Below are 122,214 nucleotides of genomic sequence, written 5' to 3'. Positions count from 1 at the left end.
TTATATTGGAACTTTATCAGTCAGTGGCTTTCTTTTTTTTTCCATTTGATATTGTGGTCTCAATTTTGTAAAGGTAATCAATTTTAGAGCATGAAATGACTACTTTGTGGTCTTATATTTATGGATACTCATTTAACAGTTTTTGGTTCAAAGTTTTTTGCAAATATTCTTTATATTTTGTGATATATTGAAACAATATTCTACAAAAAAGGCTACCTAACTTCTGAAAATATATGATAGCTGCAATTCTTCAGGGATAAAACACGTGCATTAAAATACTTTTTGGTCAGATATGGAAATAATTAATTAAAATCATATGAGTTTTATTCAGTGTACACCCTTTCTTAGGGCTGTTTAGCATATACATAAATTTCTTACAAAATTTATTAGTTAACAGCTAGAAGACTTGGGAACTTTGGCACCAGAGAAATGTGAAAATCGTGAAGAAGCATTGGGAGAATATAAATACTCTCTGTCATCAAGCTGGTTTTCCCTAACGCCCCATCAGGGTGCATTCAACCCTCAGGGTTTCCCACTACAACATGCCTTGGTATCCATGAACATATTCATGTTTCCTCCTTCTAAAGGAGGTGAGGATGTGGTGTGTCCACCCTCGGGCAGTGCTCTGACCTGAACATTTTTGGAGCCTGCCTCTACAACTCCTGTGTGTTGGTCTGAGGAAACCCAGCGGTGTGGCTTTTGAGTCAGGCTTTATACACCTCAGCATTACCTCAGCATTGGTGAGGATGAAGTTAAAAAGCTGCACTGTAAGAAATAAAGCCTGGAAAAATCAGGAGTCAGTGCCAGGGATGAAAGAACCACTGAGTTCCCACAGCAGTATCAGTTGGAATTGAGTGCAGTGACTCACGTGGACAGATTTCAGGTACTGTATCTTACCAGGACTTCAAGATGAACTGCTTCATTTTCCTTCTTCCTCCTCATTCTGGCTATGAATACTGCTAATCTGACCTGCCATGTTCATCCTAGCAAACTGCTGGCAAAGACTGAAGAAATAAGCAAGAGCTTTGAAAATGCAGGGCATTTCTTCCTTTGATATGACAGTTTGTCGATGAAAGAAAGCTGGTTGTAATTTTAATCAAGTGTCCAGTCTTGGACACTTCTTTGGTAAAGACCAAAGAAAAATAAACACAGCTTAATCCCAAAAGTTGATTCTAAATACAAAAAAGATTGTCTCAATTCTACATGGATTTCTGAAAAGCCTATGGCAGAATTTTAGATGGAGTGATTTTTTGGTTGAAGTTACCAAGATGACAGCTATCCTCAGATAATGATTATTAATTTAAATTAATTTAGATCAGACCCCTCAGTGAACTTTAGGAAATACAGTGAGCTCCCTTTATTTCACTGGGTGATCATTATTTAGGAAAGGTCGTAGTTATCACAAGATGGAAGAATTATTTACCAGCTTGACTCCCTGCTGCAGCCATGTGGATTTAAACTGCATTATACAGGGATTTTTGACAGGGAGGAGAAGGTAAGAGAGGACCCAGTGTGATTTATAAAAAATAAAACAGGTTCACCCATTTCCTAGTTACGGTCATTAACAGTGGTATAATTGTGCATAATCATTGGTCCCATTCCTGGTGTACATTGCTAGAGGCAAACTAAACTTTGCATCTGCATAGAAATTTAGATGCAAATATGAATTGTGTTCACTGGTATGACTAGTGTAAAGTAAACAAAGGGTATTTCTATTGTATATTTAAGGTTGAGAAACCTATTTTGTGAACAGCATGCAATCAGCAAAGACTTCACAGTTATTAAGTAACTGCAAAAGGACATGGTCATGTCAATGACAAGTAAGGAAAAAGCCATATATAAAGAGCACAGCAGTGCTGGGATATTGATAGGCACTTGTGGTTGTCCCCATCTGGGAAAACTGCAATAATTCTCTCTCTGTATCATGGTTTCTGTATTTTAAAACAAAACAGAAAGGGTTGTGGAGGGAAGGAAAAAGTAACGTGAGGATGAAGAGTACAGAAAGTTTAATTTCTCATCATTTTTCTGCTGAAGAATTAAATTTGCAAGGTCTTGTTGCGGGTTATTCAGTCAGAGGCATATCAGTGGAGGTAACTGGATTCAGAGGAGTTCCCCTTCAAGAGATATTCAAAGCAGTGAGTTCACTAAATATATGTACAAAATAGTGTTGTCTAGACTCATGTTGCATATTAAATCAAACCCTAAATTCCAGGAGTTAAAGGACCTTATTTTAGGACTTTAGCAAAAATTCTGACCTGAGCTCTGAGATCCACCTTCCCAGATTTGCTTAATGAGATAACACTGCATTTCATTTGCTATGACTGCCATGTACTTTATTATTTTGTTTCTGTTTTAAATTCTCCTTGTAATAGGAGAAGTTTGCTTTATAAAACTGCTATGGCTCACTTGTACATAGTCATGGTAGAACAAACACAAAAAGTACTGGTTACCTGAAATCAGGACTGTGCATCTACTGAACATATTAGATAAGGGCTTTTAAAAGTTCCTTTATATAAAAAAGCTGTATTTCAGGTGTGTTTGCAATCAAATGTGGGAAAGAAAATTCAGAATGCGGAGGATGAAGGAGAGTTTAATTACTGTAGAAATTTTTTTCTAGGAAAATTTCTGAAAAATCTGTACTGTAAATTTTTTCAGGTGCTAATAAATTTTCCCTATTACCCATTACTATTTTTATTTTACTAGTTTTCTTGACCCCTTCACTGCATGGCAGAGAAAACTATCATTTTAGATCTTTTAAACTGCTTTAGAAGTGTCTGTCAGATGGTTTTGATTGAATTTGTTGTTAACAGCTCACAGCTTTAGCTTTAGGAATCCAACAGTGATATGTAAAAGTGGTATCTCAAAATATTTCTTTTAGCCAAATGCCCAGTTTGCAATGTCCTAAATGATTCAGTTCTTCTTTTTTATTTCCCCCAAAAATCTATCAAGAACTGCTGGTGTAAGTGCAGCCTGGACATGAGCAATGTGCACACAACAGACAGATTTTTATATTCTTTCTAAACTAAATTCATATTAACCTCTGAATGGGAAGCAGAATTTATGTTACATTGAAAGGTTAGGTAGGAGGGGAAATATCCATCAGATTTATTACTCTGCAACAGCTCTTAATATGCCCTTGTATGGTTTAGCATAGTTCATGGAAAATAATACACAAATACTCATGGCAGGGAAAATGTGATTACTTCTGTAAGGGGACAGAAAAGATCTCAGCTTTTCTTACCTAACACACCTGTGATTGGGCAATACAAATATTTATAACCCTGAGTATTGATTGTTTGGGAGGCATCTGGAAAAAACTGTAGTCTTGAGCACAAACTTTCCCATCCCATAAGCTTCTGCAATTTTTCTTTAGAATAGATAAAATTCTGCCCTACATAAATGTTTCCCCCACAAACCTGTGTCACTACATCAACATGCAGAAATAGTTTGCTCCTTCTAGAGAGGGCCATGTGATCAAATAAATAATATTAAATATATGCAGGAAACTCCTTGGTTGATGCATCCAGCTTTTCAAATTTCCTTCTGGTTTATGAAACCAAGAGTTCCTCTCCCTTTTATTTGAAGCCACTACTTAAATCCCACTGGCCTTAATTCTGAGGATCCTTTGTGGCTCAGCTGGTCCATGTGTGTAGCTTATTTCATCTACTGCATGTCTACACACTGATCTCTTTAGGACAGGGCCTCAGTCATTTGTCATAGGGCTTCCTTTGTACATTGTAGCACAAGTGAAGGACATGTTGTGAATTAAAAATGTAAGAGGCACACTGGACAAAATTAAGACCCTCTGAGAGCCAGAAACCATTTGAGCAGCTTATTATAGGCCAGTTCACTACCCAAAATGCAATCTTAACACAAAAGCTTAAATGCCATCCTGATGCTCCTTGTATCAACTGGATCCTTTTATTCTAAAAATATCACTTTTAGAAAATCAAGAGAAAACAGCTGGGGAAGGTGAGTTCTCCTTTGGTGCATAGGTTGAATTCTGAGCATTGGGGAAATGCTTATCACCCTAAAAGAGGAGCAAAAATCTTTTTGTCTGTGAGGAAAGGCTGTCTCACAGCAGTATACCAGCTTGCAAAGGTTCAGGGCTTTCTGTCAAGGTCAGACAAACATTTAGCAAATAGCTTTGAAAAATAAGCAGTTGTGAAGGACAAAAGAAACAGAATGATTGCACTTCTTTAGACGCCACGTGTGTTGTGAAATTTAGCTTGCAAATGATGAGGAATCAATTTTATAGGACCACTTTGTGTAAAAATTGTAATCTTAAAAATGTTATACCCATTTGGTCTTGTATATACGGCAATCTGCTTTTCCATTTCTTTTAAAGAAAAATGAAAACATTGAAGTGGGGTTATAACAGCTTCTTTAATTTTTTTCTTTATTTTAAATTATGCTTATTCACCCATACATTCTCTCTCTGAGTATTCATTTAGAAGGAAGATTTTGCAATAGTCACATTTAATTTATCAGGGTGCAATAATTTGTGTTTCCCAATCATCTTGCAGACTTTGGTTCATTATACTATTGTTTCACATGAGTAAGTTAGCAAAGTTTGGATTGATTGACTCTAATTAACTAAAACTGGTTCCAGGCTGTGCATCTATTGTCATGGTAGCTAGCCACAAAGCCCCAAACTGTTCAGTAATGGCAATATAACATACTATCGATATGAAAACTCCAGCAAATGTTTAATGTCGGGCTTGTCAGCAAATGAAAATAGCAATAGTGAAGGAGGGAGAAAAGGGACATTAGGACATGCACGTCTCAGAAGGTTTGGAGAAAATGCAGCCTTTAAGAGATGCTCGTGCTCTGGTCTTTTCACTTATTGTCATATTGGCCTCCAACATGGAAAGAAATGCAAACCAAACTTACACACTGTTCTGTAAAAGAAAACTCCACGTATTTTTTTTTTGTTTAAAAAACCCCAAAATGAACCCGAAATTCTAGACTGAAATAGGACCTCTTGAATAATGTATGTGGACTTTTCCCTTTGATTTTTTTATATGCAAATGTACGTTTCTTTGTTTCTGTTAGTCCACTTGCATAAAGTCTGAATCTATTCTCTGTTTATCACCACCAAAGAGAACATAACCAATATTAAATGCATTCTCTTACACATGACATGGTTGTATTGAAAGCTTAGGATAATAAGTAAATATTTTCTTCTTTGCTCAGTATTAAGAATCCATCTGAAATTTAGCAAAATTAATCAGGACCTCAAAGGATGACCTGCCACTGCTGGTAGAGGTGTACGGCACCTTTGTATGTCCAGAATGTGCAAGTTTGGAAGCGTAGAGCCTTTATTCCATCTTTGTAACATAGAGCTGTCTGCTCTCCAGAGAGTCTTCACCTGAAATATCAACCTGAAAGAGAAGCAGAGGAGCTTCACCTGAAATACCAACCTCTGTATACAGCTACATGGAAAATGACACTGAGAAGAACTGTCTTGAGGAACCAATGTCAAAGGCAGAAGCTTGGGAATTCCAGGACTGCTTTCCTTTTCCTCACCTACCTGCATGACTGCATTGCTGCAGCATCCACTGTCTTGCTTGGGAGCTATTTCTGAGAGGAGACCTGTGGCAGTCAGTGTTTACTACTGCCAAGGAGCAATTCCTTAGTGTGATATTAAGTCCTTACTGTGCTACATGGGCCTGTCTTTCCTATTTCCAAAGCATGTGATTCAAACTATGATTCAAAAGTAGATCAGCCATTAGTTTATCATTGTTCTATGTACAGTAATTGTAGAACATGTCAGAACCTGTCTCTTTATCACAGGGGGCACAATCTCCCTTTTACAGGCTTTTTTGTCCCAGCCTTGCACTATTTGCAGCACCTGCACCCTGTGCCCAAGTGGAGAGGGCTTCCCCCAAGCTCCCTGGGGGCTGTGAAGGAGGGTCATCACCTGCTGGATGCCAGCCCAGAGCCCCAAGCCCAGCTGCTCTCAGGCTGAGCCCCCCTGAGCAGCCTGGCTGCCTCCCCTCTTCAATCCTTTTCCAGGCAAAAATCCTCTGCTTTTCCTTTTGCCAAAATAAGGACTTGCTTTTTTATGGCATGACTGATTTTAACCTGCAACACAGATAGTCACCAGGGTGAGAGGTACCTCCAATTTTTCCAAAGTGGCACAACTCATCACAGGCTGTTTCCAAGAAGCTCTGTGCAGTTTAAGTTTCATTTCTTCCCCAGCCTGGACTGAGGGGTTGAGCCCAAGGCTCACAGGTAGGAGCCATGAGAGGGTTTTTGGTCCCGTTGGGTGCAGGCACAGAGCTGCAATCAGCTTTTGTACAATTACAACCCTGGGAGTGATGGAATTGGGTCCTGGAGCCTGGTGCTGCCCCGCTCTGACTCACTGAGCGCCTCCAGGCAAGGCATTTAACACCAGGCTGTGATACCTCTCATTGCACTGCACATTACACCAAAAAGGGTCTCAGGAAGTCAATGGAGCTACTTGTGGAGCACTTGTACTTAGTAAGTGTGTCACAATCTGGCCTTCGCTTAAGTTTCCCCTTTTATAGGAAATTACAGACTCATTTCCAAGGTTGTGGGGCTTAATTAGTTTATGTTTGCAAAACACATCTTATTGCTGGTGAAAAGAAATAACCATTATGATGATGATGATGTGTGCAGTGCATGGCAAGGTCTTGGGTCTGTCTGGGTTTTGCTCCATTTATTCTGTATAAAATGAAAAAAAAAAAAAAAGTAAAAAACGTCCTTCCTTTGCAATTATTTGAAAATCTATTTCTAGCAATGGTGCACTCATTCTTCTGTCAAAACTGCTAGGGAAAAACACCCAGCCCCTCCAAACGTCTTCGGCAAAGCTCCCCAGAGCCTGAGCCTATGGCACAAAGCCAGTTGCCACTGCAGGGTGATGGAGACTGACCAGCCACAGCAAAGCTGTGATGTGAGTGGGGTTCAGATGGACTTGTTGTCTGACACTTTCCTAAACATAAATGCCTTTCCCTTTCCTGCACTCAGAATATATGCTTTTTTAACCCTAAGATGTATCTTAGTTTTAAAACTTGGCATTAGCAAACAGGGGTTTTTTTATCTGCTGTAATAATTTTTTTTTAATTCTGTTTTTTGTTGGGTTTTTGTTTTTTTAATCCAAGTATGGTTCTCATGGTGTAGTAAATGACATTAGGCTTTTGTAAATTCTTGCAGAATATAACAGATCATTGATTTTATAACACAGTCACTGCTTTTGCATTCTGATGAGATTATTAGTAGCAGCCTAGAATACAGCATCCCTGCATACTGTTAGTTAAAAAAAATAAAAGTTTACTAAATGGTCTCTTGTCAACTGTATCTGAAAATCATTATAGTTTCTCTGGTTTCCTTTACATGGAGGGCTTCTGTGAGCTGTTGGGTTACATCAGTATGAAGTTACAGAATTATTGCAGGGATGTTGTTTATTTCTCTTTAGCTGTTTGTTTTTCTTCAGAAAACCAGTTTTTTTAAGTATTTATAAATTGGTTTTAAAAATTGTTCACACACTCAAGACATGCAATATTGTATCTGAGCTCAGTAAACATATTTTTCCTTTCATACTTTAACTGAAATTACATCAGACATTTTTATCTCATGTCAAAGCGAACACAAATCAAGCCATTTTCTGATCTTTTCACACATCCTGTGTTGTAGCCTTCATTTGCCAATGAAGACATGAACCACCTGATCCTTTCAGGCCAAATTTCCTCTCTTCCACCCTGCATTGCAGCTCCCTGTTGTACCCCCAGTGTGTACCTGCCCCCAGCTGTGTGCTGGTGACCCACACGTAACACCAGCACAGGACCATGCTTCAGACCCTGCTCACTGGGCAGAGGGGGGGGAGGATTTGAGCTTGGATATATTTTTAACACACTAAAATGTTGGAATTAAAACCCAGCTACTGGCATGCAGCATTTCCTCTGCTTCCATACTGTTATTAACATACATCTGTATTAACACCATGACAGTCCACCCTACAAATTGATACAATACCAAATAAAGAGCCTGCACTGTGCACCGTAATGACTCTACAGGAGCCATTACATCTGATGTAGTCAATATTACACATTTTTTAAAAATGTATGAATGCATATTTAACTGAGAGATCCGATCTGCTCCAGCAGTTTTGGTCTATCAGAAACATAATATGCATTTTAAAAAACTGCTGGCATACATTTTAGGTTTTTACCTGAGAAGCTGAATGCAGGGACATATTTTATTTTCTATGTCCGCCCATGACATGTTTGTTTCAAAACAAAACAAAAACAAGTGGAAAAGCTGATGAAGACTGGGCTCTGTTGCCTCATAGTGCCACCTCCAGTGTCCCCATTCTCTTTGCATCTCTCTCCAGCAGCTTTTGCTCCATGTCCCTGTGGGTACATTTGCTGTTTGAACAGGTGTGAGGATTGAGCATCTCAGCAGAGCATCACCGAGCCTCTGCTGTTTTACACCACTGCAGCTGTGGCTGCGCCTCCAGCCCGGGGTGAGCTGCATGTGCTGCATGCACCCATGTACACGTGCACTGAAAGCAGAGCGTGTTGAGATGCCACCAGCACTCACAGGCCACCTGAGCTGCACGGGGAGAGGGTCAGAGGGAGGTGACCTCAGCTGCAAAATCCTGGTGGATGCGTCTCTCTCTCTTGAATGAGATCATACCCCATGGTTTTGCAAACAGAGCAAATGCAGCCATGGCCCTGCATTCATGGGGTAAGAAGGACTTGACCTGGGGAGCTGATTTTGGGATGCCACAAGCATCAGCCCAGGCTGGGGTCTGGGCTTGAGCACAGGGCCACTGGAGGTTTCCCCACAGTTTTGCAGACATTTCTTGTGAGAGGCATTGAACAGCCCCAGCTCTTCTGAACGTGCTGCTCTTCCCCCCTGCAGCTGCTGGCCTGCCTGACCTGTTTTGTGTGCTGTGAGCAGAGGACACACAAGTTCAACCATCCTCATCACGAGACACAGACTGGAAAGAAGGCGTACAGAGAAAAGACACCTACGCATTTCTATTTTTGAAAAGTGACCTTTGCTTTTATCACTATCATGCAAATATTTACGTATTAAAAGTACAAGCAAGCAGCCTCATTCCCTTTCCACCTGTATCTGCATGAATAGGTGTCCCCATACTCTCACCAAGCTAATGCAGAACAGGACTAAAGTCTGAGAATTCCTGGGGACTTGGAGGCAGTCTTTGTCCCCAGGAAGCATTCCCCCCTCTCACCCTTGCATCCCTCTTTGGCTTCCTCCTTTACACCTTTACAGAGCTGTGACATTCACACACACATACATGAAAGAACTAAATAGTGCAATCCATAGAGGAGAATACCTTATTAATTACCCCTATTCATCCACGGAGGTGGATGAAGTTTTGAGGCTAAGTATAGCTTGCCCACATAGCAAGGATTTGGACTGCAATGTCACCAACATTGCCAGCTCTGTGGCAAATCTTGCTCATAGATTTTCCCTGAAAGCATTAATTTCTGGACTGGGGTCATGATGTGAGCAGTTTGGCCTTCTAAACAAAAGCTGGTTTCTGTCACATGCATCTGTGGTTTGAAAACATGTAGCTGAAAGGCTCTGGCATTGCAGTATTTAGAGTCAGATCTGCTTAGTTGTGTTTGCAGTTGTGGTTCTTTTATTTGGTGTCATGTGGAGGGGTGCAAGTGCACACTTAAAGGGAGACGTGGAAGCCAAGTGCATACAGTGGACAAAGCTGGCTGGTAAAGGCATCTCTTCAAACACATACAAAGGTGTATTTCAGAGCAGCCTGGAGAGCAATGGCAGCTCTAAGTGTTTCAGAGACTGTGGGTAAATGTGGATTTCAGAGAATTAATCAGTGACAGTAAGGGGTTTGGGGCATTCTTAAGTGGAAAGGCAGTTTCTTGTACCCTGTACTTCATTGCTTCATGGGTGGGAGGATCTGGGTGTAGAATACTGTTAATAATGTCCTGTGTTAATAATAAAATTAAAAAGTGCCGAGTGCTTGCTCAGTGCTGTTTAAGATCAAAATACGATTGCCCTTCACTGAAATACCTTCAACACAGAGATGGACACTAGCTTAAACAAGCAAAAACTCAGGGTAACACAGAAGAAAAAATGTTTTACAAACAATCCCTGACCTTAGTGTTATCTTTGTTTCTCTTATCAGAAGGAGAATTCAGTGTGCAAATATTATTAAATAAGAAATGTATGAAATAATGAGGAATAATTTCTGTCAAATGGATATAAGATGCTAATTGGTGATATGCTGAATCCCAGAGATGCTTGACATTCAAAAAGTGAGTGAAGTACAGCAGAGCATTTGTATAGGCCATCTGGAGACATACACCATACTCTACACTTGATGAGAAAGTGGCATCAAACTGAAATTGCTGATTCCAAGAGCTAAATATGCATCAATCCAGGCTTCAAATTTCATAGATTGCTGGGAAGATCACAGATAAACAGCAATCTGGCACATTTCCGACTAGAGCGAGAAAAATGCTTTCTGCTTCCTACCTTACAAAATTATTAAAGACTTGAAGACTATCCATAAACTTTAGTTGCAAAAAGTTTGGAGATCACATTTACTCATACTTCTATCTCCTGGGTAATTTGACCATGAAATCTCGTGCAGACATTGATATCCAAAATTCCATGTCAGCACACAGTGGCACTGTTACAGAAGAAATATCATGCACAGCACAGTCAGAAACATCATGCCAAACTGCATGGTGATATCCTCAGTTCTTCAGGATTTCTCTGGCAAGATAACAAAACCAATGTAAAAGAAGGTAGTAGCAGTAGATGTTGAACACCCCCTTCTCTGGTTTTGGTGCCTAACACAGGGTACTAAAGAATTTTTGTTCTTGCTACAAGTAGCAGTTACAAAGCACTTACACAGTTTATTAAACCTTAAGATGATCCAGATGGTAGTGTTGGAGACACTGCTTTGCAGAAAGCATGCATTGCTACTTACTTCATACATTTCCATCACATCTTAGCAGTGCTGGCAGCCCTACAGGCTATATATGTCCTGAACCCACAGCGTTAGATGCTGCCCCAACACAGAGCTACGAGTGAATCACAGCCCAGAGAGCCTGCAAGCCAAGAGAGAGGCAGCCCATGCCTGGAGGATGCATAGAGGGACACCTTCAGATAAAGGCACAGCAGAGCACTCAGCACAGCTGTAGAACTGGTGCTGATTTTTATAGGTACCTGAGAGGGGGAAAAACCCCCAGAACTTAAAGGAAATAAAGAAGTGAATCTGTTGATGTTGGCATAGTGTTCTTCCCACTTTTGAAGAACAGCAACGGACAAAATGAGGTGGTGCTTCCTCAGATGTGGCAGCTGGGTGGGTGAGAACTCCTTGGATGGGCCAAGGGAACAGTCAACATCTCACAGGGCCAAGGACGTATTGAATATCATGGTATTTTTTGGAAGGCAGAAATTTTGAGAAAATTACATGAACACAGGTTTAGATACGGCATTGGCACATATAAAAAGAGCTATGTCAAAGTTGGCCCAGACCACAGTGACCAACATCTTGGTGATGGTGTAGACAAAAAGCAGAGCAAGCAGGGAGACATCTGAAAGAAAAAATAAAATCCCTGTTTTTCTCATCTGAGCCTTGAACTGGTGGCTAGTTATCCTTAAGGAGACATCAGGAAAGCAGACAGTATGAAGGATCTGGCATAGACATATGTAAAGGACTGAAAGACAAATTTTTTTGGCCAGGAAAGATGAACAAGAGGAACTTCTGGATCATATCTGAAAGAAGAAAGAGAGCGAAGGCAAAGGAGGCTGCAATGAAAGCAGAGGAGCTGCAGGAGATTTCAGGATAGTGCAGTTAAAACTGCTGCCTGAAAATGTGCTCAAAATCTCCTTAATTACTTATTATTTTGGTTACTCCTTAGCTAAAATAGTTTTCTTTCCCCACCTCCAAAACACTGTCATGCTGGCTGGGAAACTGTTTGGGCTTTCACCCTCTGTGCACTCTTGCTGCCCCTCACCATGGCACCCAGGTCATGCCAACTCACAAGGGTGAGGTGTGGGGGTAGAGAATAAAGGAGGGGGGAAAGAACAGTCCTTAAGCAGCTTGATCCAGTTACTTCTTTCTTTCTTATAGTTATTATAAATAATAACTTTAAGTAATGTAGTATAAAGTATATGTATGAAACTATAAGTGATAGAGCACAGCTGTCAGTAAAATGGGATTGCACAAGGAAGGAGTAAACAATATAAACACACAGCAGACTGAATGTGCTATTTTCAGGTTTATCTGAAGTTGCTTCAGTGTGTTCCTGCTTAGCCAACCAGCCTTTCACTGTCTCCTCTCATTGTCTTGCAAGCTTCTTCAACAAGGTCCATCTCTTACATGCTTTCCGCCTTATAGAATGCCTTTGCATGGAATGAAGATACAGAAAAAACAATTTGCACCATCTGCACTGATTCCCAGGGACAGAAATACAACGGTCTTATATAAACATATTAAAAACATGGCAGGAAATCTTTGTTACTCCGTGCAGATCTCTAGAAGCAATATGCAGAAGGCACAGTATGCTTCTTTTCTAGCACAGTTGAAAGCCCAGGACAAAGTGCTCAGATCTTTTCATTTGTGCTGGATTTAGGCATGCTGGGGATCTTTGCTTCACAGGCTAGAAGTGCTTTTTCTAGTATATATTGGATAAATATATCTCCTGGAAATATACTGGGTATGTACTGGATGATTACTACATCAGCAGCAGAAGGCTGCACAGTCCCCCTAAGGCTCTAGTGCTATCCATGTGTTGATGATGTCCAGCTCCATCCCAGTTTGCTAGATCAAGGTCCTTTTCTACATGCAGACCAGGTCTGTCAGAGCACAGCTGCAGAGATAACTTTGCCTGTTCCTCTGGTACAAAACACAGGAGTAAAACCAGAAAAAAAAAAAAAACCTGGAAAATTTTCCCAACCTCTTCTTTAAAATTCCTCAGTGGTGGAAACTCCATAATTTACTTGAATAATTTGTGAGCACATTTCACTGCTCTTGTTTCCAGAAAGATTTTCCCAAATGTCTAAATATAATTTTCATTAATACCTTTTGAATTCAGCACTTCCTGTCCTACCAATTAGGCTATACCCTTAGCATTAGTCTTTGATCATTTATTGTTAACAGAGATTTCAATGGATTTATAGAGTTGTCAGACATGGTATTCGTGAACAGCTTTCAATTGGGTAATTAATCATTGCCTCTGTTTTCTGTTATTGTGATTCCAATTCTGCATGTGTATACATGATTGATTTTTAGACACACAAATGGTGCCATTAAAGACAATGACACTTGTGGATTTACAGCTGAGCACGTACTTATAGTTTTGCAGAGTCAGGATATGGTAGTAACCACGTTGTTCCATAGAAATCCTCTATTTTCGGTCCTGGAATTCAGTTATCTCAGGTCATAGGAAGTCCTTAAATCTAGAAGTGCTGAAAAGTCATTATTGACATTCACCACCTTTAAAAGTCAGTAACTGGCTTATGGCTACACCAAAATTATTATAGTGTTGATATTGTCTTGACAGACCATATTGTTATATCCAGGACAGCATGTGCAAAACTAACTTACAAAGTATTTGTACTCCTAAAATATTTTTATAAATATTATCTACTAGAGGTTTAAAATACTGTTTCATAGTAATTGCAAATTACAGTAAAAATTTTTTAAAATAAATATATTAATAAAGACTGGTTTGAACAAGACACACATAATAATAGGTTATGACCTCACATTAGCACTTCAAAGTGTTTGACTTAGAAATATGCATTATTTTGGCCATTCCATATGTTTTAATTAAGAAATATTCAGACTGTTTAGGGGTGTTGCTGAGAGAAGTTATTATAAAACCACTCTATTGCTATTTGAGTGAAGACCACTGTTCTATAATGAAATTGCACTAACTGAAAGGTCTATTTTTTTTTTTTTTTTGTTAAAATCTGATCAGAAATTTTAAATTTCCTGAGAATCCTAGGTTCTTAATGCTGGTGAAATTTGTTCAGTTCATATTTTTGTGACAGATGCTATGAGTAGTTATGAGATTAGTTGAGGGGCAGATCCCTTGCTCCTAACATGAGGATATAAGCGTTAAAATCCCCAGGGGGAAATAAAATCCTGGAGAACAGCAGGGATGTACCTGAAAAGAGCCCTGATTATCCTTGGAGTGGGCCCAGTGGCTCCTCAGAAAATGCAGACCCTCGGATTGGAAAACTGCTAGAAAGGTCAAAGAACTGTTGATCTAAAGGCTGGCTTATGCAGAGCTTGGGATATAGCTCAGAGGTTCAACCCAGTGAAGGTGTCTGCCAGCTGCAAGAAGCTGCAAGAACTTGTGTTTCTTCTGCTTTTCTCTTTTCTGTTTTCAAATTCTGGAGACACCCTTGCCAACAAGGAGGGGCAACACCACAGCATGCAGCAAAGTGCCAGATGTGTCCTAACCTCCTCAGGTTTGTGAGGTGAGAGCAGGTGGTCGGTGTTGTTTTCTTCACTTTAAGGATGGGCAGCTGCAGCGGCTCTTGTGCTGAGGAGCTGCTCTGTTTCTGCTCAGCCTCAGCTCCCAGGCAGCCAGAACACCAGGAAAAAGACAATGTGCATTTCCCTGAGTTTCAGGGTGTGTCTCTGTTGGTGCACTGAGATGTGTGTGCGTGTGCCTGGGTTTGAGAAAGCTCATGAACAGAATATGCGATCTGTCTCTCAGACCCCCAGGGCACAGCAGCCTCATGGCACAAAAGCACCTCACTACTCTCCTGCAGCTCCAGGTGCTCCCATCAGGCAGAAATACCGCAGCCCACAGCTATGGATGGGGTTAAATACATCACTGAGGCTAAGGAATTAGAAGGACTGGCTGCTGCCCTCCTCTTTGTGCAGCACCGATGGTGGCTGCAGGACACGCTGAATCTGCTGCAGTGTAGCTTGGGCTGAGCTCTTCACTTTCCTGACAATTAGACTGGAAAACCATACTATGCTGATCATCTGCTCCCCTGATTACCTCACTGCAGGAAAGAGCTGAGGTGTGAGGGAGAAAATGCTGTTTTTCTGCAGCCCTTCTCTGCCCCAGAGGTACTCTGACTTTTCACCACTGTCAGGCAGGAGGAGATACTGCCCTGCCAAGTTGATCTACCCATGTAAAATACCAGACAAAGGCCGTGCTTGCTTCTTTACCATTTACTAAGCAGTAAATGCTCTTGTTCTGGCCACGAATCACTTCGCTCTTGTAAATCTCAGGTGATGCTTGGAGGTTGCAGCATCTCAGGTTTCCCTCTGGGCTCTGTAGAACCAGAGGCAAAGATCCTCCATGCACTTACAAGGCTAAAAGAGTGAAATAACACCATGTGTTGTACAGGGTTTGGTAGAGCCCATGTCCTTCCACAGGTGGTGCGCCAGTGGGGAGTGGGTCTGCCAGCACCTCCCAGCTCTCCAGCTCATCTGCAGGACTCTGCCTTCCACCACAATCACGGCATAAATTCACACGGGATGCACAAATGCCATGGGGGCCACCAAGTACAGCAGAAACCCCACCACTGTCCCCCCTCCAGGGAAACACTGAAAGTATCTGTCTGTCCTGTCTGCTCTGAGGTAACGCCAACCTCATGGGAGTCTCCCTTGCCAGAGAGATGTCCCATCCCACTCTGACATTCACTATCTCGCTTTTATCCACAGTTTTCAATGATGAGATGGCCATGACTGCTGCCTCCATCTCTCTCAGCAATATGCCATCTTAGATTTACAGAGTCTGATACTGAGCTAACAACTCCCTGTGAAAAGGGGGTAAAGTTTGGGCAAAAAAAGCAGGCATGAAATGGAGAAGGATAACTGGTATTGCCTATTAAGAAGGACAACACGCAAAACTGCATGAATGTGACACTGAAGGTGTGAATGCAAAAGGGCAGGTAAAATGGAAGTTAGACCCCTCACTTTTAAACAAGCAATAAATAATGAATTAAGTTTCGAAGTGGCAATACAAAATACTCCGTGTGACATGACCTCTGTTCATGGATTACTTTGGCATGCATAGCTGGGGCCAGAAAAAAATCACTTGGAGATCTCTGTTAAAATTTTCTTCTTTCACCATTGTTTTATCTGCTTTTATTCTGATGTCATTTATACTTGTCTTTTTCTGGGCAATATTGACACATCATCCATACAAGGTGCAAAAGCAAAACAGTCTCCCAACTTCAGACACCAATGCTCACTAATAAACAACTGAGACTTTTCAAGTGAATTGCGCAGTGCTATGTGCTTCATTTGGGTATGTTGGATCCAACCTTGCTTTGGTTAAAGAGGTGTTTAATTAAAAGGACAAAATGTTAGCAATTCAGTAAATACCACATTAATTTAGAATCATGTCATAACTAAATGTGCATTAATGAAAGATTCATAAATTGCACTCATAGTTGTTATTTTAAAGATTGCTTAGCTCTTTGGAATGATTATGCAGTGGTTACAGTTTGTCTTATTTTGCAGACGCTGCCCTGCTCATCAGCAGCCATCACATTGCAGCATCTGGGGTTCAGCAGCCCCTCCACTCCAGCTGCCATTTACACCTTGGCACTGCAATGCTGCCGTGCTGCCTGCAGCATTCCCCAGGACCCTTCCGAGCGCTCCCGGTGCTCCCAGCAGTGCTGTGTGGAGCCAGTACTGTGAACAGGGGAAATGGCTGCTGGTGAGGAAAGGATGCTGAAGGTGCTCACAGTGGCATCAGAATGAGTGTGAGGCACTTATTGTACGGGTTTCTAAATGCTGCTCTACTGGAAAAATCTGACACAGTGATGCCTCTTTCCACAGGGAGTTTACACCACCCTATGACATCCTAGAAGAAGTGTGAGCTATAAATGCTGCTTGGTTCAATAGGTTAGCTCTTCAGTTCTCCAAAATTTAAATAATTCTCTAGTAAATCCCATCTGTTATTCAGAGCAATTTCTTTGAATCCCATCGGTTTCACCCCTATTATTTCTCCAAGTTCCACTGCTCATGGTGAGTCAGCATGGTCTAAAAGGCTGAGTGCGAAGAGCCAGAAATGAGACATTTTTCCAGGAGGAAAAGTACATAAGCAGGATGTCCTTTCCAGATGCTGAGTTAGGGAATTTCATCTCACTTAGTTAAATTCCTCTTGCAGTTTCTGGTAGGTGCAAAATTTTTCTTTATGTTCTGTCATAAACTCCTGTTCTGCACTGCTGAGTACTTACCTCCAGCTCCAGGTTGTGTTTCAGTGGTAAGCAGAGTCCTATTGGTTTGTGTTTCTTTGTGTTTGTAAATGCGTGGAGGTCCCTCTCTATAAAAGGTGCTGCATAAAGTCTAAACTATATTTTAGTATTATGAGCACCATCACTTGCAGGGGAAGCTCTAAATATATTTCACACTCGTTGTAGCCTATCAAATTAATGTAATGATGAACATTAAGGCCTTTCAGAAATCGGCTGAAGGATGTAATTTTTTTTCTCAAATTCTTAGAGAATGAAATAAATCCATATGCAGAGATAGTCCAAAAAGCCCTATTTTAGTCTCCCTAAGATCTCTCCCTCTAAGATGTTTTTTGTTCTTGTTCTTTTCCTTACAAAGTGTGAAAAGACAGGTAGTGTACTAGATTTGCACTATGGCCAGGTTGATGGCAGAAAAAGTCACCTCTGGAATTCCTCAGTATAATTTTCAAAGGTGGAGACATGGTGTTGGGCATGGGGGAGGAGGGAGGTGTTTGTAAACTGGATGTACTCAAGTCTATATGATTTGGATGAAAAAGGACCTCATCATTCATTCATGAAGAAGATGGAGCTGGTCTCTTATATCAGTGCATGGTGAGAGGCCAAGAGACAACAGGGACACGTTGAAAATATGACATTGTCACATTGATACAATTTCCCCACACTGAGGCAGTGCCCAGGCTGCCCAGGAGGCTTGTGCAGTACCCATCCATCCTTGGAGCTTTGCAGGACTTGACAAAAGAAATCCCCAAGCAGCTGATCTGACCTTATGGCTGCGCCTGCTTGAAGATGGTTGGGTAAGGATCATGCAGAGGTCTGTTCTAACCTGAATTGTGCTGTGACCCTGTAGAAATTTTCCTGGCAGAAGCAGTAACAACTGCATCAATAGGCTAAACAGACTGCCACATCATGTTTACGAAAAAAATATTTTCTGGGATTAGGAAGATTTCTGAATAATTTTCTTTCTAAAATCCCTTTTTGCAACTTGTCCAAACTAGCTAAGAAAAAATAAGTTTTCTTTTGGGCTGAAAAAGAAACTGTTAGGAAATTGGTTTGCATCGAAAGAGAGGGACAGCTAGGAGAAAATCAAACATCGGGTGCTCAGCAGGTACTAATTGGGTGGTTAGTTGTGAAGAAACTGTTTCCCTCAGGTACTGAGATAAGGCAGCACACAAATGACTTGAAATATGGATGTGACCCAATACCTCCCTTTTAATTCAATCTTTTTCCAGCCCATCGCTGGAATTTACACAACGTTTTATTGACTATGGTATCAGAAGCTATCAATTTGCTGCAGCCTCATAAAAATAAAATAGTGATACAGAAGAGAAACTGCTGTGTCAGACACACTTCAGCTATTCCCAGCTTTCCTCACCCCTTCATCTACCCTCTCATCATAAACATCACTATTCTGTTTGCCTCTTGCTTCTCCTAACCATTAAAACAGGGAACCAAAACCACAGCCCATAGGCTGTTAACATAAGATCCAGAAATGTGTCAAATATTTGGTGTCTGAAATATTTCTTGGCTCCAACTAGTAGAAAGGAACAAACAAGAAAGCAAATAGCATAAAATCAGGTGTGTCTGTGGGCAAGAGAGAGATAAAAGCAGGACTATATATTTAAAATGGAGCAAGAGTGTTTTCTCACACCATGATTGCTACAGTAATCACCCATTTTAACGCATATTAGTGCAAACAGCTGCACAAAATTCATATGAGTGATGGAACGTAAGTAATATTCCTTAATTAAAAAAATTACAAGAGTTTGGTCGTTTTTTTCAATGAGTTAAATGCATTTTGCTTATCGTGCTTGATCCCTTTCAACATAGTATTTCCCAGGGACCAGTAGCAGGATGCACAGTAATAATTTACCTCTTGCTTTAATTCCAGATGTATTAAAACCACCTTTGTTTAGTGAATTCAACAGTAATATTTGGAATAATACCTTTGTTTTGTCCCGAAAATGATATGCTTTCAGCAATACTGATGCTGTTTACTGCACATCATGCATGGTCACACATCAAAGATAGAGCATTTAATGAAAAAAAGTAAGGTAGTTTGGGTTTGGGGTAATTATAGTGCTTCTGTTGTGACTGTGCAAAGTGGTTCTGGTAAAATATATTTAGTAGTGGAAGCTGCAGGTATTTGGACAAAAATTATGGCCATGTGTGGCTTGATGTCATGAGGAACCACAACATTATTTTTTTCCATAAAGGGACAAAATGTTTAGGACAAAGCACAAGATGAGATCCTAAAACTCCAAACTTCCCCAGGAAGTTTCAAGTCATTCACTATGGCATTTGCTGACAAGAATTGTTCCCATAAGTATATGCCCAAAGAGATAAACTTTATGCTGTATGCCAACTTTATGATGTGATAAAAGTTTGTGTTTGAGGTACCTTACTGATTATCTATTAGGTGGAAGAAAAAGAATAAAACAACCAATTAAACAGTAGCTCTTGTATCTGTAACTTAGCTAACCTGGTAATTGAAAAATGGCCCCAATTTTACCCTCCCCCACCCATTTCCATGTAGCATTTCAAGAACTCTGTCCAAGAATATCACTATATGAAAAAAAACCCCATCATCTCAAAATTATTAAAATCTCTGTGGGAATTCATGATTAATTTTAAGGCCTGGCAGATTAAAATACATTATTATGTACACTCTAGTGCATCCTTTCAGATATTTTCAGAATCTGATTTTGCTCTCTTGATACACACCAATGATTCTACATGTATCTAGTAGATTGCAAGGAATAGATTAGCATTAAAGAGGCAGTATTGTGTTGTTAGGTTGTTATGTGTAACTTGTGCTCATACATTAAGAAAAATGTAGCTGGCATTCCCTTGGACATGACCAGACCCCTTAAAAAAAGGAGAGAATTATTAGTAGCTGGTTGTAATGCATTTGTAGAGCACTTCTGAAATTCTGACCTTTAGTACATTAACTGGCTGTTTTTACCCAGCTCCCAGGTAGAGTAAGATCTACAGTACGCTGTTTAGGGAATGGAAATAATGGATTTATTAGCAGGATTTGTCAAACTTTCGATTCCTGAACATTCTGCCTTTAGCTTTGGGCCTAGCTTTCCAATGATTCTATTGTTCTAGACAGCAAAATCAACAGCATCAAGAAGACAGAAGGTGGGTTTTATTTGGGACAGACTGACCATTTGCTCATTAGTGCAAAGTCATTAATTAACAGTTCATGAAAGTTAAGATATGGTTGTGTTCAAGGGTCCCAGGACAGGGGAAGAGATGAGAATCTTGACTCTATGTTTCAGAAGGCTTATTTATTATATTATGATATCATATTATATTAAAATGCTATACTAAAACTATACAAAAAAGAATAGAGAGAAAGGATCCTTCAGAAGGTTCGAAAGGAATAGAAAGGAATGATGCCAAAATCTTGTGACTGCTCACAGCCTAAACACAGGTGGCTGTGATTGGTCATCAAGTGAAAACAATCCACTTGGACCAATCGAAGATGCACCTGTTGGTAAACAATGTCCAGACTACATTCCACAGCCATCAGATATTTAATTGTTTGCATTTCTTTTCTGAGGCTTCTCAGCTAGAATAGGAGAAAAATCCTAGCAAAGGATTTTCATAAAAATATCATAGTGACATTAAGGTTCCTGCTTCGGCCCCTGCAAGTGTATTTCTGACTAGAAATCTGAAGACCCTTTTAGCATCAATGTTCCATCATTCAGAAACATCTTCATCCTCCATCCTGACCGGGTAAGGAGAAGTTTTCTCATGTAATTCTATTGCAATTATGTTTGATGCTCTTCCATGTTCCACCTACATCTTGGCCTCAACCTGTGTGAGTTGTGGGCACTTAGGCAGGGCAAAGGACTCTGACAGCCACCTTATGGCTGACACTGCAGTTTCCTGTGCTCAGATGCGACACAGGGTTCAGAATCAGACCCAGCTGACCTGTCATCACAATTCCCATCTTTTTCCCTGGCTCTGTTATGAAGATATCCCCTCCCTTTCAAGTATTTTCCCCCTAGGTACCGCATATATGGCTTTGCTGAAATTACTGGTGTTTTGCACCCATTGTCCCATCAATCAGACCCTCTTGCAGCAGAGATCTCTGCAGGTCATTATTTAACATGGCCACAAATGTCATGCCATCTGCAAACTCTTTCGTAATGATTTTATCTTTTCTTCCATGTCACTGATAATGTTAAATGATAGACAGCCAAGAACCAATACCTGCAGAACCCTACTAGCAACCACAAACACAGGCAGTGGTGATTGTTCCTTATAACTACACCTTGAGACATATCTTTTAGCTAGCTTTAATACATTTAACATGAGCCACACTGGTTTTCTGTTGCTGTACTATGTTAATCAAAATACTTTGAATAAACAAGTAGAATTCTTTACAGAATTTCATGTATACTACCTCAATGTAATTATCAATTAAATTAGCAATCTCATGAAAATCTTTGGAAGTTAGTTTTACAAGAACAGTTTTCTATAAACCATGTTAATTGTCACTAGTTAAACTACATTATCTATCAATCAAATTCTCAGTCAATAGTCACATTTCAGAACTCAGGACTAACATCAGACTGAGAGGCCTGGAGCTAATGAGACCACAGTATTTTCTCTTCTTTAAACACTGGCAAAATGCTGTCTTTCTGTTTCTCCTCTGCAACATCTGACTTGTTTCAAAAATTACTGAAAGTCAATCTAAAGGAACAAATCTAAGTAAAACATCTCTACATAAAACACTGACGATTTTAAATATTTAGCTTTCAGAATGTCTGTCTATCATCACCGTTACACATTGCTGGGAATGTTGAAAAACAGTTCAGCAACAGTTTCTTATCATTTGGACATAGATCTATTTTTTTACCTCTAAATGAAAAAGACACAACTTTTGAATGTTTCCACCATTTTGTATTATAAATGTTTATTCTAATAGCTTCATCTTCTTCATTATAAACCCCCTTCAGGTATTTTTTTGTTTTATTCTTTTAAGTCTAAAAAGATTCTTCTTTTATTTTTCATTTATTTTTTTATCCATAAATTTCCTCTTGTTCACTAGCTTGGATTCGAGGTTTTTTTCAATTTCTGCTTAATGTGTGTTCATTAATATTAGCATCTCATGTTATAACTTTTTTGTTTCAGTGTTTATAGTGCTTTTATTTCCACACTTTCTTAACTCATATAGTCCTTCTTTCTGGACCTATGTGAATTTGGTGAGATAACCATTTCTCAAACAGTTTGCAGCTACCATTAATATTTTCTGCTTTTAAAATTACACAGCTCAGATATTTTAGGCTGTGTAAAATACACCTTTTCTAAAGCAACAAACAGATGTACTGGGGGGTTGGGCTGTATTCTGTTTTCATATAACAAACACAGCCAATTTACAGTCCTGAGCAGTTGTCAGATTTTATTTCAGACATAAATTTCTCTTCTTCTATTAGATGAATTCCTGTATAACTTTCACCGTGTTGGATACAACCAGCATGGGTTTTTTTGTTTTTCTGTAAGTTACAAAGCTGTCATCCATGCTTCTAAAAAATTCCAAGGACATTTTAGTTCTACCAGCCAGATACTTCCTGCACATGTCAATCACACTGAAGTCTGTTCGTGTAATATAGCTTTTATCCTCCTACATCTTATATAAAGAAAGGTGTTTAAAGGAATGGCCATCCTGTTCTCTTGTGTTATTTGGAAGCCCAGAGAAGTTGTCAATTGTGACTTCATCTTATTCTGTATCTGCTATAGCATTTGAGATAATTTCCTTCAGAGCTGGCAATGACTCAGAAGCAAGGAGTGGTGTAGTTGATGCAGAGTGCTTTTCTTCCTCTTCCTTTGCTCATCTGGCTCTTCCTACAAAACAAAGAAATCAAAAAAAGCCCCAACCAACCAATTGAAAACCTCACAAAAAACACCCCCCAAAAATTTGAACAACAACAACAAAAAAGAAACAAACAAAAAACCCACAAAAAACGCCCCTAACAAACCAGGCATAAAATTATTTTATTTCATAATAACCACTCAGTCAAATAAAAGAGTTATTTGGGTTGAAAATCACAGTTGCTTTATTGATTCACAGAAACATTTTCTACATAGCATTACTTATAGACTCAAGCCAGGGGGACTGTCCAACATGTGCTTTCTTCTATTTTTGCACATATAATACATAAGTAATAGCAAAATACAAGACAATGCAGAGTCAGGCTAAAATGGGGGTAAATTAAACATGCTGTTGTTTTCAAAGGTGTCTCCCTCTCCAAGTGCCTCAGTCCCTGGCATCTGAGCAGCATGAGAGCATCTGCACTATCAGAGGCACCACACTTCTCATTCCCACTGTAACTTACTAAGATCTCTTAGTATGGAGTTCATTCCCTCCTCTCCCAACCTCAGGTGCCTCCGAGGTAGAAGTCAACCACTGGCCATGTGGGCTGCTCCTTCAGTTCCTGCTCATGAACTCCAATTAGACATTGTTTCTGCTGGTGTGGCTGTTTTCTTCCCTACACTTCAATGCGCCTGCTCCTATGAAGCGGAAATGGTGGGAATAGTGGGTGTGGAGAGAGAATTCTGTGGGTGCTCTGACACACGATGAGCTGCAAAAATATGATTATGGAACAGGTTTCTGCAGGTCCAGTGGCACCTTCTGAAAAATGTATCCTGTTGCCTGCTGTGAAGGTCAGGAGCACTGATGAAACTTTGCATCTTGTAGGCACTCATCTATTGTCAAATATTACTTTTTGTTTCTTTATTTCTTTCTTTGCTTCCCCTTACCTTACAGATGAGTTATGTTTGTTTCTTAGTTAGTGCAGCTCTGAAAAAAAACCTCTCCTTCCTCTGCCACTTTTCTAGTTGCCTGAATCTTGGAGTTCAGCTGGGCAGCCTCAGAATTTCCAACAATCCCCACAGCTAAGCAGGTAGAGCAGCTTTATGTCCTGTCACCCTCCCATAATGACCAGGTTGGCTGCATGGGCAGACAGAAATAACATGCACCTATTCAATCAGAGAAGTAATGCATGTATCTTTAAGTAAGTGTTGGAGAAACTACTCTGCAAGGCATCAGATATCGGGTTAGAACAAATTTGTGACTCTTGCTCACTACCCAGATCTGAGACTTGCTACAGATCTGTTAAATGAAAACCCTACTACAGCTGTTAAATGAAAACCTAAGAACAGGTTGATGGGCTGGTGCAGTATCCTGCACCACAGGGCTCATCTCCTCACCAGCCACCACAGGAGAAATAGAGAATAAGGAAAAACAATGGAATTGCAGGGCAGTTATGTAAGATCAGTCTAGACACAGGAGAGAGAATAAAATCAACAAACAGGGGTAGTGGTCACTTCTTGAGATATATCTGAAGGTTTGTTTTGGAGGTAAACTTCAAACTAACTGAAAAGCTCTTTCTTATCTTTTTATTTTCTTGGTTATGTGGGTCAGAGACTGAAGAAATGTATGCAAGAAAGTAAGCCAAAACTGAATGTGATTAGTCACAAAATGGAAATGAAAATTTAGAAGAGAATCACATGAGAATCAGCCAATAATATTTACAATCACTTTAATTTTCGAAAAAAAAAAAAAAAAAGACAAAAAAAACCCCTGGAAATCACTTTAATTTTCAAAAAAAAAAGAAGACAAAAAACCCCCCTGGCGTTGGTGTATATTTTACTGCCCTTGACATTCCTTTTTACTAAAAAAACCCCAAACCTGCAAGAACTCAAGCAGTTTGTAGTGTGTGTTCTTTCCTTAACAATATAAATAGCAAACTGTTTGCCTGTGTAGAAAAACTTAAACCATCTCACTGCACCATTTGTCCATGGCACTTCAACAGCAGGACTATCTCAACTTCAGAGAGACCTCCTCTTCCTGCCAAACATGTGAGACCACAGCTTCTCCACCAAGCTGTCCATACGTGGGTGGGAGGTACCATTATTTTGTGCTGCTGCTTTGCACCAAAACTGAACTGTTTCTGCCTGCCAGGTAGGAAGAAGATTAAATATACAGCATCTGCAGTGACTCGATAGGTACATTTAGTGCTTAGCAGCTTAAACATCTCCACAAGGAGTTTCATCCTGGGTACTTATCTGCTGGTGACCCAAATGGACTAAAGAGAAAGAACTTGGGCATGGAGGAGGTCAGGGTGTGGAAGTTATAGTACTCATGTCAGGAGGTGATCAGAAAGCTGTTGCTGTGCACTTTCCTGCTCCTCAGTGAACTGATTCACTCTGAATGGTTCATTTATTTATGTGACCATCTAGGGGGAAAAAGTCTTTAATTGCAGGCTCCATAATGTGTTCTTCACATTAAATTCCAAAGTGCTGATTTCAGTGGATTCTGTTTAGAGGTCCATATAGTTTTGTTGGTGAACTGTGCTCATTCTTTAACCCTCTTGGTTTTGTTGACATTATATTTTTTATAACACTATGAATCACCTTTGGAAGGCAACTAACTGTTACTAGCCCCTTTGTACAGAGGAAAAACAAGTTATGACACTAAAAACAGTACTATACATTTGCCCCAATGCAATCTATGTAGGAATAAAGTATAACTCAATATAGAAATGAGAAGTGAATTCCACACTTTGAAGTAAAGATCATCTTCTTAAACCCTAGAGTTCATATTTTGACAAAGGTAGATACATTTCTTTCTTTCATCTCTCTTTCCACCTTTGAGCAAGTTGGATTTTTTTGCTCCCAAAGACACTATCTTTCCATGTCTTCCAAATGCTTTTGCAGCTGTTCTTACAATAAACAGGAACAGTGTCAAAAAGGCCATTCAAAAGTTTACTGTCCTTCAATGCACCCAGAGATCAGTCTCAAGAGTGCAGAGACATTCATGAGGTCTAAAACAAAAAGATCAGTCTTGGAAGTCAGCTTTTCCAAATGTTAGAGATTAGTTCTTCAGGAAACAAAGTCCTGCCAAGGATTTCTCTGCCACAAGTATGTTTGTTATGTGAGTAAATTTGGTCACATCTCTTTTCCAGAAACCCAGGTGTTGTGTAAGACTCATCTTCTAGGTTGTGAACTACATTTCAACCCTCTTCCAGAGATGTTAAATCCATGGATGATGGTGAAAAACAGTAAGGTGAACTTGCCTTGCAGCGCAGATTTTAAAAGCATAACAACTGTACTTTTTAGATAGTCAGAAGTTAGTGAACCATTGAAAATGACCCAGTTCATTGAGCACAGCCAAACAGATGGAATTCCAGCCTTGCCATGCTTGGGTGACTCTCTGAACAATACAAAATCTTCCTTCAAATAAGTTTCCACCAAACTTCCTGCCTCATGCACATAATATTTGGGTACATTTTGGTCATTTGTCACTTCAGATCACCATGTCTTGGGAAAGAGTAGGTGGCAAATTATTGGTCTATTGTTAGGGGTTTTTTTTCCTGCAGCTTCTAAAACTTTGGCTGTTTTGTTTCAGGCTTTGGTCTTTGTTGGAAAAGGCTCTGGTCCCTGAAATGCATTGGTTATTTTCCCTTTTTTTTCATTTGACTTTCCTACCACTGAATGCTGACAAAACATATTTACTGCACTTTTGTGATTTACAGCAAGCTCCTTACTCAGCAGCTTCAAAGGACATGGTGGCCCTGTGGCCACCAAAGAGAAACTCTCAGTACCACTTGTGAGCTGCCTGCTGCAGCAGGGAAATGAGGGAGAAGACAGATTAATTATGGCAAAAGTAAGCACAAATACAGTCAGAAGGCTGCTATCATTTCCTGTGGGGCAAGAGCAGAGAAAGATGAAGGATGGAAGGCTTAGAGTAAGGTGTTGATATGCTAAATCAGTGCTGAGCATGGCAGAGACCTTCTCTTGGAGCCTGGGTACTGTATGTTTTCCTAAAAGCAAGTTGTCCAGGGCTCTGGTGCTCATGGACTGACAGCAATGAGCAAGCCTGGTTGAGGTGGGCTTCAAGATAAATGCATGAAGCTGTACTCAGAAGTACTGTAGGGTGTAAGTCTTCCAACATGCCTGCACACCTTGGAAAAAGATCTCCATTTCAAATTAATTTTGAAGTACCTTTAGCAAACTCCCCACTCCTCTTGCTCAAAAAGGTAGTAGAATCTCAGTGTTTGCTTCTTTTTTAGTGAACTGGGAGTTGATTGGATAGATACTGCTTGGTGTTCTGGTTTTGTCTGGGATAGTTTCTTTTTCCTCAGCAGCTGTTACAGTGCTCTGTTTTGGATTCAGTATGAGAATAATGCTGATAACACACGGATGTTTTAGTTGTTGCTAAGTACTGCTTACCTTGAACACTTGTTTGCCAGTTAGGGTTAAACCATGACACTTGGGAAAAGAAGGACTCACACTAATACATCAAAGGGTAACTAAGAAAAACAACCTGCTGGAGCCATTCAGCCTGGGCTGTATCAGATCACATAGCTGTGGCATGAATAGGGAAATACTCATCCACTGTGCAAGGAAAAGGCACCATCTGAAATAGAGAGGTGACAAAAACACAAGAAAAGGAGCATGGTCTTGGCAGGCACAGAGAAGGGCTGGAAGGCTCGGGGGAATGAAGATCTTTTTGTATGTGAGACCATAGGGCATTTATTTTGTGTAAAAAACAAAGGCTCTGAAGAGATATCTCCCTCTGGCTGAGTGCATCCATAAGGCAAGTAAAAAGATAAACACAGGGGGGGAGAAGAGTCTACAAAACAGTGTAGGCAGAGGCACACATGGGTATAGGCTGATTAGGGAGGCTTCTACTCAACTAGAAAGTGGCTCTGAAACACTTGAAGAAAGCTCACTGGCTTCCTGCTAAACTGGGGCAAGCAAGACCAAGCAGAGCTCAGTGGGTATATCTGGCATGGCTTCACGTAAGGAGGGGCTCCCTGGCCCAGGGGTCATTTCTCAAGTAAAGATGCCTGCACCTGTAACTAGTACTTGGTATTTATCCTAGGAGAGGCATCTATCAGGTGTAAGGACAAAATCTTTCCTCTTTTCCAGGCCGGTGTGATGGCCCTCTCCCAAGCCGGGGTTGTCATCTACCTTTGCTATAGCCATTTAACAAATGAAGGGTTGTTATTCAAATGCTTTCCACCTGCACCTTGTTCACTGTCTTCTCTTTAAGAACACCTCTCTGAAGCCTGTGTGGCAATGGGGGACAGTGGAGGTGTGTGTAATCCATTAACCCCAGCACCAACAACAGTGGTGATAACAGTGTCCTTGGCACGTGGGCAAGTCCCTATCTTCCTGGAAAGGTTTTAACCAATTTGTACAAGTGCCTCCCTCTTGTGTTCCTCTGTGTATGTACATCAGCTAGGTCACAGACAGCTCTGCTGCATGCAAACAGCTGCAGCCACACCTGTAATGGCCCTGTTCATCACACAGCCTTGGTCAGCAGCCCCTCCTCGGACAGGCAGTGCTGAGTCATGAGCACATCTGCTCCTTCTCAGGGAGCTGGCACAGATACCTGCTGTATTACCTCCTGGGTGAACCAAGAAGGGAAATAAAATGCAAAGAACTTACTGTTCATCAAAAATAGTAACTCACATGAGAGGAGCTCTCCTCTGGTAGCTGTCAGCTCACACTATAAAACACTTGAGGATGCTCCTCTGGCTGGGTGAGGTTTATATCCATTCCCTGAATTCTCCAAGTACTCCTTTTTGGGGTACTCTGGGAATTACTAACACGAGCTGAGCCACACCATAGGCAAAGATCACACAGGTTTGTAACCACACACTGGCCAGATGGGATGCTGGGGTAGCCTGACTACTGCCTCACCAAACCATTTTCTGTCCTGTCTCAACTGGGGCAATTGCCAGCAGGCTCTCCTGGCTCCATGCAGCCCCTGAACCTTGCAGCAGGCACCCTGGAGTCCAGGGGCAGCCATCCCCTGGCCCCCACCATCAGCACAGGTGGGATTTGACTCGCTGGCTCATAACCCCTTCGATGGGCTGCCCTCACTGGGAAGAGGGCAGGGCAGGCACTGCCAACCACCCTGGTCTGGAGCACCTTCCCCTCTTGGAAGGTTGCATATTCTCTGCTGAAGGCAAATAATCTTTGTTAAGCCTCTGCCCTAGCCACAGTGGCATCCATTTAACCAATAGAGAGAGGCAAAAAGCAATCATCTTGTGTGATCCAGCGGGAAGCTGGACAAGGAGAAACTATTCACAATATATTAATGCCTGGCTTGAGCCTAGTAAGTGTTATAATTAAGTGGCATTAATTAGTGCTGGAAAAGACTGTCATGTTTTATACCAAACCTTCAGCTAAAAGATAGGAGCAGAATACTTTTCTTGAAAAAAATTCTATGTATATTTTCTTGTTTTACTAGTAGGGATTTTTAATCAGTTGAATGAACTTGTATGTACTAGTTAACTTTGCTGGAGTTTAGTGGTTGTATTTAAAGCAGATTTTATCCTAGAATGATATTAATTTGATAGGATCCCTGATCTGTAAAACCATTGGTTATCTTGGTCTCTCCTGATAAGAAAAAAAAAGTGCCGAGGGTTTCCAGTTGGTGAGCACATTTGGGCAGAATCTTTCACACGTCACAAATTGCAGATGGGAGGCAGTGATCTCGAACATGCAGTCACATTGCGTGACCATCTGACACCTTCCATTTAGAAAAATAATACTTTCCTCACAGCATACGCTCCCTGCTGCAACCAGCACCAAAAATTATGCCTGGGAGAGCTGTTCCTCCTAGACTAAGGTCTTAAATATTTCTTAGGCTGCTTTTAAAAGATTCATGCAGCAGCACCACCTCGCTCACATCCTGCTAAACCAGAGAAAATACTGAAATTCTTCCCCAGACGGTGTTAATCACAAAATAGCTGAAAAGAACAAAAGGGGGAAAAAGACAGCAGGAAAATTATATACTCACACTAGCAGAGTGAACAATGGAAAGCTCTTGTTGTATGTGTAATTCAAACATGCCCATGTAAAACACCGCATGGAGTTATTTCCTATTGCTACCAGTTTCTCAGCTGCATAAAATCCCATAACTATGTGGAAGTTTAGTTTTCAAATGCCTTGGTTTTGTGGATAATTCCTTTTGACAATGTAGTGTACTGATGTTCATTCATTTGAAATAGCAATGACCATTTCAGGGTGTCCTTTGCTATATATTGAGGTGTCAGTAGTGATAAAAAATCATTACTGTTTAAGGACAAAGCCATGTGAATTTAAAGGGTGACATCTCACACTAGCCTATTGTGTCCTCTTTGTTACTATGTCCCAGCAAAAAAAAAAAAAAAAAAAAAAAAAAAAAAAAAAAAAAAAAAAGGATAAAAAATAACCAACACTCATTCTTTCTACCCAAATTACAAGGCTGACAAAGAACATATATATTAACCCATGTTATTATCAGCTGTAACTTGGTGTGACCTGAACCAGGAGGCAGCTCCTTCTGTTCTGCTTGAAGAGTGTAATCTTAAAAGTCTTGACCATGTTTTCCTATTCATCTGCCTAGCTGATGTGCCCCACAGCCACACCAGCCAAGTACTAAATTTCTGCAGTGTCTTCCTTCCCTCATCACACCGTCACCGTTTCAGCCTCTGAGCACCACTGAGATCCATGAAGAGGCAGTGCCTGTTTAGCTATTATAATGTTGGTGTTTTCCTAGAGGGTGGGGTGCTGGCTGATTTTTGTGGAGGTGACATTTACCAAATTGATGGGAACATCTCACCTCGTTTTGTACAGGGATATGCTGCTCTGGCTGCTGTGCATGTCATGTGAGACACAGAAAACCCCTGCAAGCTCTTCTCACATCTACCTAGCAGAGCTGACTCAGGACCTAGGACATGTCTCCTCCCAATATTCTAGCAGGGACTCTTCCAGCCTCCAGCAGTTTTATTGGCAGTTTTGTGTCACTGCAGATTTCCAGCTGTTTCAGCCATCCTGAACCCCCCCATGCAGAAATATGAGTGTTGCAAACACCCATCACTCAGAAATAACAATTTGTGTCTGCCACCATGGGCCAAGTGTGAACTCAGGGACCAGAGAAGAAAGGCTTTATCTTCTTTCCTGTCTTCCACATCCAGAGGATGTGCCAGAAGCACTGGTGAGGCCACACCTCGGTGAGGTGGCACCTTGAGGGCTCTGTCCAGATCTGGGTGCTTACTGCAGGAAAGACAGTGAAGTGCATGTCCAGAGAAGGGCAGGGAAGCTGGTGAAGAGTCTAGAGAGTTTCACATGAGAGAGATGGGGTTGTTTATCCCGGAGAAAAGGACACTCAGAGGAGACCTTATTACTCTCTAGCACTGCCTGAAAGGAGGTTGTAGTCAGGTGGGGGTCGGTCTCTTCCCACTGCGAGCAACAGGATGAGAGGACATAGCCTCACACTGGAACAGGGTGGGTACAGGTTCAACATCAGGAAAGGGTGGTTAAGCACTGGAATGGGCAGTGTAGGAAGTTGGAGTCACCATCCCTGGAAGCTCTCTAGGAATGACTGGATGTGGCTCTTAGTGCTGTGGCTTAGTTGGCATGGTCATGTTCAATGAAAGGTTGGACTTGACCTTGGACGTCTTTTCCAACCTTGATGGTTCTATGATTCTATGATCTTATCACTGCCTCAAGCCCCGAACTGGCTCTTTGAGACTGAGTTTGAGAGATTAAATTCTCCAAGCTCCTGTCTTGTATTTTCCAGCTCGGGCCTGCACACACTTCCTCCTTCCCATCCTCTCCTGCAAAATCTTCCTTGCTATGCTTTCACGAGGCACACTGTGTGCAGTGCTACCCACTGCCTCTGTCCTGGTAGAAGAAGGTGAGCTCCCTCCCTGGCATAGTGGTGTGGGCTTCACCTCTAGTGCTGGAGTTGCCTGCAGTGTGCAGTTCGTGTGTCTACACCAGGATCTACAGGCAAGGAAAGCACTGTGCATGGAAGTTGGGAGGACAAGGAAGCACTGGTTCATGGCAAACAGCTAAGATGGGCATGAGGGAGATGTGCAGCTACCTAACTCCTCCTCTAGCCCCCACTATGGATTGCACACCATCGTGGCCAGTGCCAGCATCTCTGCTTCCTTTCAGGTGGGTGTCCCCTGTGTGATGTTTGGCTATACAGAAGTCCCTCCTGCCCCTTCAACCAACAGAGTTGATGGATTGTGCTGGTGCCTCCTGGCCCCACAATCAGTTCTTTCATCTACCCGTGTGGTCACGGGCTGCCTGTACAGCATTGTGGAGAGCTGGGATTGCAGTTTTAGGGTGTTGCAGGACTGGTTCACTTTGGGCACCAAGAAAAATTTTTCCCCTTGGAGCTAAAATTGTCTGATTCTGAAGTATCTCCCTCCTGGGATTATTTAAGCTGAATATGGACTCAAACCTTTTATTTTAACACTTTATAGGCACCTATATAGATCACCACAGGCTGTGACTGCTGCCTTGTAAGGAACACAGACCTCAGGTTTTCTTCCCAAAAGCAAAGACCAAGTGGTTGTCCTAATGTCCATCACAGGAAGAAAAAACTAATGACTTTCCAGAATAAGCTCTTCTCCCCAGTGGTAGTACTGCCTGCAGGATGAAGCCTTGGGGTACTCAGAATGGGAGGCAAGTTCCCCTATGGCTCAGGACAGGCTATATTATTTTGGGGCAGAGGGTTGGACACCCAAATCCCAGGCTTTTCCACCTTGAATCCCACTTTTCTGACCTATTAGATTAAAAGTTGTGGCCTGTTTCTTATATCTTATCCTTGTGCCTGCCAAGAGTCATCACTGTGTCTGGATCAGCAAGGCTGAGCCAACTGGTGAACTTGTCTCATTATCTCCTTGCCGAAAACTTACAAGCGTTACTCATTCTTGGATACTTGTAATTTTTATGCTTTTCCTACCCAGAAGATTAGCTCAGGCATAGCAGAGCTCAGAGCACAAACCCATCTTTTGGCATTAACTTATCCTGGGCTGGCTGTCATTTTACAGTACTTGCACAAAAAGAGTAACTAGCAACAGCACTTACAAATCATAGATTATATTGTATTGGTTTAGCTCATATTGTTTGCCTTAAATTTATATTGTGCTTTAAATGTCACCCATTAAAATTATTAGGGCAAGGTTTGCCCTCAGTTTACAGCCCCTCTCCCCAGCAGCTCATAAGAGAAGCTGCTGTACAGTTGTCCTCATCTCATTTTAGTCGTGCTGTGGAAGTCAGAGAGAGTGTCCAGAGAGTTGTAACACAGCCTTGAGCTGTTTCACTTCCAGAGATCTCCATTTGTACACCCAGGTACCAAACCAGGCAAAGTGCCTTAGAAAGAAGAATTTCCTTTCATTCACCCCCACCCTAAATTCTTGTTTTCTGTTTGGATGCAGTTATTCAAAAGTGGATAAGGGACCAAAGAGCCCCACCTTGCTTTTGGCAATAGGTTTTTCTGAGTTCCCATCTAAGCCTAAGGAGGGCCATTCCTTTTTCGAGGAGAATACTTTAATTAATGTATTCCTTCTGACTGTTATTCTGTCTCATCTGTTTCTTTGCATTTTTCTGTCTGTCCTCACATTTCCTCTACCACACAGTTCTTAAACAGCTTCAGCCGTGCATACAGAACTTTCTGTGGATGTTCTTAATCTGTGAAAACAAGATCTGTAGCAGAGACAGTAATGCAGCCCTAAGCACAGAGATGCCAGTGACACTTCTTCGGTGCCTTTAAACTGGTGAATGTGATCTTATTTTGGCTAGTGACAAATCCCAGTGATGAAATGTCAGCGGTGTTTACACAGAAGTCAGACAGTGCAAAATTAACCCTTTCCAGCACTGCTCTCAGGGCAGAACAGAGCTGTTGTTTCCTTCTGTGAGGATGAGGTTGGCAGAAAAGAAAGAAACTGGTATGGAAGAATTGCCAAAGGCCCACCTGGAGGGTCAGCAGAGACGATGAGAAGCTGGCCATGATCTGTGTGACAAACTGAACAAGCCATGAGCTTCTTTTGAGTTACCCTGGGCAGAGTTCTCCAGACACCCCTGATGAGGGCAACATCACAATTTGTACAGATTTCCTTGATGTGAAGTTGAACCAAAATCACAGCTATCTTCCAATGTCATCTTTGCCATTATATACACGATGCCCTGGTCTCTCAGCTTCTGTAGGACAGTTTAGGTGTGATACAAAGCTAGACAAAGTTTAAGTGAGAAACTGGAAATATATTTTGCCATGTAACCTTCTGACTACTCATTAACAGCATGGGTAAAGCCTTGTGCAACCCTGATGTTTTATTGCTGCTAACCAAAATAGTTCTAAAGCTGAACTGAAAGAATAGGTCAGCTTTGAGTTTATGTGCACAGCAATACACAAAGGATTATAGATTTTGTTGCTTTCTCATTGGCTTTGTCTGGAGCAAAGAGAAGTGCTGGCTGTGCCTGAGAATCTGTAGGGTTCCCTGCACTGGTAAGGGAGGAAAGTGTTAATGAGGAAAAATTTACTTAGTCAGAGCTATTAACCTGTCTCTTTCAGAGATTTTATTACAGGAGGAACACCTCTTTTCTTCCAGATGTGCTGAGCAATTCTAGTTCCCCTGGAAGTTTAAAGTAGGTGAAGACATTTAGGTGCTTTGAAAATTGTGTTGTATCATACTCACCATGTGAACTCAATCCTTAAAATGCTGCTCGGAAGCAACTGCCCTATAGCTCTTGACTCTGAAATGCAAGCTGAATTAAACATAACCACCAAAGACAGACTTACTATGGCCTATGTCTCAGCTCATGATTTGGCAAAATGCAGGTACCTTTTACACACAGACAAGTAAGATAAGGCATAAAGCTCCACACCTGATCCAATGCACACTGAAAAGCCTAAAAACGGTGATAAGAAATAAAAATATCAGGAGGGATCTGAATTTTTGCTTCCTAGCACAGTTTTCCCCTTTTAGGAATTTGATTTAGGTTTCAAATGTCCCTTTTACATAAAGAAAGAGCAGTCTTGTTGCTGAGGCTTTAGAGTAGCCAAACTCCTCTCCCCTTGCTTGTTGGTCATTGGTTGTGCTCTTCAGAGGCCATTTCATCATGTTGTAAGGTAAGACAAGACTGTGACCCAGATTCTGTTCTCTTGGGTGCTGTGGCTCAGCTGTATATACTAATGTTGCTTGGAGTTTCACTGTTTCCACCCTTCCTACTGTTCAGTTAAATTTGATTTCCCAGTGCAACACATAAAGAGCAACAATACATGCTCCAAGGCATCATCTCACACCTCTTTGTCCTCAGCCATGAGAAAAAGTCCCTTTAAAAGGCACTTTGCTTGAATTCATCTGGCTTCTGCTCTTCTTTATATTATGTAATACTTTCATTGTGTTTTCCTATGATTCTTTCCCCACATCCTAGATAAACCACAGAACACTAAACAGACTTGCAGTTACTTCCCAGAGCAATAAAAGCAAAGGGTCAAATGAAGGAGAAAACATGAAGGAGCAAACCAGGAGAAAAAAGAAATTAAGGAGAAAACCATTTACAGGTAGACCTATAAAACCTTGCTCATTTCAGGGGCAGCATGGGATTCTGCAGTAGAGATGTCTGCCTAACAGCTGGTTGCCATGTCCTACAAACACTTTTCCTGTTGGAAGCATGTTGGAAGGCATTTTAAGGGCAGTGCCAGTTAAGGAGAGTCAGCCCAAAAGGCAGCATGGAAAGATCACTGGAGTCCTGAATGCAGAATAATTCCCAAAGGATCCTTTTATATTTCATGTGACATAGTATTCTTCAGGGTTTCATAGTTCTTCAATCAAAGAACAATATCTCATGTGCATGTGGTGGTGTGCATTTTTCACTGGTTCCTCAGGGGCTCCTCCCTGTCCCTCTTGACTTGGAAAACTGGAATTACATATCCCTTACACTTGTCAATTGAGATTTCTCACATGATTTAGATTTTCTCAAATTATTGACTGCACCTCTTGCTGGTTACTTATGGAGTGGGGAGAGCAAAACAAGCATAGGGCCAGGCACGGCTTGAGAGGAAAATCCTCCTCTTTGGGGCTGTGGCCAACTTACTTATTGTGATGAAACACAATAATAATGCTAAAAATGAAACAGACAATGTAGTGCTGACAACTTTGTTCCTGAGAAAGGGATAAAGGATTTGAAAAGGTTCTGAAGTATTTTTCAAAGAGACCACTTTTCCCATGATTGAAAAGACAGAAATGTGGCAAGAGCAGTGGTAGCACTCTAGAGCTGGGGAATAACAGCTCACCACTTTAATTCCAGTGTCTGAAAGGCTCATATCACCATCAATTCCATTTCAGCAAATCATCTTCTATGCAAAGCTTGTGCCTGTTTGTTGTTCCTTTCTTAGCAGCAGAAGAGATGCTTCTGAATGTGCATGTCTGCCCTACACTAATATTTTTTAAAGGCTTTAAGTTTTATGCTCGACATCTTCTCTGCGTGAAGTCCCTTTCTTCAGACAACTCAGGAATACTTTGCAAATATTTTTTTATTGTAATTCTGGTGGCCACAGCATAGGGAGCATTCAGAAGGATGCAGCTCACTGGACTGGAGCGATGGGGAGGGTGGAATTCAGCCCCCAGCATGCTTCACCAGGCTGTGCCCTGCCAAGCTTTCTCCTGCCTTGCCTCCTTGGAGCTGCCCTGTGCTGGTGAGTTAAAAGAAAACTGCAGCCCTATCATGGGGAACAACAACGTGGAGGTACAGTGTGAGAAGCACTTGTCACCATGAATAAACATTGAAATGTATTTTTTTTAAAGTTGCTAATTCCACTTTGGCATTTCTGAGCCCGGCACTGAAAGCATCCATCTTGTTAAAAAGTGATGTCATTTGTGACAGTAATAGTATTAGAAGAGACTGCAAACGAGTTATCAACCTGCTTTAATAACGATTTAACAATAAGGAAAGTATTTTAGGGAAAAATTTTCTACCATGCCTTTAGTAGACTCCATTTTTGCCCATACACAACAGTGTCTACAGATCTGCTGGTGAAAATATCTTAGTGTCTGTGTCAAAAATGTACATGGGAAATAATACACTGACAACACTTACAGCCCAGCACTGAGTTTATACTGTGAATTCATAAAGTGAATTATAAATCCCTTTGTCTTTACCCAGTGTCTGATAAAACCAATCTTATCTATCTCTCTGATGAATCTAGAAAACAAATATTATACTTGTTTTCTCTTACATATTCTTGTGTTTAAAAACAGCCAAAAAAAAGCTGGGGAGTTTTTGATATAGTGCAATATCTAGTACAAGGCACCAAAATGTCATTTACTGATAGAATTGGATGACATTTGAATTTCACATCCTGGTCACAAAATGAGATTATGGCATTCTAAAGTGCTTGGGTAATTGATGTGCAGATGCTTTTTAAAAATAAAAAAAAAAAAAAAAGTGGATTATCCAAACTGAATGATTTACAAAGGAAGGAAAAAAAAAAAAAAGGAAAGAAGCTCAGTTTTCTTTGTTTTTAATGCTGATTCATTCTATTGCTATGCCACTAAAACCAGAAGTATTTCAAATGGCTTTGGGGTCTTGTTTGTTTGCTTGTTTTGGCTGAGTGAATTGTTTTTACACCATTTCACTCCTACATAAGAAATATTCTTATAAGATTATTTAATCAGAGAGAAAGTTCTTGAAAAAGTAGGTGTGGAATCTATGCCCTCCCTTCTTGTGAGAAATGGACTAATATTTTCTGGACTGGGTAATAATTAGATTAGTTAGTCTTAAATTAGTCGATATTTTAACTGAAAAGTGCTTTAAAGTTTTTAAACCTGAGTCTCTCAAAATCAGTATTCCCCTAAGAAATATTGGTCCTGCAGCAAAATTCTCTGTATGGCCTCATTTCCCTGAGGTTCTTTTTAATATATCCCTGAGATAGATAAATATTCACATTATTATTTATAGTAAGTCATACTAATGCTAATAGTAGCATAATGAACTTTGGTTGGTTTATAAGAAGCTTAAAAAGAAGCTTAGATGATCTTTTAGGTAAGTAGAAAATAGTTAGGCACAGAGTATCCAAAGGGTTGATTTTTAAGGGCCTTGTTTCCTGTACGTTCAATTCATTAAGTCACATTCCAACTTTGAAGTTAATGGGAGTCGCTTTCCCTACAGCACCACAGGATTTGACCCAAGGTTGTGGATGCCACAATACTGATGAATAATTTGCCATCTTTTTTCCTCACAAATAAAATCCTTGTGGATATTTGGCTAATGAATGACTCGTGGTGATAATGTTAAAATCTTGTTTATGTCTAGCAAGAATAATAGCTACATTTTCATTTTAGAGCATGTGTGATAAACACACCTTTGGAAACCAATGCTCAGCTCACCTGGAGCTGGATTAGGGTCCATTTTTATTGGCAAGGCAATTGAATTATTCTATGCAGAGGATGCTCTGAACTTGACATCATACTTAAAACTTGACATCATACACAATTTTACAAGTGTAAAAGAACCAAATGACTTCTCCCTTTTTATTTTAATTCAGACTTTTTCAATCTGGAGGTGGCCCAGCTGTCATCAAAAACAACAAGGGAAGTCAAGATGGCATGGATGGGTTTATGCTGTGGAGGCTGGGAGGGCAGGGACAGGGTGGGAGAGCTGCTAGGGAGCTCTTGGAGTTCCCACCTGAGCAGAAAGCCTGGTCCAGAGACCAAGGAGTGCAGTCCCAGGCCAGGCATGATGGAAAGTGCCAGAATGTGACGGAAAAGCGATGTGGCTGTGGGTGGTGCTGTGCACCTCTGTCACTGTGCCCTGCTCAGCTCTGTGAGGGAATAAGGGGATCCCTCAAGTGCAGGACAGGTGTCAGGTGGAGCAGCATTCCTAGCAAGTGGAAGGAATTATTAGGGAGCTGGTGAACACCTGTGGATAGAGCACAGCTTGAAATGGAGTCACATTGCAAGGGGCGAAAAGTGAAAATTGGGAAATCCCGACACTGGAACATTTTGCTTAAATTATATGCTACAGGGAAAGCTCTCTCTGTTGGGGGATCTGAGATAGAAGTTGACAGTAAGAGTCCCAGAAAGCTAAACATTTCCTTTCCTCTGGTCTTTACTCTAAATTTATCTCAGATTTGATTAGAAAGCAGACCTGTATGAAAAGGACTGTGCATTTTCTGACTATCATTCACCAGTCCTCATACAACAGTGGCTATGACCCTACTAGTCATTCCAGATATTACTGACTTGGAGGATCTGTGTCTCCACAAAAATGTGTTCACCTGCATGAGAAGGTATGTGAGAGTCTGTATTCCCATCCCTAGTACAAAGCACCAGCCCAAGATTTCTTTGCTGACCAACTCTGAAATCTGTGAAGTAGAGGAAATACTTCTTTTTTAGGATGCAGAGAGACCCTTTCGGGAAGGTTTAGGCAGGATGTCACAGGTATGATGACAAATGTTTCAGTTGTCTTTATGGACATGTTTTCAGTAATTTGAGTGTCTGCATGTATTCTTGCAAAGTAAAGCCTTCAATGAAGTAGGCAATGCACCTTTCAGAGAGGATGGTGCAGCTGCTGGGAGGTGCAGATAATCCATCCAGGCTTCAGTGTGGTGTCTTTTTCTCCTGCCAATCAATCAGTCTCATCAGCCAAGCAGGGCGTACCAGTGCCTACCAGGGCATACATGCTGGGAGGTGAGATGATTTGGGAAGCTTTGGTCATCTGTGATCCTGAGGAAGCTCTAGCTTCCCACTAAATAGGAAAGAAATGCCAGGTATAAGGTGTTGCACCGGTGAGCTATTCACGACACACACAAAAAGAGAATGAAAATAAATCTTGGCTCTACACATTGGACTGGTGCAGCTATCCAGTCAACTTAATACTTGAGTACAAGGTTCCAGTCAGCTGGAGTCTTATTCTTCCCCTGAAGAGCCCTGAAAAAAAGTTATATTGAAATAAACCTGACCAGAACATGTGCCAGAAAAGGTTTCCACTGGAATATATTACTTCCATGACTTGGTATCTTCCTGCAAAAAATATCCCAGAGGTCTTCACTAGCTTTCCTACTTTATTTTCTGAATGTGTGAACCCAGATCCTCCCAAAGCTACCCATTTGCCCATGTTCTCTCAGTCTACCAAGCAAAACATTTGCTAAACCAGAATTTTTAACAAATTCTCTTCCCTGTGAAATGAAACAACACAATCCTATACCTCAGCAAGCACCCTAGTTTGGAAATTTTCATTTTTATTTTGAAGAAGAAATATTTTTAATATTAATGAGGCAAACCAAGATATTTCAGATGGTTTTACTCTTAATATTTCTATAATGTATGTGTTCTTAGGAAGGAAAAGAAGTGGGCATGAGGAGTATCATCACACAGATCTCGGGGTTCAGTGAAAGGCAGAGAACACTGCAGGGAGGAGAGAGCCACAGGACTGTACAAACAATACACCATTCGTTACAAGCTGCAACATTCATGATGGGTTCCTGTTGTCTGATTTTGTTGAAGTTGTGCTCAGCCTTTGAAAGCCTGAAAAGTACAGGAGCAAGGAGTGACAAGTGGTTTAATGATTACAGGATGGTACAACCACATCACATGTTCTTGGTCCTTGGTCTGACCCATCTCCTGACCTGTTATACAACTGCAAGCAAATTCTTTAACTGTTCCAGTCCAAATCCTGCAGTCTGCATCAATGCAAAACAGTCCTTGCAATAAAATTCTGTCTTGCTGAATGTTTTATGGGTAACCACAATAACACTCTTTCCTTCCTCCTGCCCACAGCAAGATCTTCTGGTACCACAGTCCCCTGAGGGACGAGGCTAAATGTGCCACGATTTGGCAACAGGCTGTGATCAAAATCAAATCTAACACCAGTGTATAGCAGTGGTGACCCACTTTCACTCTTTATTTTCTCCTCTCCTCTGTGGTTCTCAAAAATCACTTGCCTCTAGCATTGTCACTTCTTTAACTCCCAGCCTAGGAGATCTGCTGTGCCAGAGCACCCCATGACTCAGAGAGATCCAAAAAGCCTGAGCTTAGCAGCATGCCTACTGAACTGAGACAAATAAGATGAGCAGGTCAGTCTGACGAGCTAATCAGAACTCTCCTCTAGGAAAGATTATGCTTCCAGGACATACTCCACATATTGCAGAAAGCATGTGGAATAGTGCCAAGGCAGAGATACCAACTCCAGCATAACCCACGTTCCCTCAGTCTTGCGCATCCTCAAGGACAGTTTGTCTTTTGACCTAAAACTACAGATCTTTAGAAATATAAAATATCTTCTCTTCCTTACCAAATGGGGGAGTGTTTCTCATCCCATCATTTTCTCTGGTCCAAACACTGGGGATTCTGCAGCTGCTAAAAAATATCTCCAAGTGCCCAAGACAGAGTAGGTACAAGACAGGCCCTCTGATATTCCTCAGTTCTCCACGTGAGCCCACAAAGCCTGCATTTGTGACCCTAGTGAGTCTTAGAAGGTTGCTTAGCTATGGCAATAGAACTGAAGTTATTACTTCCCTGTCTCAGGGAGGAAGAGCACATGCTGTGACAGAAGAGCTGCAGACGGCACCTATTGAGTCTATACAGCCTCATGAACACCATTTCAACTTCAATCCCAGTAACATTACTTAGACAAACATTCTGAAGTCTGAAACTCATCGTTCCTCTCTCTATTTTTTCTCTTAATCACCCTATGGTGCATTTCTCAGTCTTGAAAGCACAACAGATCTCTGCTGAAAGAGCAAATAAACTGCTGATTTACACACACATGTTTTCTAATCTGAGCTCATCTCACCTAGACAAAGATACAATGCTTACTGTTTATCAGTTCAAATATAAAGACCACATCATATGGGCCAAATGGTGCTCTGGGACTGACCCACTGTTCAGATCCAGCAGCAGTCATATCCCTTCTGTGCATGGTCTGGCCTTGTGTGGCTTTGGGAAAATGGCAGAGAACTGATGAATAGCAGCCCCCCTCTGCTGTGGTGCATACTGATCCACATGCTGCTGGTTAACACATTTGTGAACCCCTTTGGAAAAAAAAATTACACAACCCTTCTAAGAAGAGCCGTTAAATGGCATAGCAAGATTTTGTTTTGTTTTGCTTCCCTTATGTTTTGCTTAGGAGAACTAGTGCTAGGTCTCCATTTCAGAATTTTGAAGATTGTTATTTTGCTTTGGGCCACAAGTGAAGCAGCCATTTTCAGTTCCACTCTTCTTTATAATTTCTGCACTGGACAGGGCTAGTAAGACTTTGCATAGTGATACTCCCATGCTAAGGAGAGATCTGTAAGAAGAATAATGCTGCTCTTATCTGTGATATGGCTTTTTAAAAAGACTCACCTATCACTGTTCTTTTGTTGTTGTTGTTGCCCCAAATTTACATGCAGGTCTAACACTGAAAATAAATAAGCGATGGCTTGTGTGTGCGTGCGGTGTGTGTAGTGTAGCAGATACTGGGGCAGATCGTCAGCTGGTGTAAATCAGCCTAGGTCCATTGACTTTAATGGAAACTTGCCAACTTACCCCAGCTGAGAATCTGATTATTGTTTTGCAAGTTCTTGCGTTAAAGATAAGCATTCACACTCTGCTCTGTTACGCTGGTGTAAATGGGAGTAACTTCACCGAAGACTCTGGAATCTTGCTACATGTACCTTACCTGAAAAGCAGAATTCAGTTCAAAATTTCAATGACCATTAAAACAATCTTTAGCTCTACTACATATAATCTCTCCCCTTTTCCTTAAAAAAAAAAAAATTAGAGAAAAAGTAAGAAGGAAAAAATATCAGTCTGTCTTGAAAAATCTCAACTAAATCTGTTTTTTCTCTGACTCTCATTTCCAGTCTTTGTGCAAATAGTTTATTTGATTTGACACGTACTGCACAAAAGGTTGCCCCTTCTGTTCTATCAAAGCTGGTATCAAGAAAAGAGAGAGAAAAATCGCACAGCTGGTTATACAGAGAACCCAAAAATATACAAAGATGTACCAGAGGGAATAGTCATCAACATAAAGTGAACAAGCACCCAGACTATTGATTACATGCTGCTCACAGAACACTAGGCATTTCTGCCAACTTCTTTCCACTCTTACGCTGAGCTGCAGACAGCATGTTGTACTTTGCATCATCAGTTTTGATGAATAATGCACTGATAAACACTGCAGCCAATATTCTGGAGGAGCTGAGAAGCCAGATGTCATCTGGACCTCCAATAGTTTTAACCCTGGGTCTCTGACAGATACTGAAATAAACACTAGACATGCATTGCACAATGGGCGATACCCAAATGGGAGGTTAGGCAAAATATTACACTGGGAGGTGTATGAAAAAATTAATTGTAATCCATTCACTAACAACTTCCCAAGGCACTGAGATAGTGAGAAGGCAGCACCCTGGTGTGAGCTGCTCACTGGAAATACCTGCCAGGTGCAGCATCCCTGTGTGAGTAGGGGTACCTGGACAAAAGGAATGCCATTATGTGTGTCAGCTTGGCCCTGCAAGACACTGCTGGCTCCCCATGGGAGGGACTGAGCGAGGGGCTCAGCAGACTTGGCCCCTTGAGGAAGCAGGATCCTTGTTTGGAAACACGGATGAGTTCCTCCTGTGGCTGCGGGCTGGGTGTGTTTGGATGTCAGCACGGCAGTCAGCTGGGCATCTTAGTAATACACCACAGTCTTTCTGCTCACAGGCAGCGTCACCTAGCAAGGGTTCTCAAGCCCTTAATCTTTATTTGGTATTTATTTTACCTGCATCCTCAACTGTTTCAAGCAACAGGTCCCTTAGCCCCCCACCCCCCCCAAGTAAAGCCAATGCTCAGGGGACCTTGAGACCTGTGAAGGTTTCGTTTCACTGAGTCTCAGCAGCACCAGGCTCCATTTAAAATCGCACACAGTTTAGCAATATCAGCAGTGAGATTATGCAGTTTTGGAAGTAAACTATTCTACCCACCCACCTCAATAATCCAAGATCTCAGCATGCCATATAAGAGTAAAACTTTCTCTTTTTTAATAAATGAGGGGAAAGGCTCTGTCTTTCTCAGAATTACAGTGTAAAGGGCTGATTGCTACCTTGAAATTCTGTTTAAGGAAGATCTGCTTATATAAAAAGCTAAATTAGGCTCTTGAAGGCTGAGTGTATGCCTAAGCAATGGAAGAGTGGTTTCTCTCTGCTGGCACTGCAACACTGCTAGGGTCAGGAAGCCCCCTCATGGTTTGCTCACCAGGAGGAGGGTTGTATTATTTGAAGCATCCTAAATGTTCTGCTTTATTTTACCACCAGAATTGTCCAAAAAAACCTGCCTGTCGAAAAGAATATATGCGGCTTAAATATGGAGGTGTTTTCCCTCTGTTTATGTTCACCACTTTCTTTTGCACCTGAGTAACCATCATTGGCAAATTCTCTGAGATATGCCCACATTGAGGGGAAATCCAAAAATAGGTAAAGTGCTCCTTATAACGCTATTTCTTTTCCATTCAGCTTGTCAAATAATTGAAAAATGTGAAGCATGAATAAGGACCTCTTCAAGGTGTGAAACAATCCAAAAAGAAAACTGGCGTGCATGTGAGAAGTGGTTAAAACAAAGTAGTAGATCAGGAAACACTTACATAGATAAGGGGTAAGCTGCAAAAAGGCAGAGGCAGTGACTACAGTGGAATTTCAATTATACTGACATTGATGGGCATAGCAGTAGTGGAGTCATTAAGGATGGATGCATGCTTCTGAGTGCAGTACCAAAGAGGTTTTTTTTCGGTTTGAGGAGCAATCAACAAGACCAGGGGCTATTTTGGACTTAGTCCAAGGAAATGAGACTAGGTGAAATGAATAATGTGGAAGATAATAAACCCTTAGGGCTAGGTTATAATATCATCACATTGGAAGCACTTCTGAAAATATTTGTGAATGGTTATAAAAGTACAATAATTCTGAGGACAGAATGAGTTGTAGAAAGTTGATTGGAATCAACTATTTGTGGACAATAATGGAAAAGCATGCAGTATTTAAGAAATGGAGAGACTGCTGTTTCTATTCAGTTTATTAAAATCAAAGCCAAAATGATAGCAAAAACAAGCTAATGTGGCCTCAAAAAATGTAATAAAGGTATCAAAATGCTTTCCTTATTTAAAAGGCTAGGCATCCTTGAAAAACGGGAAGGTTTGGCAGTTTTAAAATGAATGAGAACAACATCAGGAGAATACCAACAATGAATAATATCCATTAAATATTTCAATCAAGACTGAAGCCAAGTTGTTCAACTGAATGCATGCAATGTAAATGGCAAAGAAGAAGAAGAAGAAGAAGAAAAAAAAGAAATAGGATAGTGAAACATGGAGCACTCATTTGTATCTATTTCCACAAATAAAAGGACCAGTGCCTTCCATTCTGAGAGTAGCTCCCACAGCTCTGGCAGAGGACATGAGTTGGGGCCATTCAGGGTGTACATTCTTAATGAAGCTGCTGGCAGTGGGAAACCAGGTTTGCTACTTTCCTACAGAAGGGTATGATCCCACTTTTGTCGTGCTCAAGACCACTTAGAAGTGGATGCATAAGAGATGGCACAGGGTCCACCCTGGCAATATGGTGGCTATTCTCACTTGCCGTGACAACAAGGAAGAGCCAAGAGGAAGAAGTGTATCTTGGTGAATACAAATTACTCCAAATGGTTAAATGGTCAGAGATGTGGTTCAAGCACACACATTTCCTTTCACAGAGACACAGCCAGGTACCGTGCCTCTCCTCAGATGGCTGCTGCATCCAGGTGATGGGTGCTGTAAACTTTCCCAGTAAGCCAATTCAGCCCTTCCCAGTTTACCTAAGCTTTCAGCTGCCATATCTGAGCAAACTGGATCTTCTTCTGAACATCACAGTTTCTCACACCAGAGAGGTCCCTTTTCGTTCTGCTTGACTAGTGGTGGGAGGGTCAGAGTCATAAGGCTAAGTATTACTCTGGGAAGGAACAGGAAGATGTTGCCCTGTAAGAGACCCAGCAGAGAAATGGACAGACAGCAGACGGACGTGAAAACAGAAGGCTGTGTGGTGGGTGAAGGGGAATGTGCTGAGGGAGGTACTTTGACGCTTCCTGAGGAGAAACTGGGTGCCCTTGGTGAGGGCATGCTGCAGTCAGCAGAGAGCGTGGCCAGGCAGAGCCCGGGCTGGTCGTGCCTGGCTAAGCAGCACTCTGTGCCCCAGTAGGGATGTGCTGTTCAGCTGGCAGCATCTCCTGCTTCTGTACACAGCCTGTGACGGGCTGCTGCCTCTCCCCGGGAAGGAGGTACCAGAGCCTTCCGTCTTCCTTCCCCACAGTCATGTATTTCTCAGCCCACATCACCAGCCAGCCACACCCTGAGGTTAAACTCCAACCTTCTCCAGTATCCAGAAAGGCTGGAATTATTTCTTTCAGTTCAAACTTGCAAAGTGGAGAGCTCAAGATTCCAAGGTGCATATTATATCCCAGATTTCAAAGCAGGCCTCATGGCTAGCACCCAAGCTCCAAGAGAGCCCTTCTGATTTTACATCGTGCTTAAGCTGAGAACAAAATGGTGATTTTTCCTCTGCTGCACTGATACCTATCAAACAGACTCAGAATCTGAAAAAAAACCAATTTAATTGTAGGGTTTTTCCGTCACTTACAAATTCTGGCCTCCATGCTCTCCAAGTGACTTCAGAACAAAAGACTGCCATATTGTTTCAAAGATAAAGATGAAAAGTAGTTGATTTTGTCCAGTTACACATTGTAGTAATAAACCAAGCACAAATTAATCTTACCAAGTCCCCAAGTAGATGGGGACCTTTTAGTTTTGTGTTGGGGTGAGAAATATAAGCAAAGATCATTCCTTTGTGTGATATCTTTCACCCATCTCCTTGGAGAGAGAGGATGGCACAGCGTGGAACTAGAGTTTATTGCATGAATCCTCTCCCCCTAAGCCCTTTGGCACCTATCAAGCATTGAGCATCCCCCACCTCTCCCCACAGCCTCCTCTCCCTGCAGCTGCTGCACCACTGATTCAAATGCCTCACTGGAGCTTGCAGGACCCCTACTAGCCTCTACTGTAAGCTGGCCTGAGGAGATGGTTCACACTGTGCTCACAAAACCCACAAAACTTAGTGGAAATTTCAGCCCTGAGATAATGATCCAAATTTCCATGAGCCCATAAAGCAATCTAAAAAATTAGCAGGGAGAGTGCAAGATCATGCATACCTGTGCAGAATTACTTGTCACCTAGGCAGGGAAGCAGAGAGGAGGATGTAAAAGGAGGAGGTTAGTGCAACAGCAGGGCTACATTTCTCTCTCTAGAAAATTCAGAACTGTGGAGGTGCAAACTACTGTTCCCAAAGAAAATGGATACCTTTGTTTATAAGTCTGGAGAAAACAAGAATGGCAGTGATCCATGAGACCCAGGAAAGCTCACATCAGGATGTCCTCCTTTTCTCAAAGCATCCATATAAATGAGGAACAAAGAAAGAATTGCATAAGTGCAGAAACCAAACTGAATTATTATTTTAATTTTTGAAAAATTCTACCACACAGCCTGGCCATGAAGAAGAGCAAGCCCCAGCCTTTGTGGCAGTAGAACCTGCCACATATTTGCCCTGGGTAATGAGCTCAGAGGAGGAGATTTGAAAGAAGACTTTGCATTGTTCGAGGAGGCTCTGGAGCAGAGGGAGGGTGGAATTCCATCTGTTCACTTCTGTGCGGTTCAGTGAGCTGCTTCACTTTTAATGGTTCACTAGGCTGTGACACTTAGTAGAAATTACGGTAAATGTTTTTTAAAACCTTTACATTATCATTTAAGAAGCCGCATGACAAGATCACTGAAAAGCTAACCCTTTGATCTCTGTCTCTTGTGAGGTTTTTTTGTCTGATATTGGAGACAATGTACCATGTGCTATTGAGGCTGGATAATGTGTTGATGTGCATACGTTCACTTTGTCCCCTGTCCTAATGACATTCTCTATGGAGTTTTTTTTATGCCATTGCAAAAATAAAAGCAGGTTTTTTGCCCTTATCATCTATAGTCACCTCGGCAGTTCCCATATAGCTCTTGGCATGTTAGGAGAGCTGACAAAGAGCTCACACTCCAGCTCAGATGGGAAGTACCCCATGTTACTGATCAGGTGGAATTCCACTTTGCCCGCTTGAGTGACTCTGTGAACAATGTAAATCATTAAGTAAGTCTTTGAAACAGTGCAGAAAGGTGATGGGGGAAGGGAGCTCTGTATCTGGTGCTTGTTCAATGTAATTTCACAGGAGGACTGTTTATTTTTCATAAACCTTAGAAAAAGACCAAGTGGTAGTCAACAAACAGTTTGACTTGAACACTGAGACAGGAAATCATGGGAAATGCTTCTAATTTTCTGTGTTTAATCAGCATTTAGGAGGTTTTTTTCTCCTTACATTTTCTCCTCTCCATCAGAGTTTTCAGCACTTTATTGGTCTTTTCCATCTGGAGAAAAGTCTATGGAGTGCCTGGAAGACTTGGAGCAGCCATTTGGATGTCTTCAGTGCTGTAGAAATTTGGCTAGAAGTACCAACAGAAAATCTTTATCTTTTTGCAAAGAAGGGAAACAAGTAAAAATGAAGACAGGCTCCCCACAGATGCAAGGCTCACAGCTCTCTGCTGCCTTTGCCCTAGTCAGAGGAAAAAGTTCGCAGCTTCTTTAGATAGACAACACTTCCCCATCAACTACACTGCATAGGCAACTTGTCTCAAAAAGAGGTAGCTCAAAAAACAAATATAAGCTACAAATTCCAGAGCTTATAGATAATTCTTATGCTTTCAGACCTTTAAGCAGTAAATTTTAAAGGCTGTTTTGGTGTTGAGGACAGCTGTGTGCAGATTCAGAAACACTTTTGCTTTTGTCAGTTTTGTCTGATCCAAGTCACAGGCATGAGTTCACAGCATGAATTCAAGCCCTCCAGTGTGTGAAGATATTCCATAGGAAATAGACATCTCTGAGATATGGATTCTGAACTGGGATGGTATCCACAACACTGACTTCATTCTGTTCACATTTTACCAAGGATCATGGTTGTCAACACACTTTGCAAGTAGGAATTTGGCCACCACAAGGAAAAATTCTGCAGCAAAATATAGTTAAATGAACCCAGTGAATTCTTGCTATATCTCTGCTACTTTGTTGACCCTCTTGATTAAAAACATCAATTTTCCTCCTACAAGGGGGAACAGGCCAGAAAAGCAAAAGGCTGCTCAGACCACTAATGAAAAGCCTGATAACTACTTGATGAGAATAGACAAAGAGAGGTCACCAGAGAGGGAGAAGGAGAAGGAAGCAAGGACTGCAGCCAAATTTCAGGTGGAAGAGTATGATACTTTGGATAAGCCAGTAGTAATGAAAGGGAAGGAAGGGGATGGGGTGGTTGGGATTCCAGCTATGAGTACCTTAACATTGTCCCCTCTAACTCTTGACTTGAGCAAGGTACTTGTGACCTTGAGAATTTGCCTAACATCTAAAACAGCACAAACAGATTAAACAGAAGCAAGCAGCTAAATGTTGGCTGTTTTGTATTGTTCCCTGCATCACCTCCATGCTGTCCTCTGACCCTGATCTGAGATCAAGCATATGGCTCAGGAGCATCCAGGCTGGGGAAGCCCCCAGACAGCTCTGCTCATAACATGGTTGCTTCTGGCTGTCTCTGATTTGTCTCAAGAGGGCACAGAGGCAGCAAGACACCCCCAACTACTCTCCCTCAACTGTGCTGAAATGTAATTTCAAATATTTCTTTCCAAGAAGTCACCAAGTCTTTTTTTTCTTTCTCTCTTGGGGATTTGCAAAAGCTTATTTGAACTCCAGTGTCCCTGTGTTGGTGCAGTGGCCAGTGAACACTTTATTTTACAGGGACATGCTGCCTCTCAAACTAAACGTGGAATCCTTCCTGCAGAAATATCCCTATCTCATGAAATTGGAAAAGCATGGCCAATATAGAGCAAATAAATCTATCTGCATGTGGACTTTGACTGGTATCAAACTGGCTCATTTATTGCCACAACTCTTTGCTGGGAGATTTTTGTTCTGCTGTAGAGCTGCTAAATTCCCCTTGAGTACTATTAGTGTTGCTGCTTTTTACGTCTCTCTCCATGACACTACTCAGTGCAAGTTATAATTAACTCAGAGAAAGTAGAAGGGGATGGACTCTGTCTGTTTAGGGGGAGATGGGTACAGATTGGGAAAAGATAATGCCAAATAACCTTTGAGCTTTCTAGTATCCCCTGAACCTCAATTATTTTTAGACCTCACCTTTCTACTGAGAGACAGCCAAAAAAAAGCCTGTTGTCTGCTGTAAACTACAGCAATCAGCAATGATTTTCAGGGCTGAGGGAGGACTTGAATAACTTGACTTGTAAGACCTTTGTACTGTCCTTTTGCACAAGACTAGTTTTTAGCATTAGAGAAATACAGAAGCCACCCCTGGCTGGGATCTTAGTATCAAAGGTGAAAATGTTTCCATTTTCCAGCAGTGCTGGACAGTCTGGAGAACAATTTACTGCTTAACTATTAAAGACATAAACACAGGACCTACACCAGGAACACGCTGAAGGGCTTGTATGCAGCCCAGGGGTGCTAATGCAGCTGAGAGGGTAGCACAGGATTTCTGAAGGTTCAGGCACATGAAGAGGAGCCTAGCAAAGTTTCTTGCATTTCTTAAAGTACTAAATTGTGGAAGAAGTAAAAGGATAGAAAAAAATAGCATATTAGTGATCATATATGCTTTGGACACAGAAATTATTCCCCTGGCAGCAAACAGTGAGTGCTAACATGGTCTTGGTGCTCAGCTCACAGAATCTTTGGAAGGTGACGAGGGAAAATAAAGTGTCCTTACCGACTATGACATCTCTCTTGCAGGTAAATTCAGCCATAATCAACTTTATATAGCTGAGGAAAATGGTCCTAGTTCAGCAGGACCATTTTCAAGTGCACATTACTCACATGGGCCTCAGGAATGCACGCTTACAGTCGAAACAGTTGATACTTTTGAACTATTTAAAAAAGTGAGTTTCTGAACCAAGAAGCAATTTGAATAACTAGTGTGCTATTTTGATCTGCATTCTAATTTGAAAGCTCATCATTATTTACATGATAAATATAAACGGTGCATTTGGAGTTGTTATAGTCCGTCATGTAAATCCGTATTTAAGCATTATGAAAAAGAGGATTTGTGACTCAGTAGATCATATTAGCTCTAGGGCAGTTATTCCTGTTGATCAAATCTATTTTCTTACTGCCCAATGTGCATCAAGTCCATGCGATAAAAAATTCTTATGACATATTTACTGCTGTGTGAAATGATGTGGTCATTTTTAATTCCTTTGATTGTTTCCTGTGGTATTCTAAGCAGCCTGGCATTCCTGGAGGAGAACAGCAGTCTTACTGTAGGTGACCCTACTTTGATCTCAGCTAGAAGACCATGAGAGACAAGCTGCCATAGGTTTAACAAAGATTCCTAGAAATATTGTACTTCTCACCAACAATGCCTGTGATGCCTCCTCTGCACAAAAAAGCCTTCATGCCCATTCCACATACTCCTTTCCCAGCCAGAAAACATCAAGTGTGTACTCTCATTTCCCTTGTTTTGTGCCATCATCCCACTGATCCACCAGACTTGTTCACCCCAATAGCCAGGTAGCACTCAGAGCTGGTCTCCTTGCCCTGCATCTGTTTCGTGAAACTGATTCTGTAGAAATGAGCTTGGCGGTCTCCCGTCACCACTGCTCCCTGGGCACTGCTTCTCCTGCCAGCACTGACTCTACAGCAGTGGCTCACACAACCACTGGGTCTGCACTACCAGAGGAAGAGGCAGTCAAGAGGCACACCCATTTTCCTTCTGTTCCTCCCAGGCAGGCAGATGAAGGTATTTCCCACATGCTGAAAAATCTCTACAGCTGGTGCTGAAGGGAGGGACAATCTCTTTTAGCTGATGCACAGCGCTCCACACTTTTCTTGCTTCATGCTGGGCCAAAAAGACCAATTTCATTCTCCTTGCTGCTGTTGTCTATGTGGCATCAAACACACGTGAATTCTGAGGAAGTTTTCAATGTAAACCAGAGAGATCAGCTTTAGCATTTGGCCATTGCTTCTTGTTTCCACCCCAAGGGCAATCAGAAAACACTGCAATTACTGTGACTTTATTCATATGGCACAAAGCTTTTAGGGACCGTTAATGAGCTAATGTTTTTAGGATTATCTTAAGTGCCATAATTTTGTCTACACTGTCCTTGCATGCTTGAAGGGGGAACAGAGATGGATTTTTTTCCCCTCAGCCTCCTGCAACAGAAGGACCCTCTGCTCTTTCCATTGTTTCCAGTTTAAGGCTTGTTTTGCCAACTAAGGGATAACAAACTTCAGTCCAAATCATCAAGGTTTCTAGAAACCTACACACTTCAGAAAGCAAATGTTTTGTTATTAAAATGGAGATTATCTTCAAAAAGCCCCAATGGTTGCTGCTGATAGCCAAAGCTTTTAAAAGAGCCCTGTAAATCCTGTTTCCATCTGATATGAGGACCTCAAACAGTGGAGCCACACCCCATGCACCCCTGGGCATTTTGACCTTCTTGAGTAAAATCTGAAGCAATCTGAACCTGTGAGATTGGTCAGAGAACACTGAAGGAAGATGGAAAAGGTAAAACAAATGAATTGTTAGAATAAGGGCAACATTTTGGTTAGCAGATGTCTGGTATTCCCACAGTGTTGTTACCTTTGTTTAAATATTTGAGTCATCACTCTTAGCTTAATAAACAAAACAGATGCAAAATCTGCAGCTAAGTGTTAGGAGTGTATGTCAAGGCACAACAGGCAACCTCCATCTCCACTGGGAGTGTGTTTTTTGGTCCAGGATGGGAAAATTGTTGTTAAAACTGTTCCCAGATTATATCCCACTGGCCCTGATTACCTTGATGTTGGGAAAATGTCTCAAGGGACGTAAATTGCCTGGAATCATTTGCAACAGCTGCCAGCAACTGCAATTCTATGTTATTACAAAAGCTATCTCCCTTCCTGGGAATTTGATTTGCAAAAATAGAAGAATTAATAGAAATAGAAAGAAAGGTTTTAAAATCAGTTTCCAAAAACCAGGCACCCTTTCTGACACAAGTATCCCTTATGCTCTCAAATGGGAATAATTATAGAAATGACTGTCACAAGATGGTACCTGCTTATGAAAAATAAATCTCTCCCTTAAATTTAGGCAAGCTTGAGTCAATATTTCTTGCAGAAGAAATCTCTCTTTTAAGCTCAGTATATTTTCTGGAACAATGGATATTGAATTGTGTCTGTTAATATAATCACTTGACATCTACCATTTTGTATATTTCGTGTTCCAATGAAACCTTCCCTGTATTGCTAATGAAATAATTTTTTTATGTTCTCAATAATCATTATTCTCTTTAATGAAAAGTTAGGGCAGATCTTTCAGTCCTTACATGTGGGAATAATTTCTACCCTCACATTGCTTTCTTGAGTTGCTTAAACTGACTTGAGTGAATTAAAGTTTTGTAGGGATGGCTTGTTCATAACTTAAGTGCTAATTGACATCCATTTCAGAACATGACATTCTGGAATAAACTCTACTGCAAGACATTATTGCAATTACGGTTTTTATAACAATTAGTGTAATTATGTTTGGGATAGTAACTAGTAAGTCATGGCAGTGGAATGTAAGGCAATGTCTCCTACCAGCTGCCTTTGAAAATCTGTCAGAGACAATGAGAAAGATCTGTCCTGAGTCACATAAAACATCTCCCACAAATATGGTGAAATGAAAGGAGACACAAGACTTCTGTCCATTAATTTTGAGGAACAACTAATTCTAGTGCTTGGAAATTTCTGAGTTCTGTTATCACAGATGAAACAAATTGTTTCATTTCCATGCCTTTGCATCAGGATACAGTGGTCAGTACAGCGAGTGATTGGACAGACAAAGTGAGGCACTAGTACTTTAATTCCTATCCCCTGCTCTGCCTACTCTTTAACACAGGTAACTGCCAGGAGGGGACCCAGCTATTACAGATGACAAGGGGTAAATGCCTTCATGTTGTCCTCCAAAGGTTAAGGTTTACCAACCCCAGTTGGAAGCCACAATCTCCAATAACCATTAATCCACTAAACTCCAGTATGAGTGAACATATTTATGGCTGCAGTCACTAAAGGGTGAAATAAAGATTAGTTTTTAGTTAGGAACGCAAAGCTTTTTAGATCAATACAGACCCACTGCTGAAATCAATCTAAAGTTTGGAATTTTTAAGTAAAGATTTACTGGGCTTCCTTGTACAGTTAATTTTCCAAAGGGAGAATAGTCTCAGCAATGTTACATAGTAATCAAATTGAGTAAACACTAGTCAGTTCGTAAACTGACCTCAGTTATGCGCATAGCAAATGAGTGTACAGCAATAAAAATACCCATAATGTGGATAGTAAACTTGCCAATAAACAGGTAAAGCCAAAATGCACATATAGACTAACATGATAAAATATTAGTAGCTACATTTGCCTATTTGAAAACATAAATAATCAATAGACATTAATAATGAAGTTGTTCATGCATTTCTTTATTACTGTGCATATTAAGTGTTTCAATTATTTCTACTTAGTTTGATAGATAAATGTATATGTACATTTTGTGCCTTGAAAAGAACATAGGATTACTCTTCAAAACAACAGCTACTGTTTAGATGAAAGAACAAGTGGACTGGAAATACACAGCTTGTTATACCCCTCTGCTGTTCATGTTTGATGCATGTATACAATTTATTATGCAATTTCTTGAGATTTGACAAAGTAATTGTCTGGCAAACCATAGCTTTAATGATGGTTTTTCTGCTTCAGACAAAAGGTCTGAAGGTAGTGCAGGAAAATGACTTAATAGATCAGTGTCTATAAATGCTGTTAATGTCTATTTATATATATATATATATATATATATATATACATATATATATATAATTTGCAATGGTAACCCAAGTTATTTTCTGAGTTACCGCACAATATGTTGTGAGATTCCATGTGGTAAATTCATTTTTGTCATCAGAGCTACTGCATGAAATCTTGTATGTTGAGCTGTAACTTCCAAAATATCTCAGGTCACTGCCCTAGTTTTAGTCTGGGTGTCTGTCACTGGGAGTCCATGGCAGTGGACCTGAGGCTGTGAAAAAGTCTGGATGTTACAGTAGTGCCATGGTGGTTTAAAAAAGACAGAATTTCCATTTTTAACCTGATTTTAAAAGGTTTGTCACTTGGCACTTAAAATCCATTCAGGTCTGAAACCAAAGCCAAGAAGGAATAAATAAATTTCCTTTTAACCTGGTTATTTTTTAATCATCATCATAGCTATTCTTGAGACAAGCAGCACAGAAATCCTAAGTTTTTTATTATTTTGAACAGTTTTGCAATCTTTTGCAACTAAAACATATTTAATTTGAAAAAAAAAAATAATTTCTAAGCAAAAGGGTGATATTAATTTTTCTTGTCTCCCAATTTTATCATAGGTAAAATAGTAGTGGGCCAAATTCACAGCTTGTGTGAGCAGTTGCTGGGTCCACCAGGACTGTCCCTTTATATCAGCAATGAACTGCCTGCTGAAGAGCTGTATCCAAATGAAGTTAAAATGGAAGCCTTTTCTCATTTTTCTCCAATGTTATTTCTCAGCTCTAGAATTTTTGGGATGCTTATTTATATCTAAATAAATGGTGTAAATGAATAGGAGGCATTGGGCAGACAGGAAGATGTTATCTTGTGAGCAATAGGTACCAGAAAATCACCCAGGTAACTTGAGCCTAAGAGAAAAAAAAACATTCAATTCTCCTGACTGGGCTCTGACATCAAATATTGCTTTGTTCTATTTCACCACCATTTTTCAGAATTAATGACATCTACCTTCACACCCGCTTTTTTAATCTTCAACACAAGGTTCATGAATGAGCATGTTGATATCCAAGAAGTCTCCTCTTCGTCCTCTGGTACAACAGAAATAGAGCTACTGTTGATTTCCTCACTCTTCCCATCTGACACTATGGAAATCTCTGAAAAGGTGCAGGGGAACAATTTCCAGCTGTGAATGGCTGGCATATCCTTCCTGACAAAGCAGACCATAGATGATCTGCTTGTATTCCAAGGCAATGTCACTCAGAGCCAAATATAAGGATATTTTTATTATGTGAACTAGATTCTGGGCTGAAAGAGCTGGATGGTGACACACAGAGCTCTGCCAGCCTTTCAGTGATGACTTCTTTTTGGTTTCTACTGCCTGGGCCAGATTTGAACCAGAGAGAGCTAGACACAACTTCCCACTTTGCTGAGAAGCAGAGAAACACCTGAGCAAAGGAAAGGCATTCTTTACTTTCTCATAATTCCACCCCCCCGCTCCCCCCGCCCAATTATCTGATACTAAATTTATATAATCCCTGCCAAAAAAAAACAAAAAAAAAAACAAAAAAACAAAAAAAAAACCACAAAAAAACAACAAAAAAAAACCCCTGGTATTTTTACAATGCTACACCAACCCCTCAGGTAGCTATTTTGCAGTTAGACCTGGTGGAAACAAGACAGAGGATTTGTTTATCTGGGTAGCTAGAGCCACTGCTGGATTTCACCAAAATCACCCTTACCAGCTAGTGAGGGCCAACAGTTAGAGGAATAATGCTTGACCTCCACTGACTACATAAAGTTAAAGATTACCTGGTTGTAATCTCATGAAGCCCTGTCTCCATGTTTTGTGTTTGTGTTTTTTCTCTCAGCAAACTAATTTGAGTGATGAGGTCTTGAGTTTAAGAATACAATTTGGGGAAGGGGAGAAGCAGCACATTCACTGTTTCACAGTGGTGCTAAGTCTGGTTACTGAGAAAGCAATGACACACAATGTCCACAGAGAGATCAAGAGAGATCACCTTCTTCCCTTCTGCAGCAGAACAAAACTGTACTGTTTAAGCCCAGCCTTAGACTACAAGCAGCCAGGTCAAACAGTGCTCTGTGTTGTCTTAGAAAGATGGAGAAAACCAAGTGGAAATCACAAGTCTTAACTCACCTTTCCTTTTATTTTTTACACATATGCCCCCAAAATTGTTAATGAATAAGCATCTTAGTGGTCAAAGCTAACACCACAATTTATTTCACATCATTATTTCCACATGAAGGACTGGACATCCAGAGAGTCCTCTCTGCCACATCCAAAGGGAGAAGACAATCCTGAGACAGTTATATTGAGCACTACAGGAAAGATTTCTGTCCCCAGAGCACTTAGACTGATGGAGAACTAAATTCTTTGTCAGCAGATTTTGCTTGAAAGGGATTTTAAAAAATTTTTGCAACTCCTCTCTCGCTTAAAAACTGATAGTGCTCTCTTGAGGCTTATGAGAGTCACAATAAACCTATGGATTATATATTTCTTCAGTACAAAAATGTACTCTATCCACTGCAATCCAGTTAGTTCCTGTTGTTCTGAAGCTTGCCCTTTCCCCCATGTGTCTCAAAATGCTGCCTTGAGAAACCAAGCACAATGTAACACTTACAAAGCCTGACTGTGACTTTCGAGAAACCAGCAGTGTCTCTTGCCACCAATGTGTCCTCCTCTTAGTTTTGCAATGAGCACCAAGCTGGGAAAACTCAGCCAAACTGACTGGCAAATGCAGACACATATCCCACAACAGGAAGGCATTCCCTTTCAAGAGAAGTACTTAAGAATATGGTTTAAGAAATGCTTAAATGCTTTCCTGAACAGAAATGGACTTAGCACAAGAGAGTATCCCTTAATTTGGAGTACAGTGCAGACACAATCACTAAAGCTCGCATTATATGCCTGAAAATCGAGTCCCAGAGCGTAAGCTTTTCCAAGTGATGGTTAGAGGGTTCCTAGTTGTAGCATGGTTCTGTACAGAAGGATTTGCTTAATCCACCTTGCTTTTAGATTGCAATTTCCCCAAGCTTAGCTGCTTCTTTTAACAGTTCTGAGTTCTGCCTCCCCCCCAAGTTATTTTAATAACTCTTTCAGAGGTAATACCTTATATTTTGATATTTCAGAAGCTACTGGTTTTCTACAAACTTTATTCATGTTATCTTGATTGCACAGCATTGCATTAAATGACTTTTTTTTATGTCATTTACTCTATTGCCTTTACTCTATTTTGTGGACTGTGAGAGAAGGAACAACTTGCCTTTCAGTCCTCTTAGGATCACTCATTTATGGTACTATGTAGCAGCACCCAGTCCACCCCCATTAGAGTTTTGGGTAAACAGGACAAAATTCTGAATACTAAATGGTATTATGACTCTTTGTTACAGTAAAATTTCTGGGGTTTATAAATTCAGGCACAGAAACAATACCTCACAATATATCTGTAAGTGTAAATAGAACCAGTCAGCAGTCCTGGAGGAATCTCAAAACACTAGGCAAGCATGGATTAACCAGGGCATTTCACAGGCAAACAGGATGCCTGTGACACCTCAGGATCCAGTTGTGCCAGTCTCTACAGTCACACAGTTGCAGTAGCCACTGGCATCACAATTGTGATAGTAAACATTCAGAAATACCCAGCTGGGTGTGAAACTGGGCAGATGTGCTCAGCAGGGCTGAGGAATCACAAGCTGGGAAAGGCTTGGACTGCACTAATGAAAACCCTTTTTAGCGTTTGTTAACTGAAGCACAGAGATATTAAAGGATGTACCTGAGTCAAGGTTGTTACATCTATATTATTAGACTCAAGAAAAACTTTTTATTGTCTTGCCCTCCCAGCTCCTTGCAGTGCCTCACATCTCCTTGGTTTCCAGGGAAAGGGTTTCCTCAGAAAGCAACAAGGCACTTAGGAGCTTTGGATGGTTCCCAGGTGCTAAACTAAAGTGTGCAAGCCAGCATAAGTACAATCACTGCATGCCAGTGGTGGGAATCCAGATGTCCAGTCTCGTGGGTCTACCAATCACCACCTGAAAGTCTTCCCTCAAAATCAACCACCTCCTGAAATCTTCCACTCCTGCCCTACTCCTACACTGACACTGCCAGTGATGAAGTGAGTAGTTAATCTGTACTCCAGGAGCAGTGCACTGGGATGCCAGGTCTGCCTTCAGACGTGGGAGCTTACAGACTTCCACGTCAGCAGCTTCAGGGTGGATTTTTCAACAACGTTCAGCAGGAGTAGCAATGTCATTGCTAACTGCCAGTACTGCTCTTGTTCATCTGTTTGTGCAGCACTCGTACCTCAAAAGGGACCTGTGTGCTCAGATCTGTCCAAACAATTAGCACAGCTTGCTGTCCAACAAAAACAACTTGTAGCCTTTGCCTCTGGAAGGCCCTTGGAAAGAACTTTATTTTCCTGTGGTGGTAGACGCCATCCACACCCAGGTGGCTCTGGTGAGTGCAAGAATCTCTGTTCTACCATTTGAAATGCAACAGTGGCAGAAATGCAGACTGTTGAGAGAATTCAGCAAGCCAGATGACTTGCACAAAAGACAAATTCTGTGCCCCAGAGAGGGGAGGCAGCCGAAGCTCTGTTTCTGACAGCAATCTCAATGATAAAAGGGCAGGTGTTCAGAATTTACACTTATTTCAGTTCTTAATAATAAAGATACTGTGCATGTAACTTGATTTCTGTTGGTTATAAGGATACCAGTATATATCACAACAAAACCTGCAAAAAATCCCCCATAAAACATCAGTTGTGCAGAGATATATTTTTTATTGCAAGCACAGACAATAAAACCATTTGAAATTTCTCTTTTTTATAAAATTAATCTTACTGAAATGTATTTAGCTTGTATATTTACTGAGTTTGTTCCCTGGGATATCAAAGACTTTTATCCTGTCTTCTGCACCAAGGCCTCTTCCTTTAATGGAAAGATGTGATTTGGATCTTGTAGTATTGACCTCTGCACCACGAGCCTCCGCAATCAGAAATCGGTGCATTTGGTAAACTGAGGAATCTGCAGGGATGGAAAGAGCTGAGGAAAAGGATGATAACTAAAAGCAAAATATCCCCAAACCCCTGGCTTTGAAAAGATGAAAGCATGGGCCACTGCCCACTGTTCTCTGGAAATCCAGTTTAGGAACAGAGCCCTATAGTTGTGACAGAGAAGGCTTCAAGTTTCTTATGTATTCAGTGCATCAGGGGAGAGGGTCTTTGCTCCCAGTGGTTCCCCTGAAGTCTGTGACTGTTTTAGGTATATAAATTAGAGATGTGAAGTCCCTGCTTAAAGCAAGCGTCAAGTACATCTACTTTTGCTCCAAAGAGAAAAAAAAATGGATAATTTTTACATGATGCAGGTCTGGGAATAGCAGAAGAAGAAAGCAAGCACAAAGTATTTTCTGTCAACAGCTGCCATCTGTAAGAGATGTTAATTTTCCACTTTGAAATAAAGCACCCAACTTAGAAACTTTGAAGTTTCCCTTCAAAATATTTAAGACTATTTAGAAAATACCATACCCAGGACTTTTGGAACTATTTCTCCAATGTAATTCATAAGTCACCACAAATCATACACGTAAGTTAAGACTGAACTTTATTTCAACCCAAGTTAGTGTAACAAAGTTAAATAAAAATTAACCAGGTCTTTTCACTAAAGAGCAAAACATACCAGAATTCTAGTCCAAGAAACTTGCTACCAGGATATGTGTGTGTGTGTGTGACACATCAGTCAGTGCAAACTGATAAAAACCCATGGGGTTTATTTACAGCCATTATGGCAGCAAAGTTCAGCATAAAAAGCATAATATAAAAATCATTCTTCCCATCTACTACAACTGGGAGACAACTCACATAACTGAAGACACCAGCTACTATCAAAATGGAGGCACCTTGTAATTCACATTTCTCTTCATCTCAACAGGGTCAAAATCTGTGTCAAAAAAATCTGTCTCAACAGAGTCAAAATCAGGATACAGCAGGGAGGATACCACAACTAAAGCAAATCAAAGAACATGGTTTTAGAAGTAGCACAGGATGGTGTCATTTTGGGAAGAATACGATGCCCCACAACACCAGCTGCCTTACCTCTCTTGGAAATTTCTTGCAGAAATAATTGACATCCAAGGGAGAGGGAAGAGATCTGGCAAGGAAAAAGAGAGAGGTATGGCAGAACTTCTTTATAAAGGCCACCAGAAAATAAATAAAAGCAAAAACTGCCTTGATGCCTTTCAGTTCCAGTCCTTTACATTCCTGAGCAATCTGACTCCAGCTCTGTAAATGCATTGGCATCCCTGGCCAAGTCAAAGAGAAAGACCATGAGACCTGGCATTCGAAGTCCCACTCCTGGTGTGTGTTTTAATTAATGGAAGCCTGAGCATCATCTGTGAAAGGGAATGGGACTTGAGGCTTTCACACCAGGTAAAACTTTCTGTGAGTGCTTGTTCCAGTCTCCTTTCATGTGCATTTCATTCAAGGGCGTACATTCCACGTTTTTTTTTTGTTTTTTTTTTTTTTTTGACAATTGGAGGTTTGACAACAGAAGAACAGAGTTATAAATGTGAGGGTACAATATATCATGAGATAAAGTGTGGAGAACATGTCCTCTACCAAAATGTCCCTTGGTGGAAAGAAAAAGCCCAAAATGTCTAGAATAAGAATTCCCTCTGCTTCTTACAACTATAAAGGAGCAAAAACCAAAACAAAGCCCCAACCCATGGGCTGTGCTATGCACGTTTCTAGGGTATCAGCTCTGGCAGAAAGTTGAAAGGTTATGTTTGTGAAATAGCAGCTGCTTTCCTGCCATTTGGTTCAGGCTTCTGCTTTGCAAAGTCTCGAAACTGAAAGACAAATCTGACAATATGCTAATCTTCCAATAAAAAAATGTGACTTCTGAACCCTTATCTGTTGAAGAGCTGACAGTGAAGTTCAGAGACGGTTGTCTAACCAGAAAAAACGATAGAGAAAATATGCCTTCAAACAAGATCATAAATCTTGAACAGTGCAGGGGAACAAATGTAAAAGGAACGCTTTACCACTAACACCATTTAGTAGCCTCACTTTCTCTCCCTTCCACCCCTCCAGCCTCATCATACTTGCAAGGAAGGAGGATGTATCCTGTCAAAGCAATAATATGAATACAAGGGGATGGGGGGTGACAGTGTATCGGCTACTGAAACCAGACATTATTTTCATCACTCCTGGGGTGTGGGGGGAGAGCAGAAATACAAAACAAACAGTCTGCAACCTGAATACAAGACTTATTCCACCCCCCAACCGACAATAAGTTCTCACTGTTTGGACTCTTTGGAATAAATTCATGGGTTTTCTTCTCTTTCCAGTCCTTACCAACCACAACTGTAGTGTTTCTTTAGTTGGTAATATGAGGAGGCAATTTAGAACAGAAATGGAATAAAGTTTCAGTTACCATAACCAAACCCAAAAAACATAGAATCATAGAACATCCTGAGTTGGAAGGGACCAATGAGGACCATGAATCCAACTCCTGGCTCTGCACAGGACAGACCCAAGAGTCACACCATGTGCCTGACAACGTTGTCCAAAAGCTCCTTGATCCTTTAAATTTGGGCCACCGTCATGTCCAGCCAGCCTCAGCTCAGCAGAAAGCTGAACTAACATCCCTTTGTGTATTTTGCCCATGAAAGACCCCAAGCCATCCCTGCAGAGTGGCTCCTGCCTTTGCAAAGTGTGAAATGTCAGGAACCAGCCCCCCCCCCCCCCCCCCCCCAGCAACACACACACAAAAAAAGTTTGCATATTGCACAGGGCCCTTGAAGATCATAAATCTATGCATGAGAAAGATGTAGTGGAAATTTTTGGGGGGATTAGAGTTTATTTTTGTCATCTCTGTGAGACAGCTACTCATTCATCCAGATCACAGCTAAGAAAAAAGCTGGTCACAGAAATTAGCAGTTTCAGCTCAGCAGCAAAGTCGCCAGCCTGTGAAGGCAGAGAGAAATTGACTAATTAGCAATGCGCACTAAAACTTGACGGTTCTTTATAGAGAGAGAGAAGAGAGAGGGAGAGCGAGAGGGAGGGGGAAAATGCCACAAACTGATGTTTGAAATCGCAGTCATTTACGCTCGACAATTTTTACAATAGCCTTGAGCCATAATTTTGCGAGTCTCTCCAGCATCCATCCCCCTGTATGGTCTCTCTCCACTGGCCATGCACGACCGTTTCTCTCCCCAACCGTGGATTTCCTATTACTCTCGTTACGACTCACTGAGCCCCAGGCCCAAGGATAATGATGTGTTGTTTCTTGGTAGCATAATTTGTCACACGTACATTTTTTCTTCTTCTTCTCTTGCAGAAAGCTCTGCGCTCTCTCTCTCTCTTTCTCTCTCTCTCCTTCTCTCTCTCTCGTACATTTTCTTGCTGTTGCTAATTCATGGTGATCAAATGATGTACGACAAAATAAATTGTAAAGAGTGACTGCTCCGAGTTGGGAACCAGAAGGGTTTTTTTTTCTTTCTTTCTTTCTTTCTTTCTCTTCTCTCCTTTTTTTTTTTTTTTTTCTTCTTTTTTTTTTTTTTTTTTTTTTTTTTTTTTTTTTTTTTTTTTTTGAAGGAGCAAGCAAACCTTTAAAAAGGAAGGACAATTGATTTTTTTGGGGGGGAGCTTAAGTGAACCTTTACTTTGGCAGCTGGTTGTGGAGCAGGTAAGTTTCTGGCCTTGTGTCTAACCGTCTCCGTGCATTTGCTAGTGCCTCCTGATTTGTTTGTTGCTGGGGGAGAGGAAAGGGGTGTTTGTGTGTGCGGGGTGGGGGGGCAGTTGTGTAACGAACGCGTTTGCGGAATAAACTCCGATTGCAAGAAATGGGCAAAACGAGAAAGAAAGAAGGGGAGGGAGAAGAGGAGGAGTATGTGTGTGTCTGTGTATATGTGTGCATGTATGTATGTATGCGTGTGTGTGTGTGTGCGGTGGGGAGGGGGGGATTGACCGGGTCCACTTAAAGGGAGAGGCTCCTGGAGGTTTCTGTCGCCGCCGGCGGGGCGCGGAGCGGGGCTGAGCGGCGCCGGGGCAGGGGAAGCGGCTGGAGGGAGCCCCTCGCTGTGCCGATAAATGGGGCGAGGCGGGGGTGAAGGGAGGCAGAGGAAGCCCAGTATTGGCGAGAAGCGACTGAGCGCGCTGCAATGGCAGGAGCAGGTCTCGGCGGGATCCCGCTGAGGAGGAGGAGGAGGAGGAGGAAGAGCGGCGGCGGCGCTCCGCGGGGCGGGATGCGGTCAGCGCGGGTCGGTGGCTGCGCAACCTCCGCAGGTGCGGCCGCGGCTCGGGGCAGCCTCGCCGACCCCCTCCCCGGGCCGGGCACGGGCCGGGGCTGGGGGGGCGGCGGGTCCGGCCGGACCGGGGGGCCTCCGGGCACGGCCCCGCTCCCCGCCGCCCGCTCCCGCCTCCCCCGTCCTTCCCCCAACTTGAACTTCGCGTAGTTACCGGAGTTACGGCCGCGGCGCCGTCTGCTGCGAGGAGAAGCCGGCCGGGCAGGACAGCGCCGGGCGGCCCCTCGCCGGGCCCGGGGCTGCCACTTCCATCCCCCCGTCCCCGCTCCGGGGTGCGAAGTGTTGCAATCCCCGCGCTGGGCCGAGCAGTGGGGCTCAACTTCGGTGCCGGCCAGTGCCGGAGCCCCCGCTCCGGGCACGCCGCCCCCGGGGAGGAAGCGGGTCCTGGCGCCGCCGAGTTGCCAAAGCGGCCGGAGGGGAGCGGGGCGGGCAGGGCTGCTCGCCTGCCCGGCAGAGTTTCAGTCACTTGGTAGTTTCTCTGGGCGCCGCGGAGTTGGGGGGCAGGGGGTGGTGGTGTTATTTGGGGTGTGTTTGATTGCTTGGGTGTTTGGGAGGGGGGAACCTGGATGGCTCAGCTTTGAAAATGTCCCCGGCTTCCTTGCTCCTCCCCTGGAGAACTGCCCGGTTTGCACCGAGGAGGGAGGAAAACGGGGGCGGGGGTGAAGAGGGGAGAGGCAAAAAAACCCAGATCTCCTTTGGCCCTCCCAAGTTGCAGCCCCTCCGAGTGAGCCCGTCCGTGTCCCGGGCGGGGGGGCGGCTCGGCTCGGCGGGCACAGGGGAGCCCGTCCCCCGGCTGCGCCCCTCGCCACCCTTGCGCACACAGCCGGGATGCGCCCTCCGGGCCTCTAAAGCTCTGTGTTTATTGTTGTGTCGTCCCGTGTGTCCCCCCACCCCGCTCTCCTCCCCACCCCTCTGCCCAGGTTGGAGGAGGGTTTAAAAGGCAGGTGTGCCGGAGGCCGCTCGCCATGTCCAGATCCGGGGACAGGACCTCCACCTTCGACCCCAGCCACAGCGACAACCTGCTGCACGGCCTCAACCTGCTGTGGAGGAAGCAGCTCTTCTGCGACGTGACCCTGACGGCCCAGGGCCAGCAGTTCCACTGCCACAAGGCCGTGCTGGCCTCCTGCTCCCAGTACTTCCGATCCCTGTTCTCCAGCGGCGGCGGGAGCGGCGGGCACCCCCACGCCCTGGGGCTGGGGCCCGGCGCCCAGGACGGGCTGGGAGGTCCGCCGAAGGAGCCGCCGCCGCCGCAGACGCAGGAGGAGCCCGGCACCCCATCCTCCTCCCCGGAGGACAAGCTGCTGGCCAGCCCGCGGGCCATCAACAACCTGGTGCTGCAGGGCTGCTCGTCCATCGGGCTGCGGCTGGTGCTGGAGTACCTGTACACGGCCAACGTGACCCTCTCGCTGGACACGGTGGAGGAGGTGCTGTCGGTCAGCAAGATCCTGCACATCCCGCAGGTCACCAAGCTGTGCGTGCAGTTCCTCAACGACCAGATCTCGGTGCAGAACTACAAGCAGGTGTGCAAGATTGCCGCCCTGCACGGCCTGGAGGAGACCAAGAAACTGGCCAACAAGTACCTTGTGGAGGACGTGCTGCTGCTCAACTTCGAGGAGATGCGCGCCCTCCTCGACTCGCTGCCCCCCCCCGTCGAGTCGGAGCTGGCGCTATTCCAGATGTCCGTGCTCTGGCTGGAGCACGACCGGGAGACCCGCATGCAGTACGCCCCGGACCTGATGAAGCGCCTCCGCTTCGCCCTCATCCCGGCGCCGGAGCTGGTGGAGCGGGTCCAGTCGGTGGATTTCATGCGCACCGACCCCGTCTGCCAGAAGCTGCTGCTGGACGCCATGAACTACCACCTGATGCCCTTCAGGCAGCACTGCCGGCAGAGCCTGGCCAGCAGGTGAGCGGCGGCGGGGAGGGGGGCTGCCCTCACGGACGCCCCCTCGGCGGCTGCTGCGGGAGCGGGGGGTCCCGGCGGGCACAGACCCCGCGGGCCGGGCCGGCGCGGCGGCCGCGGCGGCTGGAGGGGGCGGCGGCGGGGCCGAGCCGCCCGCCCCCTGCACCGCCAAACTTTTCGTCCCCTCCCCTCGGCCCTCTCCCTCTGGCCGCCCGCGCATTGGGAATCTGGGTTTTGGGGGGGGAGGGGGGGGGTTTGCCCGTAATTAATTTTTTTTTTTCTCCCACAATGTTATTCCTTAACAAGGAGTTACGTCTTTAAACTGTAATAGCCAAGTCCTGCATCTGTTATTTTCATAAATAACTGCATCATCTATGCACACGCTGATGTTGCTGATGGTGGGGTGATGTCCCTCTTTGTGCTTGGAAACTTGTGACTTCATAGTCCTTACATCTACGACATGTCAGTTATTTTCATTTGATACGGTAATGAATCATGATGTCAAAGATTGACAATATGAGGTTGGTGTTAGGAAGTGAACACACAGCATGTAGTTTAACAAGGACTAAACATATGCAAAATTTATTTATCTTCCTTTAAAATATGTTTGTACTTCATTCAGAGATGGAAAGCTAATACCATCTTCTAGTGCTGGCATAGTACACTGGTGTGATAGCACAGAAATCAAACCACACTTTGTATTACTCAGCTTATTATAAGCTTTTTAACTAATGGGTGCATATTACTAATGATTTGACAGCAGCAAGAAAGAAACTAGTACATTAATAAATATTTTAAATAATACACTCTATTAGCATTAATGCACGGGATTCCTTATAATCTAAGTAATGGACACTACTCAGATGGTTTAACTTTGGAGATGGTGTGCCCTCATTATTTCTGCCAGCTCACTATGTTAGTGTTCTGTCATGCTTATCACCTTGTTGTCTAACTGATTCTCACTCTGAAATCAAAAACATCAAATACAACTATTTTGCAGTGTAAAGTATTTCTGAGATGCCACTGTTGTAAGTTGGTGCCTACCCTTTGCATTTCAACACTCAGAAGTGATGACTTTCAAAAATGCAAACCCCATGAAGTCCTCAGGCAAGATTCTGCACGCCACCGGGGGCAAGCTGATGCTTGTGTCCTGGTGGATTGCTGAGATACCAGCCGGCTTGGTTCAGTGAAGATACCTTTCCAGCTTCAGTGGTCCATGTCATTTGAAGGATATGTAGTGGTGTTCTGACCACTGAATGCTTACAAATGTCATGGATGCTGCAAGAATCTGATACTGCTGTACTGGGAGCTGGTTTTCCCTGTAAGCGGGAGCATACACAAAGGGATTGCACTTTAGGTAGTCCTAGATGGAGTTAAGTTGCACTTAATGACTTACAGGAGACTCCAAATACCACAAATGCTACTCTTTTTATTTGTAATAGGTCTGCATGTCTGTGCAGACAGTGGTATTTCAGAGACCCTTAACCACAGTGGGTGAAAGCATGCTGTCACCTTCCCAACTTTACTGTGTGACTAACAACAGCCTTGTAACTGGCTTCTCTTGATTGGGTTCTTTAGTGGCATTGAAATGGGAGCAAAACCGTTTAGATTTATTTATAAGCAGGCATTAGAACTTACTACAAGTGTTAAAGTGTTGGAGATGTTGAAATGCTTAGTAATGCAGAATGAAATTGTTATATTTTCATTTTTGGTCTTGGACGATATTCCTGGAAATTCATAAAGGTCACAAAGGCCCATCTTTGAATCTTAATCACTGTAAGATTTTGCCAGGCTGCCTAAGTGCACAATTGCCTTCTTAAACATGGAGTAAAAAAAAGAAACATTCATGACTACAGAGATTTCCATATTTGTCCTCTCTGTTACTCATAGTTTTTCTAAAGTAGCAATTTTAACAGGTTGACATTCATTCAGTGAAATTTTAAGGAAGAAAATCTGTGAAGAGTTCCTTAAGTTACTAATTTGCAGAAGGAAATCTTAAAAAGTAACTAACAGTGAAGTACATGTGCAAATACATAAAAATTATTACGCAGGAAAAGACTTCAAAACTCTGATCATTTTTCTGTGAGTAATGGTGACTTTGGTAATTTGGAATTTAATGAAAGGTCATTCAACAAAGATGCACATGTCTTTAGAAAGAGATGAACTGTTCCTCTTGTGCAGTGTAATAGCTCCTGCACAGTACAGTAAGGGCTGGTGAGAAATGCAAGCAGCCCAGTGCCATAGCCACCTGCTTCCTGCATGTTCAAGACATGAGAATTGTACTCAGTGTTAGAATTTTGCCAATAACTTTTCTGCCTTTTTAAAAAGAACTTTTTTTTTCTTTTTTAACAAGCTACTTAAAAAAACCCCACCTATGTTACATATCCATATGCACACTTTGGAGTACATTGGCATCAGGGCTACTTCTATTTCTTAATGGAAATAAATGTAACAGGAAGCTCAAAATATGCTGATTCTCCTCTGAAATGTAGCTATAAAGTTAATCCTGTGGTCAGACCTGCAGGAGAAAGAGATTTGGGCTCACAAGAGCCAGTCACCTCTGTGAGCAAAGGTATTTATAATGTTTGTGCCACAAATGCAGATCCTGCAGTGCAAGTGATGCTGGGGCTAGAAGTACCTGAGTTGTCTTTTGTGTTGCAGTGAAAAACACTGTTTACCTATAAAGAGACTAGGGCTTTTTTCATGAAATTTCCTAACAGGAGGTAATGCTTCAATGTCCTGATGTATTTTTGTAAAATTAGCTTTGAAGGTACAACAATTAAATGATCAGAATTTAAAACGTTGAGGAATTATGTTCCTGACTTGTGAGCCTTGCTGTGCACTCTGAGGTTTAGGACTTCACCACAGGGGATGGGTGTTTTGGGTTTGATTTGGCATTTCATCAGGTGCTCAACTATAAGCAAAGTTAGTAATAATGTTGCCTCAGTGATCCTCACCTCACCAGGGCCTCAGCATACAAGCTGCTGTTAAACCTCTGGAATCACAGTCAGTTTTGATGCCACTAGGAAAAATCATAGTTGATTTCAACTTGGAGTGGGGTGAGTGGCCATGAACATTAGGCTTAAATTATGTTTGTCTGTTCCTGAAAGAGACACATAGCTCTGTGCTGAATCATCTTCTGTAGTTCTGGGAAGAAAATGCATTTAGACAAAGTTCATATTCCAGACATTTATTTGACTCTCAGATCTTCACCAGAATATTGAGTTGACTAAAATGTCTCTGTGCTTTATTGTGTAATATAATGTATTTTATATGATATATGGTATGTATTTTCCATTTTTTTAAAAGTTTGGGGATAGAACATTATCACCTGCTGCTCCTCTCACCAGCAAAGGGTGTTTGGGCTGGTCTGCCCCTCCCAGGATCTGCTGGCAGAGCAACTGCAAATACAGCTGCATACCTGACGGCAGAGGGGACTGAGGGAAGTAAAACTGGGAGAGAGGGGGAAATGCAGAAAAAAGAAGGGAGTTGAGATACTCCAGGGGAGAAATGGGATATAGGTAGTGGAAACAGGAGTGCAAATGAGGGAAGACATGAGAGAAGGATAGTTTTGAAGGGAGAAAAATGTAAGAACAGGATACTAGACAGGAAAGGAAACTAGCAAAAGAAAAAAGACCCTGGCAGATAAAAAGAAGATAGGGAATGAAACAAAAGGGGGAACACTAATTCTTGGCAGAAACAGCATCTGTTGTCAATGGCAGCTGAGTATTGCAGTTTCTGGAAAAGGTTTTTCAGATTTGGGGGAGGAAAAATGGATGGGAATCAACCAACTGACATAAGATAGGAATAGTCCCAGGCAGAAAATACAGAATTAAAGAGCACAAGAGAAAAGAGGGGAAATAAGGAGACAAAGAGATAAGAAGGCTAAGCCTGCCCGTGCTGTTTTATGGTTTCAGCAAAGTCCCAGCATGTACAGACCCAGCTGTTTTTTAATACTTTTTTTCCCTGGACTACTACACCTTGGGGAGATTAGAAGTGCAAATTCTGGTCCTGCTAAAGCTAGTTGTAGAGGTGGTTTGGTTTGCTGTTTGTTTGGTTTGTTTTTTTTTTTTAATTTCATTTCAGTGGAGAGAGGGTGTCATCCAGACTGTTTGATGGTAGGTGATATTAGTGAAAGTGATAGCGAATTAAACAGTGACAGGAGATGAAGATGATATGAACAGTTTTCATTCAGTAGGAAGATGATAAGTGTTGATGAAGAAGGAAAATGTAAGGTGCTGAATAGAGTGAGACAGTGGCATTTATGTGGAAGACATATATGCCTGGTCTGTTTTACTTTCTAAAGAGGAGATTAAAAATTTGAAGAAACCAGTTACATCCCTTGGCAATTGAATAATTTCCTTCTTGCATACACTATTTGTCTCCAAATCTCACAGACCGTAGTTCAATTTGACTTCTTTTTCTACTGAGATTTTTGTAGAATCTTGGCAGGACATGTTTGGTGGTTGTAAGAAAAGTGTGTGCTCTTTCATTGAAATGCACTCTGTCTTCTGGTTACAACCACCTATCTGTCCCTTTGGGATCATAGCAGCAATATTTGGATTTTTAACTAATATTCTTGTCCATGATTAATTGCAAGCGAGAAATACTACAGATCCTGAATTTACATTTACATCCTGGTAAGAAAAACACATCTTAAAATGTATATGAATTATTAAGTTTTGCTTTGCAGTATGGATGAAATGGATGTGAGGCTCTGGTTTATTTTAGTGAGCTTTGGATCAGTTTTTATGTGCCTGAATTAATATCAGGAAATTGTACATGTGCCAGGACTCTCTCAGCTGAGCTGCAGAAGGGAGACTGACACATTAGAGGCTGTGGGGTAGTGAACCACAGACCTGTAGTCAGTTTAATCCTAGTTAGTCTCACCTACTTTCCTTACTTGCCTCATGTGCATTCATTTGCCATTGGAGACAAGCTCATGCTGAAGTGTAAGTGGAGAGATGTGGAGTTTCCAAAAAGGTGGAAGGCTCACATTATAGGCAGAGGGAGCACCACTGTGCTAAAAGGACTGCTGTGGGTCAGGAACGTCCTTGGGAGCCTTTTTAAAGATACTTGTGTCCTGGCTGGTAAAATCCTTGAGAGCTGCAGGGACATAGGTAATAGCCATTTTTTTTTTTTTGGCTCAGTTATGGTATTTGTTAGGAGAAACATAATTTGTGAAGATCATTTAACAGCCTTTTTTATGGACAGCCATCTTTCCAACAGCTGCAGGTGAACAAAGGTTGCCAGGCACGTTGTGCAGGTACTTGTCCTGCCAGGCAGTTTCCCAGTCAGAGGCACTACCTTGGAATAGTGTCCTCTGTGAACTGGCAGTCCCTCCTGATTCATGTCCTTAGATGATAGGGCTCTTCCCCAGCTTCCGTCTACTGAACTTTATCTGTCCCCTCTCTGGAATCCTCTGTGACTCCTGAGTGTCCCTCCCACCAGGCTCCTGACCTCGCACACAGCAATCCCCACTGCTCCAGACCTCTGTGCTGGGATCTTTACAGGCCGTTGCAGGTCGCTGAACTGTGCTTCTCCTTGGCTTTGTCACCCTGCCTTTTTAGCACTTGAAGCAGCTTCAAATACCTGCATCTGCATCTCTAAACTCTTTTTCTGAGGGAAATCTTTCACTGTATTTCAGAACAGCTTGTTCTAGAGGAAAAATTAAACTAAGTTTAGAAACAAGTAATCTTAGTAAGCCACTCAAACTGATACAAAGTGCCTTTGAAAATGGAAACTTCTTCGTCAAATGCTGGAACAAAAGTGCCCCTTTCCACCACCTAGGACAGTCTATATAGCAGCTTTACAAGTCATGCAGGTCCCTAAAAGTAGAGCTGTCCACCATGAGTTCCTGTGCTGTTCTTGCCCATCATGTGGCCACACAATCCATCTCTGTCCTGTTGGGAAGCATGTAGGTTACGAGTCGTGCAGAGCCTTCTAGACAAGGAAGTCCCATTTCAGACAAAATCCTGCTGGAATGATTTCTGCTTGAAGTGTACCTTTTACAAATGGAGTGCTGTAGGATCATGGTGAGCATCAGACATGTATGTCTTGGCTACTGGTCTGGGACTTTTCTGTTCACTCTTTTCCTGATGTGCATCCCCTTCATGTGGAGAGAAGGGAGAGAGAGGATCTTAGAGGGCATGTTGTGGCCTGGGGTCACTATAGTTTTTTCTTTATAGCAGAAGAATATGGAGGTTCTGAGTCTGTAACTGCTGAGCAGTAAATGGAACAGAACTGTGATGGTGTAATTGCTTGGATTTGTACTTGAAGAGAAAGCACAGGGAGCCTTGGGGGCAAGGGGAGGGAGGAGAGGTAATGTAGAACACAAAATCAACAGAAAATAGTTTGCCAGGAAAAAGCTTTGGTTCTGATAAACACATGTTGTGAAAAAATTCATACAGTCTGTAAAAACAGTTTCATCTTTTCAAACAACTCCTATGTTGTAAAAATCCAAGACGCTTTCTAAACCAGAGCAAGGTTTGTAATTACCCTTTGCTTAGTGTGGCCTGGAGAGATTGAGCAGGGAATAGGAATCCTAAAAGAAGGGTTTGAGCTGGTCTTTCCTGCTCTGCAGACATCTCTCATGTTGGTTTTGTTGAAACAGATTCTGTCTGGTATTACACGTTTACCAAAGGCTCATCTAAAGAAATTGAAGACTATGGAAAGTAGGAAACTATTGCTAGATACTTCCTGGCATCATTTTTCATATTTGCTGCCTCCCTGAAATTTTCTTTAAAGACTGTCATGCCTAGTACTTAGTAGTCAACACTTGCTGTATTCTTGGAAAGCAGACAATAAACTGAGCAAATATTGTCAGCTGCCAAGTTCAATGGAAGCAGACGGTTTGCAGTGAAGCTGGAAGTAAATAGAAGTTGGTGCCACAGTTGGTTCTTCCTGTATTCCCCCTTCTGTCAGTAAAAATAAAAAATAAAAATAAAAAAAAAAAAAAAAAATAAAAAAAAAAAAAAAAAACAACAAAACAAACAAAAAGAAAAACACCAAAAAAACTCAAACCCAAAATAACAAAAAGGGACCAAGCCAACAAACCAAATCCAAAAAAAGGCCTAACAAAATGATGTGAGGAAGGGAAGCAATTTGCAAAAGCACTTAGCTTTGACATTTTCCTTTTTTTTTTTTTTTTTTTTTAATTCAGAATAAAAATAATTACTTAAAGTTTTTTTGGAACTTCCATCAGTGAGGAAAATCTTTGAGTAGTTTTACCAAGAAGATTCATGAAACAGGAGATTTTGAGTCTCATTCACCAATTTGCTTTGCTAGTAACATTCCTTTGAATTCTCCTCCCTTGCAATGCCCCAGATATTCAGTGCGTGGCTAGTAAGGATATCTTTAGCATTCAGATCTGGTAGTGCAAGGAGGCAAAGATGAGAAGTTCACTCTCCTCTTTGTTATTCCCAAAGGAGAACTGGATAGGTGTCACTCTTCCAGGATTGTTGTCACTGCTAAGCTAGCTGTTACATCAGAGGCTTTTACCCCAAAAAGGAAGGAACATTGACTTTAAAAAATCTTCCAGCTAAAAGTTCAAACTAACTCTTAAATATTAACTTAGAGATCAACAGTAGTGGGATTGGTTTTGTAGAGAAAAATGGGGTTTTCAGAGCTTCAAACAGATTCTAAGTTATTTTAATACAGGAGTTATTTTAATTGCCTGGCAACTTTAGAAATAAAGGAACATTTAACTTGTAAGGTAACTCCGTAACAGTTAAGTGTGGCCTGCCCGGTAAAATATTCACTTACCCTTAGACTTCTGCTTTTAGAAGGAAATGGAATTATTATTGTTAAAAAAATCCATTAACTAAATATTTTCTATGCTTTTTTTTTTTTTTAAAGTAGTGGACAAAATTAAAAAAAAAAATCTAGTACATTCAGAGGAGAAAAACAACAATCAATGTCTGCAGCAAATCATTCTCAACTTAGTATTTGTCTTCCTAAACTTCATTCTGTCGGTGGACAGCAACATGTATTAAATGAGCAGCCTCTTCAGTGAATGTTGCTGTGAGCTCTGCTGCAATGAAAACTGGGGTCTTCTGCTAAACCTGCCTACATGGAGAATGACAAGATGAAAACCAAAATCTTCATTCTTAGACTGGTTTCCGTGTTTTTAGTATTTCTAGAAAGCTTTTTCACATTCTAGTGTGCCTGGAGCAATAGGTGCAAATTAGAAGAGGCAAAAAATCCATTCGTAAAGCAACTTCCATATATTCAGCAAATTTTTGAACATTCTTTGGACTGAAGAACTAAAAAAATTATTGGTCATCATTTGCAAGAGATTTTATTGTGCTTCACGTTTTGACAAAATCAGGATGTTTTTTAATGTCTGTACTTTATCCATAAGGAGAAAGGCATTATGCAGGATTTGGTCTGTTGACTGTGAGAACTCAGGTCCCTCCCCTAGCACTGCTATAGGGTTAGGAAGAGATTCTGGATGCCTATTCACCTATAGGTTATGATGTTTGTTAATTCATTTTATGCAATAACAAAACCTCATAAAATTCCTTTGTCCAAAATAAATTTTACATTGTACCTTATGGCTTTCATTGAGTTCATAGTTAAACTCCCGGATAATTAGATTTCCTCTCTATTAAACATGTGTTACTAATCATGGCTATCTTTGCAGTCAGCTATGGAAGCCAAAATCCATTGAAATAGGCAGTTTTCATATGACACTTTTGTTGCACTGAAATGCCCATCCAGGAGCTGGGAAGGTAATTGTTGAAGATCACATCCCATGTTCTCCGTAGCAAAACATTTTTTTCAGTCATGGGCAAATGGATGCTTGCAACATTTGTTCAGTTTTGCAGACTGAAACTAGATTGTCAACTACATTTTTTGTTGAACACATCATCTCTTCAGATGCCTTTTGAGAAGAAAAGGGTTGCTAAAGACCATCCTGGTTTCTGAATATGAAATTAAGTTTTTGGTGCTTACAAACAAAAGGTTGGCAACTGAAATGTTGAGTGGGATACTATGTATCTCTTTTTCTGTTATCTTAGGCTGGTATCTAAACCTCTCTGAAATAATTTGTTTCTGCTGCAGGTTAACACAGCCCCCTTTTCTGAGGTTCTTGCTACTTATTTTGACAGTATCACTGTCAGACTCAGGTTTCTCAAATCCTTTGATGTAGAGATATGAGGATGTAAACACTCACCATGCATTCACCCGCCCTTGCTGTGTCTGTGCCGGTCTTATGGCTGATTTTGTTTATGCTTGAGTTTAGTGGGCAAACACCTGGAGTTTAATTTGGCTCTGCTGTGTTTAAGGTCAGCACTGAAGCAGGAGCAAGGATGCCATGTCAAATCCCTGCTCTGAAGAGCTCCCCATACTCAAAGCCATGGTGATAGCCTGTATAAAAAGATAATTAATGATCCAGACTTCTGGGTTTACTATAGCCCTGAGTTAAGAGAAAAGTATATTTGAATACTCTTTTTCTTTTTTTTTTTTTTTTTCATTGATGACCATGATCACTTGTATGTCTTAGGATGCATTTCTCTTTCTGATGTGTAACACTACACTGGATGAATTAAGAACCACCAGATTGCCACTTCATGGTTGTATTCTTTCCTTTTATTTGCATTCCCTAATGCAGCGGGCAGAGCCTTAGTGCATTGTTTAAAAACTGGAAGAGTCTGGAGCAAACCTGTTGTTGAAGCTTGTTTTCTGCCAGCTTTTGTAGAATGAACTTCTACTAATTGCCCAGATAAGGAAAACCCACCAGTGCAAGATTGATGGATATGTTAATAAAGAAAAACAATGTACAAGAAGAGTATTTCCCATTCATGTGTTTTCTATTAACATGAGGCCATCAAGGTTGCAAAAGAGTAGGAGTGGTTGTCAGGAGTGTTGAGGTCTCCTACAGCCTTTTCTACTGATTTCTCGTGAATCTATAAACTCTCTTTGGCTCAGCCTCTTGCCATGGATACTCATGGTTAGTTTAGACCGTGGACTGGTGATCTGAGTTTTAGAACTGATGGGCATCTGTTGCTACCTTTGAAGTGAGTAGGATTTAGTTATGTTGATGGGTATCTCTGAAAATGAAGCCACAGATTCCTGGGTTTGTGTGCCCGAGGGAAACCACACAAGTTTGAAAATGTTGACTTTGAAATATACTTTGGTTTCCAGTCTTGTAAGTAGACAAAATAAATTTCACACCACATGAGGTACCCAGGAACTTAATTAAGGTGAATTAAGTGTTTTAAAATCTTAGCCGAACAGAAACTGCAAAGTGTGTGCAGAATAATAACAATACATGCATGTTCATCAGTGAGAACTAAAGTTTTGGAGTCTAAATCTAAGTAATGCTTTTAAGATAATGTGGATAAATTTATCTCAACTTTTTTGCCATGACATCAGCCTGCCTGTCCACGGTTTAGTCTTCCCTCACCAAGACCCACTACTGTTAAGAGAATACAAGGTGATCATAAAATCCTTGCTTTGGACACTGTGAACCACAGCATTAACTGAATAGAATATTAGACTGTAAAATAAGGACAATGGAAAAAAAAAAAAAAAGAGTGTGTCATATATGATGAAGAACATTTCACATTGTAATCTTTAGTTATCCAAATAGCAAGCATGTAATAATACATGAAAGGGGGAAGCTTTATCTTGCACAATGTATTACACATATTTTTAAATCCTGTCTTCATTACAGTGTTTCATTGAATAACATTTTTATTAATATTTGGAAAAGTCTTCTGCATATAAGCAGTGGCCATTTACATGTTTTTCATATTTTAGAATGCCTTTTAAGATTCTCACAGTAGTGCTTAGTGCAGTATGCAACATAAATATTACATAATAAAGAAAAATCTTTTTTCCAAACCTAAATTGCAGCATCTCACATTAAAACTTAAAAACCAGATTTGGCTCCAAGGAAACTACCACTTTAAAACCTGCATCTCTTTAGCCACTGTATTATCTTTACTTGGTTCATTGGAAGAGCTCTCAACGTAGATGAATTAGATATTTTAAGTACCCATCTCTTCTTTGCCATGTGAAATTTCCCTGTGCTTTTGGTAGACACTTTGCTGACTATTGAGTTCTTACTAAACTTTTAATAAAAATCTCTGTTCTTGCTACTTCCTATTTTAAACATATTTTAAAAATAAATATTTTTTAAGCATACCAATATTTCAGCAGTGCTCCTTCTCAGGAAACAGTAGCTTCTCTGGCTGTTTGGCTGAAAAAGTAATGTTAAGGATAGTTGGAACTGCCAAAGTCTGGAAACTCAGAGTTATATCTGACATTTCATTCTTCACCTTAACTATTGAGCCTTGGCCATTCATTGGATTTTCACAGTGCTTTGGAGTTAGAAGGGAGTTTTACAGATGAAAGATGAAAATCAAAATAAACTCCTTTATCAAGTAAACCTTGCAAGGGCATTCTGAATTTTACAATGCACAGGGAGTTGATTGTGATATAACATACAACACAGGAGGGTTGGAATAAACAATTTTTTCTCTATTGTTAGGGATGGCCATGCATAACTGACTTATGGCTCTGGTTTGCTCTGCCACTTGTTACGTGTGCAGTCATCCCTAACTCATACCAAAAACAGTTTATCATACTCCCATGTTGCATAGAACATATCAAATGTTCTCTCATTAAAAACTTTTCTGGGGAGACTGAATGTTAAAAGATGCTGGCAGTGCTTTAGTAAGCTTTCCCCAGAGCTTGGTCTCACTATGGAATCTGTGCTGACAGTGATCATGAGATGGTTCCTGATATCCTGCACAGCCACAGTCTGCTGGGCAGGAAACAGTCCTCATTGACAGCACATCGCAGGTGCAGTGCAGGCATCAAAGGCTGGCTTGTCAGAAAGACTGAGGGACTGCGGGGCCCTCTCCAAGTCAGGAGAGAATCAAGGGGTAGGACAGTGTGGGACAGTATCACTGCCCCTATGGTTTAACTCCTGCTGCTGCACTGAGGGCTTTGGTTCATCCACGATCAATTCTTGACCTTCTCTGAGCCCTAGATCTGTTTAAAAAACAGATAAGGCCATATGCCAGGTAGCTCCCTGGCCATCCTTGTCATAGATGTATCTGTAGTCTATAGTTGTCTTTGGTACAGATTTTATTCTGGAGCATTGTGTGGATGAAGCCCTCAGCTGTGTGTTCCCTTCTGGAAGGATGTTCCTTGTGGTTGGTGCATGTCTACAGCACAATCTAGTTTGGTTTTGCCCATTCTTCTGAAAAGACAATACATTTCTGCTACAAATGTAAATCCTTGGGTCACCAGCACACATTCTAGGTGGCAGCTGGAGTGAAGCCATGAGTCAGTCAGAGTAAAGTGCTGGAGTGCACTACTGAGCTTGGAGCTCCTGGGTGGTTCTTTGACCCCGCCATGAGCATCTCTGGTGGTAGGCTTTGGTTCCTGGTGTTCTGTGTCTTTGTTGGCCGGGGTGTTTGCTGCAGACTGACACACAGAGTGCTACACAGGTGTTGTCATGCCTGGAAAAATGGTGTTTGACAAGGGTGCTTTCCATCAAATGCACGGTCCCGCTGCACAGTCGTTCATATGGATGGCTGTTTTCCAGGCTACACCACCTTCCTACCTAATGGGAACATTTTGAGCCTAGGCCTTTATTTCAGCGTTATCTCACCCAAGCTGAGTATAACTGGTGAAAGTTCAATTATATGCAAAGTGACTATTAAAGCATCAGGGCTCATCTGGGGGTCTGCGCCTCCCCTCCAGTTTTCACTTACAATTGTGCTAAATCCCTTCATGCTGCAGAGAAATTGTACGTTCATCAGGTGGGGCATTGGAGGCCAGGGTGCAGATAACCACTTTTACTGCAGATGAGACATTGCAGTCCTGTTCTTAAGAACTGCCAGGCAGATTGGGAATCACGGTCACGGTTAATAGCAGCGAATTGCCAGCTCTTGATGGGTGGGTAGTCACTCCTTTCAGTGGTTGCCCCCTGGGGGAGAAGGTAGAAAAACAGAGGGAGGGAATTAGAGTGACTTTGCACAGTTGAGCAGGTTCATGCCGCTGGATCAGTGGCAAGCATTGGCAGGGCTCCACTCTGGGGAGGCTCACAACAACATCACAGTCTCATTTTTACCAATTGGTGTTGCTATAGCCAGTGGTGCACAGGGGGAGAGCAAAGACGAGGGGGGGAGCCAGGGGGGAGAATGAAAGCAAGAGTCTGGACTAAATTAAACAAACAAAAGTGCTTGTAAGTAGCATTTAACCCATAACCATTAGCCCAGTGCTGCTAATTGTACTAAACCATATATCTGAAGTTCAGTGTGTGATTAAAGAGTTGGCTCACAAACTCTCTGCATAACCTTAATTTTTTCAAGGTTCTTTGAGTGTAGAATGGCTTATAATAATGATTTTGACTAATACGATTTTTGACATGCAACTTTAATGCTTAACCTTAGTACAACTCCAGAGCATTTCATGTGTATTCAGCTGTAAAGAGTGATGATTTAAAGGGATAATATAAGAAAAAGGTCGTTCTAGAATGAACCTCTAACAAATTGCATAAAGGAAGCTTATTATTCCATGAGTAGAGAGATACGCAGCTTTTCTGATCATTTTTCTGCTTGGTTCAAGAAATTGTTGAGACATGATTGGGAAAAGAAACACAAAAAATGAAATAGAAAACTGCAAGCAGTGAACATTCTTTTGATGGTTATGATTTTGTTGCCACTAAAAATACTCCTCAGTAATGTGGTTGTTCATCTTTCCTCTTGTTTTGGGTGAAGAATTCGTTCCAATAAGAAAATGCTGTTATTGGTTGGAGGATTGCCTCCCGGACCTGACCGGCTACCCAGCAATTTGGTTCAGTATTATGATGATGAAAAGAAGACGTGGAAAATACTGACAAGTAAGTAGTTTATTTTTGTACAGTTGTCTTGATGAATTTAAAAACATGGTTAATCAAATTAGACACTTTATTGATTTGTTTCTCTTCAGAGATTTGTTTATGTATCACAAGGGGCTTCACAATGGAGCAATAAATTGAGATTGCAGAAGATGCTAATTTTATAATAGGATAGGCCTAAATTAACATTGGCTTAAAATCATTCCAGTAAGTTTTTTTTTTAAGTAAACTTGTAAGTCTTTCAAGCTGCAACATGAACCCATGCATATTTATGTATATATGAATAATATCTGGTTTAGGAAAAAAAAAAAGGCAGTTTTTTCAAGACATTTTTCTCAAGAGTCAGATCCCTGGTAAGCCGTAGTACTAGAGCACACCTTTGATTCTGTTTTGCATTTTCATTTCCTTCTTCCAGCTTTATCTGTTGTCCACAATCATTAAAGAAAGGTTTCCTCTGTACTACCCTGCGTCCATTGCTGACAGAAGCATTGGTGGAATATATCAGCTACAATAAACAGTGCATGGAGGCTGCTATCACAAAATTCTTTCCCACCTTCTTTTAATAGTGGATTGGTTTTAGAGTAAGTATTTTGCCTCGAGCATCGAGATTTGGAACTTATTGTTATGTTGGTTGTGATTCCCAGTCTGACTTGGTCATGGAATCAAATCATAGCTTCTTGAGTGCAGCAGGCTGTGTGTGCATTAGTCCCCTTGTGGCTAAACTGGCTGCATTGGTCAATAAAACTAAATTTTAACTGTCAAAATTGCCCAAAGCAATATAGATAAAATAATAAATGAGCAATTTTGATCCATAAATCAAAACCATACTTCTAAAACTGGACAACTGGTAAAACCTGGATTTCCTATTAGACCTGCTTTTTTTTTTTTTTTTTCCCAGTAAAATACATTTTACAGAATTTGTTTCTTCTCCCTTATCCACAGCACTATAGTGGCATACATCCACATTAATGTTACATGCACAGGTTAGGATGAAAAAAAATTTTAAATTGCTGTGATTCAGGACTTGAAATAATGCCCTTGCAGACTGATTTTTTTTTTCCCATGGTAGATATAGGAGCCTTTTACAAAGTGGTGCCACATAAAGACGGTTTACATGTAGATGACCTGGACTAATAGTTGAGGGTGTTGTGAAAGAATGACAATTAAAAAAGGTTATATGAAGTGTACATTATAAAAGTTTATAGCATCTGTGCTAGGGAATATATTATGCTTCACATTTCTCAGAATAATGAGTTACAATACCCACCTCTGTAAACTACTTCTAAGAAAATCCTGAAGATGGTAAGTCAGTGAAAAATCAATGATACTGCCTAAGGCAGAATTGTCCAGGTGTTTTTTTCATTTGCTGTGTCTAATCCAGTGGCTCAACAGGAGAGGCAGGAGGAATGGATCTCTTGCTTCAAGATCTGAACTCTCTACTGAATTAAAGTAGAAAGCTTTTTTTTCTGAGTCTTAACTAGCTGTAGATTGTCAGATTTTGTAAGAATGGAATTTATTCAGCTCTTAGTTATTTACATTGTGTTGCAGTCTCCAAGAATGTGGGAAACTAGGCAGAGGCAGGATACCTTAATGCTCTGGTTAAATGTCCACCTCTAGTGTTGGACCAGTTGTCTGTGGTGGTGTTGAGAGATGTTTAGGATAATTTTATGTAGAGAATTTAGTCTTTTCTGTGTTACCTTTAGAAATAGGGAAGAAAAGTTCTCTTTTCTTTATGGCAGTGCAGGTAACATTCTATATGTTGTTAAAAACAAGGCATCTGTTACAGTCTTGGCCAGCTGGGGTTCAAGTGCTTGCTGCTCAGCACTGGAAGCCCTGAAGGTCCCAGGATCTGTCCCAGTGCTGGCTCAGACAACAGCTGCCAAATATACAGCCCTCTCTTGACATGAGTAATCCTGTTCTTGCAAATCCTGCCAGAAAAGGATGCCCTCTTTGCCTGGGCTAAAGTTTGAAGAACAGAGAGGAGAACGCCTGTCTTTTCACACTGAAAAACACAAAATGTTAACAAGCATTATTTCTTGGAAAATGTTTTACTACTTACAAAATAGTAACAATAACAATTTAAAAAAACCCAAACCTGGTTGTAATAAGAGTTTCAAGTATCCCCTTTTTTTTCTAACTTAACAGAGAATGGGAGATAAGTCCAAGTACATCTTCTGTTCTTTCTGTGAAACATTGAAGAACTACAGCATAGGAGTGCAGAGACTTGAAGAACTGTGACTGAAAAGTCTTAGGGAAGACAAAAAACTGTACAAGCTTAAAATATAGTGGTAGTTCAGTGTAGCTGCGGTGTGGTGTCAACATACTGTGACATTTAGGGGGAGTGTAAATTTAAGGACATAGTTCTGTCTTTATTTGTCATGGTTTTTTTTTTTTTTTGCAATTTAGGAAGGAGTTTTATTTCTTTACCTTTTTACCTCTCTCTCAATCCACTGTTGTTTTATCAGAGATATACAATAAGCAGCAAAGGCAGAAAATTTTTTTTCTGTTTGTTTTTTTTCTTATTTAGGTAGTACTTTCAGTCCCAACGTTGCAGTTCATTCTCAACTTGTCAGTGCAAATGATGGGTTTGCTCCTTAGTGAATAGGGACAGAGCAAAAGCTATGTCCTGCTCATGAGGCTCTGTGATGGGAAGAATTTCAGTTCCTGTAGTCTGGTATTTCAAGATGTTCCATTTTATTATCGCCTTAGGTGTATTTGATTTTCTCCTGTTACAAAGTTTTTTCTTTAACCTTCTGTCTGCCAATAGGCTCCCCCACACACCAAGAAAATGCCACATTTTGCACTTAGAGGCTTACTGATCCAGTGTAAGTGTGCACAGAAAGTCCCCCTCCCTTCCTCCAAACCCATTTACATTCCTCATTTTCTGCTCTCAGTGCCAGTGGCATTTGGGGGTAGGGATGGTGGGAAAGGAGCAAATACTCAATCCTGGGTGCAGCGGCAGGGTCGTTGAGAAGGAGGTGGATGAGAGGAGCCTGAATCTCCTCTCTCCACTGAGAGGAGCCCCTGCAGTTACTCTCAGGGCTTGCAGACCCATTTGAGAGGGAGCTGCTTGCCTATTTCCTTTTGCCTTCTCAGCACGGAGAGTGGCTCACTTCTCAGCACTCAGTTGCTGAGGGCTCAGTTGCTCAGGGCTCTGTGTCCTGCCTTCTGTGATGCATAAGGAACAGGAGAAGATCAGCCACCAGGAACTACTGACTCCATGGCACTGCAGCTGGAGCTGTGAGGATGGGTGCAGGTGGAACAGCACGAGCTATCGAGTATGACAGCTCAGCAGAGGAGCAATCTCATTTTGTTCCCTAGACAAGACTAGATCTATTGGCAGGGGATCCTGCCCACCTCTCTCTGCCTGGATAGCCAAAGCACCAAATGCATCAGTACTAATGGGAGTAATTCGAAAGGTATCAGGAAAACAACTTGCCTTGTTCATAGACCCAGGAGAGGAGGGGAAGCATGCACCCATTTCCAATTTTTTAATGTCATCATCTATAGGCAAGAATGCTATGGCTCAGGGGATCGGTAGATTTTTCACAGTCTAGTATTACTGTGTATTTTTCCTATCTGGTATTTCTCAGAGAGTTATTGTTTATATGTTGACAACATAGAGGCAGAATAAAGAGGGGAAAAAAAGGAGTAAGTTAGTGGCATTCTACGAGCATTTTTTACCATCTAATTTTGTTTGATATGGGCACAATCCTAATCTGATATTATAAATAATATTATGCACATCATAATGTGCATGTTGGTGTTTAATTTGAAGCACTTATTGCACAGTTGTGCCTGAGAAAAGTCCAGGCTTTTATAGACTTTATGGCAAAGTACAGCAAATATCTTCACTGCATGGTTTCTTTTCAGGCTTCTCTAGCTGTGCACAAACACAGTTCACTTTTTAGCTGGTACTACATAGGTCACGTAGCAGCAACAGGCTACCATTCCCCAGTGACAGAAATGGAACAACTGATCTCCATCAGTTGTAGTTACTGAGGACTGTGTGACAGTCCTCAGTAACTGCAAAAGCTCTGCTCTGTTAGTGGATTTTCATTATTCCATGATATTTTGTAGTTTTCATAACTACTTACTGGATGTGGGGCTTTGGGGGAGGTCTCTGGGTCACCACCTCATACCCCACTGCTCAGAACCAGCCACTGCTGCTTGGGTTTTAATTACCAGTTATGGTCCTGCCAGGAGTCTAATTGTGTTTAATTCTAGAACTCCTTTGGTTGTTTGTTTTAACTGCAACGTTTAAGATTAATTAAACTTTAAGGAAGTGAAACAATGTTTTGTTTGTTAGAATTATTCTATAGTAATTGCAAAATCCAGAGCCTATAAAGATTTTTTGTGTTCAGAATTGCATAGCTTTCCCAAAAACCCTACTGCTAAGGCAATGATGTATTACTTTCACTTTCATTATATGTTTTTAATCAGAGCGTGACTTCACACTAGACAAAGCGATGCTTTATGCATGGTCTCCCTTGTTTTTTGCTAAAATCTTTTGACATGATTAATTTTACTTTAATGCTTTTGTCTTGTTGTAATGGTAAGGATGATGGGTATAAACCAGGGCAAAAAAAATACATGCTTTTCTGTCATAATGCTTCTAAGCATTTAAAAATATATTAAATGAAAGAAAAAAGTATCACAAGAGAATGATCTAACTGGAATTAAATTTCTTGCTATGTGAACAGAGAATGCAAGAAATAAATAAAAATGATGCAGTCATTGTTTTAGGTGAGGTTCTTTTGTGTTTTTTTCTATAGCAATTTATCCATCTGTCTGATTGGAAGTGATGACTAGAAGAGAAATTGGGTCTTATAGGTTTCTAGATATACAGCGATTCCTTACTTCAATCTAAAATTCCTTTTTCTCTGAAGCACAAAAGGTAAAATGTTGGAAACATTACTGAACTCTTACATGGCATGTTCCATCCATGTGAAGCTGCAGCTGCAGCAGATACTGTTTTCATATCAATACTTTGTTTTTTAATAAGATGTGAATTGTAAAATTGCTTAACCTCCCTAGTTCACCACATCATGTGGGTGAACCATGGAGAGAATTCAGTGAACTTCACAATAATGCCAAAAATACGTATGGGCCATAATGCTTAGGGATTGCACTAGGTTTGGATTTAAATCCAGCATAAAAGCCAACATCATTGTCCAATGAGAACTGTCTCATATTTTTTTGGGAAAGACAGGGAAATGTCCAGAAAGTTGACATATTGGAGAATTTTGTCAGGATGATCAGCATCTCTTTTCAGGTTTCTTCTTCTCCTAGTTATTCCTTAGTCTTTTTTCCTGTTTGTCTTGGCCTTCCTGCCCTTTGCTAGGTATGTTTAAGTCAGCTGTGTTTAGTCCATGTGTAAAGACAAACAATGAAGCAGGCACCTCAATTTCCTTCCCAATCCCTCTCCTTCCAGCAGCAATCATGTTGAAGAGTTGTCATCTTCATCTGATTCCCTGACCATATTGAGCAGTCAGAAACCTTTCCATCCTTGATGCTCTGAAAAAGGCATTCCATCTTTTCCTTCCTTCCCCAGGCTGGCAGGGGACTGCGGGTAGTCTGGTCTGAATACAACATATGTTATTCTGTCATTTTGACTTTTTAAATTTCCCTTGAATATGTTCTGTGACAATGCAGCAGTCCTCCATCTTCAGTAACAATATTTTTGCACGTTAGCCAGCATTTAGGCATACTGATGGTTCTCAAAACCATTTGAACATCATTGTTTATGTTCTTTATCCAAAGGGAAGTCAAGTGAAAGGAAGGTAGAATGGTTTACTTCAAAGTCAGCAATAGAGAACCCAGGTCACTCCACTCCCCAGCCTGCATTGTTTCTGCTGGAATAGGTCATATTTCTTTCTCCCATGTTTTCTTTGGCAGTTCTTTGGTGCTCAGTTGTATCAGCCTTTCCTATACTGAATGATACTTTGTCTTTCCTGAGGAAATTAGTAACAAAACTCATGTTCCTCTTTTTCTGAAATGTCTTTGGAGTCTCTGAGGACTTCTCAATCCTTCATGTGTTGGAGTGTTTTATCCAGTTTTCTATTTTCCAGGTTGGCTACTTATAAGACAAACAGTATGATTATAGCTCACGTCAGAGGTTCTTGGAAGAAATTTTCAAAGGCTTAAGTGTCAGCTAGAGTACTACTAGATGCCTAGCACATATTTGTACTTTTGGAAATGTGGTGTCTTTCAAGTAAATACATTCAATCACTGTAAAGCTTTAACTTTTTTGAAGAATTATATTAGAAGCGAAGGTTTTCTCCTTCAATTTACCCCTAAACAGTTGGTAACTGAATAAAAGAAGTCGTGTTTGCAAAAAATGTATGAAATGAGATGGACAGGTTGTCTTGATAAATGCTTGTTCTAATTTCTTCCTCCTCCTCCTTTTTTTTTTTTTTTTTTTTGTAGTTGTGAGAACAGTGCACACTTATGTTAGTCAAAAAATGTGTCTTGATGAGCACTTCTTGGCAGCCCTGATAAATTTCATCTCTCTTACTCCATTTATCCAGCAGTTGGGGATGCTGCAGCTTCTGCTTCAGTGCTGTGTCAAGGATGGTTTCAGCGCCGCATTGAAAAGCTTGAGCAAGCATTAGCATATTGCTAAGCCAGTAGTCTTTATATTACCCACTAGACAGGTTTAATAAATGTGGTAGATGTATGTTAGTTGTACATGTACACATATGCACATGCTTCTGTGCATCTTCCTTAAAGAAACACATGGATTGCACTGAAAGCTAATTTTAAAACATAAATTCCATCTATATTTTTCATTCTTAGACCCTTTTAAAATGTTCAGAAGCAGGAAGATACTGTCACAAAGGAAGAAAGATTCACACACAGAAAACTTGGCTGATTGGTATGACTATCCAACTTTAAGCCTGGATTTAGGAGATTAATTCAAGGTGGTCATACACACTGCCAATAAACCACATGTTTTACACCTACAGGGAAGTAAGAATATAGAAGTGAGAAACAGAAATACAGTGGAGAGTATTTTTCTACGTGTGACACAGCAGAGGTTAACCACAACTCCCATTCTGAGGATGATGAGTGGGAGTTCAACTGTGCAAGTGCCATTAATGGCACACGCCTGCGTGTCTAAGAGCAAGACAGAAGTTTGAGAATGAGTAAAACATAGCGGGTGAAAGCATAGCAGGTTCTCACAATGATTGCTTTATTTATGTGTTAAATATTATTTTCTTCTGCACTGCCATTTGAAATAACTTTCAAGAAATGTCAGCCCTCTTTGAGCAGCACATTTTTGTTTTTGATTACAATGTTGTCAGCTTCTCCATTTACACAAGTGTTACTTGATTGTTTCTTCTATTCCCTGTGCCTTACTTGCAAATGGGGTGTGTTGTAAATTCTGGATAGCTTTCTATTCCTGTGTTCCCAGAGCCTACACATCTTGCTGTGGTGTATCTTTGAAACAACTCTTTTCAATGTGTTCAGTCTGTTTGTGCTAAACCTCTCAACAGTCTTTCAGCTTCTCTTGGCTACTGTCTGTCTTTTGTTATGAACTTGTAAACACCCACCTGTCTGGAAACCAGGCTGTTAATTTCCTCTTGCATATACAAAGATGCCTGAAGCTACCTACTCATCTTCATCCTCAAAAATTATATTGGCAAACAGTTACTTCCAGGGAGAGTCCATAAGTGTTACCTGAATGTTCCCTGCCTGTCCTCAGCCAGGACCCTTTGTTGTTGAAAACCTGAGTGGGATGAGAGAAAAGGGTACAACCCCCTTCCAAAACGCTGAGGAGAGCCCCTTCCTCAGGCAGGGCACTGAGGCAGTGGAGAGCTGAGTGAGAAGGCAGCAGGTGTAAGACAGATGAGTTACCCCATGATCAGTGCCATTTTCGCAGCAGATGCTGATGTCAGGCTGCTGTGGGGACATCTTACAAAGGTGCTGGCTCATGGAGATGCCACTCCTTGCTACATCCTTGCAAGGGCATCAGAACCTTTGACTCAAAGCCTTCGTCCTGGATCACAAAGCTTACATTTTTTCAAGTAATCTTTCAACTTGAGTTACATATCTTTACAGATGGCTTGAGGATGACAGTTCCATTTTGCAGCAACTTCTACTGTTTAGTTCCAAGGCAAATTAAAAAAATATATTAAATGTTTTGTCAAAACCATAGTCACATGAGAATGTACCTTCTCTTCTCAACATCTCTTGTGGAAGAGGGTTGCAGTTAGAGCACAATTTTTTAGCTCGTGAATTCTTCATGTATGTCCCAAGGGGGTATTTCACAGGTCCACCAAAGAAAGTTTTGTCAAGCTTTGCAAGGCTAACTGCAAACCAGAAACTGCCTAGCTACAAATGACAAGTTGCTATGACTTCACCAGTCATAGATAGGTGGGCTTAATGCTACCCTAGAGGCTCCACAACATTTTGAGTCCATCTCAGCCTGTGGGCATTCTCTGCTATTTACACACATCTGGTCCAGTAGGAACTGGGAGCTGCCTTGTCCTGTTTTCTGTCCAAAGCAAGTGTCCCACCTGGCTAGATACAGATCTCAGTAAAGTCACACCATTTCTACATCGCCAAAATGTTCTCACCAGACCTGTTTGTGTAGGTCCTTCAATACCATATGGCCATTGTCTCTAAAAAAATCAACCATCTGGAATAACTTTAACACAAAATTATATGTTACTGTGCAAATTTCAGTGCTCCTTGCAAACATTGCTTTCTGGGTTTTAGTTAATTCCAGGTAAAATGTGTGTGTTTATTTTTACCTACTTGCTCTGGGATTTATGTGGCATTAATGGGAGCTAGGTACGCATGGAGATGAAAATGAAATCAGGTGTGTTTCTAGATTCTTACTTTGGAAAGCATTCCCTTTTTCAGTGGCTAATGTGGCATTTATGTAAAATGGGTTGAAAACAGGATGGCAGAACTCTTCTAGCTGGGTAAAATGTAACAATAAAAAACTCTCATTGAAATCCTCCAATTTCTTTGAGAGATTGATACATTTTATGAATTTTCTCCTCTCAAACATTATTAAAAGGCAGTTTCCTTCTCAGAAGTGTTTTGTACACAATTATTTGCAATACAGATTTTTGAAGCCTGCCTTAGCTTTCTCCATTTTTCTAAGTGCTTTAGTGGTAAGAAGTGAACATTTTGCATCCTCGACTTTATTTGCTGTTGTATGTTCTTACTGTGTTGTAGAGGCTCATTGTTTATAGGAAGTCATTCTCTTTTCAATTTTCCTCTATTTCCTCACAGCTTAAGTTCTTTTCTCCCTTCCCATCCCTTTCCCCTTCCCTAGTGCCCCCCCTACTCCCCCCTACCTTCCCCCCATTTAAGACAGAAATAAAATGTATTACATACTTGAGACGGGTTTTCCTGAGCTTTTTGTCTCATACCAGGTGTTGTATGAGCTACTGCTTTGATTTAACTGAATGCTGGAGTATCTGCAGGAACAGACTAATGTCTTTACAGGGATGGTTTTGGTATGTTGTTTTGTCATATTTATATATTGTGATTCTCTTCCCAAATGGGGATTGTGCTACTATACAGGGTATGCAACTGCAGAATGACTATTCACACCGAGAAAAAAAGTGTTAACAAATTGAATAGTAATGAATTAACCTGCAGAAAAAGCATTTTGCCCTAGTACACAGAAACCCTGCATAACTAGAGCATATAATTTTAAATGAAGCAGGCTCTAGGAATGCCTCAATGGATGTGATGTCGACAGTAGCTCATAATTCATGGATATGAATTATGGCTGAATATCAGGAAAAAACTTCCTGACATTGAGATCTATTAGGTTGTGGAATAATCTCCCATGGGAAATGGTCCCATTGCTTACAATCAGACTGAGCACTGGGAAAGGGACAAATCCTGGCCTGGCCTCAATCTTTTAGGGCAAATTAATTAATTGCTTTAACATATGCCTTCCCATCAGTCTAGACAAGTGGTCTCTTCTGGTATTTGCCAGGCAGGAGCAACAAAGGCAGCTGTAGTATCAGCTGCCCTTCCTTGCCCACAGCTGTGCTGCCTCTGCTTGTGAATAGATCACCCCAGGCTGAAAAAAAGGGGTGCCTTTGAGCCCCTCCAGAGCAGTTCTGGAGAATTACTCTGATGGCTTCTTGGGGGCTGAGTGTGAAATAAACTGGGCTGTGTTTTTGCCATGGAATGGTGGCTGGTTTCCTGCTGCAGTGCCCTGGACTAACCTGGATGTGAGGGCTTTGGTGGGTGAGCAAGCCCAGCACCCCGGCTGTTTGGCATGAGAGATCCCACTCAGGATCCTTAGGACCACAAAGGGAATAGGAATCTTGCCACAGAGCAAACATCTGTTTTCCATGAAGTGGGTAAGCTACCCGAGCGTTCCCTGGGCTCAGCAAACACTCAGAGCGGCCAGTGGCTGATGCGAGCCTGTCGTTTGCAGCAACAAATTATCTGTGACTGAATCATCTTAAAAATTCCCATTTTATTACAAGTAGATAATGTATTTAATGCACACGATTTAGCTTTAATTTGGAGGGGGGGAAGTCTTCAACTCTTGAGATGGCTGTGACTAAAACTATTAAATGAACCTTGTTTCCTTGTGAGCAGAAACTGCAAGTAAATGCAAGTGATGGTTCTGCAGTGATGACATTTACGGGTATGAGTAGGCCAATGCTTTGAGTTCTGATTATTCCATATATATATATATATATATATATATATATATATATATATATATACACACACAGACACACACACACATATATATATGTATATATGCACATATGTAGATTGAAAAAAAGGTTTGACTCCCAAACCTACTAGAAGATGGTAAATGTTCCTCCTAGGCTAAGAAGCAAAGGAAAAATTGAGAGAGAAATGTGCTTGCATCACTTTGAGGTGGGGAGGCTTGGCAAATTATGTTGTTAGAAATCATTAAAATATATTTAAATAGAATTACCATGATGAGGGATGTATGAGCCATGTTTCTTCTCTTCTTCTCCCTCCCCCCCCCAAGTTTTACATGCAGAATAACAAAGTGTGTGGCTCCAATCTGTACTCAACAGCAGCTGCTTGCTTGCTGGTCAAGAATTGCGGCTCCTGTGTGTGCACGGCCTTAACCAACATACACACCATATGTAAAAGATACTTTTCTGATTGAAGTGACATGAAAGGAATGTCAAAGAGCTGCAGGATCAGAAAGAAAGAACCACATTTGGTTTTTTTCTTGATTATAGACTAACAAAATATAAGTCCAATTAAAAAGACGTCTTCTGCCCTCATGCATATGAAAGGCATTGTGCAGGCATAACTGAGGCAGAATTTGACTCCCAAATTAACTCATTTGCTGGATGCAAAACTGAAAGAAAATCCTTATGTCCAGTTTATAAGTGTATATAATGAAAAAAAAAAACTGCAACAGCAGAAAAATGTATTCATATTATATCTCTAATTCAGCAATGTATTAATCACACTGATGTTCAGCAGCCTGTTTAAATACATGCTTAAGTACTTTACTAAGTACTGCCTGTAAACAGCTCTATATGATGGTGCATTAACATAGGACAGAGTTTATCTATAGACTCTCTCCAGAGGACTGCAATTATTTTAAGTGTCGTGGCAGCCAGTAGCACAGAGCTGGATGATCTGTGGTGTCCAAATCCCAGCCTTCTGGCTAGCCCCCATGCAGCCCTTGTCTCCCAGCTGCATTACCACTAATGTCCACACCAGCTCGTTTAAACTTTGTTTTATTCAGCAGAATCACCACTGCTGGAATCAGCTGGGCATTTACTGGCTCCCATTAACTTCAGCTCCAGGAAAGAGAGACATGTTCAGAGCAGAGATGTCCTGTGTAAGGGTTTATCCAACACTCAAGCCTCCGGCTGAAGTCCTGTTAATGTGCAGGATGTTTTAGGGGTTTTCTGCACCAGGACATATTTCACCCAGCAAGATTGGAGCCACTGTCCTTTTTTTTGTGAGCTCCCATGCTGTCTCTAGCACTGTTCCAAGAAATGATCACTTCAGCACTCAGAAATTTGATTTTTCTTAACTGCAATCAATAAAGCCCTGACATAGCATCCGTTTTCCTGAAGCCATGATTTGGCTTCACTCCAGCAGCTTTATTTTAGCAGCCTGGCTTTTCCTCAGAGAGGCAAGGCTGCCATGGAAAGGGGTTCCCCTCCAGGTAAAGCACTGGTGCCCTCCTGAAGTAGTTGCAGTCACTTCAGGGCTTTCATTTGAAACTTTCAGTATTGGAAAATAATTCATTTCATTGGAGAAAATAATGGAGGGAAAAGTGTTCTGGCTTCACATGGCACAAAGCAGTGCTGTTCAATGGGAATGAAGCTACATCTTGACACCATGGTTTTTTACTCTTCTTCTGAAGTCCCTAATTATCTTTTAGCAGTATGCAAAAAATGTTCTTGAGGGCTCTGTGTTTCCCCTGAGGTTCAGAGGTTTTGCAGCATGAGGCTTCAGTGGCTGCTGGAGTGGCCTAGGAGTGCAAAGCCAGGCATGGGAATCTCTTCCTCTTCACAAAAGCAAGGCTGTAAAAGTAGCACCAAAGTGGGGAATGAATGATTACACACCAGTTTTGGGTGTCAGGAGCCCTACAGAGGGTGCAGCTGAGGCTGAGGACTGACTGGTTTTGGTTGGTTGGGTTGGACAATGAGGGCAGACACCAGAGCTGCTGAGTCCACAGCTGGAATTCTTTTTGGGTGGCCTCCAGAGGCTGATGCAAAAATGTCAGGTAAGTGTAGCAGGGAAAAAAAAACCAACCACACAAGGAAAGGAGAGTCTGGGCTATTAGAGGTAAGCAAAGAGAATGGTGTGGACCAAATTCATATCACTCTGTGAAAACTATGGGTGAAATGTATTAAGAATTTAATGTCTGTTCTACTTACAAATGATTTGTGGTTATCCAGTAGAGCAACTCACAGACAGATACTAAAAACTAGGAAAAAATATTCAATTTACCCATTTTTAGTCATTTATATATGTCTTTTAATGCATTTTTTTTCCTGCCACTGGTGGATACAGTACCTACTGAGCTGGAGCCCTTGACCTGGTCCGTCTGGGACCTTTAAAACAAAGGAGAACTCAAGAGCACACTGGTTTGGGCTAGGTCAGTAACACGAAGTTAGTTCACTTATCACCACACCACACCATAACAATTTTGGTACTCACAGTTCTACCCTGGGACTGTCCCCTCAGAGCACAACAATAATGCTGCCCTTTGTCATGGGCCCAAATAAAGCGCAACTGAGTAGCTAATTCTGATTACTGCAGGGAACTTGCTGCAGAGTTACATTAGCTGTGTTGCCAACAACTTTATCTCTGATCTTGCACATTTAGTATATTAAGACAAAGCTGTGTGATTCAACTGATTGTTTTCAAATGGGAGGTTTTGATCTTATGGTTGAAAATTAAAAGACAATTGAAAGCAAATTGAGGAAAGTAAATTGAAGGGGCATCAAGCATATGTAGTGTCTTGAATATAGTGTTGTGGCTTGTAATTTTTGAAAATGTTTTGGGTTATCAGCACTTGTAGTGTAGAGAAAAAATAACTAAGCCTTTGTGGTAATGTGATTTGAAGGCAAAAATTTTGTAAATGTGCTTAGTATTCATTTTTCTCAAAACTATGTTCATGTACCCTGGTGCTGCAATAGGAATGAATTTATTTGTGAAGATCCAGTGAAATGGATCTCAGCAAGTATCCCAAACAGGTTTTGCAGTTGTTCAGATGTTCCACATATTGCAGAACACCAAAAAATACTTTATATCAGAAAACAAAATAAATCAGAGGAGTTACCATTTGAAGCTTACATACAGCTGATCATGTGGAGCTGTCTTTGCAGACTTAATGGCTAAGGTTTGACTTTAAGGACTCTACAGAATTTTAACAAAGTTATTTCTGCAATAAATATTCCATACTGCTTCTTGGGATATGTACAGTCAGTGCAAAATTTCTGAGTTTTAGTACTGTATAAATAGGGTACACTGGCATAAAGAGTATGTTGCTTTCATCAGCTCATTTTGCATGTGGTTGTTATTCTTGTCACCTGTGGAAGTTTATTGAGTCTGGAATTTTTGTAATTCTGTTGTGGCCAAAGGATTGCAAGAGATCCAGTAGATCTGCTTTTCCCCGAGGTAGCATCCAGCCGTTGAGCCACAATGCCTGCTAGTGCTGTGTTCCTAAGTGGTTACAAATGGAAGGTAAAATGTGCTCATTTAAACAATGTAATCAGTGTTTAAGGTAGTTTAAGCTAGTGGCTTCTTCTAATTGTAAAAGGCTAGGAGCAATTACCACAGCCCAGCTGATAAGTGGTGACTTCCTCAAGCACAGTGCTACACCAAAGCAATAGTGTTGATCATCAGTTCGTGCTCTGTAGTATGAACCAAAAGTGTTTGTATCAGTGGTAACCTAATTTGTGTAAAAACACATTTATTTTAGCCAGATGTGGATCAGCAGTCTCCATATTAATATATATGATCAAATGCTCTGCACTTGGGATTATATTCTGTCTATTAATTTATATAAAGACTTCAAACTCCTTAGGCAGGATCAGTCTGTGTTAATTTCCAGGAGTGATGCACTGCACATTTTATCAGCATTTTTGCAATGAATTAAAAAAACTACAGCTCAAATGCACATAAATGCACATTATTATTTTATTTCCTTTGCGTTTCTTTTTCTGTCACATTTTTTACATCTGCTTCTCTTTGTGAAAGTCCAAATTCATCGGGAATGAAAGTTAAATTGAGTTTTCACCTGCAGGGTATGTGACAGGACACACTGTTGGGCAGGCACATATCAGTCTGCCTGTGCTCCTCTCCCAGTTCAGAACTCAAGTGCAATCCTGTCAAATCCAAGTGCTGCACTGCCACTTGGGTATACCCCTGCATGTGGCTCTTTCAAGGTGGTTTTTGAGACACTTGCAGGGAAATCTGCCCAGTATTGTCTGTGACAGACTGCAAAATTCAAGTTGTTCCATTGCTGGAGTAAAGAGGAGAACAGAGGGTGTGGTTACCCCTGGCTGTACTGCTGCCCTGTGTTGGGAGCATCCCCAGCAGCTGCTCTCAGGCAGTCTTCCTCTGCTGAGCAGGAGGACTTTCCCCATTCATACCACACAAGGAAAAGAAAAGACTGACTTCAAAATCATCCTGGCTTTTTGCTCTCCTTCTCTTGGAGAAGGCCATGGAGAAGGAGTCTGCAGGAGCTTACAAGGCCAGGCCAGGTCATGAGAGGGTACTGTGCACGGGATCTCGGGTGTTGTTATTTTTGTGGGAAGCTGGAAGAAGCTGGATGTTGGGAGGGAGTGTTTGGTTGTATTTTCTATACAGATTTAATATAAGTATTGTTATTGGGATGGATGGTGCCTTCAGAGGGACAATTCTTCTTGTAAGCTGTTAGGGAAGAGTGAGAGAAGGCATAATTCAGCAGTGGTGGGAATGCAGGTAAATACAAGTCCCTTCACTCCTTCCTGGATGGACTAGACATGCTTCAGCTTCATCATGCCTTCTCCAAAAGATCATTCTTTGGGAAGATGAGAAGAGAGCTGTAATCTGGCCACCATTATGCAGTTCATTTGGAGACTAACTGAGTAAAGAACTGTCTTCCCGTTGGAAAGGACTGACTCTTTTAGAAAGGATTTTATTTTCCTTTAATTCTCTAGTTATCTTTTTTTGTGTCATAGTTTCCTCACATTCTCTTTCCTCTTCCTTACCCCTGTAATGAGGAAGCATGCTCTTTGCTAAGCAAGCATGTTGTTTTTACCCAGCTTCCAGATCATTATTAAGAGAGAGAGGGAGAGAGATTTGGCGGTGTACTGGTGGGGACGGGAACTGTGCCTGCTGCGTTTCACCGGGACTGGCGCGTGGAGTAGAAAAGCAGATGTGTGTGGACTGCCAGGGAAAATCGCTGACTGATCCTTGCGCAGTCTGGGTTCGAGGAGCTGAGACAAGACGAGGCCAAGCAGGTATGACTGCTACCCGTGCCAAAGCCTGAGCACCTGCCGTGCCCATTGCAGGCAGCGGGGGCTCCGCATCCGTCAGGATCGATGCACCGAGCATTCCCGGGGGTTTGTGTTGATTTCTTCCCTTTCACGCCGAACACGAGGAACAAGCAGAAGTTAACTGCTTGGGAGGAAGCTGGCTATGCCCTGTTTTGTGCTGCGTTTCACCTCTTTTGTTTTTTGGTTGGCTGCAAAACCTGAAGGCAAAAGATGACTGAAACGCCTCTCCCCGGGGAGGGGGAGCCGGGCACGCCGCACCCCATCTAGCGGCTCAGCCTCGCACTGCCGGCGGGAGGGAAATGCGGCAGCAGCGGGAGGAAGAGGAGGAGGAGGAGGAGGAAGAGGAGGAGGGCTCCTGCAACTCCGGCCATGGGCTTCGTGGACTTCGGACTCCGCGACACCTGCGTGGGTGATGCGGAGATGCTGAAGCAGCAGGAGGGTGTTAGCTGTCTGTCAGAGCTGGGGTGAAGCACACGCGAGGGGCTCGCACCCAGCTTGGAAAGAGTGTTAGACAGACGGCGATACTAAGCCCTCTGGAGTTAAGAAATGTGAGAATTAAGCTGCCTCTGCAACCTTAATTCGGCCTCTGTTTGCATAAGCACTGAGATAAAATCTCCAATGATATCACACACTATTCTTTGTCACACATCAGTGCACAGAAAGGACTGTGCTGAATTTCTGCTCACAGCATTTCTCCTCTGGTGTTCAGCAAGTAGATCCTGTCTGTCACATGCTTCTGAAATACTCTTCAGAAGATGGAATTTTTTCACAAGGTTTTCTTCACAGACTTCACAACAGCAGAGGCAAACTGCTTCATGGGCATTCATTGTGGTATTTTTGTACCATCCTCTTTGTGAGGAGCGTGTTCTATCATTGTTCCCATTTTGCAGATGAGGAACAGAGGTGCAATTAAAGTAAAAGGTGTCCTTTATTTTGGGGTGCCTATTTCAAGACCCCTCAGACCATGCTTTCCAGATGGCCTCTCCCACCTATTTCTATTACAGCAGTGAGCACAGAGTGCTCCTGCCTATCAGGCACAGGCATCAAATCAGGCTCTGAAAATGAAGCACAGATAATCAGTGTTCTCAGAACAGGAGAAATGAGTAGCTGAAGAAAACAAACAGCTTAAACTAAAATGAAAATATACTTTCTTCTTTCAGAACCATTTTTTGCTAGATTCTTGCTCTGAAAGGCCTCACTGGGGGGTTCTGGATTGCCTGGGCTGTAAGAGGGACAGGGCCACAGCAACCCTGGGTTAAACCCATTTCAATGGTTTGGTATTACGTGCTGAGGTTGTAGTTTCACAACCATTACAAGCTGATCCAAACTGGTGCTGCTGTTAATACATCAGTCTTTCCCTTCTTCTCATGGCCTCGCACTCCCGCTCCCTCCAATTTGTGTGGCCTGTCAGGAAAGCCTAGTGGGGAACAGATCAGGGTTAAATGCAATGCACCTTAAAAAAATAATGTGTTTTCTTGATTGTTTATTTCTTGGCTTCATGTGTGCAATGGCCATCACAAAGAATGATGGATCCTGAGACAAGAAGGGGCTGAAGTGTTTTTTGCAGTGGCAGTTTCCACAGACCTCTGGTGTGCATGGCACTGGACATTCAGGAAGGTTCTCCTGGGAACCAGGGGCTGTAAACATGACTGGGTTCCACCCAGATGCCCTGACAGCAGAGGAATGTGACAACTGCAGGACTTAGAGTTCTGGATCAGTATGTGCTGCTGTGTTTGCAGATTTTGCTGTCTCTTCCTTCAGACCCAGTACTTTTGCTGTGTCCCCTCTGACCTGTCCTGATCCATCCCTGCCCTTTTCAGTTTCATTCCTTCTTCAGTTCAGTCTCCACCAGAACCTGGTCCAAGCTGTGTTTACTAGCACAGTGAGTCCCAGTTTCATTCTCAGTCCTTGCTTTCCTTCACCTAACTAACTGAAAATTATACCTTCCTGAACAATTCTCTTTGCAAAATAAATGTCTTCAACACAAGATGCAAGCTATTTGAGGATACTTAAATGTATTATTATATTATAAAATACACAGTTAGGCATATTTTAAGCCTTTGGGACTGATCACAACAGCTTTACTTTAGTCTACTGTCTGTGTTGAATCTGGAAGTGCCAGCATGGCCAGTGTTTTGAATTAACATGATCTTTCATCCTGTTTGTCAGTAGCCCAAATCCATGCACTAGTGTGTGATTTATGAATTATTTGTGATTCCATGTGAATGTGGTTCCGCCCTTGAATTTTGACACCTCTTAATTTAAATAGCAGCCACTTGTCCTATGATACTCAGCTTGATATTCAGTTTTGAGAAAGGTGATTTTTGGTCTGTTTCCTGACTGGATGCTTTCTAAATCTACAAAAGGTTTTTGAAAACACAGGGGTATAAGTACTTATATGGAGTGAATTTTTGGGATTGTTATGAGTAGGCATCACAACACATTTTTCACAACTGTTTTTTTATGAAAATATTAAATAGTACTGTTTTCATACAAAGCAGAAGAAAATTAATGTAAATTTAGTCCACATCTATTAATGGATTTTTTCAGCCATACATTCTTATTTTGTGTTCAGTGTATAGATTTACAAAGTAAATCTGTACAAATTTTATGTAAGTGTGTGGTTTTGCGGCCTAGCTCATTTCCTGCCCTGAATTTTAAAATTTTCCGTGGGTCTGTCTCTCCCTTCCTTAGAAGCTCAGCTGTGGAGAGAGGTCTAGGAGAGAAACATTTCTGCCTTGTTTCTGTTGGAGAAACCAGTCTTTGATGTTACCTAATTTATGTGGTTCAATTCCTGTGCTCCCTTTTGTATTTATATTTGTCTAGCTACTGATAGACAAATGTGGACAGTCCTGCTTCTGCTTGCTGGGCGTGATGGAAGTTAGGCATGTTGGAGTTCCAGGCTTTTCTTCAGATACCCATATGAAGTATGTATCTTCTGGGAAAGGAAGATTTTTTCCAGGTGATAGATATTGGAAAGATCCTTCCACCATCTTTTGCTTTAGGTCTAGTGCTTTAGGTATAGGGTGGACTTTCTGGTAAACAAAACCTTTCATTTGCAAATATTGAAGTATTTAAAATGAAAGCTTGAAAAATGTGTAGCAGTGAATTTTAGCAGTGAATTCCATTTCATCTGTTATGAGTGAACTTAGGTGTATCAAAACTGCTTTTTTAATATGGTGAAATATGGGTATATCCTTCCTCCATGTAGAGTTTTCCAAATGGAAAATCACATTTTTATTTCCCTGGAATGACTTCGAGAGTTAGTGGGAAGAAACAAAACCCTAAATAACCCTAAAACAGTATGTCAGTCAAGAGCAGAGAGCAGAGTAGGAAGTAGAGAGACTGAGAGAGAAGACTGTGGAAGACTTGGGGCGTTAGGGGCCAAGTAAGATATTGCTGCGTGTGACGAATGCCTTTAAAGACATGGATCCCCAAGGAGCATCAACAGGATCCAGCCAGTAAAACACAAAGAGGGGCTCTGATTGTTCTGAGCTTGGAAGGCTGCCTTCAGAGGAGACCACGAGAATGTGTGCATCTCAAGGTCAGGTAGGAATTGTGTCATAAATGAATACAACCGGTCACAAGCAGTTGGGCATTAACACACCATTCCTGGTTACACTCTTCTGCCCTGTGGCAGTGTTGGAGAAGGGAATGCATGTCCTTGAGCTGACATCTTGGAGAATCTGAAAACCCCCGCTGGGACAAAATAGTATTTCTTTCCAGAGCTTTCTGGCAACTCTGCTGTGGTTTTCTCCCATCAGGGACTATTCATCATTTCGTCCATGAGAAGCTTTTGTTGTGCAAAATGTCACATCATGAGACTGTTATGATGTGACGAGATGTCATTTCCCAGGAATACATGTTGGGCTCCACTTCAGCGATTGTGAACCTAGGCCTGAGTAGGTACACAAGATATTCTAATGGGGAGTAATCATCACTGAGGCAGCATTGCATAACTCATGGTGGTGGACAAGTGTCTCTTGATAAATGCTCTGTGGAAATCTGTGGGGCATCTGGATGGTGAGGGGCAACCTTCAGAAGGTAGGTGGGTAAGCAGGGATTAATAAAACAAGGAAAATTGTCACTTTGAGCCTTTCCACAGGACCATGCATTACATCCTCTGCTCCAAGTTGTGCCAAGATTTTTGGTGTATTCACTTATATGAGCTTCTCAGACCTGCATCAGCAGCTCAGCTGCACAGTCATTCCCACGGGGAAGGCAGCAGGGGAGCACAACAGAGTGTGCATAGGTTTTCTATGCACTTCATGCGGAAGATTGTGTCAGGTTTTTGATACAGGAATATCAGTTTTTAAGGTGGGAGTGCAGTATTTATCTACCTTATTTAAACACTGTTGATCCAAGTAGACAGCTTTATTCAAATGAAATCCAAATGGGTGCTTGCAGCTTCGAAAATGTATGGATAAAATTTGTCCATGCAAGCTGCCAAATGTGTATGTTGCTGAAAACCCAATAAAACATTCTCCCATAGGATGAATTTCACCGGCGGAAACAGGTCTGTACTCAGAACTTGTGTCCAAGTAACTTTAAAGCAATTTATCTCAGGAGAGACCTGAGCATGCCAACTATTCCTGATATTATGTTTGCCTGATCTGGTGTGTGAGCATGAATTTAAGTGTCTTATTTTAGATGCTTACTAAAACAACTAAACCAAGGAACTCCCTGACCTCTGGAAAAACCTGGCTGGTGTTACTCCAGAGAATGTATAAAAGAATAACTCTTGACATTTGAATGAAAAAAAAAATTCATTAAGAAATATCTTCACAATGAGAAATACTGTAATTAATATGAAATATCATTCACTGTGTTGTGAATGGGCGTTGATCTGCTCAGATAACTCTTCCTTGGTGCTTATGTTATCCTGTAGCCTCAGTAGAAGTATGGACAGTATCCTAGATGGACTCAGCAGCTCTGTGCCCATCCTACTTGTGATGGCTTGAATGAAGTTACCACAAAGCTGGCATGGGAAGGAGGAGGTGGTGAGGTTTCCAGCTGAGCTGATGATGCTCTCAGTGGTGCAGCTGGACCAGAGCTGTATCAGTTATATTCCCTCAAAGGTGACTTTGAGGCACAGTGCTTCATCATAAGACTTTCGGCTTATGGTAACTGCTGTTGGATGGTCCCAGCCTTCCCCCAGTGAGTTGAGCTCAGACTCAAGGCTGGCATTGGTATGTTACTGGAAAAAACATTTCGCATGTTCTTCCTTGAATTTGAAGTGACAAAATGCAGTTTGGCCAGGAATATTAACAGGGGTCTTTTCCATCTATGTTGATCATTCTCTTAACTTTCTTTCATTGTCTTTTGAGCAGAAAATACCAGTGGATGAATATCTGATGCCTTTAAAGACAGTGCAAAACTACCACCACATTCACGGAGGCTAGAATTTCATACTTGTTGTGGTCAGTCTTTCCCCACAGTTATTAAATAACAAACAATCGAAGAGAACAATTCACAGAGGAATCGTAGTGTTTATTTATATAACCTCCTTGGTGAGAAATAACAAGTAACATTCTGTAATAAATGCATAGTCTTTCTGCAAATGATGTATGAAACACAGAAAGGTGAAGAGTATCTGATATTTTGTTCTCAGGAAATAATTGGACCAGCTGTGGTCTGCCCAGCATTTTGCTGATAGGGTTGGGAATGAAATGAATATTTTGTCTCTGCATGAATATTGTGTCTCTGCCATGAGCAAATCACGGTCTCCTAAAGTGAGTCTGTAGGTGCCTTCTGTACTGGAAAGAGACATCTCTCATTACACTGCCCTCTTCAGACCTGTGAAAATAACCAGTTTTCAAGAAGCTGTAGTTGAATATTATGTAGTCAACAGGATAGGCTGTTAATATTGTGGAAGGTCATTATTGAATCCATATGTCCTCTGATAATGACATCTTTGTTCTGGAAACACACTCTTCTCTTGCATCATCTGCACAGGTCATTAGAGACGCTGAGCATGACTTCTTGGTGTGTACTGAGTCTTGAAGGGGCTATGCTCAAAATGTGCAGCAGTTGAAGAAGAGATTTCTTGGCTTTCCTTACAGTACCTCCTGTATCTCAAGCAGCTAACTGCTTCAGGGCAGTGAATCTATGGTGTTGGATTTGTTGTTGTGGTTTGGTTTTGGGGTTTTTTTTTGGTTGGTTAGGGGTTGGGGGGTTTTTTGGTGGGGTTTTTTTTTTTTTTTTTTTGGTTGATTTTTTTTGTTGTTGTTGGTTTGGTTTTGGGTTTGGGTTTTTGGGGGTTTTTTTGAGTAGAGGAATCAAGAAGAATTTCTGGAAGGAGTTTTTAGCAGAGCAGGGGAATTGGTATAGCCTGATCGCAGATTTCAGATCTCCTGGGACCTGAGCTCATTCTCCTTCTGTCTTGAGAAGTGCTATTCTAGTTTTCCCTTTTTCCCTGGTAGTTAGTGTTGAAGTGACAATAGACAGGGAAAGGTGTAAGGAGGAGGAGGAACTGATGACCCTTTGATTAATTTGTGGAGAACAACCAGATGCTGTTTCCTAAATGTGCAATAATTGGCAAAAACTAAGCAAAACTGGGCAAGACAAAGAGCACACACTGATGCTTGTTAGGTGTGTGAGGTTTATCATGGAGGTGCCTTTGAAGCATCATTGCATCTGATTGACCTCACAGGCTTCGTAGTTGAGAGTGTTTAATTTCATGAGCATTTGGCTATAACCTGTAGTCTCTGATTTTGAAAGTAGGTCCCAGAACATTGTCTGGTACTTTTTATTAGCTGAGCTTTGGCATATGTGAGGAATTTCTTTGTGGGATATCTATTGTAATATTCAGTGCTGCTTTGTCTTCCTCCTCATCTGTATCTGAAGAGCAGCTGATTGTCACCTCCTGCACAGTGTCACTGATGTTTGTGTAGTGGAGTATTTCTTAGTAAACACCACTGCAGTCTTGGACTCCACTGCCTTCCAGATCATTCTCAAGTATAAATCTTCCATTTGGTTTTGACCTGGACAGCTTTGCATGTTCCATATCTGTACCTGAGAAATTTCCTCCCACCTTACCTGGTGTCTCCTAACAACCACACATCAAATGCCTGAGAAGGAGGCTGGTGGCAGTGCTGTCTTCAGCAGGGCTGTTTGCACTTGTTTGTGCTCTTGGTGCAGGAAAGCATGGGCATCCTGAGCTTTGTGAGGGGCAGGGACTTAGGAGAGGTGGTTTCTGCCCACTCCAACTGCTCTATTTATATCTGTCTATCTCACATATTTCCTTGGCACCTATCACCTTGGCGTGTTCCTCAGATGACCATGGCTTTTTTTTATCTTCTTCTCCTTTTAATGGTGTTTTCGCCTTCTTTTTAAATTGGTCTTTAATAAAGTTAAGAATTTTTGCAGAGGGTTTTATAAACATGTGTTATTAAATTTTAAATCTGTTTTGAAAGTGCCTCTATCCTACTCCCTCCTAGTAAAGTGACCTTTTTAAATGGAGGGAAGTGGGTTTAGATGACAGTCATGATAAATGCGGTCATGTTCACTCAATAAAATAAGGCCCAGTGCATTTGAGGATAAATCAGTGAAATGTACAGCCCCACCTGTCTGTCTCCATCATTCATTTCCACTGTCACTTTCACAGTGGCTGATGGATCACAGTTGCTGTAAAATTAGACAGCCTTTAATCTCATTTCATCCTGATTAGCTTCTCCTTACCCTTTCCCTCTAACTCACTGACTGACACGCTAAAAACTCATGCAGGGCTGTGTTTGAGCATGGCGTACAAACTTCTCTTCAAATACCCTTTTTGTGGGGCAGGCAGGTGTTCCAATGAGTTGAGATTAAAAAATGAGAAGATGGGATTTTCACACTATTAAAGCCAAACAGCAGACAAAGACTCATATAAAATTAATGAAAGCAGCAGCTTGGCCAGACTGTGTGATGGGCCAAATTCTTCCTGTTACACCCTGGCAAGCCCAGTGAGTTTGAGAAGATTGCTTCTACCAGATACTGAATTTAGCATGCCATTGCCATGTAATTTTGACTGTTGTCTATGAAAAGTTAGATTCTACCTGGGTGTATGTCCTCAAGAATCATGGCTTTTCTGTGCTCTCAAGGGATATTTTATAAAAAAAAAAAAGAAAAAAATTGTTCATTCATGTAGTTTTGATTTCTGTGTATAACTCCCAGTTCTGAGGGGTCAAGGAGAAAGACTATGAGGTGGTTGATTTCTCAGTTAGAGTCCCTTCCCTCTTAGATGTCCACAGTGTTGCTCCATCCTCCATGTTTTGTCCAGGTCCCTTCAGTCCCATGGGTAGATTCATGAGACTAAGAACAGTTTTCCCCAAAGCTCTGAGAGAAACAAAGGTCACAGTAAAGGTCTGCAGTGTTTTATTGCAGTCACCTTTCTTTCTGAAGGCCAAATACTACCCACCTTTCTAAGGCAAGCTTCCTTTTAGCTTTCCTGTGAGTTATGGATGGTAGTTTGGGTCGTTTGGGCCCAATCCTGTATCAGTGGGAATGTTGCCATCAATTTCAGTCGGAGCCAGGATTAAGCCATTAGTTTTCAAGGTTTAATTATCATAATAATTACAGGAGTCTTATTGCATACCTTATATGCATGTTAACAGCAGAAAAGCTTAAAGCAGAATTTTTTCCTCTACTGACCCTGTTTGTGTCAATATAATCGATAAATAAACACAAATTTTTGCAAAAGTGCAAACACAATGTGGAAAATATACATGTGTGCTGCCTGCAGGCAGTTTTTTCTATAAGTGTTGGAGCTCTCCAGACTGACTGATAGAAGAGGTTGAAGGTGCAACCAGCAGCTTGGACCTAATTGGAAACCATAATAAAGCACTGTACTTAAAACTTGAAGCCCTTACAGATTGATCATGGGGAGTCTCTTCTTGAGGGGAAGGGTCCCAAATAGCATCTAAGGCAGCAAATTTCTCATGAGAGGCAAAATTCTAAATTTACTATGAGCATCCACAAAATCAATTTACTATGAGCATCCACAAAATCAAGAAAAGTTCTGTGGTTTTGAGAGAGAAGATTTTAAAACAGGAAAGTGTCTAAGACTAAAGAGTGAGATAATTATGATATGGTGTCTCAAAAGATAGCAAAAACGGACCTCATTCTTTCATCCTACTGTAGAAATCTCTATGTAGTATAAAATCTTTTGCAGTGTCTAGTATAAGATTAGTTCCCAGTTAATATAAATTGAATCAGTAACAAATAACCTTAATTAATGAACTTTCACTGTACCTGGCTGCCTAATTTAAGAACTGCTTCACTTACATGACTTGTAAGAGCACAGACTATGAAAAAGATATTCGACCTTCACTAGAAACCAAAAACATACCTTATTTATTCATCATTGCCTAGGCAAAAACTTCAGTAAGGAGCTTAAATGAGCCCACTTGATCTTTAAGAAAATGTGTCCTAAATAGCAAAGCTGTGCATATTTCTTCTTATTATTATTTGCATATGCTATACTGCACAACTGCATTCTGAGAAAAATAAAAGATAATAAAACAAATGAAATGAGAGATATATCACCCAAAATAATCCAAGTGTGAGATAGGCTGCCTCTTTTTTTTTTTTTTTTTTTTGGCATTGGCAAAAGAGCACAAAGTAAGAGCTGGCCCTGAGTCATATTGATTTCCCACTGCACTGGTTTCCTAAGTGCTCTGTTGATCCGTGTCAAGCAATAAGTTCCCTGCCTGTACATGCACATCACCTCCCCATTTGTCCTCACCTAGATTTAAGGTGCCCATATGATGAGCTGGACAAGGACATCATTTTTCCTACTGGTGTCACTGGGCCAAAACTACTCTATGTGGTATAGTAACTAATGCTGTATAAGTTTACATTTTCCATATAATATCATTAAAGTGGGTATTGCACACTGCAGTAATATGTGTGCATTATGTACATGCAATGCTTGTGTTTGCATTTTACCATTTGCAGTGGAAAAAGTAAATACTAAGAAATACATGTTTGCATCTGTAGCTGGTCCATAGTAATCATGATACCTCCCCCCCTAAAAAAGGGATATTGCAGACCTAATGCATAGTTTTGATCTTTCTTAACAAAGGGCTTCCTGATTAGATGAATAGAAGATGTGTGATCGTGCTGCTAATGACATTGTACAGGAAATTAAGCGTATACATTTGGAAAAGGCATTAAATCAGCAGGACCTTAATTTAAAAACTTAAAACTGTATGGAAATGCAGCTTGTTCATTGCTGTGTAATAGAAAGCTCCTGAACATACTGACTCTTCTTGTGGAAACATTACCAGCAGAACAAAGCATGGCTGAGGTTTTTTTAATGTTTTCTAGCATACTAGGATTCCTAGCATCTGCTTATTTTCAGGGAAATATCATGCAATTTCATCCCTTTTTACAAGTTCTTTTTAGATCAGCATGTACAGTACTTGGGCAGATGAGGGGGCACTGAGAGACCAGAATTTCTGACTTTTTTCCTTAATTATTTGCAAAATTGAATTGCATAAGTTTACTAATAAGTGTCTTTGTCTGCTGCTAAGTCAGTGTTCGTACATGCCTGGGGTGACTCATATTATTTCATACAGACGGTAAAGAGGAAATATTTGATAAAATCAGTGCCCTGAGCTGACAAAGAATTCTTGCTTTGTTTGCAGTTATGCCATACAACAGTGCCCATCACTGCGTCGTGGAAGTGGAAAACTTCTTGTTTGTGCTAGGAGGAGAAGACCAGTGGAACCCTAATGGTATGTATAGAATACTAAAAGGCAAAGAGAGCATCTGCCTTCCTGTGCCTCCCTGTCTGTCAGGTCAGCTGATGTAGTGATTAGTAAGGGATTTTGAGGACCTTCAGCCTAATTGTTGAACCTAGTAAAGGCTACTCTTTGGTATTGATGTAATAAATATCTGGTACTTTAGCATTAGCATCTCTGTCATTCATCAGCTCCCACATCCCTTGAGAAATGCCACAGGCAGCAGAACAGACTCTTTCAAGTGCATGCACCAGGCAGCAGCTGTTAAGAATTTTAACCTTCATTTCCAGGCTCCTTCCAGTCATAATATAATAATGCAATTGCAGTAGATGAATGCTTCTTTTCTATTGTCAAACAAGATACTCGCAGCTCAAGTTGTTAATGTGTTAATTATCTAGACTTTGAGATTCTTAAACTGATCCTTTTTTCAGTCTTGTGCAAGAGCTTCTCATATAGATTATCTGCTGCTACCTTCTTTCATTTGATTACTTCATAAATTTACCGCAAAGAGAAATTAAACAATTTAACAGGCTTCTGAGCAAAGCAAAAGGAGAATACCATGCCTTGCAAAATTCACAGAATTGTCAAGACATTGTTAAAAAGCTTGCACATGAAGAAAGAGTTGTAGTTGTAGCAGTCTGTGTAACAGAGATAATTATGACTGAGAAACCATAAAACAGCTTGCAGGTACACATTTTTACTTTAAAACACCAGAGGATCCAGCTGAAATTACATATACTGCATATATTTTATTGTGAATGCCCCATTTCAGCATCTGCACTAAACCAAATTATAGAAAATTGTTACATCTGTTCACTCCCTAAAACCTGAGACAAACAATCCAGGCCACCCTATAAGCATGTTTCTGGTGTAGTTAAGAATATCACTATATCTCTTAGGAGAAGAGCCCCTTAGTTCTATTGTTGAATATTGTTGAATGTCTTTTATTTGAAGCAGGAGATGGCGCAGTATCACTAATGACAATTTCTTTTAGGATCGTTGGCTATGTCCATCCAGTGAGGACCCCTGTTGTATTTGGTGGTAGGCATATGGACAGGCAGACCTTGTTCCAGACAGTTTACAATTAAATGGCCATTTCACATGAAGGGTAAAAGAAAAGAAGTATAATTACCCGCATTTTAAAGATGTGGAAACTGACTTGCAAGGTGATGGAGAGATGGTAGAAGGGGTACATATGTTGCATCTGAGATAGGAGTCAAACACAGTTATTTGTGATATTAATAGTACCTAAGGCCTGAGATTGCCTAGATCTGGGTCAACTCCTGGGTTGAAGATGTTGCTCAAGGCATCCACCAATTTCCCTGACCTGTGAATACCAGTGCTGGGATTTTTTCTGTAGAGAAGATAGCAATATAAAAGGTATGAGCATTGCCGTACTGATCTCTGTATCAAATGGATCTTGTCACTGAAAGTGGACCTGAAATCATAAACTACATCCTGTGCTGCGCATATTCTTTCTTGAAACCATTTTACTCTAAATTTGCAGCTATATGGGGGCAGCTCACACATGCCCACATGAATTTATATAAAGGCTCTTGTCTGCTAACCTCAGAGCACAGGAGGGACTTCAGATGGACCTACCTGGAACCATCTTGCCAAGGCTTTACAAAGCTTCTGCTTCCAATTAGACCATTCCAGGTGTTTTTTCCAATGTAGAGAATTATTTTAGAGATGGTGGCAATGGTAGGACGTTGCTTTAGCCATCAGAATGTCTGGTTCTTGAGAAACTGCATGGACCCCAAGGAGTGCTCACGCCTCCTTCATCCTCCACTGACTTCCTGACAACCCACAAAGTATGGGAGACGTTTTTTCTCACTTTTTTACATCCTCCAGTAGCTATGCCTTTCCAGTCACAAGGGGTTCTTGCATGAGTAAACACTGATGAAAGCAGGGTGCACAGCATAGGCATGGATTTAAGACCAACCTTCATAACCTTCAGAGCCCATCGCCTTCTAGCGTGGCTGCAGGGCCGAGAACAGTATCTGCCTCCTTTTGTGCCATCATCCTGATTTGCTAATCCTGATCTTTGTTTGCTTGTCCCAAGTTCTGTGTTCTTATAGAACAGGTGCATCCTAAGATGTGCAGTCTCATGGCTGATGAGCAAAGCAAAACATAGATAGAGTTCTCTTTCAATCTGAACTCCAGACTTAAACTGCAGTCAAACCAGTTACACCAGACAGATTAAGTAGGTCACCAAGTCCTTTTCCTGCAGTCACAGGCATCATATAATCCCATTTTGTAAATTTTCTAAGCTACATTTGAAAAGCAGTTGGATTTCCAGCCTCCACTACTCCTCTTGGAAAGCTGCTACAGAATCCAATTGCTCTAAATGACTAGGAGCCTTATTCTGATATCCAATAAAATGTATTCTTTAACTGTCTAAATCACCTTGTTCTCATGCCAAGGCTGGCCTTTAGTTTAACAGCTTTTCTCCTCCTGGAGATTTGTTCCTCTAAAGTATTACAGACAGCACTCCTATCCCCTTTCAGCTTTTGTATTTCTAGGTGCAACAGGCCAAGTTCTTTGTCTCCTGCCATAAGGTAAACTTTCTGTTCGTCCTGTTGCCATAGTAGTTCTTCTCTGTGACTGCTCTAGTTTGATTTCATCTCCCTTCCTGGGTGAAGGACCCAGATTTGTATCCTGCACTCCCAGTCTAGGCTTACTAAACCCTTTTTCTATCCTGTACTTTACAATCTTCTACATACATGGTATTTGTAGTGACTATGTGTGTGAAGTGTTAGGCAGCCAAATTATAGATTTTTAAGACAAAGCTGCTGTATAACTGATGAGCACTGAAGTGCCAGTAACTCTGAAAGATGTAGTTTAATACAGCAGCATTAAAACCTAGAAAAAAAAATAGAAGTTTAAACTTAGGGTCAATATTTATATTATTTTGAATTCCTGCTTTTTGAAATACAAGGAGATTAGTAAATGTCTCAGACAGTGAAACCTAGAACCTGTTCAAACTTGCTCTTACTGTTTTGCTGCTTATTGAATCTATAGCTCTCAATGCTTCTTTTTCTAAATTGTCTGTGTAGACTAAAGAAATCCAGATAAGGATCAAAAGCAAAGCCTCACTTCACTAAGCCCAGTGGCAGAATGACCAGTTGCCCTTACAGTATGGGAATCTCACCCTGTGTCTTGAGGTGGTGCTGAGATGGTCATGTCTTTGAGTGGCACTCAGCGTGGTCCTCGTTAGGCACCATGCTGGACTTGAAGGGATATGCTGCATTATTCATCGGCCTTCTGCTTTACCCTCCTCATATAGAACATGCTTATAACATGGCGAGGAAATCAGTTTATTTCCAAAGCGGTCAGTGTGGTTTCTTTCCCTGTTTTCTTGTAGAACATGAACTTAAATTATTAGGAATATAAATTCTAGCTGTATTGTTATTCTTCTCTACTGTCTTGATGGTCTATTTACACATGCTGAAGTAAGTGTGGAATGAAGCAGGGAAAGAGAGCCAATCCTGCAGAGGCTTGTCTGATGCAAAAATATTCACCTTGTAGAATGCCCAGTGACCATTTATAGAACTGTGACATACGCAGTTAGGTTATTCTGCTGGCCTGTGAAGCCTCTAATTCAATTTTTTAGTCACACATACATAAACAAAGGTTTCTGTTTTCAAAATGCTCATCTATTGAAGTCTCAGGTGTTACAGGAAATTGCCATGCACTCTCTTGCTTCAGTTTTCTTGCTTTGGTGTCAATCTGCATGTAAAATAAGGTGAAATCTTAATATCGTGAAGACATGAACACAATTCTTGGGCTTGACAGCAGGGAGAAGCTAGTTAGCTGGTGTATGTTGCTCATGCTTCATATTTTAGCTAACAGAGTTGGAATAAAACTCTCAAGAGTGTATTCCCCCTTCGATGCACATCTGTAATTCCTTCTAACTTACAATGAAGGTACATGGTAGAATAAACTATCTAGTGCAAACACTGCATACCCCATGCTGATGGCTTATGCAGCTCCTGGTTATTTGCACAATGGTTTTTTGCCATGTTCCATACAGAGAGGATGTAAGGAGAAAGAAAAGAACGTGTTCTCCCTTTAATTTTTTTTACCTGACAAAATTCTAGTCATAAAAATACTGTGGGGATGCCCTCTTTGGGCAGTAATTTTGTTTAGTGCTGTGATTTATTGTGGCTGTGAAAATACCACAGCTTGTATAAGTAAATTTAAATACACATTTTCAAGATCTTATTACAAAGATCAAGAATAATCGCTGTCTGCTTTTACTGCTAGTGACTGCTAATTCAAGCCTTGCAGTGCCCCATTTGTTGAATTATTACTGCATACACAGTGTAATCATACATTGTTGTAAAAGGGGGAACCCTTCATAAAAGGTGTCAACTTGTGAAGTGTATGTAATATATATTACAATCATGATGTTAAATACATGAAACAAACAGCTGAGTGTCAAAATAATCTATCTTTACAGGGAAACACAGTACAAACTTTGTTAGCCGATACGATCCCAGATTTAACAGCTGGATACAACTTCCACCCATGCAAGAGAGGTAAAAACCTGCTATGTGTTTTTCAATTTCTGTTTTCTCATCCTAGGGGCAGCTGAGGTTTGGCTTGGTTCTGGGAGTAAGGAGGCCTATAGAAGCATTGAAAACACAGATAAAACTGCAGCATGCAGTTGTGTCCCATTTGCTTACTAATTTTTAAAACTTTTCAAATTTGGAACTCCAGTTGCCAAGTCCTGCAGTGCTAACTCATGCAGAATAGCCATGGACCTTATGCAATTACTGGTTGCCTGAGTACGGTCTGAAGGATTTTCCTGAAGTCTCCATAGTGTCCTGTCATGTTCCCTGACTGAAGTGTCATGATGAGTTTGGCAGTAAACAAGCAGTAATTATAGTCAGATATCTTAGAGGGAACTGAAACCTTCACATGTTGACTCCATCCTGTTTCACCACACCAGCTATGAAAAGCTCTCCTGAACATGTCTCCTACTTGTCAGAGGACTCTTAATCCTACGTGGTCTTTGAGTGAAGTTGCTGTCAGTAAATGCATATTAGAGCAGCTCATGTTTTAATCTTGCTGTATACCAGAGAGCAAAGGTGGATGTGGACTTGAGCAATGACTTATAAAGATGACGTAAACTTAACTGTGGATCCCAAATGCTACTCTCGCAGGAAAAAATTCTGTAAACCTGAACAGAATTGTGCATGTTTCATAAGAATAATCTCAAAGGTAGAAGATCCAAAGTTACAATGTTATTTGAAGAAAATCTTCAGTGTCCTTCCTTCGGTTAAACACCCATCTTCTCCTGGATCCCATGTGTACAAAGGATCTCACAGTGTCTGCCTCAAATGCTTTCTTTATTCTGTGCCAGTTTTACAGTTTGGTTTATTTTTGTTGACTATCTACACTATTTGGGTATCTGGCAGTCATAATTATATTGAATTCAGTGCAGTATTGTGATTCAAGGTGTGTCTTATGAGATGCTTGGAAATATGGCTGTTTTTTTTCAAATTTCCAGGGGTAAAATGTCAGTCTGCAGAATTTTTGAAGGACCTTTGTTCAAGATTCAGTTTGATTGACCTAAGTCCCTGCTTTGGCAGCACCTAGCCTTCTCCCTTATTCCCACCAACACTGGGATAACCTTCACAGCTGTGATTGTTTACTTTAAAACAGAGGGACACCTTCCCCTCTGGTTCAGCTGCCTAGAGTGAGTCACCACCAGTTTAGGTGTTGGCATGGGGGACACAGGAGGTGGGAATCAGAGTAGGCATCCTTGCTGAGCTGGGAGACTGGCTAGGAGACCAACTGGTGTTTGTTTGGAGTCTGGAGCTCTTCCTTGGAGCCTAATCTGAGTTCTAATTAGGCCCTCTGGGTGTCTCCAAGCCAAAGTCCTGAGGGGCTTTGGCAGCTGGCTGAGCAGTTGGGTTTATTTGGATGACAAATTTCAAAAAGCAGAAGTAGGCAGCTGAGGGTTGGAGAAAGGAGGCAGTAGGAATTTTCCCACCTCCACATTGGCCAGTTGTGTTTCCCTGGAAAACCACGCTGCAGGTGGCTGGCCTTGTGCTCTGGTGCTGCCTTCAGCCAAGAGGCAGAAACTCAGCTGTGGCCTGTGCTCCTGCCCATAATAAACTGTAATGTATGAACACCACAGCTCCCTACAGAGGGACTGAAATACAATGGTCCGCTCATACATAGTTCCTTCTGCAAGGGGCTTTGCTATGACAACGTTAATTGTCACCTCTTTTGTTCAGGATACATAGCTCATAGGCTTGCCCGTTGTTTTTCTTTGAAGGCTCCTAAGCATGAGGGTTATTGTTGGAAAAAAGAGATTTTACACTCACTTTCTAAAATGTTTTTGATGGTTTGTTTGCTCAGTCTTAATGACTTCCTCAGAGTTATTGCAGCTTTCAGAGGTATGGACTGGCCCAGTTTGTAGGAGATCATGCAAATAAGAGAGAGCTTTTATGCAGTTTTCTTTCCCAGCTCCTTTAGTGAGATAAAGTTCCCATTAAAGTCAACAGGCTATTTTCCCCCTGCTAGGAGTACAGGGTCATGCCCTGTCTCTGCTGGCATAATGCAGGCACCATTGACAAGATAGACTGTTAAATGGGTTTTTCTGAGTCATTATGGTCCATCAAGTCAAAACCTATTTAGGAATTTTAGTCTGAGAATAATTGGCTGGATAGACTATAATAGCTTCTTTGAAATGACTGCCAGGTAAATGTGGGACTCGTTCACAGGCAGTATATTCTCAAGTCAAAAATCTGTATGAAATATTTGCTAAGTAAACTTTTATCTCACATGCCAAAATCCATATCTGATTGATTTTACTGTGTAAGCTATAAAGAAAAGTCTAATCCCGTTATAGATTCAGTGTCACCAGTGTATTTTCTTTAAAGCTAAGTTTGATTCCTTTTCCCTTGAAGAACATCTCAAATATAAATGCTTTTGAAAAATACGTACTATTTTCAGGAGTTCGCTCTTTAGAGAACCAGCAAGTGACTCATAAGCTTTGGAAATACACATCTGCCTGATGATGCCATAACAGGAAGGTTTTTGGAGAACAGTTCAGTTAGACTATGATGGCTACTGAAGGAGCAGTCGTTGTAGCAGTTGTATCTGAGCTTGAGGTGCAAGCCTCAGCTGGACACCTCAGGCCGAACTGTTGCACCTTGCCAGCTCAACACAGAGCTTTTCAAGGTGTGTGGAGCAAAACAGCATTTAAAACAACTTGCTTTTTTCTTATATCCTGAGTTTAAAATTTTTGTTTGAAGACCAGCTAAAAGCATGGCATTGTACCAAGTTCTGAAGAAGTGCAACTGGAAGTGGGAAGTGAGCAGGTCAGTGTACTCTCTGAGGCTGAGTGAACTGAGAAAAGGCACAGGAAAAGAGATACAAAAATTTCACATTTTATTTTTATCTCTGACTTGAATAAGAGTAATGTCAGCCACTACTGAGATTATTTATTTTTCAAAAAGCAAAGCATGCACTGTATAAGTCACTCTGAAATCAGGTCCAGATATTGCAACAATCAGTATCAGCATTAGTAAATTTAAATCTCAGACTGGTAGTTCTGTTTGGTGTTTCAGGGCATAAATTCATCATGTGTGAAAATCATGAGGAAAATCTTCCCTTTTATGTGTGTATAGTTGAAAGAAGAAGTTGGTTGGGTTGATGGCTGGGTGAAGGAAAAGCATTTAGGAGACCAGTGAACATCGAGTACTTTCAAGTCCTGAGGAAAATCACAAAATAATTGTCTTATTGTCCATATTCAGATCCTGAGGTACATTCTAGTTACCTGATTAGAATGGATAGTGTCTTCTCAGTTGTGAGGGGAACGTTGTCATGCAAAGATTGCTGTATTATAGTTTAATCTGAATCATATTTTACAGCAGTTTAAAAGTCATCACTTGACAGCATGCCTTTGCATGCTGTAACAGCATGCCCTTACACACTGTATCATTGAAAACTAAAAAAAACCAAAATGCTTAAAATATTTGTGACAGAAGCTACTGAGTGAATGTTCACATCCAAGCAGAAGAGTGAAGTATGCTGATGCTTTCATTTTTGCTCCTTATAGTGACACTCTGTGGATGAAACCAGGAGTACACATACAGAATATCGTCAATGAAATCCTAGTTAAGAGAATAATACATGCAAATTGTGTCTACCTCTTTTTATTAAACCTGAATTAAAAAAAAAAAAAAAAAAAAAAAGAAAAAAAAAAGAGAAGGCAAAACATGCTGAGAGCAGTTTGTTAATGGGCTCACCAGAGAAGGTGCACAAGGACAGACACAAGTGGATATGGGAGCACTGTCAACAGGCACACTCTGGTTTTGTGGTTGCTGGACACAGAAGGGTTGAAAAAAGTGTACTTGACTGTGCAGGCTCTCTCTAATAGGAGGTGACCTCTGCAGCTTTTCCTGCTTTTGGGGCAGCTGTGGGCTGTGTTGCCTCTGGCCCATCACATATTCTCAGAAAGCTTATACACACTTCGCTGCCTGTAACACCTATAGCCTCTGTCAAATTAGAGTAAAATCAGTTAGCAGGGTTTTTTTTAAGAGACAACAGTAGGCAGACATGGGTACATGTACAGTGTAATCAAATTAGCTTTGTTTCCATAGAATATCAGGCTAAAAACATAGATGCATAATTTGCTGCCCGACCATGCGGAGCAAAATGTGCCATCAGCTTCTATCTGCCCACTGACAGATAAATTAAATGGTCTTTTTTAATTCATCAGTTGATCTGGAGACACTTGCCAGTATTCCTGTCCTCCTATTTCCATGGGGTTGTTTTCAGAAATCTTCCCTGTGGTGGAGCTCCCAGACCCACTCAGAAGGGGGTTCTGTCCCACACCATCCAAGCTGCCCATGTGCAGGCAGTGTGAAAGCAAAGAAGAGAACAGGAGGTGTTCAGTGACCCTGGCTGGTGAGAAGCCCTGTCAAGTGTGCACCAAATCCAAAAAGTAAGGTCAGAAACTGGCAGTGATGCATCAAATCTGTTCCCTGGATGCCCGGCCAGCCCTGCTGTTTCCATGGCTGTATCCCTTGATGTTTGCCTGACTTCTCTTCCAACTTATAAACCACCAACCAGTCTCAGACACTTTTAACTAAGAGGGAGATTTCTCCAAAAGGTTAAAGGATGCTACAAATTTCGTGAAAATAGGTAGCTGTGCAAAAGAGCAAGATCTTATTCCTGCATTCACTGAAGAAAATGCTCCTGAACATGCCTGGCTAGATGTCAGGTTAGGGACAGGACACACCAAATTTTGCCAGCTCACCTGGTCATGGGATGGCTCTCAGGAAGCCTGAGAAAGTGTTGGACATGCTGAAGCTGTTCACTGAGGATGCTGTGCTCTGTGTGTGCCACTGCCCATTCAAATGCTTTGCAGTCATCTGCAGGTTCAAGCCCTTGGTGGTGCAGCTGACCATCAGGGCCCCAAGATTTAGTCCATGACTCAGGAGTGAAATATGCAGCTGCTCCCAGATTCAAATTAAGGCATCTGGGCAGGAATCAGAGTGCATTGAATCAGCAACAGAGCAGGGTTTGGCAAGATACAGCCAACTACTCCAGAGGATCTGTCAGATTTTGCTGTGCCTGGCCTGCCTGCTCATTTCTAGGCTCCCTTGTCATTCTGGTTTCACCCAGGAGAAAATTTTATGTTGGGGACTGATGACTCTTGTCATTCAATATTTTGTTCAGCTCTTCATCCTAGCCCAGCTGTGCTTTTTTGCAATTTTGTTTCTCATGTTATTGCAGCTTGAAATTAAAGGTCTCTACTCTAGTAAACCTTCTTGTTGCTGAATGATCCAGGGAGCTTTCCCTGGAGTGGACTACACCAACCAAGGTCTCTCAAAATCATCTACTGCTCAATTTTTACTTCGGCAACAAATACTCACCATTGATTTTTGAGGCATGAGGAAGACAAACTAATATATATCCGACAGTCCTGGCCAGAAAACTTAATTGTTTTCCCACACACCTGAGTTGCATGTAAAAGCAGACAGGTGGCTAAAACTTTTCTCAGGGTTAGTTGGATGGAGACAGACCTCATTTGAGTTAAAGGGTGGAAATGTAGTGCTGTAGCTAGCATAAGGAAAGTTGTTCTATTTGCAGTACTGCAGAAGGAAGAAAAAAATGATAATTGAAGAAAAATTTTGATGATGTGGTTCTCTTAGTAAATTGGGAACAATGACCCTTGAAGGACCATAAAGAAAGTGAATGTCAAGATAATTTATTATTGTTACATTATCTACCTCATTTTTCACTTTGTCTTACTGAGTTGTTATATCCCTTACAAGGTAATGCCCCATACATTAATGAGCACCTTTTTATCTTTCATGGGTGTGAAAAAGAAACAAACAGCTTTGAAAAGGGGTATTTTCTGGCAGTTTTATGTGTGCCTAATTGTTTTGACACAAAAAATGAAGTATTTTTTTGAAGTGGAGTATTGTGTATTTGATTAGCAAAGCAGCCACAGTCTCTAGGACAGCTGTAAGCATGTGAGGCTTCCTGGAAGCTACTTCTCTCTGATGTAGCATTTGAAGGAGCAGCTCTCTTAGCTCAGGGAGTCAGCTGGAGAGGGGAAAGAAATGTTTGACATGGCTAATTGGTTTGTTGTTGGCTTGTTTGTTTTGTTCTGCCCTGTCCTCCAGGAGAGCCAGTTTCTACGCCTGCCGCCTTGACAAGAACTTGTATGTCATCGGTGGAAGAAACGAAACTGGCTACTTGTCCAGCGTTGAGTGCTACAACCTGGAGACAAACGAGTGGCGCTATGTGTCTTCGCTACCACAACCCCTGGCAGCCCATGCAGGAGCCGTTCACAATGGCAAGATATACATTTCAGGCCAGTGTCTTGAATAATTCCTGATGTATGACAAGAAAACCAACCCAAAACCACCATAAAAAAGAAATAAACCACAGAACCCCAAAAGCAGAGAGCTAAATTCCTGCTGCAGCACAATGTCTTTATTTATATTAATGAGCTGATGTGTGTTTACTTTGCAGGAGGTGTTCACAATGGAGAATACGTCCCCTGGCTGTACTGCTATGACCCTGTGATGGACGTCTGGGCCCGAAAACAGGACATGAACACAAAACGAGCAATCCACACTCTGGCTGTGATGAATGATCGACTGTATGCAATTGGAGGAAACCATTTGAAAGGTCACATTTTTAATAGCGAAAAAGTATCTCAGTGTCCCACATCTCTGATAAAGAATATTTTTGTTAGACAGTCACTGTTGAATACATTGAAAGCCAAGCAACACAATTTAACAGGACACTTGAGCCAGCAATTTTAAAAACATTTTATGCAAATTATTTTAAAATTATAACAGTACATTAAATATATGAGTAATGAATGCTTTAGATAATAAAAATGGGAGCTTCCATTACTCAAAGGCATGGACAATTTGTCATTACCAAGAATTCAATGAAACAAACAGATTATTCTTTGACCCGAAAGTACCAGCAATATTTTCCTCTGTAAATCATTTTCCAAAATGTGCAGTTAAAGAGAGCTTTATTCAGAGTAACACACAAAAAACAAGCTCCTGATTTAATGAAGAGAAAAAAAAAGCAAACTTCCAGCCATTAAATATTAGGACTAGGCTCTTTAAATCCCTTTTTAGTATTAAATGCAGCTTGTTTATTATAATTCTTTTTAGAGGTCTCTTGTTTTCATCTTTTGAAAAGGTCTCATATTAAAATAACTATTGCTTAGGCATTTGGTAATTTTGTCTTAATACCTCTATGTCATTGATGTTAAAGATGCTTCTTAATCCAGCCACTTAGACAAAAAGCACACCTCCTGCTCCTTTTTTCTGTGATAATATTTGATAGTTTATATTCACTTTTTTTCTTCTTTCTCCTTTAATGTTGAAAACAAAAAAACAAAAAAAACAAAAAAAAAAAAAAAAAAAAAAAAAGACTCCCAACAACAAAAGATAAAATCATAATATAAAAGGAAAAGTAAAAAAATGTGTTAACTGCCAGTAAGACCAGGTCATGTGTCACTCCAGTCCCTAGGTCCCCATGACACTGTAAAGCCACATGCTGCTTTTGGAGATCTGAGTGTGGAGCATGCAAGGGACAAAGTCCCAGATCAATAGTACTGGTGCATAAAACCCTGCAGACAAGTTCAGTGCTGCTGTGCCTCCACTCCCCACCCCCAGCTGGGATGGGTGTTTATGGACTGGACCTTATGAAGAGGGCTGCTTGCACATAAACAACTGCTTGCACATAAACAACTGCCAGGTTTCAGTGCTTTGCAGTGTTGGCTTTTCCTCCTACAAAAGTGGAACCTGTCACAAGTCTCCTCAAGGTAAAGCACACGTTTTGGTTTGCAGAGGCTTGAATTGCTTCTGTTCTGCCACCTTCTCTTTTTTTTCCACATAGTCTCACCTGCTTCTAATAAGCCTTGCATTTTTGCCTCTACAACTGTTGTCCTGGGTGCCTTTGTTATGCTTGAACTGCTCACTCTTGTGAGGGATATTTAACATCCAGGCTTCTGGAAAGATGTGGCTTTCTGGTAAAACGACTTTTTGGAAAAGAATGGTTTCTCCTATACAGTGAAACAAAAGGAAGAACTGCAAGGACAGGGAGGAGGGAGGGGACTGAAGTGTGGATGAAATGTTACAAATTCTCCACTGGCAGGGAATAGCAGGGCTCCATGGCAAAGCCCTCCTTTGTGAAGCTGAACTGTGTAGTAGTGTTAGCTGTGCATTTACCACATCACAGCTGGTCATGTGCATACTGCAGTTTGTTACAGAGCTTTTGACAGGTTCTGGGGGCACAGCAGTGGCCTTTTTATGGTGCCTTGAAAACCATAAAGCAGCAAGTAATTATTTTATATTATTATGAATTATTTTATATTATTTCATACTCATTCTGGACATAAATAATATTCAAGCAGGCAGCTCCCTTGTGAAGTGCCGATATCACCAAATGCCCTTTTTACAGAAAATCTTACTTCTCTTTGCTGTCATACCTTGAAGAGAAGACAGCAGGGTTAAGAAAACCACTTCAGCATATTAAGAAAGGCATACTTTTACTGCAGTGCTCTGATAAAGAAGATAGTTTGAAATAGGGAATTGCCTAAATGTTAGAGCAGGAACCAGGACTTCTGTGTTCAATGTCTGTGTTTGGCTCAAATTCATATTAACTGATAGATACAGCTTGAGAATCTTGAGCTGAAACCCCTCTGTCCTTTGGTGATCAAACAGCAGCAGTCACTTGGAGCATTTTTTGGCCTACCTGGGAAAGATGAGACCACAATTTTTGTGGTTACATTTTTTTTGTTGTTGTTGCCTTAAAGACTTTACCCCAGCTGTGTGCTTTAGAGTATACCTTAAGTCAGCTGGAAAATTGAAACTGGTCCTGCACATCATGTCCATCATGCTAAGCACTTTGTCCCTCTAGAACCAAGCGGCTTCAGTTGTCTAAACTCTCCCTGGACTTGTTAGACATTGATTTCTGAGCAAAATTCAATCAGTTCAATTTTGAATAGATTTGATCTGCTGAATTTTGAGAAAGACTGCCAGGACAATCTTTTCCTACATGTTCAAACTTGCACTGATAGACAAGGAGGAATTTTGTTTGAATCTGCTTGTGTCACAGATAAGTTATTCCTGAGTGTTTCCTGATGTGGTCAGGTTTTATATGGACTCATGATTTGTAGAAGACTGTATAACTAATGGTAAAAACCTTCAACAGATTTATTTGAACTGAAATAACAAAGCATTAATGTTACAGAAGTTGGCTTAAATGTATATGAAAATATTTTCTAAAAAAATGTTTAATAATTATGTTATAATCATAATAGTATAATTGTAACTATAATTTGATAAATGTAACAGTAAAATAAATAATAAAACAGTATGTCATAACACATGTTCTCTTTTCTTAATGCCCTCATCCAGGTTTCTCCCATCTCGATGTAATGCTTGTGGAGTGCTACGACCCAAAAGGTGACCAGTGGAATATCCTCCAGACTCCTATTCTGGAGGGTCGCAGTGGCCCTGGCTGCGCAGTCCTTGATGACAGTATTTACCTTGTAGGAGGCTACAGCTGGAGTATGGTGTGTACCTGCTTTCTACCATCACCTTTCTATTCCTTCTGAGTTCTTGTGACCAGTCCATGTAGTATGTAGATGGTATGGAGAGAAGAGGGGAATTAGCTACAGGGGCAGGTTTGGGTTGGTTTTCAGCTTATGGAGAACATGGAGTGTTTTTTCACCTTTGTGCTTCTCTATTTAGATAAATTATTATTACACTCTATTCACCGATACGGAGTAATTTAAAAATCAGAAGGAATTTTGAAAAAGTGATTGATGGGACTGAATGCTTACAACTCTGCTTATGAGGTGCTTCTAAAGGAGACTGATTTTTCTGAGGCTGGGTGCTGAAAAAAACAAAACCTCTTGAAGAGCTTTTCTAAGTTAGAGTGACCTCGAGTCACTTTCAAACATTGTTAGAGATGATGTGTGACTTGGATTTTATCAAAGCCACATTTAATATGACATTTTGTTCTACTACTAGGGAGCCTACAAATCTTCTACTATTTGCTACAGTCCTGAGAAAGGGACTTGGACAGAGCTGGAAGGTGATGTTGCGGAGCCCCTAGCAGGACCTGCGTGTTCGACTGTGGTATTGCCGGCCTGTGTTCCTTACAACAAGTGATGGGCCAAGAGCGCTGACATGAACACTGAGTGCATTTGGGAAAATAATGACGGGTGACATAAATATTTTATTAGAACAGAATTCCTGTTAAAACAAAGCTACCATAATTGACCCCTCATTCCATGTTTATGCTTTAGGAGCAAACTAAAAGAAAAGAAAAAGCAAGCGTTGTCCCATCTCAGATAGGTGCCGGTGTCTTATGAAGCGAGAAGCTAAAACACACCGAACATTACATGCTGACAGACTGCCATTTCAGACTGATTTAAACTTTTCCTGCTGCAGAGACATTCCTCACATCAAATTTAACTTTATAAAAAAAAAAAAAAAAAAAAGATGGCTAACTGTTCAAATAGAGCCTGAAGAGACAAGATCAGTATTGTGCATTGTATCTACCTGCATGTGGTCTGTGTTGAAGTCATGAGGATGTTGTTTTCATGAATGTTTCAGAATTCAGATAGTGAAAAGCTCACACTGCATTGCAGAATTGTCTCCTCCTCTGTAATCCTAACCTACAACTACTTCATATGCTCTGCAAGCAACACAGCATCAGAAGATTATAAAAGGTAAAGAAATATCATTCAGTTTTTGCACAGCTTGGCAACTAATACACTCTGCCTTCAAAGTCCCTATGTGCAAGTGCAGCAGAAAGCAGACTACAATGAAAGCTATGCTTTACAGAGCACTTCTTGCAATAGCAGCTTAGGGATTAGGATCAAATTCTGCTAATCACACTTGTGTAAAGTCAGAACCATTTCACTGAAATCACATGGAATGACTGGTTCTACATTAGTATAACAGAATTTGGATCCTACAGCTTAAAATCTGGCTTTGTAAAGTAAGTTATTTCT

The 122,214-nt window shown here is 41.3% G+C and overlaps 1 protein-coding gene across 1 annotated transcript; it reads left to right on the top strand.

The window, feature by feature from the left end:
* The first annotated feature begins 65,176 nt into the window (after positions 1-65,176).
* On the top strand, positions 65,177-121,521 carry KLHL14 (kelch like family member 14). Its single transcript, XM_041477740.1, has 8 exons — positions 65,177-66,114; positions 79,851-79,972; positions 106,587-106,676; positions 111,148-111,226; positions 117,341-117,531; positions 117,693-117,851; positions 120,608-120,765; positions 121,226-121,521. The coding sequence occupies exons 1-8, from the start codon at positions 65,177-65,179 to the stop codon at positions 121,364-121,366; spliced, it is 1,878 nt and encodes a 625-aa protein (XP_041333674.1). The 3' UTR covers positions 121,367-121,521.
* Positions 121,522-122,214: the final 693 nt, after the last annotated feature.

Source organism: Pyrgilauda ruficollis, unplaced genomic scaffold (genome assembly GCF_017590135.1).
Source record: "Pyrgilauda ruficollis isolate IOZ18807 unplaced genomic scaffold, ASM1759013v1 scaffold41, whole genome shotgun sequence".
Lineage (NCBI taxonomy): Eukaryota > Metazoa > Chordata > Aves > Passeriformes > Passeridae > Pyrgilauda > Pyrgilauda ruficollis.
The sequence above is the reverse complement of the archived record's forward strand: the minus strand, read 5'-3'. Positions and strand labels throughout refer to the sequence as shown.

Excerpts from the sequence above, each read along its gene's own strand:
- KLHL14 (XM_041477740.1), top strand. The coding sequence starts at position 65,177 with ATGTCCAGATCCGGGGACAGGACCTCCACCTTCGACCCCAGCCACAGC. Across the intron at positions 106,677-111,147 it reads AGACCAGTGGAACCCTAATG|GGAAACACAGTACAAACTTT; the intron begins GTATGTATAGAA and ends CTATCTTTACAG. Across the intron at positions 111,227-117,340 it reads CTTCCACCCATGCAAGAGAG|GAGAGCCAGTTTCTACGCCT; the intron begins GTAAAAACCTGC and ends CCTGTCCTCCAG.